Source organism: Gossypium raimondii, chromosome 4 (genome assembly GCF_025698545.1).
Source record: "Gossypium raimondii isolate GPD5lz chromosome 4, ASM2569854v1, whole genome shotgun sequence".
NCBI classification, from domain to species: Eukaryota; Viridiplantae; Streptophyta; class Magnoliopsida; order Malvales; family Malvaceae; genus Gossypium; species Gossypium raimondii.
This window is the reverse complement of record NC_068568.1, coordinates 47,939,235-48,083,413: the sequence shown is the minus strand read 5'-3', so window position 1 is coordinate 48,083,413 and position 144,179 is coordinate 47,939,235. Positions and strand designations below refer to the sequence as shown.

Sequence of the window (144,179 nt, the reverse complement as noted above, 5' to 3'; positions counted from 1 at the left end):
GTGGGAAAATAAAAACAAAAGAAAGTGAGGTAAAATCAAGAGAAAAATAGGGAAAATAAGAGAATTCGAGAAAACATAAAAAGAAAATGAACAAGAGGGAAAAGAAAGGAGAGTGAGAAAGAAAAAGAAACAGAGACTGTGGTAAGAAAAGAGAGTAAATGACCGCCTCCGGACATACCAACATCTAGAGTATAAATACTGTAACTAAATATATAAAATTGAGGCAGTTTCTGCAAGTATACTGCTTAGGTTGTAATATAGTTTTACAACAAAGTAGGTAAGTACTCCAAGGATCGTACCCAAGGGAGGTGAGTACTAAATTAAAGTTAACCTAAACGCAAATAGAATTAATTAGTAATATATTACAATAAAATATAGAGAAAGGGTTTTTAGATTTTTATAAACAAAGAAATAAAGAAAATATCATAAATAAAATAGACTTCGGATCATTAATTATTAAAACTTAATCAAATTTTAACATGGGTGATTATCTTACTTCAGTGGTTATAACTAATTCCTATTTTAGGTTCCTATTTAATCAACTAGTCGTTACCCTAGCAGGATCTCTCGAACATCCACTAAACTAACAAGTCGACAAGAACTACTTATATCTTAACCTCATAGTCCAGACTAGAGGTGATCATGGGCTGGGCCAGGCCAGGTTTGAGTTGGGCCCAGACAAAATTCTAGGCCCATTTTCTAGGCCCGAGCTTGGCCTGGCTTGACCCATATTAAATTTTACAATACCAACATATCATATTTTAAAAAGAAAATAGCATATTAAATTTCAAAAAGTATATTTGATTAAAAATAAAAATATATATTTAATATATCATTTGGGCTGAGCCAGGGCCGGGCCAAAAAAGTTTTACCTGAGGCTCGACCTATTTTCTAAACGAGCCTCATTTTTTACCCAAATCCATATTTCGGGCCTATATTTTTACCCGAACCCTCCTATTTTTCGGGCGGGCCGTCTGGCCAGGCCGAGTAGCCTAACCCATGATCACCTCTAATCCAGACCAGTTTGAGGCTAAGGTGTTCACGGATAGACCATACCAATTTTGGGTTAATTCCCACCTAAGTGACTTCCTAGGGTTGTCAAGCCTAGGGTTTAAGTTCTTTCTCTCCCAAATAACTGATCAGCTAAAAAAAACCTTACATAGCAATTAATTAATCACACCCCCACTCATTAAATCCCTATAAGAGGATTAGTTCCTCATGGATCTCATAAACATAATGAACTTGATAAATAAGATAAATAATAAAAATAATTCAAGAAAAGAGTTTAAGAAGAATCTTGATATATATTCGAATCAAGTAAGAAATCCACAATAGTCTGATCGCGGTTACAAATCACATTCTCCGAAGAACACTAATGAAAAGAACTGTAAAATAAATCTAAACCCCAAGAGAAAGAAAAACTAAAACTAAAATTACAAAGAAAAAACTTAGAATATGAAAGCTGGCCTCCACAAGTGCTAATTAAGCCTATTTATAGATTTAGGGTAATTGTCGTCCTCAACCCTAGGTTAGCTGACATTTTCGTGTTTAATTTCTATTGTGCAGACCAAAATTCCCCTAGCTTGTAATTCATTCAATATAGGGCCAATGTCGTGACACCATAGTGTATGTGTCGCAACATTGAAGGTAATATGCTCTAGTTTAGGGGTGCCTTCAAGGGTGTGTCGTGACATCCCATGGCTATGTCGCGACACTAAAGGCAAACATGAGATTCTTGTATTCTACTCCATATATTGCAACATTGAACTTCCCGTGTTGTAACACATCGACTAGCCTTGAGTTCTTATGCCTTTGAATTGTCTCTTACACACTCACTAAGTAGGTTAGATCACCTTTAGGCCTCATTCGGCCCCTAAAGTCAATAAAAGACTCAAAATACACTTTTTATTGAATTTAAAGCAACATACAAAAACTTAACTAAAACATAATAAAAATGTTTGTATTCAAACTCCTAAAGTATGAAAACTAGTTTAATCTACTACATCGAATTACGGAAGATCAATAAATAAAAAAAGAAGTTTAATTTTTATGTGAAGAGTAGAAAGGTTGAGAAAGCTTTTTTGACTCACCAACCACTAATTGTACTTTTGTACAAGGAAGCATATTTAAGCACTAATAAACTTAATGAGAACCTTCCTAGTGCGATTGTTTATTTATTGTTGGAATTTTAAGATGTTTTTCCCAAAGAGATTCCCAATAGACTGCTGCCACTTAGGGGGATCAAACATCAAATCGATTTCATTCCTAGAGCCACAAATCCAAACTGACCTGCTTACCGAAACAACCAGAAGGAAACCAATGAGTTACAATATCAATTCAATAAACTTATGGTTAAAGGCTATGTTCGAGAAAGCCTAAGTCCATTCGCAATCCCTATTCTCCTTGTTCCAAAGAAGGATAGAACTTGAAAATTTTGTATACACTGTCGAGCCATTAATAATATTACAGTAAAATATCGACATCCTATCCCTTGATTAGAAAATATGCTCGATGAACTGCATGGATCAAACGCATTAATCGAAATTGATCTTAAAAATGGATATCATCAAATCCAAATGTAAGAAAGTGACAAATGGAAGACTGCTTTCAAGACCAAGTACGGTTTGTATGAATGGTTGGTGATGCCATTTAGCTTAACCAATGCCCCCAGCACCTTTATGCGACTCATGAACCATGTTTTGTGAGTGTTCATTAGTAGGTTTTGTGTAGTTTATTTCAATGACATCCTGATCTATTGTAAGCATATTGATGAGCATGTTAATAATTTAAGACATTTTTTTAGAAGTATTGCAAAATGCGAGATTGTTTGCTAATTTTAAGAAATACTCTTTTTGTATTGATGAACTTGCGTCTTTAGGTTTCATTCTTAGCTCAAAAAAAATCGAAGTAGACAACGAGAAGATCCGTTCCATCTAGGATTGGCCAAAAGCCACGAGTGTAAGTAATGTTAGAAGCTTACAGAGTCTTGCTAGCTTTTATCAAAGGTTTATTAAAAACTTTAGTAATACAACCATTCTTTTGATAGAAATCATTAAGAAAAATGTGGGCTTTAAATAGGAAGAGGCCTAAGAGAATGCTTTTAGGTTAATTAAGGAAAATTTGATTAACGCACCATTACTTGCTTTACCTGATTTTTCTAAAACCTTTGAAATCGAGTGTGATGCCTAAGGGGTAGGTATTGGAGCAGTTTTAATGCACGAAGGACGACTAATTACTTATTTTAGTAAGAAGTTGAGTGGTGCCACATTAAACTATCCCACTTATGATAAGGAATTATATGCCCTGGTTAGAGCATTAGAGACTTTGTAGCATTACTTGTGGTTGAAGGAATTTGTGATCCACACTGAACACGAATCGCTTAAGCATTTGAAAACCCAACACAAGCTTAACAATTGGCATGCCAAGTGGGTAGAGTACATCGAAACTTTTCCCTATGCCATTAAATACAAACAAGGTAATGAAAATATAGTGGCTGATGTATTATCTTGAAGGTATGTTTTGCTTTCTACCTTAGACTCTAGTTGTTTGGATTTGAGTACATAAATGAATTGTATGAACATGACTTTGATTTTGGAAACGTCTTCAAAGTTTGTGAAAAAGAAGCTTTTGGTAAGTTTTTCAAGAAAGACAGATTCTGCTTTCGACAAAATAAGCTGTGTACCAAGGAGTTCGGTCCAAGAGGTACTTGTAAAGGAAGCCCACTGGGGTGGACTAATAAGCCATTTCGGAGTTGCAAAAACTCTAATGTATTGCATGAGCATTTTCTGGCATATATAAGACAAAAAATTGAACGTCTTTGTCAAAATTCTATTACTTGTAAGAAGGCTAAATCATGAATAAATCTCTGTAGTTCGTACACCCCTTTGTCCATACCTACGAAACTTTGGACAGATATTTCAATAGATTTTGTGTTAGGATTACCTCGGTCTAGTAGCGGAAAGGATTCTATTTTTGTTGTTGTGGATCGTTTTTCAAAAATGGCTAATTTTATACCCTATCATAAAATTTATGATGCTAAGAATATTGCAAACTTGCTTTTCAGGGAAGTTGTTAGGCTACATGGTCTACTAAGAAACATTGTGTCTGACAGATACCCTAAGTTTTTAAGCTACTTTTGGAAAACTTTATGGGGTAAGTTAGGCACTAATTTATTATTTTCCACCACATGTCATCCCAATCTAATGGTCAAATCAAAGTATTAAAGTATTCTGTCAACTCTACTTCGAGTTATCATTAAGCAAAATTTGAGGACATGAGAGCAGTGCTTGCCACATGTTGAATTTGCGTACAACCGGAGTGTGCATCCTACCACTCGATTTCCTCCTTTTGAGATAGTGTATGGCTTCAATCATCTTACTCATCTAAATTTAATTCCTTTACATTTTAATGAGCTTGTAAATCTATATGGAAAAAAGAAGGCCGAATTTGTTCATCAACTTCATAAGAAGGTTCGAGATAATATTAAAAAGAGGATGGAGCAATATGTAAACCAAGCCAACAAAGGTCAAACGAAAATTGTATTCGAACCACGAGATTGGGTTTGGGTACATATGTGAAAGGAATGGTTTGCAACCCAACGGATGTCTAAATTACTTCTAAGAGGAGATGGTCATTTTCAAGTTTTAGAGAAAATTAATGATAATTCTTACAAGATTAATCTCCCAGGTAAGTATAATGTTAGTGCAAGTTTTAACATGTTTGATTTATCTTAATTTTATGCAAATGACAATTTGAGGATAAATCTATTCGAAGAGGGAGGGGATGGTATAAGCATGGGAATGAAAAATATTTTTGAGAGATATCTCTTAAGTTCTTGAGAACATCCTTACTCGAACTTATCAAGACTTGTCTTGTAGCATTCATCCTTGTTTTTATACCTTCGATTCTTATTTCTATATAACAATGGGTCAGGGTCTTTTTCATCTAACTCTTGGTTCACGAGTTTAGCAAATAGAAAACGGGTCACATTCGGTCATAACGTTGGTTATTTTCTCGTATAAACTTTTGGGTTGGAGTCCAATATTGTTATTTATCCTTTTTAATTATTGTCATTATTTTCTTATCTTTCTTTTGTTTAAATTACCTATTAGAAATGATCAGGCACTCAAGTGATCTTGTAATTCTCCTAACGGTTACGAGCTCACATCAATAAGTTTGTAAAGTTAATTACACAAAAATCTAATCCTTTCATTGATATTCTCTTCATACACACACTTGGGTAATTTTATTCTTTTCAAGTGTTGTACTATTATATGAGTTTTATCATTGTAATATCTTCCTTTGTGAGGTATCTTTAATTATTGTTCTTATATCTCATCTTTATAAAGGATTGCTTAAAATTTTTGGGTAGAAAATCTTAAGGGAACTGGCTCTATCTTGCCTAGTGAAAAGATAGTGTTTTGTAAATGTTAGACATTGTCCTCACAAGGTTCAAATGTAATGAATTTGAGAAATAGTTGTGGTAAGCTAAGGTAGTGGAGGTAGGTAATTAAGTTTGAACCACTATAAATTCAAGAGTCTTCTCTTTTTCCATATTCTTTTGAAGTTTTTAAAATAGCAATTCACCCTCCTCTTGGTGATTACTGAGCTTAATAATCTAATAGCAATATAACAACCAAGAGAAAAGATTATCAATAAGTTCAAGATGGAAGCAATAAACTAAGAAGTTTGTCTCATGACATTTGAGTAAAAGTCTACCATATTGGGACAATTTCATTCCACTATGAGGCATCATGTGAGCTTGCAAAGCCATAAAGGAAAAGTTCGCTTGTCTTCAAAATAATTTAAGTATGCATGATAAAATACAACATAAGTTCACATAACACATACAAAATGAGTTCGCATAAAATTACGGGTTCTCAATATAGGTTTTGCATATAACAACCCAGACTAAGTTCGCCCAACAAACATACGAGTTCACGATACAACCTAAACATGTATTCATATAAGTCATAAGTTCACCTTACAGTAGTTTGCATACAAACAGGCTTTACAACTAAGGGTTCATCATGCAAAGGTTTCACAAACAGAGAATTCACATACAACAGTTCGCATACTTATATCGGATTCACTAATTTTAAGATAATCCAACAGAGGGTTTTGCATATATATAGGGTCACAAAACTATTGGGATCACAAAAGAATAAGACTTCGCAAATAAGTTTGTGTGCATCAGATATTAACATATACTTTTAGAAAAAATAAAAGAAGACAACATGGTACACATGCGTATATAAATAAGCATTAAACTCTATTCAGACTAAGAAGAAATTAATAACAAAGGTCCAACTGAATGGTTAGAAAATTTTAAAACTTAAACTTAAAAGAAATTGTTTCAACAACAGAGTCAGTTTGTAATAAGACTAAGTCCGCATAAAAATAAACCTCATCACCTTTTTAAAGGTTCGCCAATATCTAATCAGGGATGACCTCGCCAAGTCATCTACCTCGCCACTTCCATTCGCGACCTACTTACCTGCGAAGTAAGAGAGGAGTGGGTGAGTTCATTGCAAACTCAATGAATAATCAAGAACCAATAGAGTGTGCTTAAAAAAGAGTATAAAACAAAAAGAAGACTTAGTCTGGAAATTATTTTACGTGCTGGGTTCATGGGTGAGGTTGCGAGACCCAATTTGCAGATCCCATATGCCAGAAAACATAAGTTTATGAAAAAAATTTCACATGTGCTGAAAATCATACTTAAAAACTTAACTTGTGCCATGTTTGAGAATAGAACTTATATAGCATAAAATATGCTCACATACTTGTCTTATCAGAATGACGGAGAAAAATAGAATATGTAACACCTCAGAATGACTCATAGAGTCCTTATAACATGTCTCATAAGTGTAGTGTGAGGTAATACACTCTCTTGTAAACCAACATGCCTAGTGAATGGAGCAGAGCTCGACATTCCCTTATCTCTCCACATGTCTCAAGGCCTTAATGCCCAAAATTAAATAAACTTATAGGTGAGTACTCGCATAAAACTTTAGCTTTAAATTAAAATTTCAAAATCGTATTTTAAAAATAGAGCTTCGTAGTTTGAAAATAGGGTTTTGCAGAAAAACTTATTTTTGAAACTTAGTTTTAAAAACAAATTTCTTGAAAATCATATCAATTAGCACACTTAAGGCAATTGTTAACCACTCACACTGAAAAACATGACAGTTAATATACTTTTGACGAATCCCAAATTAGTCACCAAAAATTGAGAATTAAACAAGCTTGGTTTTGACTTTATCCTTGCTGGTATATGGTCCGGCTGGTTTGTAACATACATAAGCACACACATAATTACTAAACAGTCAAAGCTTACTGAATTCACACATGCAAACGAACTTAGCTTTCGGAATAATCGCACCTAACAGGACAAAGTCTTACCCTAGGGGTTACGAACTTGCTTTAGAATAGAGACTTTGACGGTAGAATATGGATGGAAGAATGTCATAGAATTAAAGGTCGTATTTATAGACCTAAGAGTCTTGGTAATCTTAAGATATCCTACCTGACTTAAGAAAGATGTTATTTGTACGTAAAGTAATGCTAGATACACTGTATATTTATTTCCTAACTTAAGTTTGACTCTATCTTTGATTGGTGAACCCCAGTTCGCAAATCGAAAAGCAAACCCTCAGTTCGTAACTTAACTGGCGAACCCCAGTTCCCCAAACAGACTGGCGAACACCAACTTTAACAACCCATTTTTAATGAAATCGAAACAGTAGTTTCAGAACCACAAATCTGAGGTCAGAATGAAAATTTATTTTAATATTATTTTATGGTTCATAATATGATATGAAAATTTTGTTAAGAAATTTTACTGATTTCATGTCTAATTTGATAAAAATGACCAAATTGCATAAAATGCAAAAGTTGAATTCTAGTACCTAAAGGGATCAAATAGCTATGGAATTCAAAATTTGAGGTCCTTATATGATAAATAGACCATTTAGAAGAGTTAGTCAATAAGGATGATTAGTCATCATTGAAAAATTAAGAAAATAAAAGGATTAAATTGGAAAGATGATAAATGAATTAATTAATAAAATATCATTATTTTATTCATCTTTCTTCAATAAAAAGATATGGAAACCCTAGTTTGAAGCTTGAAGATAGACAAGCTTATTTTGCTCAATTAGGTGAGTATTCAAGTTAGTTTTTAGTATTTTTCATATTTTGATATTGTAATAACTTAATCTAGCTATCCCTAGGATTAATTTGTAAAGTTATCAAGTATTAGGGTTTTTCCGTGGATGAATATAGTAGAACTATGAAATTTTATGGTAGAAAATGAAAGGTTGTTGATAGATAAACAACTTTTGTAAAGTGAATTTTGATGAAATTGTGATTTAGGGACTAAAATGTAAAAATGGAAAATTCATGGAAAAATTCTAAATTTTTTGAAATACATAGGCTATTAATGTTATATGTAAAAATCGGCTAGGCTTGGAATAAGAATTAAATTGCATGAATTTTATTTTTCGAGCCTAGGGATGAAATCATAATTAAATAAAAGTATAGGGACAACATGGTAATTTTGCCAAAGATTTGAATTGAATTGAATTGAATATGAATTGATTTTAAACTCATTCATATAGATCTGGCTAGACCAAATACGGAGTTAGAACGAGGAAAAAAGAAAGTATGAGATTATTAGATTACAAATATACGAACACTTATCAAGGTAAGTTCGTGTAACTAGATTGTATATTTATATGTTTTAAATTGAATATTATTATGTGTGATTTGTATAACTGCCATGAATAATTATTGATCATATACTCGACAAGTATTAAGTCCTGTTTGAATAAATGAAATTCGATGGATACAGGGTTCCCGAATTGGTTGTGGTCCTGCATATGTTGCGGACACACCACAGCTCGAAAGAGCGTCCCATCATTAGCTCTCATGAGCTTCCCATTATATGGTTCTTGCGAGCTTCCTGTTAATAGCTCTTCGGAGCATCCCAATTAGTTGTGATCCTACATATGTTGTGGACACACCGCAGCTCTTATGAGCGTCCCGATATATGGCTATCCAGAGCTTCTCGATTAATGGCTCTTCGGAGCTACCCGTTATTGGCTCGTATGAGCTTCCTGAATATGACTCTTATGAGCTTCTCGTTATACAGCTCGAATAAGTTTCTCGATTAATAGCTTTCTAGAGCTTTTCGATATGGCTCGTTTGAACCTTCCCGATATTAGCTCGTATGAGCTTCCTGTTAATGGCTCTCTAGAGCTTCCTGTTACATGACTCACATGAGCTTCCTGCTATATGGCTTGAAAGAGCTTTCTGATTATGTATTTTAATAAGCATTCCCGAATATGAATTGACGGATTACAGATTTGTACACTTCATGTGTACTACCCATGTGTCCATCGATATTTCAAATAGTTCAACAGGCAAAGTTCTGATATAAGTTAAGATAAGTTCTGAATGTATCATTATCTGTATCTATCTAAAAATACATGGAAATGTGTTATATGATAAGTTCATCATTGTTTCTTTATATTCACATGAAGTACATGACTAACATGTTTGATGAGGTTATATATGTTTAGGCTAATTGCCAAATTTCTTTGAACGAATTTAAAATGCTTACCTTAAATATAAATGAATGGTAAGTTAATTTCCCGTTATATGAACTTACTAAGCATTAAATACTTACTCTGTGTTATTTCCTCTGTATTATAGTAACTCAAAGGCTTGTTAAGCTTGGAAGCTGGTCGGCTCTACATCACACTATCCCTCGGCTATTTCAGTATATATAATAGTAAATCAATCTTGGTTATAATGACATGTATAGATTAACTTGACCAATTGTTTTCATGTAAATATTTAGTTGAAATTATCCATTGGAATAGCTTGTGATGGATATATTATGATAAGTTTATATATGGCTTTAATATGTTTGAAATGATTGAATGATGTAAGTCATATAGTCATATTGATGTTTAGCTTGAAATAACATGTGTGTATTTGATCAATTTGGTAAGTTTGTATACTTGAATATATGTGGTAATATGTCATATTTAAGACTTGATTTTAGGCTTGTTTGATTGCTTGTTTAATTGCTTGTTGTGGCTTTTTGATGTGTTAAAAATGTTAATGTAGGTGGAAGATAAATTGGGTGAGAAATGAGGCTTGAAAATGGCCTATTTCATCCACACGGGCACACGACCTAGCATATGGGCGTGTGGTTTGACCGTGTGTCCCCTTCAACTTAAAATTGAGAAACAAAATGCTCAAAATTATCTACATAGCCTAGCACACGGGCGTTTGACTTGGCCGTGTGGCCTTTGCACCTAATTAATGCAAGTCGGTATGCTCACACGGCCTGACACACGGGCGTGCGGCTTAGCTGTATGACCCAAGTTAGTAACCACCCTAATTTGGACACAGGCTGGGACACAGCCGTGTGTCCCTACTTCGAATGTCCCCTATACCTTAGAAAATTTTTGAGATTTTGCGAAAAATTCTCTGAGTACCCGGTTTAGTGCCGACTTGTTTCTAGTGCATATTTTGGGCGTAGAGGGCTCATATAAGGGACTTTATGATTGATTTCTGATATAAATGTTAAATAATATGAAATGTCTGTATTTGATCTATAAACTCCGGTAATGCTCCGTAACCCTGTTCTAGCAACGAATGTTTTGGTGAACTCCCCAATTCACCGAAGTGCTGGAGAACACCTTGTTTGTCATAACACTGTCGAAACCTCACTTCTCGATGTCAAAACTTTTAGGCCCAACCTCGGGATGTTACAATAATACTAAAATGTATTACATGGTTGGATTATAATATAAAAAGACAACTTATATTAGTAGATAATCTAAACATGTCTTTAGTCTAATTGAAAATGAGCAAACCGATTGAAAGATAATATGTTGTCTATCAAGTCCCATAAGGAAAATACCTTTGTTGGAAAATGTGCTTATATTGTAATAATCATGTAATACTTTTAAATCTATTTGAACGATGAATAAATAAATTTCACATTTCACTGATATGTCTTTTGTATTTTTGTATTTCATATTTTGCATGCATAGCAAAATTGTGACAAGCAAATATCAGTTCATTGATTGTTTAAGTTCAAACTGATTATAAGTGGCACTGTAAGAACATTTATATTGCAATAAAGACAACTTACTTCAGTAGATAATCTAAACGAGTCCGTAATCCCGTAAAAGAATCAAAGTGAGCATTTAATTTAAATACTGAGAAGGATTATTATGTTGTCTTCAATTCCAATTGAGGAGATGACTAGTATTGGCTATCGGAGTAGTTGACTCCACGGGTAGAGACATAGATGTACTCATTAGCAATATGATACATTGGAATGGACCCAAGATGAATTAATTTTGAATTCGTTTGTGAATTAATTCACTTGTGATGTTCATGGTGTGATTTACCTAAATATTAAATTAGTCACTGACTATACGTATGTAACTCATATGCTTTGATATACGTGGAGGCTTATGCTCTAAAGATGATTGAGCCAATAGTCAGTATGTTAGGTACATGACTTGTTTATGACATGACTTTACTAGAAACAGTGGAATTTATAGCTCAATTAAAGAGTTTACAATATCCTCTCATAGGCATTGTGTAGATTGATAAATATGAAACGTGACCACGAGTTGCTTGTTCTCGAACGAGCAATTTATCATAGTCATTTGTTGACAGTGATCATATTAATCATTAAGAAGACACAATGGTGACAATGAAATAAAATATGATTGTATTGAGTGAACTGATTTAACTTAAAGGAATCAAGGATATCATATAAGGGTAACACACATATGACGGGGTCATTGGACAAAGTAGTTTGATGAATTGCTTTCGTAAAGAGTATACAATAAGGAGTTTTCAATCATGGTACTTATTTTGGACTGAATTAATGATTAAGTAATTGCGAATTATCAGAACGATGCTTCTGGACATAATTGCAATTACTAGAGCCTAATTGTATATGTCTGATTGGCCCATCTACTAGCTTAACAAAAGCTCAATCGAGTTACATTTGAATTAGAAGTAAATTCTATGACTTTGGAAATAATTTTATTGAGTCGATCTATTCGGTGTGTAATTAAATTGGGTAGTCGTAAGATTTGTTCCACTAGCAAATTTGATTAAATTTTTTTCTTTAAAATTACTTTGAAAAATCTAAGTGATTTTTAGAAAAATTAATTTTGATCAAGTAAAATTAAATTAATCTAATTAATTAAAATTAATATGATATTTTTGGAAATTAATTTTCAAGTAAAATGATTGGCCCAATGGGTAATTAAACTTGAAAATCGAGCTTGAAATTGTAAATTGGGCTCGAGCCTGGTATGTGAAATCGGGCATAGACTGAACCAAATTGGGGTACCGGCGGCTGCGACGGCAACATTCCTGTGGCCAAAAAATGGTCGACGACAATAGGTCTTCGGTGGTTGAGTAATGGAAGAATTACACTTTTACTAGGCTCTACGAGAGAATTAGATTTTAGATTAACTATTCCAGAAATAATATTATTTTAATAGATTTAATGGTAAATAGAGCATTGGGTCATTATTTTTCACACACTTGAATTCAAGAGAAAGCTGTAGAGAGAAAATTATCTGAAGGAATTATTTCAGAAAATTTCTAAAGATATTTTTCTTATTTACAACTTGGTACAAAAGTATAGAGAAATTGTGAAATTACCTTACAAGTAATTTTTGTAAAAAATTTCTAATTCGAAGTAAGCCCACACTCGACAGGTGTGAGCTTGAAGATAACGGAGAAGACTACTCGGTCGAAGAGATCATTGGAACGACGGAAATGTGCAAGCGTACACAATCACAACAAGTAATAAAGTGACAAGTAAATGTCAAGTTATCATACCCATAGGGACTGTGTAAGAAAATATTTATGAAATACAATTAAAAACACTTTGGTGAAGAAAAATCTTTTGTTTTGAAAAAAGGTCTAATAAAACTAGATTTTAACTATGTAAATTAACTAAGAAAATTAAAAAGTAAAAATTCCAATGCACGATTTCTGAAAAATAAGTTTAATCAATTTGACATAATTGTGTTATATCAATTACATTTATTAACTTAAAGTAAAATACAACATACTACTCGACCTAAAGTAAAATACAGCATACTTATAGAATTTCGCCGCATTAGAACGAAACGAGTTTTTCATTAAAAAAATGATAACTGAACTAATTTTTTTAAATGTCACGATTTAATAAATAGACCGACTCTAAGAAGTTGGCCTAATTAAATGGGTCTTTTAACTTATTTCAGGCTCAAAAGTAACGATTTTTACTAAAATTCGATAAAATAGGGCTTTCATAAGTTAAGAGAACTACTTGGACATTATAATGACTAATGTAGCCCTCATGATTCTGCTATAATGTCTAGACCGGGTTAGAGAGTTTATATTTGGTGGTATCAGAGTCTATTCATAAGGTTAGCCTGGGGTTTTAAATGGATCTGCATGCATTCATTGAAATTAAAGAGTATTTTGGGGGAAAAAACAACCCATAAAATTTTTTTTGAAAGAAAAAAAATGAGAGATATTCAAGACTTCAATGTCAGTTGCCATAGAAACACTACAGCTAAACTGTAGAGACACATTAGGATATGTTGCATAAAACTTTAAGACAAGAAAATCAAAATCAAGATTAAAAGTATTCATTAGTGTTTCCTACTTTAAAACTGTAGATATGACATAAAATACCATAATGAATACACGAAGTATGAGAAATCGTGAGGCTCAATGTCGTGTTGCTTAAGCTGAGTCGTCTGCGTCTTAGGAACTTGCATCGAATCCTGAACTGAGTGAGATTGTTAATACAACCCTTGCTAAGGGTGAAAATATTGATAATCTGAATAATGAGGTTAATGGAAAGGACGTATTGTCCCAAGCTATATTAAGGGTATTGCAGAGGGTCGTTGGGGCCCAACCTAGTAATGGTAGTCGTGGGCCAGTTACTGTGAGGCTCCATTTAAATGGGGCAGAGTTGTTTAGGGGTGTTGCTGGAATAACCCCTACAATGGTTGAGTACTGGTTTGAGATGATTGAGTGTATTTTAAAGGATTTGGACTGCACTCTAGAATAGAAACTTAGGGCGTTGTGTCCTTATTGAGGAACAAGGCTTATAGATGGTGGCAGTTAGTGGTCAGAGGTACGCTTACCTAAGCATATTAATTGGGTAGATTTTAGGGACGCCTTCTAAAAAAAGTATGTGGGCACCCGTTATGTTGAGGCTCATCGGTTGAAGTTTATAAAACTTAAGTAGGGTGATATAACAATATCTGAGTACGAGGCTGAGTTCTTAAGGTTGACCCACTATGCACCTGGTATGGTGACGACGGAGCAGGTTTTGGAACAATTAGTAGAGTCATCAGATAGAAAGATATCTCTAAGTCCAAGCGAAGTCCCACTTTGCCTTTGAGTCCAAAGTTCATTTGCAATACCTACTTAGTATTTATGCCTCGTATGGATCACTTGTTTCACCACATCACACCGTGTTGTCTATCTATTTGCAGTGTTTAAAAAATATTGGATGAGCTCTTGAGAACTCAGTAAATGTATAGGAAAACCACATAGCATGCACAGAAACACAAGTTAAACAAGAGCATACTAAAGTTACCGATTTACAAACTGGGTTTCCCAAAAAATTACGCGAAGTCTAGTTCACGGTTACACTCTGTCAGTTAATATAAACTAGAAAAACATAATATTCTGGAAAACACAATCTTATTCACATATTCTGTTATGTTGGATAAACGAATCTCCTTATAACTCCTCACTTTGACTCAACGAGTCTAACATATCCCATAAGTGTAGCGTTAAGCCAACACTCTCTAACACACCAACATATCCCATTGAATGGAGCTTAGCTCGTCATTCCCTTATTTCTCTAACCTATCCCAAGGTTTCTCGCTTAAATCACAAAATACAAAGGTGAGTACTCACAATCATATGGCATGCCATTATATCCAACAGTTATACAAGATTTTGGTGTTAAAACATTTACTTAAACATAAAGCTCACATATAATAAGGAGCTCGTAAAACACTGTTCATAACTTAGCTCGCAATATAGAACTCGCATATCACTGTTCATAAAACACATATATAAAACACAATCACAAAAAAGAGTTTTAGAAAAGACATACTCCTGGAACTTAGGATAAAACCCTAAGCTCCCGATTAACACTATGATTCGCACATATAAGTGGTGATCCCTAAACACTCACCAGTTTGCTGAAAGCTTTAAAAGAGCTTCACATTTCCCTTATTTTTCTTGTAGATGGTATTGTTAGGTTCACAATTTCACAAACATGCACAAGTCATTAACAGTCAAAGCACATTAAAATTCATACATAAACACAAGCGAACCTAGGTTCGCACATGGTAGTCTTTTGGCGAACCTAGTTTCCTTTGTTGCGAACATTTTTAATTACTTCTAAACGTCTAACCCAATAAAAATCAGAGTCTTACCTTGGATCCTAAAAGCTAAGTTTTGAGTTCTTGTTTCTGTAGAAACTTAGCAACAAGAGAAAAAAGTAATCGATGTAGAAATTTAAGAGAGCTTTGTTATTTAGAAGAATATGAAATTTTACTGAAAAGAGCTTAATTTATAGGCACTAGATGTTTTGATGCTATTAAGATACCCTAATTGACATAGGAAAAAGTTATGTGCATGAGTGGTGTTGTGAAGAGGAAAATAAGCTGACTTCCTAACTTTGGTATAATTGCCCTTCGGCTACTCCTAGTTTTAACTTTCACTCTCGACTCCAACCTACGATCGTAACTCGCCAGGGCCATTGGCAATCCTAGTTTGCTAGGCTCAAACTCTTAGGACCTCTTTCGGGGTGTTATATATATGCTGACCAAGCCACTTGGAAAGGTCATGTTTTAATATTTAAGGAATATGGTTGGTGTCAGCAACATGGAGCAAGGAGGAGTGCTAGAAGATGACCATCCATATAGCTGGTTCATTTTTGGTGTTTGCATATAGTGGTTACAACTTTCATGCATACATGCAACACGTGTGTATGCTGCTTAGTTCAAGTTTTTTAAGCATGTGGATGCATTGTTTGGACAGATTCAGGTGAAAGTATTCTTTAAGGTACCTGGATTCATTACATAGTCTTTCTCAAAATGAGCGATTCATCTGAGATGTCTCCATGTGGCCACAAGAACTCATGGTTGATGACACTAATATCTGGATCCAAAAGAGGATTTCCCAATTGTAGAATGGTCAAAAAGCTTAAATCCATATATAGCTAAACACAACAACAGAATAGTTTGGTAATGAGATATTAACTGCAATGGCTTTAAGCTTGATGGGGCTGCCACTGAAACGTTTATTGTAGCTTAGGATTAAGTCAACCAGCTGAGGGATGTAGTGAACTACATTTATTATTTTTGAGCAGAAAAAAAGGATCAAACTTGAAGCCAGTGATTCCATTCAAATCATAAAATGAAATTGATAACAGATGGAAACCAGACCTGCATAGCTTCCCCCAGAAAGATACAAATCTAAGTTTCTATACAGTAAGAATTCTTGGAACCAGTTAAGAAGGAATTCCATATTATCCTTGGCTGAAAGTACTGGTTATCAGTGCTGAGTTCAAAAATTACCAATTTGAAATAAATAATAATATTAATATCAACCTGTTGTAGATCATTCAGATAAGGTAATGAGAGCTTGTGTTTGAGTAGGAAAATCCAACTCTAATTGGACTCTCAAGATATAACATGTTTGACTCTGTAGATTGAGAAAATCAGCTCTATTCATTGAAATAAAATACTAAACAAATTACCAATATTCCATGAATATCAAGTGTCCATGTTTCCCAAGCTGAAAAGGGCCATCTTCCATGAATGCACCGAAGTCGAGAGACGAACAACTGGGTCCTAAACTGAAACAAACCCGTCAATGAGAGAAACTGAAGACACTATGGAAACAATTATTAGCCTTACTTACCACCAGGGACTTAAATAGCGGTCCGATATCGAAATAGCGGCCGTTATATAACGGTAGCAGCGCCGTCTGAAATCGTTTTTGCTAAAAATAGCGGTAACGGGCCGCTATTCCCGTTATTTTCCATTACTGTAAATTAAAAAGAAATTTATCTCCTCTATACAAAAATCAACAGAAACACAATAAAATAAAAGGGTGTTACGAGATGCGGAGGAGGGCTGTTAGTGGTAGAGGAAGGTTGATTTCAGCAGAATCTGAAGTGGCAACGACGATGAGATGAGATGCGGCAGAGGAAGACGATCGGGATATGTTGAAAGAAGAGGCTTAACCGCCGAGCTAGAGAGAGAAGCTGCTTAATCGTCATCTTTGATGGTTATTGCTCTCTCTTTGGGTATTTTATTATTATTATTTACAGTGGAATTTTTAGGGTTTGTCAGGGATTGGGAGTTTGAGGGAGTGAAGAGTGGAAAGAGATGGCTGTTCTGAAGGAAGTCAAGAGTGAGAGGTTGACTGGCTGAGAGCTTAGCTTAACGCTGTCGTTTAATGGTCAAAGAGACTTGTTCTTTCTCGCTAAGACCAAGTCGTTTTACTGAACTATAGAAACTAAAGCATGAGGTCTTTACTCTTTAATGTGGGCTAAGTGACTTTTTATTATGTTTACAATATGTTGTGCGAATTTTAAAAAATTCACAATCGCGATACCCGCAGTGATTACAATAGCATTTGTTATGTCCGCAACCGCGATAAACGTAATGCGACTAAAAACTCGACCGCGACCGCAATTTAAATCCCTGCTTACCACCATTGAGCCACAATGTTAAGGGATGTGCCAGAGGATTGGCAAAATCAACCTCCACAAAGTAATAAAATAAAGCTCGGCCATGTTGAGGTTGAGTGAGGATGTAACCAGAGTATTGCTTGGCAGGTTGACTTGGGAGAGCTTTTATTAGCTCACCACAAGCACTGCAAAACAAGAATAAGAAAAACAAAATAATAGGGAAGGCATGGACATGGAGCAACTTCATATTTTTTCCACATACTGAGAAGAGAAGAAATTGCTCCCAAGTTATTACATGTGTAATAGCCCACTCCAATAATACATACAAGTTGCTTTCATGCAAAACAAATTAAATTACTTTCATCTTCTTTGAAAGGTCTGATTAATAAATATTTGACAACTTCAATCCAGTAGTAAGGGGTATTTCAGTTTAGGCCAGTTTTGTTTGTTAATAGGCATGATCATAAGTCGAATTATTAGATAGATATAATCAAAATTTATAATAAAATTAATAAAAAATATATAAACTTTTATTTATTTTGGTTTCTTTCCAAACAAAAATAATGAAACTATCATGTATAAAGTGTACCTAACATTTACCTATCAAAATTGATTTAAAGAAAATGACATTGTTGACTTTTAATTTATATGAAAAAAATTCTTAACTTTTAATTTTAAATAAATCAATATTTAACATAAATCAACATTTTATTTAGATGTAAAAAAAGATAAAGGGTAAGAATTTTTAAAAGTGTTCTTAGCCTCTCTTTTTCTAGTTATATTATTTAAAAACAAAAGTTAAAATATTTAGTGTTACTATATTATTTGGGATGTAAATTTACTTTTAGTATTTGATTTGGTATTTGAATTTTTTTCGATTTGGAACCTTAATATGGTTTTAATATTTATTTTAGTATTTAAATTTCTTCAATTTGATACATGAGTTCTATTTTGCTCTAGTTAAGTACTCGAGTTTAGCTTTAATGTTTAATTTGATATCTAAGCTTTTTTCTCGAATTAAGTACTTATGATTTTTACTAGAGCAAACGTGTCAAACATTTATTGGGCCACATGATGCATTTGGTATGGCTACCAAATTGAACATTAAAACCAAACTTAGGTACCAAATTGGAAAACTTTGTTGAATTATAATTCAATTATCTTTGTTGAATTATAATTCAATTATCTTTTCATTCAGCATGTGTTATTTTAAATAATTTAGTATTGAGCTTTTGATTCATGATATTGAACCAACGATATAATATTATAAACTGTTCACCTTTTGATTCATGATATTAAAAACAGTAAATAATGTTAATTTGTTTTCTTTTTCTTAAGATAATTATGTCTGGTGTTCCACAATCACATGCTTCTTCTCAAGCTTCTCGAGGAAGCAAAAGAAAATGGATTCTAGAAGAAGATGCAGCCTTGGTTTCTTGCATGGTGGATTTGCACAATGTAGGAACATTTAATGCTGATACCGGGTTCAAGGCCGGTTATTTGAACGAGTTAGAAAAGATGCTAGAAAAGGCTTTACCAAGAGCAATGTTGAAGGCGAAGCCAAATATTGAATCTCGGATTAGGTGCCTAAAAAGGGAATGGTCAGTCGTCTACGACATGCTTAATGGCCAAAACAACAATGGTTTTGGTTGGGACGAGCATAAGCACTCGTTGTTGTTTGAAGATGCGATTTAGGAATCCTATGTAAAGGTAAAATGTATTTCAAGTATTTATTTGTTTTTTTACAAAACTTATAACTAATATGATTTCCTCAATTTTTTAGAGTCACAAAGAAGCCTCTCAGTTCAGACATCGTTCTTTCCCTTACTACAACCAGCTTATTGCCATATACGCAAGAGATCGGGCGACTGGAAAGACGCTCAAACAGCTGCTGATGTTCTTGAAGAAATACATGCTGAGGATAAACGTACTACAGATATAAATGAAGAGAGAAACACATTCTATGACTGCAAAACCGACGTCTCTTTAGACGACATGGATGTTTCTGGTACAGATCCGCGAGGATATAGAGATCAAGGGGGTTCCTCATCTTCAAACAAGAGAAAGAAGAAATCTGATGCTCGTGATAATGTGTATTCTTCATTTGATGAGGCTGCCACTTTGTTGGGGGAAAAAATCCAAGCCGTTGGCGATCAAATCAGTAGGTGTATTACCTCCGAGGTGGTAGTTCAGCAGAGGTCAGAAGAACATCAAAAGATGGAAGAGAAAGCTTCAAATTTATATTCAGTCTTATGGTCAATTGAAGGTTTAACCGACGATCAGCGGTATGATGCTTTGAGTAAAATTCCCGATCATCCAACTCAAATGATCGTTTTCTTTAGTTTACCTTCATTTGCCCGATTGGAATGGGTCAAGATTTCTTTCTCACCATTAAATATCAATGTTCAAACTTTTGATGTTGTAAAACTATATAACATATGGATTATGATGTAAAATTTCATTTTCATCCAACCCTTTCTTAATATAAGTTAATTATGTTTATGCGAATATAATTCTCAAGTTATATATTGATTTTAGTAAATTGATATAAGAACATTTTATTAGTAAGAATTTTATGAAATTATATTTAATATTAATTATTTTAAATTGTATAAATTCATATAAGAAAATTTATTATCAAGAATTTTATGAAATTTAATATTAATTATTAAATTATATGTAATAATTATTATTTTAAATTATACAAATTCATAAAATATAATTTATTAGTTATAATTATTTTAAATTTTATGTAATCATATATTTTAATTAAAAATATTTAATATTAATTATTTCAAATTTTCATTTATAGTATCATATATTATGATTTGAGTAAATTCATATAAGAATATTAATTATTAAGAATTTTATTAAATTATATATTTTAATTATAATATATTTAATAATAATTATGTTAATTTATATTTTATAGTATCATATATTATGATTTGAGTAAATTCATATAAGAATATTAATTATTAAGAATTTTATTAAATTATATATTTTAATTATAATATATTTAATAATAATTATGTTTAAATATGATTAAATTATTTATTATTGATATTAATAATCTTATTAAAATTTAAATAACAATAACAATATTTAATATAAATTTCTGCTAATAACAATACTTATATATTAATTATTAACAATATTTATTATATATTAAATAACAATAACAATATTTAACAATAACAATATTTAATAATTTACCAAAACAAATTTCTGCTAATTATTAAGAATTTTATTAAATTATATATTTTAATTAAAATATATTTAATAATAATTATGTTTAAATATGATTAAAATATTTATTATTGATAATAATAATCTTATTAAAATTTAAATAACAATAACAATAATCATTTACCCAAACAAATTTATGCTAAGGGTATTCTAGTCAATTTAATTTTTTCCATTATACTATTACACCTCTGTTCCATTCAACTAAACAGTTGATTTACTATTACACCTCTAATCCAATAATCCAATACAGCGAACTAAACGCACTCTTAATTGCCAAAGTCAGCATTGAAACCAAATAAAGTACCAAATGGTATATTATACCAAATATTTATCCACGCCTTTTTCTTTCTGTTGTTTAAAGTATCTTTCCGGAAGAGATAATTGTTATCTACTTGAACATGGCTCTGGTGGCACACCCGTCATCACCTTCCCACCACCGCCAGTCGCCACTCATCACTAGAAGAACAACCTATCAACGTCTGAACTCATCCATTTCTCAAACAACCTCACTCCCTCAAACCAACACTTCAACTAAGTACCAACTCCCTCTCCTCCAACAATTAACCAGTCTTTGCCAATCGAAACAGAGCCTTCCTCAAGCTTTAACATTTTTACAACAACAAAATCCCCACCATGAAACTCTAGATTCTTTACAAAGAAAAGAAGCCATAGGGTTATTATTACAAGCCTGTGGCCGTTACCAAGACATTGAAACAGGTCGAGAGGTTCACCGGATGGTGGCTTCATCGACCCTGTTCCACAACGACGTCGTTATCACAACCCGTCTCATCACAATGTACTCCATGTGCGACTCCCCTTTGGATTCTCGTTTAGTTTTCGATGGGTTGGAAAAGAAAAATTTGTTCCAGTGGAATGCAATGGTTAGTGGGTACTCAAGAAACAAGCTTTATGAAGAGGCTTTGAGAGCTTTTATTGAGTTGGTTTTGCAAACCGATTTCAAGCCTGATAATTTCACTTTCCCTTGCGTAATCAAGGCTTGTGGAGGGATATTGGATGTGCGTTTAGGACAGGGAGTTCATGGAATGACTGCGAAGTTGGGTTTACTTGGTGATGTCTTCGTTTGCAATGCTTTGATAGCTTTCTATGGGAAATGTGGACTTGTTGATGAAGCAGTTAAAGTGTTTGATTTTATGTCTGAAAAGAACTTGGTTTCATGGAATTCCATGATTTGTGTGTTTGCTGAGAATGGTTTTGCTCAAGAGGGTCTTCGTTTGTTTAGTGAGATGATAAAATGTGAAAAAAGTTTTGTTCCGGATGTGGCTAGTTTGGTGACTATACTACCGGTATGTGCGGGGGAAGGGAATTTAGAAATGGGGATGGTTTTTCATGGTTTGGCTGTGAAACTGGGATTGAACCAAGAACTGATGGTGAAAAATGCCTTGCTTGATATGTATTCCAAATGTGGGTGCTTGTCTCATGCCAAAGGCTTGTTTGATAAGGATAATAACAAAAATGTAGTATCTTGGAATACAATGATAGGGGGCTTTGCAACACAAGGTGATGCTCGTGGGACATTCTATCTTCTACGGAAAATGCAGGTGGAAGGGAGGGAGAAGACTAATGAAGTTACTATACTGAATGTGCTGCCTGTTTGTTTGGAAAGATCTGAATTGCTCTGCTTGAAAGAACTTCATGCTTATTCAATTAGACATGGTTTTCACTATGATCAATTGGTAGCTAATGCTTTCATTGCAGCCTATGCAAAATGCGGATCATTGTGCTCCTCTCAGCTTATGTTTAATGGTATGGAGACGAAGACTGTAAGCTCTTGGAATGCATTGATTGGCGGCTATGCACAGAACGGTGCTCCTAGGAAAGCTTTAGAGTTTTACCTTCAAATGATAAATTCTGGCATAAAACCAGACCGGTTCAGCTTAGGAAGCCTACTTTTGGCTTGTAGTCATATGAAATCTCCGCGCTTCGGTAAAGAGATTCATGGGTATTTGATACGGATTGGATTAGAAACGGATCCATTTATTGTTATCTCATTATTATCACTTTATATTCGCTGTGGCAAATCAGCTAGTGCAAGGGTGTTGTTTGAAGAGATGGAAAACAAAAGTTTAGTATCATGGAATGCACTGATTGCTGGCTATTCACAGAATGGACTTCCTGATGAAGCTTTAGTTCTCTTTCGTCAAATGCTTTCGGATGGAATTCAACCTGATGAAATTTCCATAAATAGCGTATTCAGGGCTTGTTCACAGCTATCAGCTTTGCGGCTTGGAAAAGAAGCACATTGCTATGCTTTGAAAGCCTACCTAGCTGAAGACATTTTTGTTGGTTGTTCAATAATAGATATGTATGCGAAAAGTGGCTGTATAGAACAAGCTCGAAGGGTTTTTGAAAAGTCGAGGAATAAAGATGTGGCATTATGGAATGCTATAATTGTAGGATATGGACTGCATGGATATGGAAAAGAGGCACTGGGGCTATTTGAAAAGATGCTAGCATTTGGTATGAAGCCTGATGGTTTCACTTTTGTTGGTATATTAATGGCATGCTGTCATTCTGGGTTGGTAGAAGAGGGGTTGAAATATTTCAACGACATGCAGAATTTCCATGGCATAACACCAAAACTGGAGCATTATGCATGTATTGTCGACATGCTGGGTCGCGCAGGACGATTAGATGAATCTTTGAGACTTGTAAATGAAATGCCTGATGAACCAGATGCTGGAATCTGGAGTTCATTACTCAGTTCCTGTAAAACTTTTAATGCACTGGATATTGGAACTAAAGTTGCTGAAAAGTTGTTCGAATTGGAGCCTAACAAAGCCGAGAACTATGTTTTACTCTCTAATTTATTTGCAGCATCCGGGAAATGGGACGATGTAAGAAGAGTGCGCCAAAAGATGAAGGAGATTGGCTTACAAAAGGATGCCGGTCGTAGTTGGATCGAACTTGGAGGGAAAGTTCATAGCTTTATGGCTGGAAATACTTCATTTACAGGCTCTAAACAAATGCAAAACATGTGGAGAAGATTAGAGGAAAAAATACGTAAAATCGGATATAAACCGAATACCAACTCTGCGCTTCATGAATTGGCTGAAGATGAGAAGATTGAAGTATTGAGGGGGCATAGTGAGAAACAAGCAATTTGTGTTGGATTGTTGAGGACAAGTAAAGGTGAAACACTACGAATCAACAAGAACTTGCGTATTTGTGTGGATTGTCACAATGCTGCTAAGCTGATATCAAAAGTAGTTGAAAGAGAGATAGTTATTCGAGACAACAAGCGTTTTCATCATTTTAGAGATGGCTTTTGTTCTTGTGGGGATTATTGGTAGTTAGAAGAACAGTACTAGTAATTTGATTCACTGTCCACACCCTTGTTTCTTGGATTTGGGTGGAGGATACATCTATATGATGCAAGCATGTTATTATTATTATTATCATTTTATATGTGTAGATTCATATTCTTATACTCTTGTTAGAATATATCGAACATGAGTCTTACACATGATTATTTGGAAAAAGATAGAAGCATATTGGTGAATATATTATATTTGATAATTACTTAGAAATATATTGATATATTATCTAAATATTATTTTGAAATCTTTTCATATACTATAAGAATGATTAATGATGACATCAATCATTCCAATGATGATGAAAGGGAAAAATAAATAAAAATTTGTAATATCAGTAAAATTTTAAAAGGCTATCCAGTGTTACAACTTGTATGTAATATTATATTACAAGAAATATACAATTAAAATAACCATGCATGTATATAAATCAGTTAGGTGATGCATAGATCAATGTTGTCAAAGGAGCTAGGCTTGTTTAGCCTAAGACACACACACACACACAAAAAGACTCATTATGAGTAAACCAAGGTGCAAGTGTCACGGGCCGCAGTTCAAAGCCCGTGACCAGCGCACCAAATGCATCCAATGGAGGTCTGTTGCTCAGATGGGGATCATTTGGCCCACAAGAACTGGCCCGATTCAAAGAGATATTGGACAAGCCTGGTTGGCCCGATAGCGAAGAGATGGCAACTTAGGCTAATATGGTAACTAATCTTAGAAGATAGAGGGAATCATATCTTGTAAAGATTAGATTAGATTTGATAAGGCTTATCTTGTAAATCCCTAAAATTAAGGGATATGGTTAAATCTCATCCGTCGATGTAATTGTATCTTGACCGTCGGTTTTGGGGGAGCTCAACTATAAATAGAGAGCCTCCCCCTCATTTGTACTCACTCCTGAATTGTTTCATTATTCTTTGTGAATAAGAGAAGTAGAGAGCATTTACTCAAACACTTTGCGAGCGCTCTTTCTGTTGTTCTTTTGCTTAGCTTCTTTTGGCATAAAATCGCTTCCGCTGTTCAATTGGTGCCTTGGAGGAGTTCTTAAAGAATCCTCATCGAGTTAAGGCTGACTTGGGCGAGTTTGGAGCAAACGGATCGCCTAAGGCCGCACGGTTTGCGAGACGAAAGGTCTAGCCCCGTGACAAGTGGTATCAGAGCCAAGTTTTGAACCAAGTGATACCTGAGTTGTTGGTTCAAAGGCACCGTTGGGATGTCGAGAGAAGAGTTCGAACAAAGGTGGGTGAGGAAGTCTTTGAGGGAGACAATATCGGCAGTAGAGGAACGTGTGGAAAAACTCGAGGGTTCCATGGAGGATGTAAAGGAGGCACTCGATGGGCTCGAGGATCGCATAGCAAACTGGGAGGAGCAATCTAGAGACTATGTAAAGATGTCTCTCGGTTCCACCATGGATAAGGTAAACGAGTTGTTTAATTCACACAGGGATAAGCTGTCGGACAGGAATGATGCTCTCGAGGCCATGATGTTGGCTTTGAAGGAGGAAACAGTGGCCACGACGAGGGCTTTGAGCACAAGAATAGAGGAGCTCGAGGGAAAGCTGGCCTTGTGTCAAGCTGCCGTGGGGAAAGGAGTGGCTAATGCAGCACTCAGTAATGAGGATGTCCCAAAGCCGAAAGAGTTTGTGGGGACAAGGTCTGCATGTGATGTGGACAATTTCTTGTGGATGATGGAAAACTACTTCCGTGCCAAAGGCATCGTGGAGGATGCGGTTAAGGTAAACACTGCTTCAATGTTTCTTACTGACATTGCGCTTTTATGGTGGCGAGGTAGGACCACAGATAAAAGGCATGGTGAGATTGGGACGTGGCAAGAGTTCCAATGCGAATTGAAGGGACAGTTTTACCCAGTGTTTGCCGAGGAAGAAGCTTGGGCAAAGTTGCAAGGGATAACGCAACGAGGCACAGTGGGGGAGTATGTTCAAGAGTTCAAGGAACTCATGCTCCAAGTTTCAGATGTGATCGATGAAGAAGCATTGCTTGCTTTTCAAAAGGGATTGAAGCCGTGGGTCAGACAGGAGGTGGAACAAAGAGGTGTCCAAAAGCTGTCGGAAGCCATGACGGTAGTTGAGGCCGTGGTCAAGCTTGGTCTAGGGAAAGACAAGCTTGGGTCTTCCAGTTCGAGGAAAGGGGCGTATGTGAAAGGGATCACAAGGAAGATAGAGTTGATGGCAATGGCAACGGCGACAATGGTGGTAATGGGAAACCACGAGTTGGGAAGAAGAAACCCAAGAGGAAAAGGGACAAGCTGAAATGCTTTCTTTGCGACGGTCCACACATGTTAAAGAAATGTCCGAGGAAATCCGCGCTTAAGAAGAAGCCGGTGGTAAAGGCCTTGGTACTTGGTTCGAGCGCAAGGGGTGTCGAAGCCAAGGAGGCCGAAAGCGAGAAGAAGCCAGTGGAGTGCTTCTTGTGTCATGGTCCGCATAGGTTGCGGAAGTGTCCGAGGAAGTCTGTCATCAAGGGGAACGATGGAGCAGACAAGGAGCCCAAGAAGCTTGGTTCGAGCAAGGGAAAAGCCGAAGCCAAGAGGGCAAAGAGGAGCAAAAGGAAGCAAGTAAAGTGCTTCTTGTGCCGTGGTCCGCATGAGTTGCGGAACTGTCCAAAGTAAGCCGGAGTCAAAAGAAAGGCAACGTCTGAGCTTGGTGAGTCATCGGAGGGGCTTCCACCCAAGGAAGAGGTGAGTTTGTCATCGGACTTAGAGGAAAGAGTTGCGATGAAAACAGTGAAGCTGGGACCAATGAGGCTCAAGCTGAGTGAAGCGTCAGAGTTGGCCGAGTCATCGACAAGGCTTCCACCTATGGGAGAGGTGGGTGGTTCATCAGACTTCAAGAAAAAGGAAGCGATGCATGTGGGACAGTTGACCAGAGTAAATGCAGCGAGTAGGACGGCTCAAGTTAAGAAGCGACGTAAGCCGAGGCAAGAGTCCCGAAGGAAGGGAAAGGCTAAGGCGTCGAGACGAGACTGGGGCGAATCAAGTCAGTGCCATTCGGAAGTCGCAACGAGGACGTTGCGAGAATGGGTGGGGAGAATGTCACGTCGCAGCTTCAAAGCCCGTGACCAGCGCACCAAATGCATCCAATGGAGGTCTTGCTCGGATGGGGATCATTTGGCCCACAAGAACGGCCCGATTCAAAGAGATATTGGACAAGCTGGTTGGCCCGATAGCGAAGAGATGGCAACTTAGGCTAATATGGTAACTAATCTTAGAAGATAGAGGGAATCATATCTTGTAAAGATTAGATTAGATTTGATAAGGCTTATCTTGTAAATCCCTAAAATTAAGGGATATGGTTAAATCTCATCCGTCAATGTAATTGTATCTTGACCGTCGGTTTTGGGGGAGCTCAACTATAAATAGAGAGCCTCCCCCTCATTTGTACTCACTCCTGAATTGTTTCATTATTCTTTGTGAATAAGAGAAGTAGAGAGCATTTACTCAAACACTTTGCGGCGCTCTTTACATTGTTCTTTGCTTAGCTTCTTTTGGCATAAAATCGCTTCCGCTGCTCAATTGGTGCCTTGAAGGAGTTCTTAAAGAATCCTCATCGAGTTAAGGCTGACTTGGGCGAGTTTGGAGTAAACGGATCGCCTAAGGCCGCACGGTTTGCGAGACGAAAGGTCTAGCCCCGTGACACAAGCATATAAATATAAATCTATATATGGATGTAAAATGTATATAAAAACATATGTAATACATATAATTAATAAGTATTAATTAATTAATTAATTAAAAAGACAAATTTTAATATAGTTCAATTTATAAATTCAAAAAAATTTGTTTAATAGTTTAATAATTTGCTTAATGTATTGTAAAGTAAAATACCATAAAAAACGAAATTGAATATTATCATAAGAAACTAGTTCTAATTTTTCTTTATCTTCATCTTCACTTGAATATCATAATCATCTGCATCTCATTCTGCTCCAATATAAAAGTAGATTGAGTAGATGATGCATCTCATTTGCATTCAAGTAGAATGTCTTGTTTCTCCAACACCACCGGCATTTGCAACCAAACCCCATTTTAGTTCATCACCATGAAATACTATGTCATCTTTCACATCACCCATCTTTCCAATTAGTGTGGGTTTGGATGGGCGATTGGGTGCGGTGCGGTGCGGTGCGTTTAGCTTACTTTTTGTCTCACGCTACAGTATCGCTATAGTATCTAATCTCACCGCCACCGCTATTTTTACACTAATCGCAGGTAAACGCACCGCCCGTCCAAACTCACCCTTACTCATTTATTAGTTTTGTTGACACCATTTTTTGATAAAACGGGGTCGACTTGGATTTTGAAAACGAAAATGAAAACGGGAGTCGCCACCAATCTTTTTTAATGAGGTGTGATCATATCACCTCGCAATTTGATCGTTTTAATAAATAGTTTGATTTATTAAAACATTATTTTTCGGTCTACAAAAATCCAGAAAACGATTTTGAGAGTCAGTTACGCACGAGAAAGGATTAGCACCCTCGATACGCCCAAAATTGGTACCTAGTTGATTACTTAATGTATTGGTGTCGAAAATTAAAAACTTGAAAAGAATTTAAAAATACGATCCCTCTTTATATTGTGTTATTTTAAAATTACTCGAATAAATTCAAATGGAAAATGGCTCCTTATCTCGAAGTAACAAGATGTCACATCTAGTAAGTTAGGACACGACACCTCGTATTTTTGAGAGTAAGCTTGCCTTTTATTTTTTATTTAAACCTCATTTATTTCAATTTTAAAAGGATATTCGGTTATTTAGGTTCAACGCGAGAAAAATCGAAACCCAGTAAGTTAGGGCACGACTTCTCGAATTTCCAAATACGGAATATTGCCTTTATTATTTTTTTTGAAAAATCCTCATCTCGAGAAAACAACGTGTCATATCCAATGCGTTAGGACACAACGTATTGAATTCCTGATAATGAGCTTTTTATTTATGTTTTTTTTACATTATTAAAGAGCATTCTCGATTATTTAGATTTAACGAAGAAAATTGGAACCCAACACGTTATAACTCAATCCTCTCAAAGATCCCAAGTATCGGGTATTGTCTTTATTTCCAAAATTTTCTTTTTTTACGAATTTGGGTAAAAATTGATGTAATGTTAAATTTGATGTATGAATAAATGGCTACGTTGATGAATGACAATATATTAAAATACGAATAAACAATTCATAGTATACATAATGACAATAATAGCACAACAACCATCATTCAAATACAAACATCGATAATAGAGAGCAATGAATTAAACAATAATTTAAAAGAGGGTATAAAGCAAATTAGAATCAAATAAAATGTAAGAAACAAATTTTAAAATGATAGTAATGAGTTTAAAATAGATAATGCAAAAATAAGGAATTTAAGTTTAATAATACACCAAAACAAATTTTATACAACACGAATCTGGACTGAAATGAATACGGGTGAAACAAACGGGGACTAATCCAGCAATTATTCCTGAAGTTCCAAGCGCAACGTTTCACTTGGACTGAAACGAATTAAACTCAAAACCCTCGGGGTCAAATTAAAAACGAAAAAAAACCTTGATTGTAAAACTAAGAAAAAGAGGAGGGATCTGGGTTGCAAATAACCCCTTTGGCGCGAAAACACGCGAACCTTGGCAGCTCGGGTCGGGTTTTCGGGTCTTAATGCTGAACGACGTTGTTTTGGCCACCGATATTAAGGTCCAAAACGGCGTCGTTTATACCCTATATAAATAGTAAAAAAAAGGAAAAAAATACACTCCAGCTTTAATTTTCCAGAAAAAAACAAATAACAGTTTGGTTCTCTCTCAGCCTATAACTCCGGTCATCAGGGCCACAGTCTGCGCCACTGTGGCTCCGCCGTAGGCGATAGTCGGAGCGACGCAAAGATCAGGTTTTTTACCCGATTTAAAGACCGTTTGAAGGCCGAACCTTCTGGGCTTGAAAGCCGAAAGAAGAGAACCCCTACACCCTTTCCCGGTCCGATTTCAACGACCAAACAAGGTCTTCGGCGATGGGGTTTGCGACAATTCCAAGTATTTCCTTTCTCTTTCTTTCATTTTTTATATGTATGTTTACTTTTTATTAACAGATTAAAAAAACGGAATTGTAAAAAGAAAAATGAAAAAATGAAAAAATGAAAAATAAGATAGATAAATCAAAAAAGAGAAAGCAACCTGTTAACTTTGATATTGCTTTTTGATTTCTAGTGTTCGTAAAAAGGCCAGAAAAAACTACAATGTTTATGTTCGGCTTATATAGCCGATTTTTACAACCCCTAAACTTCTATTTTCTTGTCGTTTGCAATTTGGATTGTGTTTGTTGTCGTTTTACGCTTTGTTGCTTTGTTTGGTGGTCTTTTCAAGTGATGAGCAAAGTCGACGCGTGGAGGAGGTGGCGTCTGCAGATGGTGAGACCGACGATTGGCGAAATGAGCTGCGGGTAGCTGAAAGGCGACCAGTGGGCGTCGGTGCTAAGAGGCTTGGTGGGCTAGGGTTTCTTGCTAGTTTAGGTTCTGAGCTAATTATTTGGGCTTAGGGTTTTTACTATTGGGTGTTACGATTGGGTCTGTTTTTGGATTTGTAATGGATTTGGTTTATTTTGTGTTTGGGTTTGATTTGGTGGGCCGGGCAAAATGGGTTCGTACAACTTTCATTAATATCTTTCAGTGAAATAGGATCAATGACATCACATCTATTATAACATTTCTTCAGCTTATGATTCTACTTCACAGACATAAGATTATTCTTCTCTTCTTCTTCTAGTTTATTTCTTTTTTTTTTCTTTTTTTTAAGTATTTACAATATTGTTACAGTTGTATAACCCAAATCTTTATTAAATAAATAAAATACAATGACAAAACAAGGAGATCTGTGTAGTCGAAAATCATGATGAAGTTTTATAAAATTAATTTGCTCAAAAAAAATACAAATACATTATGTAATTACTACACAAAGGACACTAGATCCCAATAGACATTCTAAGATTGTGTCGCGTCATCACCTTAAATAAATGTCATATAATCATATGTTAAAAAAATCCAAGTTCAGGGATCATAGTGTGAACCAAAAAAAAGAAGTTTAGAGACCAATGATTGTTAAATTTGGAAACTTAATGTTAATAAATCTTAAAAAATTATGTTATCACGTTTGGTACATTAAGAATGTAATGATAAATGACATAATTATAATATTTATTTATTTAATATTTTACAATAAATTTTATTACTAAAAATATTTGAATTAAATATTTAATAATATTTTATTTGACAACTTATAATTTTAATTGAAAAATTGTTCCAAAATTTTTATTTTACAATAAGGGTTAATGTTTTAATTTTTTGGAGTGGTAATGTAACTTTCTTACCTTTTTATTATTGGAATCACATTGTTATATTTATGGAAAAATAATTTTCTAAGAAAAATTAATTTTAAATAAATTCAATAAATTTTAACCTACTAAATGTTAAAATCATTCTCCAAATGATTTAATTTCTAATAAAGTGATCATTTTCCATTATATTAAAGGCTAGTTTTTTATTATTATATTTTCTTTAAATTTACTTATAACTTTTAGTTATTGATGAAAATAAATCAAAAAATATCATTAAAAAGAATAAAATGAGCATGACATTTAAAACTGATCCTCACATAAGTGAAATTTAAAACCTATGTTGCCGTAAAAGTGTCACATGACTCGTTAAATAAACATTTAAAACACATTTAATAGGTATGTAATAAATGACTTAACATAATACTTTCTAAGATACAAAAATGAGTGTAGTTGGTTGAGTGAAAAGTGAAAAGATAGAAAATAGATTGAAAAAGTTGAAAGAAAAAAGTGTATTGATAGAAATTAAAAGTGAGAGAACAAAAATAAGAGCGATGATAATTTTTATCATAATGCATAAAAATAAATAATTAAAAATTAAAATTATAAAAGAAGAGAAAATGAGAGACAAATGTAAGTTAATTCAAAATTATACATTTTAAAAATTCTATCTTTTTACAATTTTCAACTCTACAAAGTAATTAACTATAAAAAAATTAATTTTTTATTTTTTATTTTCTATCAAGTACATAAAAAAACATTTTAATCATTCTAACTTTCTATCTTTTCAATTGTTTTCACTCTAAACATATAACTTAAATCTTAAACAAAAATTTTAAAATATATTTACAAAAGTTAAACTAAACAAGCCTTTTAACTTTTTTTTCAAGTTTAAGCTTATAAGTAAAATGTTAAAATATGCTAGATTTAGTTCTAGTATTTTCATATTTATAAATATAAATTTAATTATTAACTCTATTAAAATTATTTTATTAAATTCAAGTCTTTTACTAAGTTGTTTTTGTAATATGGCTATTAAGTGATTTTTTATTCAAATTATCATATAAAAATTCAATAAAATAATTTTAAAGACATTAATAATTGAACCTCGTAATTTAAATAAAAATAAAAATTAAATTCTAAATATTCAAAAAAATCGCAAACTTCAATGGTGAAGTTGATATTTAAATTTTTTCCGGAGAACAATCTTAAATATTCATTATACTATTTATTTTAAAAATAAAATAAAATAAAATAAAATATAAGAAAAATTAAGTACCAATTTCATTAAATTTAAGTCAGTTAAGAAATGCAATATTGACTCTTTAAAAAAGAATCTGTTTACTGAATACTGAGACACAAATTTGGAAGAACAGAGCAAAGTAGAGAAAAAAGCCACTTTTCTCTCTTTACTTCTAAAATGCCATTTTTTAGACCCTTTCTGTCACTGTAAGTTTCTTGACTCAAATAATATTTGAATTTTGTAAGAAAACCCAATTTTAGTTTCCCCTTGTCTCTCAATTTCATAATTCTTTGGGGATTCTTTTCCTTTGCACTTTCTTTTTAATTATTATTTTGAGCTCATTTCTTAGTTATTTTGTTGGTCTGCTCATTTCGCATTGACTTCACCAATGCTCCCTTTCAATTCTTTTTAGATATTAATTACTGTTCTTTTCCTCCGAATTATGTATAAATTCATGTTAATTTTGTTTTTTTTTAATTGAATTCGAGTTTTTAACCATTTATAGATAAGCCATTGCTTTGAGTGAGGTTGTGATTGATCATTATGTAAACTAAACAGATAGATTGAACCGATGGAGGGCGGTATAATCCAGGCTTAAAATAAGGAAAAACATGCTGAATCGGTTTCCTTATGCACGGGAAACATGGATGTGGGAGGGGGAAAAGGGGATAATGTCAATGGTGTGAATGCTGAGTCTAATAAGGGTGGTGATAATAATTGGAATTTAATTGAAAATTTGACAGAGATAGAGGTAGTGGCTAATCAGGATGATGATGGAGTTGCAGGGGGTAAGCCGTGTGTGGGGATGGAATTTGAGTCGGAGGATGCAGGCAAGACATTTTATGATGGATATGCTAGGCAGTTGGGGTTTAGCACTCATGTTGGTCAGTTTACACGAGCGACGCCTGATGGGCCAATTGTAACATGGGATTTTGCATGTTCAAGGGAGGTTTTTAAGAGGAAAAATGTTGAAAGTTGTAATGCCATGTTTAGGATAGAGAGAAAGGATGGAGGGAAGTGGATCGCAACAAAGTTCGTGGAGGATCATAATCATTCTATGGTTACTCCTAGTAAGGTTCATTACCTTAGACCTCGTAGGCATTTAGCTGGAGCCACTAAGAATGTTTCAGAAACATTGGAAGCCACTGCTGATGTTTATGTTTCATCAGATGAAAATCATGCTTGTTATGAAGCAACGAGGATCAAGAATGCCTCCTCTGTCATGCCTAATCGCCTTGGCAGGAGTATGGGACCTTCAGGCTATTTCACACCTTCTAGCCAAAGGAGAACACTGGGGAGAGATGCTCAAAATCTCCTCAATTATTTCAAAAAGATGCAGGCTGAAAATCCTGGCTTCTATTATGCTATACAGCTTGATGATGATAATCGGATGACTAATGTTTTCTGGGCTGATGCAAGATCAAGGGCAGCTTACAATTACTTTGGAGATGCAGTTACTTTTGATACAATGTATCGACCAAATCAGTATCAGATCCCATTTGCTCCTTTTACTGGAATAAATCATCATGGCCAGATGGTGTTATTTGGTTGTGCATTACTTCTAGATGAGTCTGAATCTTCCTTTACTTGGCTATTTAGGACGTGGTTATCTGCGATGAATGATCAACCCCCTGTTTCTATTATCACAGACCAAGATAGAGCAATACAAGCGGCAGTTTCACAGGTTTTTCCAGAAACTCGCCACTGCATTTGCAAGTGGCATATCTTGAGGGAAGGACAAGAAAGGTTGGCACATATCTACCTTGCTCATCCTTCCTTTTATGGTGAGCTTTATAGCTGCATAAACTTTTCTGAGACAACGGAGGATTTTGAGTTGTCATGGGGAGCTCTCCTTGATAAATATGATCTACATAAAAATGAGTGGCTTCAGGCAGTATATAATGCTCGTAAACAGTGGGCTCCTGTTTATTTTCGTGGTACTTTCTTTGGTACTCTTTCTTCAAACCAAGGGGTTAGCTCCTTTTTCAACGGGTACGTAAATCAGCAGACAACCATACCCCTTTTTTTTAAGCAGTACGAAAGGGCTTTAGAAGATTCTCTAGAGAAAGAAATAGAAGCAGATTTTGATACAATCTGCACCACACCAGTGCCGAAGACACCATCACCTATGGAACAGCAAGCAGCAAACCTCTACACAAAGAAAGTTTTCTCAAAGTTTCAGGAGGAGCTAGTTGAAACTTTTGTGTACACTGCAAACAAGATTGAGGGCGATGGCATAGTCTGTAAATACAGGGTTGCAAAATATGAACATGAGCATAAAGCATACTTTGTTGCACTGAATATTTCGGATATGAAAGCAAGTTGTACCTGTCAGATGTTTGAATATTCTGGCATTCTTTGTAGGCATATACTGACAGTCTTCACTGTGACAAATGTTCTTACCCTTCCATCCCATTACATATTAAAGCGCTGGACTAGAAGTGCCAAATCTTGGGTTGGATTGGATGAGCAACATGCTGATCCTCAAGGTATTGAGACACTAACCACACGCTTCAATAACCTGTGTCAGGAAGCTTTAAAATTGGCAGAAGAAGGAGCAATGGCTCCAGAGACATATAATGCAGCAATCAATGCTCTTAAGGAGGCTGGGAAAAAGATTACCTCTGTAAAGAAGAATGTATCTAAAGTCAGACCACCTAGCTCTCGTACTAGTGGGAATAATCATGAAGATGGTTGCAAGAAAACCACTTCTCCTGTCTCCAAAATGATCCCATCTTTGTGGCCATGGCAAGATGCAATACCACCTCATTTTAATCTTAATGATGTTGGGGCCCCACTTACTGACTTGAATCAACCTAGCATGGTGCCTGTATCTCTTCATCGTGATACTGGTCCCCTTGATAGCACGGTATGTGTTGAAGTAGTCTATTTCCATTTTACTTATATACACTGTATATTTATGTCATTTACTTAGACACACTGCACATGCATACATGTATTGGACTATTGTTTTATGCAGCATTAGCTTACCTTTTTCAGTGAAAATATTTGAGAATTCTATTTTCTGTTGGATGCAGGTGGTTCTCACATGTTTTAAGTCCATGACTTGGGTTATAGAAAATCAAAATGCAATGGAAGCTGGAAAAGTAGCTGTCATAAACTTGAAGGTATGTGGCCATATACTCTTATTTTCATGACGATTTTATCAATTTAACTGTCTTGTTTGCATTATTTTTTTTGGTGTCTTTTGGGTTTCACTTTGTAAATTCGAGATAAAGTTATCTATCATACATTAGATGCTTTTCCAACTGTTATTAAGTAACAACAAACAGCTTATTTGATTAGTCTAGTGCACAAAAGTTCTTTTGTACTGTTCATGGTTCTTTTACTTAAGTGAATTTGCTATCATGTTTCAAATTCTTAAAACTTGCATTGTTGTAGCATGAATGAGTCGATTGCTTACCATTGCTATACTTTTCTTTCACCTCTCTTGCAGCTGCATGACTATGGCAAGAATCCTTTAGGAGAGACAGAAGTGCAGTTTAGGCTCACAAGGGTTACTCTGGAACCAATGTTGCAATCAATGGCTTACATTAGTCAACAGCTATCAACACCACTAAATCGAGTTGCTGTCATAAATTTGAAGGTTTGAAAATTTGAGCTCATGTGCCCTCATATCCTAGTCTGTTTTCATTTTCAAATTTATTATCATTTAGATAAAGAATGTAAATGAGTTGGTTGCTTGTATTGATTTATTATTTGTATGAATTACCTTAGTGTTCTAGCTTAATGATATTAGATGCTACACTGACCTATCTTTTAAAGAACATATTGTATTTAGCAAGCTTTTAATGAGTTTAACTGCAGTGCTTGGTATTTCTTCAAATCAAGCATAGTGTGCTTCAATTATAAATATGAAGATGTGTCAATACTAGATCTAGTTGAAAAAGCAGATTCTCAGAATCCCCGTTTTCTAACTTGTTATCACCAAACTGCCTTTTGATATTTTAATCTCTAGATCTAACTTTCATTGTAACAATCCTTTTTGCTTCTATTTTAACAAAAGATTGTAGCTAGTGAATGCATTTGAATGGCAATTTGATGGTTGAGCTTTGATCTTGCAAAGAACCAAAATCCCAACTTAATGGGCATTACAGTGAAAATAAAACTGGTAAGCAGTAAGCATGTAATGATCCTTATTTTGAAATGAGCTAAAGTTGACTAAGGAAGTTTCCTGTTTCCTTCTCCGCATCGAAGATTTTTGTTTTTATATACTATTTTGTAGTTCCTTTACCTGTAGAACATAGAGATAAGTGGTCTGCATCTTATGTGCATAAAATGGCATATTCTATTTTGGGACTGAACTTAAAATTTTCAACTATCTTTGTGTGAGATCAAATGCCACTTCTCTTCTTCCATTCTCTATTGGAGCTAGAAATAATGCACTGCAATTCTTAGAAACTTTTTACTTTCCTCTTTCTTCCTGTGGGCAAAATAACAGTTGCCAGTTACTTGGACTGAGGACATGAGATTTACATATGAAGAGTTCATTAGTTCTTGTCTATTGAGATTTAATGAGCAAGTAAGTCTTTGGTGTTGTATATGACTACTGATCTCCTCTTTGTTTCTATGTGAATATTATCCCATGTTGATTGTTGAATTTTCTTTAAGAACTTGCTATAAAAAGCTTACAATTATAATCTTTCCATTAATCAAATCTACTGATTTTAATGTGGAGATTAATTCATTGGAAACTCGGGCATCTCTTAAGAAGTTAATCGATCAAAATTTAAACTTCACTGAAGTGTTTTTTTATTTGTCTTGTTCACTTAGTCTGTAAGCATCTACTAATCTTAACCCATCCTTTTCTCTGAACTGGAAAACAACAATGGCTATGAAGTGTCTAGAATGCCTCCTTTTTAAAGCACAGGAGAGAAATTTTAACTTGGCTATTAAAGTTAGATTTATTGACTTAGGAAAAAAGGAAAGAAAGAAAATAAGATGAAGAGGTTGTTAGATCTCATGATGAACAGGGCTGTTAAAATAGAAACATATGGGGAGATAGGTTGAATGGCTTTAGAAGTGACATATACTTGTTCTCTGTAAGAAACTTTGCCATAATGGTCATACTTGCTGTCTTGATATTTCCCTTGATTTACCATTTGTTACTATATATACAAAATTAAACATATGAATCTTTTATTTTATATAAGTTTCCATTCATTGTCCACGTCTTGACATTTTGATTTGTCTAGCACCATGTGCCCATGTTACTTGAGTTGGTGTTATTGTCGGATATGGGTATATATCTTACACAGAGATGTTTAGATTTTCTAAGTTCATCCATATATTGGGAGACTCCTTGGAGGGTCATATTAGTGTACCCATATGTGTTAGACGAGTGTCAAACTCGGATACTTTTAGGAAAATGAAGAGTCAGAGCAACATAAGTCTAAGTTGCATTACATTAATTTGTGGCACTGGTATGAAGATTTAGGAGTATCATCTTCCTTTTCCTTTTCACTACTGCTTGGAATTGAAGAGTAAGATTTCTTCTTATTGCTTCAAGGGATTGATTTTCTTTTGTATGTTTAATGGAAGTCTAAATCGTTTTTTTTCTTCTTTTTATTTACTTATTGCTTGTTTATTTGCATTTCTCAGCTCCAAGATACCAAGACAACTTCTGGAGAAACAGAAGTAAAATTTCAAGTGTCAAAAGATACTTTGGGTTCTATGTTAAGATCGATGGCCTATATACGTGAGCAACTTTGACAGTTGGTAAGCATTTATTTCCAGGGTTCAATTTCATTGTTAATGGAACCATAGTTCAACAAATTACCAGAATGTAAGTAGACAACATTGTGCTCAGTAGCAGGCAAACAAATGAATTTGTTAATGGTGAATCAATGTTATAAGCATTTATTTGTTTGGAATGGATGAAATTCACAAAGGTTGTGATGCATTATTAGGGCTTTTACGTAGTCGTTGGTTTATATTAACCAAGTCCTTTTCCTAATTCTAACTGTTTTAGCCTATTTTGCTTTGAGTCTTCATTTTTCTTGAAGTACCCATGTCTGAAACATATCTGGGTATGAGCATGGGGTAGAGGTGTTTATGGCCTGGGCCGGAGTAGGCTTAAACATGATATGAACGTACTTTATGTTTGCCCAAGCCCAGCCCGTCCCAAAATATGGGCCTAAAATTTTGCCCAAGCTTGTCCGTATTTGCAAAAGACTAATCTAAGTCCATTTTAGGCTCACCTATATACTTTTTTTTTAATTTTTTAAAATATTTATATTATTTTAATTTAATATTTAATAATTTTATATATTTTTATTTATTGAACTTTTTTATATAGTCATAATATTATTTTAATGTTTACATTAGAGTAGTATTATATATTTAGTATAAATATATTTTTTTTGTGTTATAAATTACGTGATATATAAAATAACATAATATGAAGCATTATAAACTTAAAAACGGGTTGGGCTTGGCTCGGGCTTTGAATGTTCAAGCTTGAACCCGGCCCTTATTTTAAACGGGTCTAATTTTTTGCCTAAGCCCATTTCTCGGGTCATACTTTTGTCCAAACCTTCTCAAATTTCGGGCGGGCTTGGGTGGGTAACCTGGCCATGAACAGGTCTAGTATGGGGATATGACCTTCCTTGGATTCTCAAAATATATGGAACAAGTTAGAAAAAATCTGAACATACCCTTCTCATAGACATACTAGTATCCAACACAGTTGAGTTGCATCATAGGGCAATTATGACAATGTTATCTATCGGTCAATTTATATGCTTTTCTACTGCTGGTATTGGTATTTTTCTTTTTTCAAATTAGGGTTTGAGTTCTGGGAAAGGTTTGATGAAGTTTCGAACATTAGATGAAAGTTCAGGTCAGTTAAAAGGGATTTTAAGGAGTGTTGCTATCACAGAAATCAGGTTAAAGTTTTTGTATCCTGGGTTTATTATGTGCCCAATTGCAAGGTATGGAAATTGGATCCCATATAGGAAAGTATGGGATTTCTGTTGTTTATATGGAGCTAAGCTCTCCAACCTCAACAACTAGCTTTTGGAGTGTGGTTCTCCAAAGGTCCATTTCAATTTGTATCAAAGTCAGCCATCATGTCTCTCAGTTGCAATTGTGCTGTACGGTTGATGACATAGGTATTGTAATTTTTGCCTGGAGGTAGATTAAGCTAGCTCAAAACCAGCACATATGGGTGCCGAAACTTCAGAGCATGATCTTTTATGTGCCAATTGCAAGGTATGGGACATAGATGCCACATAGGAAAGTGCGTGATTTTCTTGTGGGATTTATATGGAGCTAGGCTCTTTAATCTCAACAATTAGCTTTTGGGGTATGGTTCTCCAAAGATCCATATCAGGTGTGTTTTAAGGGTCTTTGGAGGATTATATCACCATACTCATGTCCTAAAATGAGTTGAACATGGGTACTTAAAAAAGAAGAGTCGGACCAACATTATGATGTCCTTCAAAGGATTAACTTCTTGTAATTATTTTACTTTTGTGATAGTGTTCTTCAATCAAATGACAAACTCTTCAAGAAGATGGTTAAGCTCCATTGCAGGGCGCATAGCTCTATCCGAACTCTCCATGTGTGGAACACTTGTACTTCATTCGCCGCTGCCGATAAGTGACTTTAATTAAAGTGGTATACTATGTTACTGTTTGACATAATCTGATTAGATATAGTCAGATATGATCTTTTTTGTGACACCAACTGCATATGGTTTAGTCTTAGGTAACTGTCATTCATGTCTGTTTAAGCTCTTAGCTACACTGGTTCTGCGTGGTTATTTGTTGGAAACACTCATTTATTAATTTAAACTGTGAATGAACAGTCTGTTTGTCTGTACTTTTTTTTAGAAAGAATTTATGCATAAACGAGGCCATTGCTTTGAAATAAGGGAAGGCATTGTAGTTACTGGAATTTGAACTCTGAACTTGTTAGATGTTGGTTGTATGAATCAGTTAAGGCCGGGTTTAAATTCCGGTTATTTTTACTATGGACATTTCAGTGAAGGGGTTGTAGATGCTGGAATTTGAACCTGACCTTGTCGGACCCTATCTCTTAAAGGGTTGTTGTATGAAGTAATTAGGTTAATCCCGGGTTTAAATTCTGGTTAACTATGAACATTTTCAGCTGTTACAATGAAGGGAAGAAGGTTTGGCTGGAATATCCGTCTTGTTAGGACATTATGGTTGTATATATAATATAAAAGCATCAGGTGAGAGTGATGATTGTATTATGAATGAATAAAGAAAGCAAGAAGTGTGTTCTCCTACTCTGCATTACAATCTTGATCTGAACATCAATTCTCATCTCGTGTTTAAGCAATTCTGATTTGGATGGGAACTTTTTTCAGTTCAAATGTATGTAATTTTGACAATACAATATATTTTTGGTCTTGGTGTAGGACCCGGAAGAGAAAATGGAGATTTGGAGATGAGTTTTTATTACAAGGTAGATGCCAATGGTAGAAAAGGAAATAGGAGGAAAGGAAGAGAGAGGAAAGGCTAGGCCAACCACCAGTTTTAGAGCTAACAAAGCAACCATGAGCTTCAAAGCTTGTCCGACTAAATTTGATCCAATATGAGTTCACTTCAAAGAAAATTTAAGGTCATAGTCCAACAAAATTTGTGTTGGAAAAAGCTCATGCTTGACAAAATCTAATTTTGAGAAGACTTGAATCTAATTCCAACTCAAAATATAAACCTAAAAGAAAAACTTGAATTTATAATTGAAATAAATATAAATATATGATAATTATTTAATTTATGAAAATGTATTTATAAATATTAAATAACTATATTAATATTTTACTAGCAATCAAAGTAATTAATAATGAATTTTTATGTTAAAATTATAAAATAAAATAAGTTTGAGAAACATTAATTATGAATATAAAATGTGTTTTAATAAAATCATTATATACACATAACAAACAAATATAATAATTCGGATATAAAAATCAAAATTTAATAAGTTTATTAACTATATAATGATATGCAAAGTTCCAACAACCCAATAAAACAAGTGGTTTAATTCTTAGTAATGACATCCTCTTTCGTTAACTTGTAATGTACAAAAAATATTATATAATGATATGGTACATAATTTAATTTAATACCCAAATATCAAAAAATAATTTTATAATTTTCACACATGATTAAACATGAAGATTTCTTCTTCTTCTTCTTCTTTTCTTTTTTTACAATACCATATAATAAAAATAAGTATCATAATACTTAAGGCCATGGAAATGATATGTTAGCTCTAGATGCACAAGTGGCCCACTCCCTTGGTTTTTTTGGTCATTTTCATAAATAAGCTGGATCTAGAAAAACATAATTTGAATGTCCTTAAAAGCGGAGAAAGTTTTCAATTCACTAATGATCGTTTTAAAATCAAGTTGATTCATTTTTTCTTATTAATGGTCGTGCATATTTTGATATGTTGTTCCTTAATAAATAAAGAATTGCGCTTAAGGTAAGAATTATTGCTTGCAATCTTGATTGTACATTGTAGCTTTTGCAAATGATCACATAATTTCTAGCAATATTCCATGTGATACGGCCTAAACAAGAAAATATTAGAAAGGAGAGAGAAAAGACAGGAAAATTGAGGAAATGAGAGAATGAAGAAGGAAATTATATTAACCAAAATGATAATTGTTTCCCCTTTCAACAATAGGTTAAAAGAGGAAAGAGAGTCCTTACAAAAGTTAGTTAGGCCATACAACTGTGACCGTTACCCACCAAACGCACAGTTTCAATTAGTCTATGTGCACCATTTCATTAATACAACACACGTTTAAGATCCTTATCCTCAAGGATTAAGGTTAGGAAAGTTGCTACGTAGCTGTTGCAATGGCTCCCAGGTTTCTTCTTTTGGAAACATGTTGGCCCATTCCACCAACACTTTAGCGACAACGTGATTGCCCTTCTTGACCATATGGTGTTCTAAGATTCGAATAAGTTCTTTGATCAAAGCACCATTGGCATCGACCACTCGTAGAGTAGCTTGGATTAGAATTGATCCAACATGCTTCTTCAGTAAGGAGACATGGAATGTAAGGTATATACGAGACCTCTGAGGTAGCTGTAAATGGTATGCCGCTTGTCCCACCTTAGCTGCAATGGCAAAAGGACCAAAATACTTAGGAGATAATTTTTGATTCAACACTCTCTTGACTGAATGTTGGCGATATAGTTGCACCTTAATGTAGACCAACTCCCCTACCTGAAATTGCCTATCACTCCTGTGTCGATCTGCCAATTGCTTCATTATGTTCTGAGCTTGTTTTAAGTAAAATTGAAGCAATTTCTTGGCAGCTTCTCGGTATTGCAAGCTCTTGTCCACACTAGCCACGGAAGATGCTCCAACAAGGTATGCCATGTGTTGAGGTTGGGCTTGGTCATAAAGAGCTTCATAAGGAGTGGTATGGATTGTTGAATGAAAGGTTGAATTATACCATCATTCAGCTAAAGGAGTCCAAAGTAGCCGATCACCAAGCCTTTCCCCAATCATGCATCCGATGTAACCTTCCAAGCACCGGTTGAGAACCTCGATTTGGCCATCTATTTTAGGGTAATAAGCAGTTGAGAGGTGCAATTTAATCCCTACCCTTTTGAATGGTTCCTACCAGAAAATACTAATGAATATTTTATCTCGCTCTGAAACAATGGAATAAGGCATTCCATGTAATTTGTAGATATGAGTCAAATACTCATGAGCTACTGTTATTGCAGTAAAAGGGTAGGAGAAGTCCAGGAAATGCTTGTATTTGGTGAGGCGATCCACCAACACTAAGATTGCATCATTTCCCTTCCAATTAAGGAGTCCCTCCATGAAAGTCATACTGATGGTTGACCAAGCCCTGTTAGGGATAGGCAACGATTCTAACAACCCTGGTTTGGCAGTATTTTCTTGCTTGCATCTTTGGCATGTTGAACACTCATACAGTTTTTTATATCTTTGGACATGCTTTTCCAATACAAAAGGTTGGCCATACTGTTCCTTGAATCATGAACCCTTGAATGGCCTCTCAAAGCACTAGCATGAAAATGTTGAAATAATTCTTTCTTGAGGTTTCCATCATTCCCTACCACAAATTTCCCTTTTCTCCTTAAGAACCTGCCATCCCAAGAGTACTTTGGGTGTTGAGAACTCTGTTGTTGGACCTTCAAGAAAATTTTGCTGAGATTGGCATAAACTTGGTAGGACTCTTGCATTCTTGTCAATAGATCAAAGATAATGAAACTACCGGTCAGTTGCAGCATCTGGCAAGACATCAGTGGTTATTTTTTTGGAAAGAGCATCAACCACTACATTGCTAGTGCCCTTCCTATATATGATCTCATAGTCATAGCCAAACATTTTGGCTACCCAGTGTTGTTAGAAAGGGGTAATAGCCAACTGGTCAAACAAGAAACACATACTCTGATGGTCAGTCCTAATTTTGATGTGCCTACCAACTAGGTAAGCATGCCATTTTCTGATAGCCAACAGAACAACTAACATTTCTATTTTTCATCAATTAAGCCTAAGATACTAAATAATGTGTTAAGTATGACTCCTATTTTCAGTCAAATTTGAGAAATAATCTTTAGTTAAACTCTGTTTATTTGTTTCAGTCAAACACTGATTAGTTTAGATTATTTTATTATTATTTGACGTATGAATTTAGCCTATAAATAGGCTCATTTACAACCTTAGTAAACACACCCATTAGAGATTAGAACTCATAACACATTTAGAGAATTTTGTGTTTATGTTTTGAGAGTTCTTTGTTTTCGGGTTTTCGGGGTTTAGTTTTTATCTCCATCTTTTGTACTCTTCGTTCTTTTGCCATTATAATAAAATTATCTTTGCCCGTGGTTTTTTATCCTCTTTGGAAGAGTTTTTTCACGTTAAATTTATGTGTTTAATTTATCAATTTATTCTACTTTTTTTGTTACTTGTTGCTTAATTGGGTTGATCTCTAACAAGTGGTATTAGAGCTAGTTCAATTTTCATAGATCAGCCCATTCAGATATGGAAACAACAATGTTTGATATTGAGAAGTTCGATGGTGAGACAAATTTCAATCTGTGGCAAGTTCAGATGATGGCAATTCTAGTTTAATCCGGTTTGAAAAAGGTTGTTACCGGGAAAAAGCTTGAGAATCTAAATAAAATAGAATAGGAAGAGCTTGATGAAAAGGCTTTGTTTGCAATCCAGTTGTGCCTTACGAATACGGTATTGTAGGAGGTATTTATGGAGAAGACCTCATCCGCCTTGTGAAAAAGGTTAGAAACTATTTATGCGACTAAGTATCTGGCTAACCGTTTAGTGTTGAAACAATGTCTATTTACGTTTCGCATGAACAAATGTGAGCTTCTTAGAGATCACATCAGTCAATTTATTACTCTTTTAAATGATTTAAAGATCGTTGAGGTTCATATTGATGATGAAGATCAAGCTATGCTATTATTGTGCTATTTACCCTCTTCATACAAGTGTTTCAGGGAGACCCTGATTTATGGCAGAGACAAAATCTCGTTCGAATATGTGAAGGGTCATTTGTTTAGTAGAGACAAACTCGACAATAAGCTTCATTTGGATAGCAAGGCAGATAGGCAAGCTTCCGTTTTAGTAGCATCAAAGAAACAAGACAAAAGGTGTCGCTATTGTAAAAAGGTAGGTCATGTCAAAGCAGATTGTTATAAACTGCGAAATAAAAGAGCTGCTGAGAGTAACGAGGAAGATGTAGCTGGTGCTAATTTGGCCGATGAAAGCGGTGATGATTTCTTGTTAGTGTCAACAAGTGATAACTCCAAGCTCACGTCCAAGTGGATCCTAGATTCGGGATGTTCTTTCCACATGTGTCCCAATAGAAAATGGTTCTCTACATATAGTTCGGTTGAAGGTGGAGTTGTGCGCATGGGAAACGATTCATGTAGTCAGGTAGTTGGTATTGAAACTGTTAAAATCAGGACACACGATGAGACAATTAGGGCACTCTCAGATGTCAGGTATGTACCTGATTTACGAAAGAATCTCATCTCCTTGAGTATTTTAGACTTGAAAGGATGCAGAATCAACATCGAGTCGAGCGGTATTAAAGTATCTCGTGGAGCTCTCGCTTTGTTAAAAGGTAAAAGAACCGGCGTCTTTATATTCGGAAGGTTCTACGGTGGACCGTGAAATCGGACGTCCCTCATCCGTTACAGAGTCGAAGTCAACTTGTTTGGAGTGGAGGCAACTTGGTCATAGGAGGGAAAAATGTATGACCGTTTCGTTGAAGAGAGGTTCTCTTTTGGATGCAAGGTTTGAAAAGTTAGGGCACTGTGTTTGTGAAAATCAGACCCGAGTTAGTTTTGGTTTGGCAGTGTACAAGTCGAAGGCTAGAAGTCTTCCAGTTTCTAAGCACAGATTCGACTTAGTTAATTCCATGCATAGTTCAAGATAGGCTCGTGGCGGGCTTTGGCAAAGATGGTGTTGTGGAAATATGAGTCAATGTGGAGATTTGTTAAGTATGACTCCTATTTTCAGTCAAATTTGAGAAATAATCTTTTAGTTAAACTCTGTTTATTTGTTTCAGTCAAACATTGATTAGTTTAGATTATTTTATTATTATTTGACATATGAATTTAGCCGATAAATAGGCTCTTTTACAACCTTAGTAAACACACCCATTAGAGATTAGAACTCATAACATATTTAGAGAATTTTTTGTTTACGTTTTGAGAGTTCTTTGTTTTCGGGGTTTAGTTTTTATCTCCATCTTTTGTACTTTTCGTTCTTTTGCCATTATAATAAAATTATGTTTGCCCGTGATTTTTTATCCTCTTTGGAGGAGCTTTTTCACGTTAAATTTGTGTGTTCAATTTCTCAATTTATTCCGCTTTTTTTGTTACTTGTTGCTTAATCGGGTCGATCCCTAACATAATGAAAACGATATAAAAATATATAAAAATGTTGAAAAACAAGCTCGTTAAGTGTCAGAAAGATTCTAATTTGTCACAACGAATTGTGGCAGATCAGCTTTCAATTACAATCGACGTTATCTTTGCAACTGTCAAAGGAATTTCAACTTTCGCGCACAACTCGATATCAAAACGAATCAATTTCTCTATTCTCTCTCTTTATTTAAATATTCGTTCTGCATGATTAATTTGAATTTAGGGAAAATTACATCTAGATCCATGGACGGCTAATTTTTTATTTTTTATTATGATTTTTTAATTAATTAATTAATTATTGTTATTTTAGTAGTTGCATCGATTAAACCAATTGAATCGGAAGCCAGACGTGGTGTGACTAGTTCAACCCCTGTTTGGTGATTAGAACACTATATAACACTCTAAGATTGTATCACGTTATCACCTAAAATTATATATTAATTTTCAAGTGACGATGAGGCACAATCTCAGAGTGTCACGTCATCAAACTTCTATATTTTTCAAGTTCAAGGATCAAAATAAATTTAATTGTCAAGTTCACGGATAAAAAAATACAAATATCAAAGTAGAATTAATTGCCAAATTCAGGGTAAAAAATTATATTATCCCTTAAGGATATTGAGTGATTTTAATCTTGAAATTAAAACACTTCATGAGATTATTGTATTTATATAAATAATTATCCTAAAATTATATTGAAAATGTATTATTTATAAATCTTAATTGTTTTTCCATTTCAACTGAATTTTTAATTTAAATTTTCGTTTAACTTTCTTGTTTCCCATTTTGTTATGTTCTTCCCTAATAAATATTTTCGTAAAAGCATGATATTGATATTCATATATACCATTTTAGCTAATTAATATCGTGGCTACTTTAATGGGAATCTCTCATTTCAAAGACAATATAAGCTGGTCTGATTGTGACTTGTGGAGAAGAAGAGGAAGGCTAAACGCTAAATCTATATATAGTGTACCGACTTAAACTCTTTCTAAGAACATGATGACAACTGTTCTGATTGTGACTTGTGAAGAAGAAGAGTAAGGCTAAACGCTATACCTATATATAGTGTCCCGACTGGTGACTGAGTATATGTCCTAAGCAACTTAAACTCTTTCTAAGAACATGATGGCAGTATAACTGTTCTGATTGTGACTCGTGGAGAAGAAGAGGAAGGCTAAACGCTCAATCTATAAATAGTGCCCAGACTGGTGACTGAGTATATGTCCTAAACAACTCAAACTCTTTCTAAGAACATGATGGCAGTACTGTTTGTATATCTTGGATTTATAGTTTTTGGAATAATTGTTCTTCGTTTTCTCTATTGTTTCATAGACAACAATGGCCTCCCTCGAAACTGGCCATTTGTTGGGATGATTCCCACGTTACTTCTCAACATCCATCGCCCTCATGACAAAGTTGCCCAAGTCCTCAGACGAAGCAATGGTACCTTCTTTTATAGAGGACTTTGGTTTACTAACACCAGCTTCTTAGCCACCTCCGATCCTGAGAATGTGCGTTATATATTGAGTTCCAACAGTTCTGTTTATTTGAAAGGTCCTGAATGGCTAAAACAGTTTGATATCTTCGGCGAAGCAATTTTCAATTCCGACTGTGAGGCATGGAAATGTCACCGCAGAGTTTTCCATGCTTTCTTGAATCACCCTCAGTACCGGCAATCACTTTCAAAGGTTCTCCATCAGCGTATAGAGGAAGCGCTTGTTAAAGTTCTTGAATATGTTTCTGGACGAGAGATGGTGGTGAACTTGCAAGATTTGTTGGTAAGGCATGCGTTTGACATTGGTTGCATAACGGGCGTGGGCTTCAACCCTGGCCTACTCTCCATTGAATTCCCTGAGAATCGGTTCCAAAAAGCCATGAGTGATACTCTGGAGGCAGCTTTTTACAGATATGTAGCGCCTGACAGTCTTTGGAAGTTGCAGAGTTGGCTTCAGATTGGGAAAGAGAAGAAACGGAGTGATGCTTGGAAGGCTCTTGATGATCTTTTAACACAATTTATATCGACCCAACGCCACAAATCCAACAAATCAGTGGCATCCTCAGGCTCAAATGAAGAGAATGATTTCAATTTCTTGAACTTTTACCTGACAGGACATGAGATAACAGGCCCAACACCGAAAGACAGTCTTATAAGAGACAACGTTATACAATTTTTGTTTGCCAGTAATGATACTTACAGTTTAACTCTTACTTGGTTCTTCTATCTCATCTCCAAGGCACCCATGGTTGAAAACAAGATCAGAGAAGAAATAAAGAGACACTTATCAATGAAACAAGTGGAGGGAAGCTTGCAAATACCATCCAACTACGACGAGTTGAGTAAGCTAACATATCTTCATGCAGCGTTGTGCGAAACCCTACGGCTATATCCACCGATTCCGTTCAATTTCAGAACATGTACAAAGCAGGGATATCTTCCGAGCGGTCATCGAGTCGATCAAAATACCCGAATCATAATTGGAATACATGCAATGGGAAGGATGGAAAGCTTATGGGGAGAAGATTGCTATGCGTTTAAGCCAGAAAGATGGATTGGTGAAGATGGGAAGATTAAACGAGAGTCGCCAACTAGATTTAGCGCATTCCTTGCGGGGCCAAGGATTTGTCCAGGGAAAGAGGTGTCGTTTCTCTTGATGAAGGCTACCGCAACAGCCATAATTCATAACTACAACGTTCATGTGGTGGAAGGGCAGAATATTGGTCCCAAAAACAGTGTGGTTTATCAGATGAAGAAGGGGTTAATGGTTAGGATTAAGAAGAGATGGAGTTAAGGAATTTGCAGGGTTAAAGTGGTAATTAAGAAGTGTTACCATATGTATACTTATATAATCATAAGTGTTATATTGTATTAAATACTCTAAGTTGAATCCAATATATACTTTTTACAATGTTGTGTAAGTTGTTGTAATTGTTCTAATTTTGTCTAATAAATCTGGTTTGAATGAAAAATCCAATGTCACCATTAGTCATTAAAAAGTGATTTATTTTTAAATTAATATTTTTATCAATTAAAACTATACTGGATTGAGTTAAAGTTAATTTAAATATTTAATTATGTTTTTGTATTTTATAGAATGAAAGTTTATATTATTATTTATTTATGTTTGTTGTTTTGTCTTTTTTAGATATTTTCCTGATTCAATTATTTCCTTGATTCATTCTCTATTGTGTTCTTAGTTAAATTAGTTTAGTAATTTTAGATTAAAACTCACTACTTGGTTTAATAACTCATTTTTAATAACATATTTAATAACACTCATGCACACAAATTAATTAAACATGCAACTTAAATCACCTTATTTAAAATGAAAATAAACACACTTTAATTTATGCATTAAAATGTAACAGGCAATTAAATAACATACATATAAAAACAAACTCAAACATATTAAACAATTAAGATGCTTAAATGCAATGTTTCAGATGCAAACTAAATGAACATATGGGTTACTTAATGCATGACTTAATTTAATGATGTAGACTTAAACTAACATGAGAGTTACATAATGCATGTCAAAGTTAAGAGATGTAGATTAATAATGCAGGACATTAATTAAATATGCATATTAATGATGTACAAACTAAAACAGAATTAAAGACACAAAAATAAATGAATTAAAGTCCTTATTCCAGCAACCAAATTAACAAACTAAAATTAAAAGCTTCATTTTGCACTTGAGCCCCTCGAGTTTGGGCCAACCTTGATGTCGTCGAGTTGTGTCGTAACATGATGCGGCAGAGATCGCATCATAAAGTCTAGGTGGATTCTTTCCCGGGTATTATTTATCTCATTTGTTAATATTCAATTATTTCATTGATTCATTCTCTGTTGTGTTCTTAATTAAATTAGTTTAGTAATTTTAGATTAAAACTCACTACTCCAAATTATCGGCTAAATAATAAGAAAATGGTAATTACTAATAATTTTAGTCCTCGTGGAAACAATATCTCTACTCACCATAGTTATACTATTGTTTAATAGATGCGTTTGCCTTTATCGTATTTATAATTAATTTTGTGACCATCAAGAATTAAAGGAACAAAGAATCGGGAAATAATAGAGTATAAATAAAAGTTAGTGCACTAACTTTAGTTGTACCTAACTGATTGTTAGTTGTGATTAGTTAATAGTTAGTTAGGCAAAATAAATAGGCTGTAAATCTAGCTTTCTCTTAAATGTGTTTTAGCTTTTCTCGCATCCTTCTCCTTTATTCTTCCTTTCATTGTCATACCTTTGTTATTTCTTTCATTTCTTGTTTTTCATTACAATTAATTTTGGATTTATTATTATTTTAAAATAAAAATACATTAAATAAAATTGATTATATTTATTAAATAACATGTGGTAAAATTTTAAGACATTCATTTTTAGAGATTTCGGTTTTAAATATTGTACATACGATAAAATATATAAATTTAGGGTGTATTGATAAACTGAAAAATTAATTGTTAAAAATTAGTATTGAATTTTTAGTGCTAAATTTTATAAATTTTGAATTTATATTAAAGATAATGTGATAAATAAGTAAATATAAGCACAAAATATAATTATGTTGTTTGATAAAAATAATTATTTATTTTAATTTTAAACTTATTAATATAATAATTTATATTATTTTGGATAGTTTTAGTTGAAAAATAAATATTATAATTTGAATACCTCATTTTTAAAAAAATAATTTATTTTAAATTTTAATAAAATAAAATCGATTTAATATTTTATACATTGAATGATAAGTAAGTAGTTACCTATTTATTTTATTTAACATTTTCTTTTGAAAATTTTATATTAAATAAAAATAAAATGATTATCCAACATATTTAAAATATTAAATGTGAAAAAATTTAATTTCAATGTAAAATAAAACGATTTATCAAATACATCTTTAGCTTCAATTGAGAAATTATTTCACCCGTCATCAATAAAATTTTTACTGAGATGATCGTATTTTCCAATCTTTTGTATGTATTTTAGTGCTTTATGTTGGTGAATCTCTTTTGAGGCTTTGTACTATGTTGATATTGGTGTCATCATTTTAAGTTTTTCTTTTAAAACAATGAAATTTTTAATTTTTTATAAATTACATTAATACTTATTCTTTAAATTATCATTTTAAATGTACAATATATAACTTTGATTTTAACCTTAAAAAACTTGTGACGTGTGCCTCTTATTTTCGGTTGAATAAATGGCGATGTTACGACGAGAAACTTCCCGACATTGTGACGACGGACAACATTGCGATGTGGCGACGGGTTCTCCATATAAATTGAGTTTCTTCTCTTAGTTAAGCTTTACTATCTTTTCCTAATAAAATGCTAATTACTCCAGGGATATTTTAGGCTTCCTACGCTCGATTGCTCTCAATGAAGCACGATTGTTCTTGAAAATGGTGAAACGCACCTCAGTCATCCGTTTGGATGACATTAACTTTTGCCTGTGAAAGAGATTTCATCGCACTGGGCACTTGGTTTTGCACTGAAGCATGGAGCTTCAGTAAAGAAAAAGAAGCTGCGGTGGATTAGCCTTTTACCATTTTAACCTGTTTTGTTTTGGCTTTTTATTATATTTTACAGTTGTGCGTTTTATTTTGAAAGTGGGCTCCATAAAAGTTGATTATATTATGGTATTGCATAAAATATATATATTTAGTAATTATAGGAAGTAATGGCATTAATAATTATGTTATTATATAATAATATAAATACTTTTATAATGATAAATACATTTTAATTATTCAAAAGATATATATTTATAATTATAATTTGATATAAAATTTTTAGCCTTAACAAAATATGATTTTAATTTTTAGAAATTAATATTTTATTAAATGAATTTATAAATTTACATATTTTAATAATTTCATAAAAGTAAAATAATTTTAAAACTTCTATTATATATCATTTCTAATCTAATGTCGTTAATAATCATTTTCTATTCTCACCTCACCGTTACAGTTACGTTTAAATCCTAATACACATCTCATCATTGTTTCTAAACTCACTGCTATAGTATCCAATCTAATCGCTATAGTAATTAATCTCACCACGCATCGCTATTTTTATGCCCAATTATATGTGCTTTCTGGACTTTTAACCTAACACTTTATAATTTTGTAACATCCTTTACTCGGCCCAGTCACCGGACCTGAGTAGTAAGATGCTACAACAATATCCCATAATCAACAAAAAATTTACTAAACAAGATCTCAATTATTTATCATTAAATCACGTATAATCAAATATATTAAAATTTTGAATTCTATAAGGACCTAACTGTAAAATTTAGGCATGTAATAGGATTTAATTGTAAATTTTTAAAGTTTAAAAATCAATAATGAAGTTTCATAGTTGGTATCAATACCGAATTAATACCTTACTGAAAATCGATACCAAAATTCAATTCTGTTTTCTTTGCAAAATAAGAGTATTGATATTTATTTGATGGTATCAATATTTTATGAAAAAGGATCGATATAAAAATCGATAATCGATACCATTTCTAGATTCTGTTTGTTTTAAAACTGTTCATTTGGTTAAATATCGATACTAGATGTAAAAATATCGATACTTGAGTTTAGAAATGGTAAAAACTAATTTTTAAAAGATGCACTCATGCTCAGAACTTGCCTAAACTCAAATAGTGTACCTAAAAGTAAATAAAAGCATGCAAATCATCATCTAAACATCTTATCCATGTACAACTCAATTCAATATATCAATACCTCAACTGACTAATCATCATGCATATCACCAAATTACTCTAGTAAGACATCTTCAAAACGATCATTCCTATCAACCACACACATATACACAATACTTACAAACCTAGAACTCAAATACCATCAAGACACAAAATGAACATTACATATATCTAGAACATCCTAGGTACATGCCAAGATCAAAGAACATTTCACCAACAGTTGAGTTAGAGATGGTCGTTGGATGCGCACGAAAAACAAAATTGTACACTGAGTATAACTCATTGGTATTTCTATAATCCGAACATAAAAACAATACAATTATATGTTCAAATTAAAAAAAATGCTATGCAATATTATCTCAATCATAGTTTAGTTCATTTCATACTTAATTAAACATCATTCCTTAAATACATATCCATTCACTATTATAGTTTCCAATTCACATTTCATTCTATATTTCACTCAATTTTATCACATTTGCTATTCAATAGCATTGTCATTTTCAAATCATTACCATCTAAAGTCGTTATCTCGAGTTTACTATTTACTTCCCCTATTAACGTGACTCGAACTCGGACACATGGATCCAACCTTATATCAAATCCACAACTCATGAAATTATTTCAAAGGAATAACTCACCTTATATATATATTTACCAAATAATGCAATGTATAAAAGCTGTGTTTTTAAATAGCTTAGATTATAGAAACACAAATTGTAATCTCCGAGCTATTCGTCGACAACGTTGCCTTTTCCCTTCGTTTTTTAGGAATTTGAGTTGACGTTAGCTACGAAAATAAATCAACCATACATATCATTAATACACAAACAATTTCACATTTAATTGCTAATTTATACAACTTTTACATTTTATTCAATTTAGTCCCTAAAGCTGGGACTAACTTAACTTCCACATTTAACCCAAAATTTTAATATCAAATTCACTCTAAGACAAATTTAATTCCCTAATTCTCATTTCTACCCTTAAATTTCAAAATTTTCATATTTGGTCCATATTGCTCAAAATCAACAATTAACTTCTCAATTTAGTCCTATGTCATTTCTAACTTACAAATCTATCAAACAAATCTCTAAAGTTTTAACTACTCAACAATGGTAACATCTAAAATCTTTAACTATACTAAAAAATTCAACACAGGTCTACTAACTTATGGTGTCAGGATTCCGAAAATATAAAATTACGAGAAAAAGATTAAATTACACTAACCAATTTGAAGTTGAAAATTTTAAGCGGTATTGTCATTGTCCCATTTTCTCCTCTTCTCCTTTTCGGTTTTGCATGAAAGAACATATGAAAATGTTTTTCAATTATTCCACTAGCTTTATTTTATTAATTAAAATATGTTTGATTTCATTTATTATTATTATTATTATTATTATTATTATTATTATTATTATTATTATTAACACTTATAACACAATTCATCATTTTAAACAGCCACATTATCGTCCACTATGATATAATTACCTTTTAAGTCCCATTTAATAAGTTCTAATTAAAATTCTTTAGTAAATCACACGATTATTATTTATGCGATTTAGTCTTTGTACTTAAATTAAACACTAATTTGACGAAATTACCTAACCGAAATTCAATTCACCTCTAATATAACTCTATAAATATATAATAAAAATATTTAAGAGTCCGGTTTACGGAAACGAGGTCCCAATACCTCAATTTCTAAAACCACCAACTTTAGAACCCATACACTTGTATCTTGTCTAACTTTCCAAATAATTAAAATTATTAGACCAAACCTTAATAAAATACCGTAATACCCTCGTAAATATTAATAAATAATATTCACAAATTCTATCATTGGAAAACATTCCAAAACCACCGTTTTCGACTCCTCTGACTTTTGGGTCGTTACAAATTTAATCCAACTCAATACATATTCTTCTATTTTCCAAAATAAACATTAATTTTTCAATTAAATAATTTTCTCATCCAAATTTTATCCCTGGTAAAATTATGATGATTTTACCCCTCGTAAAATTTCCAAGAAAATATATTCAATATTTCACAACTCAACTTGTTCACTATGATTGAATAATTTATTTTCATTTTCGAGCTTTAAAAATGTTCAAAAATATAAACTTATTCCTCCAATCATTTCTGAGTAATCCATATATATTTGCAAATGGATCATTTCTCATTTTCATTTTTTGAGAAACCCACATTCATTTCCGAAGGGTTCAATTTCTCCATTTCAGAGAAAACCATAATTATTTCTGAATGTTTTCCATTTCTCTGTTTCTATTCATTCCGTTCATTTTGATTCAAACACGCAATTCATTTCTTATTTCAACGAGCTAGTAGAGGGACCGATTGGACATATGTAATTAGGGCTCAAATGATTTATAATTAAGTTTCGGCTTTTCTCTTATTAATTATAAACTCGTTTAGTCATGAAGTCATTCCACTATAGTATCGTAACTGAGCTCTCCCTAACGACATACCATTACGAAAGTAATTATTCGGTGCACGTCTAATGCCCTTGCCATAACTGTTTTACCCTCATAGTATATCATTGATCTCTTTGGAATAATATTCGGTCTCCCAATATGATCCTATTTTATCTCATTGTAGTCATTACTTAAGATCCTCGAAATACTTCTATGTGTTTCGTTGTAACACAAACTATATAACAATTTGACCCGTTTACTTGCAAACAACGCTGTTATATTTCTATATCTCTTTGTTGCAGTATTTCTAGTCAAACGTTCGCATGTTTGGCGGCGGTCAATTGTACAATTATGATATTATAATGTACTGTAACACCCCTAACCCATATCCGTCGCCGAATTAGGGTTACGAGGCATTACCTAACAAAAAATTAATTCATCACGATCAATTATTACAATTCATGCACAAAATTTATAAAACATATTCGTACTTTGCCATCACAAACCGTACCTACACAACCAATATGCAAGCAATCACTTATACATAACTTAGCTTATGGGTACATATGTATTATAGTAAAAACACATCCATCAACTAAATCATTACTCAACCAAAACATATAACCAATACACCATACATATATATATATATACCGAGACACATACTTTCAAAAATGAGCTTATACCATGACCGAATATACACAACATTAGCATCATTATCAAGCCATTTTCGTATGGCTATATATATACAGGTCAAAATGAACCATATCGAAACTAGCCTATACATGCCATATGTCAAAAGTACAAACTTTTAAAATACCAAAACCATAATTGGATAGTGTGATGGGATCTCCGACGACTTCCAACCTAAGCGAGCCTTTGAAACACTATAAACATAGGAAAGAAAATAAAGTAAGTTATACAGCTTAGTAAGCTCATATGATAATATACTTAACTTATCAAATAACACATATTGAGCATTTACAAATTACAATGTTACTTAATTGCTTTCACCTTTATACCACGAATCAATACACATAGCTAACCAAGGGTCTCACAAGTTTTTTTTTTCTTTCCATTTCCGTGTTCATACAGATCTAATATATTCTTACTAATTCATTCACATTTTCATATGCATAAGCAATTTAAGCTATCCCACATTCAATCCAATATTCATTACATATTCATAATCAATATAACTATATAGATTTCTCATATTTATCTACTTACTCATCATGTGAAATTCGATATCCTCAATAAGCATTTATATAAATCAAACACTTACATAAACTCAAACCTTTCCATGTAATATACATGAGTCACATCTATTTATCAATCTTCTTTCATTTAATATACGTGTGGGTATCGTACATACCTGTCCCACTTATTTTGTTTACACTTTTATTCTCGCCTTAACTTTGCCTGTTGAACCATTCGGAATTGCTAAGGATACTCAAAAATCTCGTATAACTCGCACAATGCCATATCCCAGATATGGTCTTACATGCTATCATATATCGATGCCAATGTCCCAGACATGGTCTTACACGAATCATATACGATGCCAATGTCCCAGACGTGGTCTTACACGTAATCTCATATCGATGCCAATGTCCTAGACATGGTCTTACACGAATCATATACGATGCCAATGTCCCAGACATGGTCTTACACGTCCGAAGTTCTAATATCATGTCATCAATATCAAATACATTTTCTAAGGTCCATTCATAGCTATTGACTTCGTAATTAAATCATTTCATACACGAAACCAGTCATCCAATGCTCAAGTCAATTCAACAATTTATATTCATATACGAATCAAATTTGGCAACATATAATCATACACAAATCAATTTGGCAATGTATAACCATATATGAATCAAATTCAACAATGTATAATCATATACGAATCAATTCGGCAACCTATTTTCTTATATAAATCAACTTCGATAATGTATAACCATATACAAATAAATTTCAAGAATGTATAATTATATACTAATTATTTCGCAACTTATATCCACATACAATTCTATTTCAACAATGTATAACCATATACAAATAAATTTCAGCAATGCATATAATATATACATTTAAATTTAAAAAAACATTTATTTACTTATGAACTTACCTCATTCGAAACAAATGGATCGAACATTGCTTCAACAACTTTCGACTTTTCCCAATTTACAATCGATTTATTTGTTTCAAAATCAAAGCATAATAAATCAATTTATTAATTAATTCAAATACCATATCAAGTTCAAATTCAAATTATTCTACCATTTAATTACATTTTACATATTTGCACTCAACATTTACTCTCGTTACAATTAATCCCCAATTATAAATCATATTGTTTAATTATAATTAAGAAAGTCTCATTTCAACCAATTATTTCACAAGGTTCATTCTTCTCCACTTTTACTTTCTCGTTGTTGATCTTGGTCAATCCCCAACAATTATTGACCTTCGGAAGCTTTAGCAATTCAGTTAAGATTTGCACTTTTATACTAAAATGTTCCAAACAAAGAAGCATGTATTAAGATTAATTAATTTCAACTAGTAAAACATCTTTATTCATCACAAATTGGTTAACATCAACACAAACATGGCCATTTATTCAATTCAATTCCGGCATTTAATTAACCCCATATGGGTGGTGATAGCACATCAACACAACAGGAATTTAAATCAACCTATTGTACGTTCGTATATGGCCTTGACTAATTTTTTTTTTGATACATTAAATCTATCTCATTTTAGACTAAAATAAACATTTTTAATGCAGTACTGCAGATGACTTTCGGATACCATCACTCAGCTTAGATTAAAGCATCGGATACAAAAACTTTAGCCTTCATGTACAATTAATTTCAGCACTCAATCCCCTTAAATTTCAGCTTGAAAATAGTTAAATAGCGGTTTTGGACAACATAGTCTTCATCCATTTAGACAACATTCTTTAACATCTAAATAAATTATTTTTTTTTATATCATTTGTTCATTAACAACTTTAACCATTATTAACATAAATTTACAATCACGTAGACAACATTAATTGACGTCTAAACAACCATTTTTCTGCAGCATTAATACACCAAATAGCAGTCCTTAAAACAGCTTAAATACATCACTCTCTGACATCATTAATAACGTAATATTCGAACAGCATCAATACCACAATCGGACAGCATAAACAGGGCAGTAATTTACAACACAACAAGGTAAAATTCGGACAGCAATTTAACAGTTCCAACACTTATCAAACACAAGAAAATAAAAGTTCAAGGAAAACTCACCAGGGTTCCCAACACCGATTTTACCCATTCAATTTGCTCCTTCACTTTTTTTTTTTCCGCTACAGCCTTCTCCCACCTTGTTAGTTAAATACAATCAACCCCAAAGTTACTGAAATGAAGTATAACAACACAAACATTCACTATTTCTTTTAACACAAGTGAGAAACTCGTCATCTACTAGACATGCAACATTTACAACTAGAAAAGAAGCTCTTCTCTTCTCCCACACATTCGGTCAAGCTCAATTCAACAATGCAACCAGAATTTTTTCAACGAAAAGCAGTGGGCAAGGGAGAGTTTAGAAGAGTTACCCTTCTACTTGAAAATTTTAACTTCTAAGCAAACAAATTTCATGATTTTCCACTACATGCAGCCAGCCTCTCCTCTCTCGCTTCCTTTGAAAGAGACCCGGAAGTAAAATAGACAAATAAGGGTCTGTTTGATAGCCAGTAAAATGTTTTCCGTAAAATGATTTCTGGAAACTGTTTTACTTTTCTGTAAAATGATTTACTGGAAAATATTTTCGGTGTTTGATTGAATCATGTAAAATATTTTCTCATTGCTTTGGCGATTCTCAAAATATTTTCTCAAAAAGTTGTTTTACATATATTAATATATATTAATAAATTTTATATTTTAAATTATTTTTACATATATTGCAATGATTTATTTATAATAATACTCAATTATTAAGCTACAATATTAATCGTTATAAATTGAAAAAAACTAATATCAAATAAAATATTTGTAATTGTGTTAAAAAAACAAGTATTGAATAATTAAAAAAATAAGTTACTGGAAAATCGATAAATAGAAGCAGTTTTCTACCGGAAATGAATGAAGGAATGAAGGAGGCGATAGAGAGGAGAGCACGGAAAATGTCTTACGGAAATTGAAAGGGTAAGACATTTTCCCTAAAATGTAACCCATTTTCCCTTGTTTTGGAGTTTATTTTCCTAATGGAAAATGTTTTCCGCCAATCAAACGCTGGAAAAGTTGGAAATGATTTTCCGGAAAATCAATTCCGTCAATCAAACAGACCCTAAAAGTTAAAGTCTTTCCTTTTTCCTTGAGTTTCTCCCAAAAACCAGATGAATATCCATGTGTTTTTTTACTATATGTTTTGTTTTATTAACCATTTATTAATCATTTACCATATTTACCTTTATAATTTACCAATACCGTCCACACATTTATTCAATGGCCTAATTTCATTCTAAGGACTTTAAAATCAAGAAACCAAAGCAAATAAGTACTTTAACAATTAGAAAGCCACTATTGCATTTCATGCGATTTAATTCTTTTATCAAATTAACTAACCAATCGGTAAAATTAAATCACGAAATTTTCACACATATCAAGTAACATACTGTAAATACCAAAAAAAATATTAAAATAATTTTACAGTCTCAGATTTGTGGTTTTGAAACCACTGCTCCGATTTTGCTAAAATCGGCCTGTTACATGTACTTTCTTTTATTAATGATATTCAACATAAACCTTAAACGCGTAACTAATTTTATGGTAATTTTAATATATACAATTAAAATTATATAATTAAGGTAGATCATTAATGATATGTATCCCCATATATAATTACGTTATTATAATGTACATTTTTGTATTAATGATATGTAAGCTTAAACCTTAAACATGTAACTAACTTTATAGTAAATTATAATATATACAATTACCATGATATAATTAAAGTAGCTTTATAGTGATATGTAAGCTTATATACAATTATGATATTATAATGTACATTTTTTATTAATGATATGTAACCTTAAACCTTAAATGTGTAATTAACTTTATGGTAGATTATAATTTATACAATTAACATGGGTTAAGTGATCAAGCTATTTTTCAAATTGTTGTGGAACTTTGAGTTTGTTTGGAATTCTTATGTTTAAGTCGTTAGGTATATTTAAGTTGTTGTGAAATTATTATGTTTAATTTCTTTGCTTTGTTATTTAATTACTTTTGTTAATTTGCATTTATTTATTGTTAAATATGAATAAGTTTTATGTAAAATTAATTTTTTTGTTTGATTTTGTATTATTTCACTAATTCATATTCGATTTTTCGATTCAAATATCGACATATAGTTGAAATGTTAAATTTGAATTTTTTATAGATTGTTATGGAACTTTTAATTTTTTTTCAAAATTCTCATGTTTAAGTTATAAGGTATATTTAAATTGTTGTAAAATTATTATATTTAATTTGTTTGGATTGTAATTTAACTACTTTTGTTAATTTACTTTTATTTATTTTTAATTATAAATAAATTTTATTTATAATTAATTTTTATTTTATATTATTTCGTGGATTCGGATATCCGACATATAATTGAAAATGTTAAATTCATTTTTTTTACTGATTTGAATATCGATGATAATGATATTTAATTCAGATTTAAAATTGGATAAGAATTTACGGATTCAAATAATCCAAAATTGGAGATATTCAACCAACTTCCTTGTTAAGTAATTTTAATTATTTCTATTTATTTTCTACTTTTGTATAATAAAGTGTAAAGATATTTTAATGAGATATAATTATGTAGTTAAGGTTTGTATACAAAATTTTCTTAAAAAAGTTTGTATATAGATTTATGTAGAGTGGAATTTTTAAATTAAACAATAGTCTTATTTGCATCATGTTTTTATAACTTAATTATTGTGATTAAGGTTGAATTTTTGCCACTAAAATCTATAAAAAAATAAGTTTAATAAATGACATGTTTAAATGGAAAACATTTTTATATTAATTAATTATGAGAAGTGATGTTTATATTAATTATATTACAGGAAAACAATTTTTATGGGAAGTGTGCTTATATTAATTAAATAATGGAAAATCGTTTTAATTCATACTTTTCGTGAAGGAAACTATTGTGCTGATGCGCTTGCTCGAATGGAAGTAATCCTAGTTTGCTTTCAAATTTCAATTCTAGGAACTCTACTCTGTCATTTTGATATGCCAAACTTTATGGCTAGCTATGTAAAAGCCGATAAGGTTGGACCTCCTATGTATTGTACTGTTTTTTAACTTATGAATGGATATGTTTACATTAATTACATAATGATAGAGAAAAAATGGAGAGAAATTCTGGACAAATTTTGGACATAAAATAGCTCCCTTTTATAACATGAACGTTTATATTGTTATTTATTTGTGTTTGATGTTTCGTCATATTTTTTAGATTTTATTTTTTTTATGAATTTCGAAGATTTTTTTATTGAATCAAAATGGGTCACGAGTAAATCACTTTATTTTTTTTACTGACGATAACCTTTTGTTTATTCATAATAGGCGAACTGAGATTGAGGTTGTTCAAGAGATAACGACTACTTTTGAACAAGCATCTGACCAAAAGGTGAATGTGGATAAACCTGATGGTGTATTTCATCCCAAATACTAGCCACGAGCATAGGGCATTGCTTGCAGGTTTGTTGGGTATACAACTTTCTTGAGCCATATTTGGGGCTTCCTTTTTTGGTGGATCGTAATAAAATGTCAGCATTTTAGAATGTACTATACAAAGTGAATAAGTGCATACAAAGTAGGTCCAAGCTGTAACGCTCTCTATACTCGACCTAATCTTTGGGTCCGGGTACCAAAAGTCACAATTAAACCATATTACTTAACTGCCTTTCTAACTTGTTTTATTTATAGACTTAGACAACGTTGAATTGTAAACTCATATTTACTATACAACTTTATTCTAAATCCTTTATCAACAACATGCTTCAAAAATTAACTTCAAATAAATTCTCTACTAAAGTTTTTAAGATCATTTTGCCATACTAGGGTCATATATTTACATTTACTATGACTTTAGAATTAATTTGGAATTACACTTGTCCTACCCCAAGGCATAGCCTCTAAGGATGCCTTTCTATATACATGATACAACTATCACCATTTGCATGGAATTGGCAATGTCTGGCTTGGTCCCTCTACTCGATCCTCAAGTCATCCCTTGACCTTACATTCAAGGTAAAAACACACGTAAGTTAAAAAAAAAACACTTAGTGAGAATCTATATAACAATTTTGGTAATTGGCTTTTAGAGTCTCGGACATCAAAGAAAGCTAATGCATATAATTGAACTCCCTGAGTTTCATAAGATGTAACACCCCAAACCAAACCTAGAAGTTATAACCGAATCTGAAGAAATTACATCGACTCACTTGGAAAACTAATTTCAATAAGCATTAAGCAAATACGACTTTCGTAAACAGTCATTAGAAAGCTATTTGTCTGCTTCCAGAAACCACTTAAGAAGTTACTTAATTTGTAGCGAAAAAACCTTTTTCGGAGTTTTAGTTTTGAAAACTGAAATCTATTATCCCTTTATCAAAGTGAGGATGAGGCACAATTTCAAAGTGTCCCGTTATCAAACTTTAATATTTTTCAAGTTCAGGGATCAAAATGAATTTAATTATGAAGTTCGCGGATAAAAGAAAATACATGTATCAAAGTGGACTTAATTGCCAAATTTAGGGTAAAAAATTATATTATCCCTTTAAGGATATGGAGTGGTTTTAATCCTGAAATTAAAACACTTCCTGAGATTATTGTATTTATATAAAATAATTATCCTAAAATTATATTGAAATTGTATTATATATAAATCTTAATTATTTTTCCATTTTAACTGAATTTTTAATTTAAATTTTCGTTCAACTTTCTTGTTTCCCATATTGTTATGTTCTTCCATAGTAAATATTTTCGTAAAAGCATGATATTGATATTCATAACATATAACGTGTTGGGTAATTAATATCATGGCTACTTTAATGGGAATCTCTCATTGCAAAGACAATATAAGCTGTTCTGATTGTGACTTGTGGAGAAGAAGAGGAAGGCTAAACGCTAAATCTATAAATAGTGCCCAGACTGGTGACTGAGTATATGTCCTAAACAACTCAAACTCTTTCTAACAACATGATGGCAGTACTGTTTGTATATCTTGGATTTATGGTTTTTGGAATAATTGTTCTTCGTTTTCTCTATCGTTTCATAGACAACAATGGCCTCCCTCGAAACTGGCCATTTGTTGGGATGATTCCCACGTTACTTCTCAACATCCATCGCCCTCATGACAAAGTTGCCCAAGTCCTCAGACGAAGCAATGGTACCTTCTTTTATAGAGGACTTTGGTTTACTAACACCAGCTTCTTAGCCACCTCCGATCCTGAGAATGTGCGTTATATATTGAGTTCCAACAGTTCTGTTTATTTGAAAGGTCCTGAATGGCTGAAACAGTTTGATATCTTCGGCGAAGCACTTTTCAATTCCGACGGTGAGGCATGGAAATGTCACCGCAGAGTTTTCCATGCTTTCTTGAATCACCCTCAGTACCGGCAATCACTTTCAAAGGTTCTCCATCAACGTATAGAGGAAGCGCTTGTTAAAGTTCTTGAATATGTTTCTGGACGAGAGATGGTGGTGAACTTGCAAGATTTGTTGGTAGGGCATGCGTTTGACATTGGATGCATAACGGGCGTGGGCTTCAATCCTGGCCTACTCTCCATTGAATTCCCTGAGAATCGGTTCCAAAAAGCCATGAGTGATACTCTGGAGGCAGCTTTTTACAGATATGTAGTGCCTGACAGTCTTTGGAAGTTGCAGAGTTGGCTTCAGATTGGGAAAGAGAAGAAACGGAGTGATGCTTGGAAGGCTCTTGATGATATTTTAACACAATTTATATCGACCCAACGCCACAAATCCACCAAATCAGTGGCATCCTCAGGCTCAAATGAAGAGCATGATTTCAATTTCTTGAACTGTTACCTGACAGGACATGAGATAACAGGCCCAACACCGAAAGAAAGTCTTATAAGAGACAACCTTATACATTTTTTGTTTGCCAGTGATGGTACTTACAGTTTAACTCTTACTTGGTTCTTCTATCTCATCTCCAAGGCACCCATGGTTGAAAACAAGATCAGAGAAGAAATAAAGAGACACTTATCAATGAAACAAGTGGAGGGAAGCTTGCAAATACCATCCAACTACGACGAGTTGAGTAAGCTAACATATCTTCATGCAGCGTTGTGCGAAACCCTAAGGCTATATCCACCGATTCCGTTCGATTTCAGAACATGTACAAAGCAGGAATATCTTCCGAGCGGTCATCGAGTCGATCAAAACACCCGAATCATAATTGGAATACATGCAATGGGAAGGATGGAAAGCTTATGGGGAGAAGATTGTTATGCGTTCAAGCCAGAAAGATGGATTGGTGAAGATGGGAAGATTAAACGAGAGTCGCCAACTAAATTTAGCGCATTCCTTGCGGGGCCAAGGATTTGTCCAGGGAAAGAGGTGTCGTTTCTCTTGATGAAGGCTACCGCAACAGCCATCATTCATAACTACAACGTTCATGTGGTGGAAGGGCAGAATATTGGTCCCAAAAACAGTGTGGTTTATCAGATGAAGAAGGGGTTAATGGTTAGGATTAAGAAGAGATGGAGTTAAGGAATTTGCAGGGTTAAAGTGGTAATTAAGAAGTGTTACCATATGTATACTTATATAATCTTAAGTGTTATATTGTATTAAATACTCTTAAGTTGAATCCAATATATACTTTTTACAATGTTGTGTAAGTTGTTGTAATTGTTCTAATTTTTGTCTAATAAATCTGGTTTGAATGAAAAATCCAATGTCACCATTAGGTAGTCATTAAAAAGTGATTTATTTTAAGTTAATATTTTATCAATTAAAATTACACTGCATTGAGTTAAAGTTAATTTAAATATTTAATTATGTTTTTGTATTTTATAGAATGAAAGTTTATATTATTATTTATTTGTGTTTGTTGTTTTGTCTTTTTTAGATATTTTCCTGTATTTTTATTTTTATGTTTTTTTTTTCATGATAGGTACAAGGTTTTGATATATTAAAAGTAAGGTTTTGAACAAGCTTTGACCAAAAGGTGAATGTGGATAACATGATGGTGTATTTCACCCCAAATACTAGCCACGAGCAAAGGGCATTGCTTGCATGTTTGTTGGGTATGCAAGCGTTTGACTTTCCTAAGTCATATTTGGGGCTTCCTTTCTTGGTAGGTCGTAACAAAATGTCAGCATTTTAGAATGTATTGGACAAAGTGAATAAGTGCATACAAAGTAGGTCCAAGCTATAACATCCTCTATATCCGACCCAATAGCTGGGTCCAGTTGCCAAATCTCACAATTAAACCATATTTACCATGCAACTTTGTTCTAAATCCTTGATCAACAACATGCTTCAAAAATTAACTTCAAATAAATTTACGTGTGTTTTTACCTTGCATGTTTGTTGCCTCTAAGGGTGCTCTTCTATATGTATGATACAACTACCACCATCGCATGGAATTAGCGATGTCTGGCTTGGTCCTTCCACACGATCCTCAAGTTATCCGTTGACCCTACATTCAAGGTAAAAACACACGTAAGTTAAAAAAAAAACTTAGTGAGAATCTATATAACAATTTTGCTAAGTGACTTTTAGAGTCTCGGACATCAAATAAAGCTAATGCATATAATTAAACTCCCTGAATTTCAGAAGAGATCGTGCAATTTGATTGGCACATACGACTCTCATTTGTTCTTCTTAAATGGAACATTTGCTCACATATCGACCCAATTTAGATGCATTTGTGCTCTTGCTATCACCCCTTTCTAAGACTGAAATGTGTTTGGCTCTATATCAAACTTCCATTCTTCCCTTCTAGTTAGACTCATCAAAAGAGAACCTTGTAAGCAAATATGCGGATTGGCAAACTACCTTTAGCGGACTTGCAGATATCTAGCCACAACGGCGGATTCTTATCTAGACCCCTTCATTCCACATTAGACTTAATACTGGATTACTGTGTTACCCCGTCATTACCTTATTGTAACTCATTTGTGCATATACCCTTCTAGAGAAAATCTTGTTTACTTACATCCTCGCATTTGACCTTTAGATTACAAGCTTTGGCGGATAGTTTAAGCTCTACTCTTTCTCGTGAAACCATACTTTAAGATTGAATCTTGCTCTGATACCATTTTGTTCGTGATTGACCTATATAAACAATGAAATAGAAAAGATCGGACATAAATTTTATGTGAAAAACTCCTCCAAAGAGGGTAAAAAACCACGGGTAAAGCAGGCTTCGACTTTTCAGTAAATGAGTAAACAAATGAGAGTAAAATATGAAGAAAATAAGCCTAAATGTACTAAACGTACAAAACCCAAATCCTGAAAACAAAACCCTAACTCTTATAGAGTTCTCTCAAAAGGGGTGCAAATTTCTTTCCATAGTTACCACGAAAACTCTCACCAAAAACTCATCTACGATTACATCTTGTCGCCCCCCAAAAGAAAAGTCATATAGCACTTCATCTTTTAATTGTCATTTAATTGGATTTTCAAAGCAGGGATACAAGGCCTCTTTAAGTAGGATAAGATTAGAGGTCTAATCATACTAAAATATCCTTGGAGTAATTAGAGTTTAACTGGGAAAAGATGGTAGAGTTTAACTGGGAGAAGAAACCCGATTTATGTGGGGAACACATCGCCACATAGCAGCATCCCCATTCGGTTGTCACGACTTCGTCTGTCATCGCAACATCGGGAAGCTTTTCGTAGTGACATCGTTGTCCTTTCGGCCAAAAATACGAGATACACCCTACATACTTTTATAAATTACTAGAGCTTCGCTCCAGTTCTCCTTGATATTAGTCATTAATGTAAATAATGTAAATTACATATTTATTTATAATAAAGTAATATTTAGTTCTTAGATTTAGCAAGTCTTCTCATGTCAGTTTTTGAATTTTTCATCTACATCATTCTTGAAATTAGGCAAAATTTTTTATTTAGTGTTTAACTTGAATTTCGTCAAGCATGATGACATAACACTTTGAAGTGGTCTCATAATACCACCTGAAAAAAAATAATTTTTTTTTGGTATTTTTTCTATAGATAGAATAACTAGAATCTAGAATATGGGGTGAGCAAAACTCATTTCAACTAATAAAATAAAAAAAAAGCTCGAATTTTGAGTTCAAGTCGAGTTGAATTTTGCAACCCGAATAATAAATTGGCGTAAACATCCCTTTGGATCTCTACCAATTTTGAAAATGAGTAATTTGATTTCTCTTAACAAAATTACAAACTATTTCAAAAGAATTTTAAAATTCGAATATTTATAAAAATTCTAAAAAAATAATTATATATAAAATTCTAAAATGTTAAAATTTATAATTAAAAATTCAAAATGATATAAATTTGAGGCATTAAACAATTAAATTATCAAATTAAGTTTATCATACTAAATTATATTATTTTTTGCTTATTTGATTTGTAAGAGTATTCAACAAATTTATTCAACTCGATTTAACTTAAATTTCATTTGACTCATTTAATTAAAAAATTCAAATCAATTAAAATGATAAATAAGATTCACCAACATGATTAACTTTTTCTTTTACTTGAATCAACTCGATTAGACTACAAATATGAAATTTCATCCAATTTATCACCTAACTCACCTACCTAATTGGTTCAAAGCCACTCTCCGGAATGGTACCCCCATCGATTTCCAGTCCAGTTCAAATAAAATTGATTATTTCTTAAAATGTAAAATTTATATATGAAATATTTTTTAAAAAAAATTTAAATAAATATAATATTGTACTTTAACATGTGTGATAAATTCTAGTTGCTAATTATGTACTTTTCATGATCTTTTTTTGGAGATAAACCTATTTAAGGTTAGACTACTCAACCAGAAAAACGAACTTGGCAAAAAAATTATAATGTAAACATTAAAGGATTTGTTTAAAATTTAATAAAGAAATTAATCAAATAAAATAAAAATATTAAATTAAAAACAATATATATTTTAAAAAGGAATTAAAAAAATATGGATAAGCCTAAAATAGGCTTGGTTCAAATATGGGTGAGCTTGACAAAATTTGAGGCCAATATTTCGAGCTAGGTCAGGTTTGAACAATCATAAAGTTTGCTAATATCACTACATAAGTCCGCCCTGGCTCGACCCATGAACACCTTTATTTGAATATTAGGGTTTAGTTGATTCAGATATAAATATGTATGTATATTATCACTAGTTTATATGTAATGACCCAAAAATCCGTGGGCACCGAAAAAGTACATTATCGGGCCTCCGTCTTAGTAAACTGAGTTCGAAAATAATTATTAAAAATATTTACGAGAATAGTTGTGTGTTTAATTAGGTTTTAGATAGGTGAATTTAGCTTAATTAAGAGTAATTAGGAAAAAAGGGTTAAAATGAATAAAGGGTGAAAGTCTAATTATAGATTAAAAGAAAGTAAAAAGGGCTAAAATGGCAATTAAGCCATTTACATGAAATGAGGCGACATATATGCATTAAAATCCAAGATTTTATTTAAGTTATATATAAATATTATATGTATATAATTATTATAATTATTAACCATTATTATGGTTTTATATTATTATTATTATTATTATTATTATTATTATTATTATTATTATTATTATGAAATAAATCAAAATATGCCAATTGTATGGATATGATAAAATACATGTGTAAAATATTTATTTGTACATTTGTAATATAATTGTATATTTTCTTAAATTTTAAGTAAAAGATATTTATTAATTAAATTATTATATTAAAAGATTTTTTATGAAGTAGTTTAATTAAGACAAATGTAAGGTTATGATATGATACAAATATATTAATTACATTTGTTATTAAACTAGATATTTTATAATTATTAATTAACTTAAATATAAAATAAAGTAAATGAATAAAAAGAAAAGAAAACATAAAACAAAAGAAACAAAGCTAAAAGTAACAGAGGCCATTCCGAAACAGAGCAGGAAAGAAAAAGGATAGAAAGAAGAAAGGGAAAATTAGGGTTTTCAAGCTTGAGATTTAATTGGTAAGTTTAATCAAGTCCTTTTCTTATAAATTTGATGTTTTTGGAATCCTAGAGTGAAATACTCTTGGATTTAAGTTGAAATTTTGAAAGTTAATAGATTTTTGAGTAGGGTTTATGTTGAATAAATGATGGAATTTAGGGTTTAATTGATAGAAATTTTGTTTGGAATTGAATAAAATATTGAATTGTAAACTAAACTATAAGTTTTGAATTTTAGAGATTAAATTGAGGGAAATTCGAAATTAGGAAAATATGCTGAAATTTTAATAGTTGCATTTGAGTTTGGATGAAATTTGAATAGAAATAGAGTGTGAATTGAATTAGGAAAGTAAGTGAACTTAGTTAGGATTAAATTGAGAATAAGGAAGAAATTGAATAGAAATTCAATTATTTATCATAATTAGTGCTGAAATTAATAGTGTAAATTATTATTATTTTCGTAGCTAGCAACAGAAGCATCGGCACGGAAGGGAAAAGAGAAGATTATCGAGGAGTAAACTCGAGGAAGTCACGGTTTGTATTACTATAATTCAAATTATTTATTATTTTAAAGCTAAATTTAAATTATGTGTATGGTAAGCAAATAATAAGGTAAGTGAAATATAAGGTAAGTATTATTATTAAGTTGAAAGAAATTCAATTGAATAATGGATATATGTGTGGAATTGAAATGAATATTGACTTGAAAATGGAAAAGTAAATTTGAATTGAATTGTGATTGAAAGTGAAAAAGTGAAATTGAATTGAAATGTGAATTTGAAAAGTATGTGTTGGTAGTGAATTGTGTTTTGATTAGTGAATGGAAAAGTATAATTGGTATTGAAAATGAATTCTTGAAATAAAGGTGGAAATTGGATTGTGAAATTGAAATACCCTATTAACTAGTCAGACTGAGTCGAATATAATTGGCATGCCATAGGATTTGGAAGAGTACGGGATTTATCGGCCTTGCCGATCAGGCACTTTATGTGCCGTATCTCAGGCACTTTATGTGTCGTATCAGGCACCTCGTCTGTCGTTTCAGGCAATTATGTGTCGTATACTGATCAAGTACTATGTACCGTTTTAGGCACAATGTGTCGTACTGGTGTGTTTGGGTTGGAATCCGTGTATCCGTCAAAGTCCGGATTGTTAATAGGGTGAATAATCGAAATGAGAAAATCAAATGAATTTGATCGATTGTAGTATTGAATATGAGGAAATTTAAAATTGTGGATTGAAATTGAGATTGAAAACAAAAGGCATGAACTTAATGTTCAAGTAGTGATTGAAATTGTTACATGTGATATGTGATTGAAATTGAAGAATAACTATAAATTTTATTGTGATTGTTAAATAATGAAAATTTATGAATTAATTGATATTTAAGAAATTGGATAATTGCATGCTTGGTAATTATAATTCTTTATTGTTATTATAATTTGAATTATGGTAATAGCACTGAGCATAAAATAAAAAGGGGTTAGAGTCTCAGTTCAGCATCCGGGACAATCCCGACTCCGGCATAAAGATTTTGGTGATGTTTTCTTCCTTTAAGTGAAAGTGGCATGTACATAAGAATTATAATGGTTATTTTGGTATGTTATATAATTTTGTTGTAAAGAAAGGTATTTGATGTTTTGATGATTATATTAGTAAAATGGTAGAAGTTATTTATAGCATTGGTATCGAATTGAAATGGCTTGATTAGTTTTACTGAATTAATTAGAAATGATAATAGGGTTTTCATTAATTAAGTTGTTATGTCAATATGTCAAGGATAATTTAAGTATATAAATGTATTGGTTGAATTACTAGGATTGGTTTGGTTGCGATTTGAAATTTGCAATGTGTTTTATGTAAAAATAAGCAGAAATGCTGTCGAAATTTATAAAAAAAAAATGAATGAAGTCGATTAGTAAAATTTATATGAATTTATGATTTATTTTAATATGTTTGTTATTTATTTAAGAATTATTTGTAAATTGTCCGAAATGTCCGGTAATGTCTCGTAACCCTGTTCCGGTGACGGTTTGGGGTTAGGGGATGTTACATTATATATGGATACACATGCATATGAAATAACTTTAAATTTTAAAGACAATAACTAAAACTGTTTAAAATTTTATTTTAAATAACATTTATAATTTTTTTTTGAATATATAAATTTAATTTTTCAAATAAGCTAATATATATATGTATGCATATGACCGCTAGCTCAAAGTTGCCGAAATAGTATGGAATTATCGATTGGACCAAGAATCGGTGGTCCAATCAATTCTTTTTTTGGTACATTAGAAATTGAGGGAGGGGGATGTCATTGCTAGAAATTGAACCCTGAACCTTAAATGCCAACACAAAGCTCTTAACCACTAGCTCCTTTGGGTTGTTGGCAATTCAATCGATTCACCCGATATGAAAAACAGTAAAAATTAATTGAACCATTAAAAACCGATTGAACAGATTAAAAAGCAATTTAAATGGGTTAAATCTAGTTAAAATATTTATTTTTTTGTTATAATTTACAAAGTGAATGCTTATATTTCTAAAATTTTATTTGTGTTTGTTTTATTTTTCTATTTTCGTAATTTTTCTAATTTTCTTTTGAATATTCATTTTTTATTTTTATAATTGAACTGACAGTCAACTAGATGAACCGAAAATCAATAGTTTGACTACCGATTTAATTTTTACAATATTACATATTATCCAATATTACATTATCACCAGTTAAAAGATGGAAAGAACAACGCTTTCTTAATTCTAAGTTTCAAACATAAAACAAAACCCTTAGTTAACACAATTTGTGCATATGGTCTTGTTCATGCTTTGAAAATTAGGTTTTTGATTCGTTCCATAATTTGTTTCTATTTTATTTGTTAATGTTGTGTAAGATAATTAATTTGTGAATCAAATTAAAATTAAAAATTTCATTGTCTTAAATATTTGATATGACTTTATTCATAATGTTTTTAGGTTACATAAGTTTCAAATTTTTTTTGGTTTAATTATAAATTACATTCTTTTATTTTTACGAAAATTCAAAAAATGTGGACGTCTTTACTGGCAAGAGTTTTGAGAACAAAAATTCTTTAAGGGGAGAGAGTTGTAACAGCTTGTTTTCAGTGAAATCGGAACAGTGGTTTCAAGACCACAAATCTAACTCCGAAAAGGATTTTTTTAAAATATTATTTTATGGTTTGAATTATGATAGGAATATCGTATAAAAATTCTATTAAGAAAATTTTACCGGTTACATGTTTAATTATAGAAAGGACCGAATTGCATAAAATGCAAAAGTTGAGTTCTAGTAGCTAAAAGGATTAAATAGCTTTAGAATTCAAAATTTGAGGTCCTTATATGGCAATTAGACCATTAAATGGAGTTAGTAGATATTAATGATGATTCATCCATGGAAAATTAGAAAAGAAAATGACTAAATTGGAAATTGAATTAATTAAAGATGGAAATAAGCTAATATCATCTTATTTCATCATCTTCCCCAAATTAAAAATACATGAAAACCCTAGCTAAGAGAAAGTGAGTTCAAGCAACTTATTTTGGCTTAATTAGGTATGAATTCTTGTCCTGTTTTTAGTAATTTTTATATTCCCAAGATCGTTATAACCTAATCTATCTATTTTGGAGATCAATCTGCAAAGTCATCAAAGTATAAATTTTTTTCCATGGATGAGTATGCTGAAAATTTGAAATTCATGGTAGAAAATGAAAGGTTATTGATAGATAAACAACTTTTGTAAAGGAAATTTTCATGAAAATGTGATTTTAGGACTAAATTGAAAAGATGTAAAATTCATGGAAAATTTTTGAATTTTGTGAAATACATGGACTGTAAATGTTATATGAAAATTTTAGTTAGGCTTGGAATAAGGATTAAATTGCATGAATTTCATTTTCTGAGCCTAGGGACGAAATTAGAATGAATCAAAAAGTATAGGGGCAAAATGGTACTTTTGCCTAAAATGTAAATTGGATTGAAATGAGTATGAAATTGCATTAAATTGAGTTAATTTACTCGTATAGATTCGAAAAGACAAAATACGGAGCTAGATTGAGGTAAAGAAAAAGTAACGGATTAGTAGATTACAACTCACAAACATTGTCGAGGTAAGTTCATGTAACTTAATTGTGTAATTATATGTTCGAATTGATTTGAATGATTTGTATGTGAATTGTGTATTGGCCATGTATGTGAAATCTGATCATATATTCAGAAAATTCCCGGTAAATGTTAAATCTAGTTCGGATTAATAAAATTTGATTGGATATAGGGTTCTGTTTCCCGAAAAGGTAGTGGTCCTACATATGTTGCGGACATACCGTAGCTCTAAAGAGCGTCCCGTTATAAGCCCTCTCAAGCTTCCCAGTATATAGTGTTCTTGTGAGCTTTCCGTTAAATGCTCTTCTGAGCATCCCGATCGATTGTTACCCTACATGTGTTGTGGACACACCACAACTCTTACCGTTATATGGCTCTTCGTGAGCTTCCCAATTAAATCTCTTTGTGAGCTTCCCATTAGTGATTGCTTGAACTTCCCGTTATATGACTATCCAGTGCTTCTCGTTAAGTGCTCTTTGGAGCTACCCGTTAATTGCTCTTCAAAGCTACCCTTTATAGGCTCAGGTGTACTAACCAAGAATCCATCGAGATTTCAAATGATTCAACGGGTGAAATTCTGACATGAGAACATGTGAAATCAAAATGAAACTATTATCAGTATATGCATTAAATACTTGGAAACTTGATACCTGATGAGTTCATCCTTGTTCTTGTTATTCACATGAAATACATGACTAACATGTTTCTTGAGGATATATGTGTTAGGCTAATTTCCAAATTGCTTTGGATGTATTATGCATGTTTATTATATAAGTGAATGAATGGTAAGTTAATTTCCCGTTATACGAACTTACTAAGCATTAAGTGCTTACTCTGTCTTATTTCCTCTGTTTTATAGTACTCAGAGGCTCGTAAAGGTTTGGAAGCTGGTCGGAGTTACATCACACTATCCCTCGGACTTTTCGATATATATATAAATAGTAAACTAATTTTGGTAATAATGACATATATAGGTTAAATGTTACCATTAATGGCAATGTAATGTTGGTTGAAATTAGCCATTGGAATGGCTATTAAATGGTATGTTTTGATGTGTAAATAGTCTTAATATACTTGATGTATGTTTGAAATGGTCAAATGATGGTAAGCACATGGATGAATGAATTAAGATAGCATATTTGGTAAAATAAGCATATATGTAAATTTGATCAATTTGGTAAGATTGAGTATATGAATACATGTGATAAAAATATCATGCATATGACTTGGTTTTGGATTGGTTTAAATGTCTTGTATTAGATTGGGGATGTGTTTAAATGTTAATGTAGGTGGAAGACAAGATTGGGTGAGAAATAGGGCTTAGAAATGACATTATTTTGTCCACATGGGAAGAGACACGGGCGTGTGTCTTAGCCGTGTGTGACACACGGCCTAGTACATGGGCGTATGACATGGCCGTGTGTCCCCTGCATCTTAAAATTTCAAACAGAATGCTCAGAATTGATCACATGGCCTGGCACACGGACGTGTGGCTTGGCCGTGTGACTCCTGCACATAAAAGAATTGCAAGTCAGAGAGTTACACGGGCTGGGGACACGGCCATGTGCTCTACTTCAAACGCCACACGGCCTGAGACACGGGTGTGTCAATTGGCCGTGTGAGCCACACGGCTTGGCCACACGGGCGTGTGTCTCCTGTACCTTAGAAAAATTTTGAGATTTTGCGAAAACTTCTCTGAATTTTCAATTTAGTCTTGAATTGATTCTAATGTATGTTTTGGGCCTCGAGGGCTCATATAATAGACTATATGATAAATTTATGACTAATTTCTGATAAGAATGTGAAGTAATATTGAAATATTTGAGTCTGATCGGTAAACCCAATGCTTTTAAACCTTATTATGGCGATGGATACGGGTTAGAGGTGTTACATTTTTTAGTATCAGAGCTACGGTTTAGCCGATTCTTGAGCTAACGTAGCAAGTACGAATCTAGCTATACATGCCATTATATAGCCTGTGATAGTGTGATATCTCCTGACAAATTTAAATATGTTTTTCATATAATAATGTCATCCAACAGAGCTGAATTCGAGAAAGCTGAGAGCAATGCTCAAGCTTCAGTACAAATAGTAGCCTCGAGTAGTAGAAGGCCCGTCTCTGAGGGCCGAGGAGGAGAGTCTAAAGAAGCCTTTTTCCAAATGATGAATGAGTGGTTTACAGAATTTGTCAGAACAAATTCGGCTGTACAACAACCTCTCCCTCTTGCTTCTCAATCGGTTCCCGACATGCCACAAAGTATAGAACTTGTTAGAACTAGTAAACCTCCTGTTGATAAAATCCGTAAATATAGGGCGGAAGAATTTAGAGCAACAACTGAGGATGACCTTGAAATGGCTAAATTTTGGCTAAAAAATACTATCAAGGTTTTGGATGAATTATCATGTACATTGGCCGAATGTCTGAAATATGATGTATCTCTGTTAAAAGATTCGACTTGCCAGTGGTGGAATACATTGATTTCTATTGTGCCGACAGAACAAATTACATGAGAATTTTTCCAAATTGAATTTCGAAATAAATATATCAGCCAGAGGTGTCTTGATCAGAAATGGAAAGAATTTCTAGAGCTTAAACAGGGGCATATGACGGTATTTTAATATAAAAGAGAATTTGTCCGATTGAGTAAGTATGACAGAGAATGTATTCCGACTGAAATCGCCATGTGTAAGTGGTTTGAAAAGGGCTTAAATAAAGACATCAAGTTGTTAGTTGGGATTTTGAAATTAAAAGAATTTGTTGTACTAGTTGACAGGACATATAAAGCCGAAGAACTAAGCAGAGAAAAGAGACAGACAGAGATTGAAGCCTATTTGTTGTACTCCAAGGATATTTTAGTATGATTAGACCTCTGATCTTAGCCTATTTAAAGGGGCATTGTATCCCTGCTTTGAAAATCCAATTAAATGGCAACTAAAAGATGAAGTACTACATGACTTTTCTTTTGGAGGCGACAAGATGTAATCACAGATGAGTTTTTGGTGAGAGTTTTCGTGGTAACTATGGAGAGAAATTTGTACCCCTTTTGAGAGAACTCTATAAGAGTTAGGGTTTTATTTTCAGGATTTGAGTTTTGTACGTTTAGTACATTTAGGCTTGTTTTCTCCATATTTTACTCTCGTTTGTTTACTCATTTACTGAAAAGTCGAATCCTACTTTGTCCGTGGTTTTTTACCCTCTTTGGAGGATTTTTCCACATAAAATTTATGTTTGATCTTTTCTACCTTTTCTATTTCATTGTTTATACAGGTCAATCCCCAAACAAACTGGTATCAGAGTAAGATTCGATCTTACAAGTATGGTTTCACGGGAAAGAGTGGAGCTTAAACTATCCACCAAAGCTTGTAATCTAAAGGTCAAATGCGAGGATACAAGTAAACAAGATTTCCTTTAAAAGGGTATATGCACAAACAAGTTACAATAAGGTAATTATGGGGTAACACAGTAATCCAGTATTGAGTCCAATATGGAATGAAGGAGTCTGGATAAGAATCCGCCGTTGTGGCTAGATATCTGCAAGTCCGCCAAAGGTAGTTCGCCAATCCGCATATTTGCTTACAAGGTTATCATTTGATGAGTCTAATTAGAATGGAAGTTTGAGAAAGAGCCAAACTCATTCGAGTCTCAGAAAGGGGTGATAGCAAGAGCACAAATGCATCTAAATTGGGTTGATATGTAAGAAAATGTTCCATTCAAGAAGAACAAATGAGATTCATATGTGCCAATCAAATTGCACGATCTCTTCTGAAACTCAAGGAGTTTAATTATATGCATTAGCTTTCTTTGATGTCCGAGACTCTAAAAGTCACTTACCAAAATTGTTATATAGATTCTCACTAAGTTTTTTTTAACTTACGTGTGTTTTTACCTTGAATGTAAGGTCAAGGGATAACTTAAGGATCGTGTGGAAGGACCAAGCCAAACATCGCTAATTCCATACGATGGTGGTAGTTGTATCATGCATATAGAAGGGCACCCTTAGAGGCAACGCCTTGGGGGTTTGACAAGTGTACTGTACTAAATTAAGTCTAAAGTAGTAGTAAGTGTAAATATATGGGCCTAGTATGGCAAGATGATTGTAAAAACTTTAGTACTTTTATAATAGAGAATTATTTGAAGTTAATTTTTGAAACATGTTGTTGATTAAGGATTTAGAACAAAGTTGCATGGTAAATATGGGTTTACAATTCGGTGTTGTCTAAGTTTATAAATAAAACAAGTTAGAAAGGAAGTTAAGTAATATGGTTTAGTTGTGATATTCAGCACCTGGACCCAGGGATTGGGTCAGATATAGAGGATGTTATAGCTTGGACCTACTTTGTATGCACTTATTCACTTTGTCCAATACATTCTAAAATGCTGACATTTTGTTACGACCTACCAAGAAAGGAAGCCCCAAATATGACTTAGGAAAGTCAAATGCTTCCATACCCAACAAACATGCAAGCAATGCCCTATGCTCGTGGCTAGTATTTGGGGTGAAATACACCATCATGTTATCCACATTCACCTTTTGGTCAAAGCTTGTTCAAAACCTTACTTTTAATATATCAAAACCTTGTACCTAGCTATCATGAAAAAAAATACAGGAAAATATCTAAAAAAAAAAGACAAAACAACAAACACAAATAAATAATAATATAAACTTTCATTCTATAAAATACAAAAACATAATTAAATATTTAAATTAACTTTAACTCAATCCAGTGTAATTTTTAATTGATAAAATATTAACTTAAAATAAATCACTTTTTAATGACTACCTAATGGTGACATTGGATTTTCATTCAAACCAGATTTATTTAACAAAAATTAGAACAATTACAACAACTTACACAACATTGTAAAAAGTATATATTGGATTCAACTTAGATTATTTAATACAATATAACACTTATGATTATATAAGCATACATATGTTAACACTTCTTAATTACCACTTTAACCCTGCAAATTCCTTAACTCCATCTCTTCTTAATCCTAACCATTAACCCCTTCTTCATCTGATAAACCACACTGTTTTTGGGACCAATATTCTGCCCTTCCACCACATGAACGTTGTAGTTATGAATGATGGCTGTTGCGGTAGCCTTCATCAAGAGAAACGACACCACTTTCCCTGGACAAATCCTTGGCCCCGTAAGGAATGCGCTAAATTTAGTTGGCGACTCTCGTTTAATCTTCCCATCTTCACCAATCCATCTTTCTGGCTTGAACGCATAGCAATCTTCTCCCCATAAGCTTTCCATCCTTCCCATTGCATGTATTCCAATTATGATTCGGGTGTTTTGATCGACTCGATGACCGCTCGGAAGATATTCCTGCTTTGTACATGTTCTGAAATCGAACGGAATCGGTGGATATAGCCTTAGGGTTTCGCACAACGCTGCATGAAGATATGTTAGCTTACTCAAGTCGTCGTAGTTGGATGGTATTTGCAAGCTTCCCTCCACTTGTTTCATTGATAAGTGTCTCTTTATTTCTTTTCTGATCTTGTTTTCAACCATGGGTGCCTTGGAGATGAGATAGAAGAACCAAGTAAGAGTTAAACTGTAAGTACCATCACTGGCAAACAAAAAATGTATAAGGTTGTCTCTTATAAGACTTTCTTTCGGTGTTGGGCCTGTTATCTCATGTCCTGTCAGGTAACAGTTCAAGAAATTGAAATCATTCTCTTCATTTGAGCCTGAGGATGCCACTGATTTGTTGGATTTGTGGCGTTGGGTCGATATAAATTGTGTTAAAAGATCATCAAGAGCCTTCCAAGCATCACTCCGTTTCTTCTCTTTCCCAATCTGAAGCCAACTCTGCAACTTCCAAAGACTGTCAGGCACTACATATCTGTAAAAAGCTGCCTCCAGAGTATCACTCATGGCTTTTTGGAACCGATTCTCAGGGAATTCAATGGAGAGTAGGCCAGGGTTGAAGCCCACGCCCGTTATGCAACCAATGTCAAACGCATGCCTTACCAACAAATCTTGCAAGTTCACCACCATCTCTCGTCCAGAAAAATATTCAAGAACTTTAACAAGCGCTTCCTCTATACGCTGATGGAGAACCTTTGAAAGTGATTGCCGGTACTGAGGGTGATTCAAGAAAGCATGGAAAACTCTGCGGTGACATTTCCATGCCTCACCGTCGGAATTGAAAAGTGCTTCGCCGAAGATATCAAACTGTTTCAGCCATTCAGGACCTTTCAAATAAACAGAACTGTTGGAACTCAATATATAACGCACATTCTCAGGATCGGAGGTGCCTAAGAAGCTGGTGTTAGTAAACCAAAGTCCTCTATAAAAGAAGGTACCATTGCTTCGTCTGAGGACTTGGGCAACTTTGTCATGAGGGCGATGGATGTTGAGAAGTAACGTGGGAATCATCCCAACAAATGGCCAGTTTCGAGGGAGGCCATTGTTGTCTATGAAACGATAGAGAAAACGAAGAACAATTATTCCAAAAACCATAAATCCAAGATATACAAACAGTACTGCCATCATGTTCTTAGAAAGAGTTTGAGTTGTTTAGGACATATACTCAGTCACCTGTCTCGGCACTATTTATAGATTTAGCGTTTAGCCTTCCTCTTCTTCTCCACGTCACAATCAGAACAGCTTATACTGTCTTTGCAATGAGAGATTCCCATTAAAGTAGCCATGATATTAATTACCCAACATGTTATATGTTATGAATATCAATATCATGCTTTTACGAAAATATTTACTATGGAAGAACATAACAATATGGGAAACAAGAAAGCTGAACGAAAATTTAAATTAAAAATTCAGTTAAAATGGAAAAATAATTAAGATTTATATATAATACAATTTCAATATAATTTTAGGATAATTATTTTATATAAATACAATAATCTTAGGAAGTGTTTTAATTTCAGGATTAAAACCACTCCATATCCTTCAAGGGATAATATAATTTTTTTACCCTAAATTTGGCAATTAAGCCCAATTTGATACTTGTATTTTCTTTTATCCGCGAACTTCATAGTTAAATTCATTTTGATCCCTGAACTTGAAAAATATTAAAGTTTGATAACGGGACACTTTGAAATTGTGCCTCGTCCTCACTTTGATAAAGGGATAATAGATTTCAGTTTTCAAAACTAAAACTCCGAAAAAGGTTTTTTCGCTACAAATTAAGTAACTTCTTAAGTGGTTTCTGGAAGCAGACAAATAGCTTTCTAATGACTGTTTACGAAAGTCGTATTTGCTTAATGCTTATTGAAATTAGTTTTCCAAGTGAGTCGATGTAATTTCTCCAAATTCGGTTATAACTTCTAGGTCTGGTTTGGGATGTTACATCTTATGAAACTCAGGGAGTTCAATTATATGCATTAGCTTTCTTTGATGTCCGAGACTCTAAAAGCCAATTACCAAAACTGTTATATAGATTCTCACTAAGTGTTTTTTTTTTAACTTACGTGTGTTTTTACCTTGAATATAAGGTCAAGGGATGACTTGAGGATCGAGTGGAGGGACCAAGCCAGACATTGTCAATTCCATGCAAATGGTGGTAGTTGTATTATGTATATAGAAAGGCATCCTTAGAGGCTATGCCTCGGGGGTAGGACAAGTGTGTTGTTCCAAATTAAGTCTAAAGTCATAGTAAATGTAAATATACGACCCTAGTATGCCAAAATGATTTTAAAAACTTTAGTAAAGAATTTATTTGAAGTTAATTTTTGAAGCATGTTGTTGATAAAGGATTTAGAATAAAGTTGCATAGTAAATATGAGTTTACAATTCAACGTTGTCTAACTCTATAAATAAAACAAGTTAGAAAGGCAGTTAAGTAATATGGTTTAATTGTGACTTTTGGTACCCGAACCCAAAGATTGGGTCGAGTATAGAGGGCGTTACAGCTTGGACCTACTTTGTATGCACTTATTCACTTTGTATAGTACATTCTAAAATACTGACATTTTATTACGATCCACCAGAAAAGGAAGCCCCAAATATGGCTCAAGAAAGTTGTATACCCAACAAACCTGCAAGCAATGCCCTATGCTCGTGGCTTGTATTTGGGATGAAATACACCATCAGGTTATCCACATTCACCTTTTGGCCAGATGCTTGTTCAAAAGTAGTCGTTATCTCTTGAACAGCCTCAACCTCAGTTCGCCTATTGTGAATAAACAAAAGGTTATCGTCAGTGAAAAAAAATAAAGTGATTTACTCGTGACCCATTTTGATTCAATAAAAAAATCTTCGAAATTCATAAAAAAATAAAATCTAAAAAATATGACGAAACATCAAACACAAATAAATAACAATATAAACGTTCATGTTATAAAAGGGAGCTATTTTATGTCCAAAATTTGTCCAGAACCTATAAAAATACATGGATACCCTTATTGATAGAATTTGTAATTTTCTCTCCATTTTTTCTCTATCATTACGTAATTAATGTAAACATACTTTTCTTTCTTTTTTTCTAAACAGGGACATCCATTCACAAGTTAAAAAACAGTACAATACATAGGAGGTCCAACCTTATCGGTTTTTACATAGCTAGCCATAAAGTTTGGCATATCAAAATGACATAGTAGAGTTCCTAGAATTGAAATTTGAAAGCAAACTAGGATTACTTCCAGTCGAGCAAGAGCATCAGCATAATAGTTTCCTTCACGAAAAGTATGAATTAAAACGACTTTCCATTATTTAATTAATATAAGCACACTTCCCATAAAAATTGTTTTCCTGTAATATAATTAATATAAACATCACTTCTCATAATTAATTAATATAAAAATGTTTTCCATTTAAACATGTCATTTATTAAACTTATTTTTTTATAGATTTTAGTGGCGAAAATTCAACCTTAATCACAATAATTAAGTTATAAAAACATGATGCAAATAAGACGATTGTTTAATCTAAAAATTCCACTCTACACAAATCTATATACAAACTGTTTTTTTAAGAAAAATTGTATACAAACCTTAACTACATAATTATATCTCATTAAAATATCTTTACACTTTATTATACAAAAGTAGAAAATAAATAGAAATAATTAAAATTACTTAACAAGGAAGTTGGTTGAATATCTCCAATTTTTGGATTATTTGAATCCGTAAATTCTTATCCAATTTTAAATCGGAGTTAAATATCATTATCATCGATATTCAAATCAAAAAAAATGAATTTAACATTTTTAATTATATGTCGGATATCCGGATCAACGAAATAATATAAAATAAAAAAATTAATTATAATAATTTTGTAACAATTTAAATATACCTTATAACTTAAACATGAGAATTTCAAAAAAAATTTAAAAGTTCCATAACAATCTATAAAAAATTCAAATTTAACATTTCAACTTTATGTCGATATTTGAATCAAAAATCGAATATGAATTAGTGAAATAATATAAAATCAAACAAAAAATTTAATTTTACATAAAACTTATTCATATTTAACAATAAATAAATGCCAATTAACAAAAGTAATTAAATAACAATGCAAAGAAATTAAACATAATAATTTCACAACAACTTAAATATACCTAACGACTTAAACATAAGAATTCCAAACAAACTCAAAGTTCCACAACAATTTGAAAAACAGCTTAATCACTTAACCCGTGTTAATTGTATATATTATAATCTACCATAAAGTTAATAACACATTTAAGGTTTAAGGTTACGTATCATTAATAAAAAATGTACATTATAATATCACTACAAATCTACTTTAATTATATCATGGTAATTGTATATACTATAATTTACTATAAAGTTAGTTACATGTTTAAGATTTAAGCTTACATATCATTAATATAAAATGTACATTATAATAACGTAATTATATATGGGGATACATATCATTAATAATCTACCTTAATTATTTAATGTTAATTGTATATATTAAAATTACCATAAAATTAGTTACGCGTTTAAGGTTTATGTTGAATATCATTAATAAAAGAAAGTACATTATAATATCATAATTGTACAAGTGACCGCCGCCAAACATGCGAACATTTGACTAGAAATACTACAACAAAAATATATAGAAATATAACAGCGATGTTTGCAAGTATACGAGTTAAATTGTAATATAATTTCTGTTACAATAGAACACATGGAAGTATTTCGAGGATCGTATGTAATGACTACCATGAGATAAAATTTAATACTAAATTTTTAACAATTAATTTTTCAGTTTATCAATACACCCTAAATTTATATATTTTATCATATGTACAATATTTAAAACCGAAATCTCTAAAAAATGAATATCTTAAAATTTTATCACATATTATTTAATAAATATTTTACACCATGTTTAGTTGGATGTATTGGCATAGCCAATACACCCCTAATCAGTGGGCCCCACTTAATCCCCATTTAACCCATTGTTTGGTTGGTTGTATTTCCATTACGTCCCAAATCTGTTCCTTCCCTAATACACCCGGTCCCGTAATAGGTATTCCCCCTATCCAGCGTCGATTAGAGAATACTTACCAATTTCTTATTTTCGTTTCCTTTTTCTGCCCTCATAGATTTCTGCTTCTTCTTCCATCGGTATTGCAGATCTGTCCTCATCTCTTCTGCTTTCATAACAAATCTTCAACATTGTCTTCATCGGAGGCCGATGATGAAAAAATTGGGTAATAACTTCGTCAACTCCGAAACAATCGACGATGATGAAACCATTTGTATTGTCTCCTATTACAACTACGATATTAACTGTCACTGTGTCGATTTTAAGCCTTTTAATTCAAGCTTTTGTTTTGTATTTTAAGTTTTCAAAATCGGTTTCGCGATCAAAATAGAAGATTTCAGGCCGTCTCATTCTTCTTCAACGGTAAATTCGATTCCTTTTCGAGATTATGGAATGACTCAAAGTGAAATTTTTGTTTATTTATGAAGTAAATTGATGGGTATTGTGTTTTGGAACAGAAGCTGGTGGGACAGAAAGTTGATTCAGGGGGTCTTTATAGACTGCTTCAATGTGCAAGTAAAGGGGATAAAGCTGGCGTAATACAAGAACTAGATAAAGGTGTGGAGCCTAATGGAGCTGATTATGATAGGAGAACTGCTCTTCATTTAGCTGCTTGTGAAGGTTGGATTGAAGTTGTTGATTTGCTTCTTGAGAAAGGTGCTGATGTGAATTCTTTAGATCATTGGGGTCGAACTGTAAGTTTCAAATTTCATGTTATTTTATCTAGTATGAACATTTTTTTGGGGGTTGTGATTAATTTATGGGTGTTGAACTGTTGATACAAGGTTGGGGTTAAAGGCGGTTTACGACGGTTCGACCGATGGGTAGAGAATTATAATGGTTATGGGTGATTGGAATTTGAGTTTTTTGAGGGTCGGAGTTAGAGAGGAAAAAGAAAAATAGTTGGAGTTCGAATGGAATTTGGTCCTTGTAGGTCTTAAAAGGGTGTCTTTGTTCATTCACCCCCGAATGCCACATGTCATCTCTGTATTAGTTTCGTACTCCCTGAAACCTAGCTAATCTATTGATCTCCTGTTCTCGTAAGTATTATAATAGATAAATGTGATGTACAGGTGGCAAGTATTCTGTCCATGTTCAGTGTGGTCGAAATTTGGGTTCTTTGGAGGGTTTGAGTTTGAAAGGAGGAAGAAAAATAGCTGAGAGTGTGAATGTAGAGATAGAGGGAATGTGTCTTTGTTCCTTGGTCCTTGTGGGTCTTAAAAGAGGTGTCTTTGTTCATTCATCCCCAAACATCACCTCTCATCTCTGTATTTGTTTCGTACTCCTAGAACCCAACTGATCTATTGATGTGTTGTCCCGTGGGTATGGTAATGGATAAATGTAATGTACAAGTAACAGGTATTTTGTCCATATCAAGAGTGTGGTCTCTATGTCATGTGCTAGTGAGATCATGGGCTCAAGGTTAAGAACTTGCATGAATCTTGGTCTCACAGGTGTCCTTAGCTCACAAAGTGATTCTTAGTCTAAGGTATTATCCTGCTATTGGTAGGGCACGGAGTGAACTCGCAAGATGTAGGTATAACAATGGGAAAATGAATCTGATGTGAGTAATTCTTTTGTAGCCATTGTCCGACGTACATAGCTTTCGACACAATGAGGTTTGCAAGATACTTGAAGCTCGAGGGGGAATCGATCCGGTATTTTGTTAATCTATTGTTGTTATTGTTAAGCTTATAAAGTTTATGTTTTTAGTTCCAAGAATTGCAAATTTTCTGAATTGTCTGCCTTGTTCTTGACAAATTGTCCATGAGAAACAAATACATCTTCACATCTTCGCATGACAGCATCTGTACTTAAATTTCTTTTTATGGTATGTAATCTATATATGAGTGCATGATCAAGACATGTCTAATTTGAGTGCAAGTTTGTGGTCATTGGTTGCCTGTGTTTGCCATATTCTTGATGTTTCACTGAGGACAACTCCTCACATATGGAGTGACCGACATACATATTTTCTTGATTTAAACTTTTATATACGAAGTTACCTATTCTTTTCCTTTCCTTTTTCCTATATAAACTAGTTTACCATTCTTTTCAAACTATTTGTTGCATTTTTTTCGAACTACGTGGTCTTTCATCTAATACAAGTTACTTTTTAGTGATACTTATGCTACTACAATTGATTTTACATTCAGATCTTGGCTCGTCATTTTGGGGGATGGCTTTGATTCTTGCATCCACAAATCTCCTCACTGCAAGAATAGCTGCTGGTTGTTTTCTTCTTGCTCTCGTTGCCGTGCTCTTTTATGCTAAAAATGTAAGATATCAAGGATGATGGTATTTCCTGATAAAAATTTGCATTAATATTTAGATACTTTCTTTCTTTCCTTTTTTATTTTGTATTCTTCAAAGAGTACTTTCAAATTTTTAACTTGTAATGTGTATGATTATTCAAACAATGGACACTTCGAGGACTGTCCATCGGTGAGTACCCTTATAACCTTGTGGTGACTTGTGTTTTTATAACTAGGAGTTGAACTTGAAGTGCTAACAATTTTGTTATCTATAAACTGGATTCCTCAGGTTTTATTATTTTCCTTGCTCTAATTTGGTTTTTGCAAGAAAGGACAACAGTTCATATTCTCCGTTACGCCATTCTATTCATCGGTATAGGCTCTCTTGTCGTATTTTCTTTATCGTTCCCAAAGAACAATTTCATTCTATCATCTCTTCTGTGAAAAGAAATGTTGCTTATTTCTTATTTTGGAAATTGCAGGTGTCATGAACAGTCTGTTTTCAGTCTATGGTATGTCTCAGTGATGGTGCTTCCTCTGACATTTTTTTTCTTTCAATTAAGCATTAAATTTGAGGTGATTTGAATATTGTTTGCATAGATATCTATGATGATCTAATATCTCGAGGAGTCAACTCCAATGATGCCAAGAAGTTTGCAGAAATTTGTACTTGCCCCTGCAATGGAGTTGGAGGGGGGTTTATATGGTGAGAAACTGACACTTGAAGCATTGGCTTTCCTGTTTTCAATGATTATTTCTGTCTTGCTGCTCACATTCTTTTTGTACACAATTTGCAGGGGAATGATGTCATTCATATTTCTTGGTGCATCAATGTATCTAGGACTTCTCATCTTAGCTTGACCTGAGGTACAGCCTCCTTCTGAAAGGATATTTTTTCCTTTATTTGCTAGAATAGGTGATTTAGATTGAAATTTAAAGTAATAGCATGCAGCAATGTTATATTGGAGTAGCTGTGAACATTGTTATAGTTGAGTGGAAGTGAAATATGCATGATATTGTTATTGTTCCATTAAGTTGCTCTATCTAGCTGAACGTGATTGATGATATCTTTGTTTTTTAAGTTGAAATTCGTGCTTTATTCAGCATTGCTTTTTAAAAAGTGGTAGTTTGCTGTAATCTAGTATAAACATGAATCTATCTGATTGGTATTTATTACATTGATTTGAAAGAAAAGGCTATAAATCATGGTTTTAAAATCTCAAGCTATTTCTTTTCTTCTATTGTCATGTCTTGAATTTGCCATTTTAGTTTCAATTTCAGGTTCTGGGATTGGTTGAAAGTCATCTTGGTACTGGCAAGTTATTATTGTACATCATTCAGCACTGTGTTAAAATGGAGGATGCCATTTTCCTTATTCAGAACATAGTTTATTTGTTTGTAATTTGATTCATCATTCATCCAGCAATGTATTGTAGTGCAATTCTGTTTTGGTATTAGATAGTAACAGCTTGGCTTCATTCTTTGTAACCCTTTCTCATTTGGGCTCAGATTCCTTTTTTTTTTTTTTTCAGATTGCACTAGACTAAACCAGATTGTAAAGTAATATTATTTCCAGTTTTAATTCATTTTCAGCCCATGATTCTGAGTGCTAAGGTTGCAAATATGAGTTTTGAAGGGTTAGTTTTATTTGCAAATATATTTAACACCATAATATACCCAGTATCCTACTTGCAGATTTGAGGGCAAAACACCACTCTTTTACATGGTAATACCTAAGATATTTTACTCATTCATTTCACATTTAAATAAAGGAAAAATGGAACATACCAATTTCACATTCTTTTTACATGATTTTATTAAATTCATATAAGAATATTTAATATTACGAATTGTATTAAATTATATATTATTATTAAATTATATTTAATAATAATTATGTTAAATTATATTTTATAGTATTATATATTATGATTTTAGAAAATTCATATAAGAATATTTAATATTAAGAATTTTATTAAATTATATATTTTCTTAAATTATATTTAATAATAATTATGTTAAATTATATTTTATAGTATTATATATTATGATTTTAGAAAATTCATATAAGAATATTTAATATTAAGAATTTTATTAAATTATATATTTTATTAAATTATATTTAATAATAATTATGTTAAAATATGATTAAATTATTTATTATATATATTAATAATCTTATTAAAATTTAATAACAATAACAATAATCATTTACCTAAACAAATTTATACTAAGGGTATTCTAGTCATTTTAGTTTTTTCCATTATGCTATTACACCTCTATTCCATTCAACCAAACACAAGAATACTATTACGCCTCTATTCCATTACATTCAACCAAACAATTGATTTGCTATTACGCCTCTATTCCATTACACCTCTATTCCATTACGCCTCTATTCCATTACGCCTCTATTCCAATACAGCGAACCAAACGTGCTGTTAGTGTATTTTTAATTTAAAATAATAATAAATCCAAAATTAATTGTAATGAAAAACAAGAAATGAAAGAAATAACAAAGGTATGATAATGAAAGGAAGAATAAAGGAGAAGGATGCGAGAAAAAGCTAAAACACATTTAAGAGAAAGCTAGTTACAAAAGTCTTAGCACTAATGGATATTTATAGCCTATTTATTTATGCTAACTAACTATTAACTAATCACAATTAACAATCAGTTAGGTACAACTAAAGTTAGTTAGTGCACTAACTTTTATTTATACTCTATTATTTCCCGATTCTTTGTTCTTTTAATTCTTGATGGTCACAAAGTTAATTATAAATACAATAAAGGCAAACGCATCTATTGAACAATAGTATAGCTATGGTGAGTACAGATATTGTTTCCACGAGGACTAAAATTATTAGTAATTACCATTTTCTTATTATTTAGCCGACAATTTGGAGTAGTGAGTTTTAATCTAAAATTACTAAACTAATTTAACTAAGAACACAACAGAGAATGAATCAAGGAAATAATTGAATATTAACCAATGAGATAAATAATACCCAGGAAAGAATCCACCTAGACTTCATGATGCGATCCCGGCCGCATCATGTTACGACACAACTCGACGACATCGAGATTAGCCCAAACTCGAGGGGCTCAAGTGCAAAATGAAGCTTTTAATTTTAGTTTGTTAATTTGGTTGCTAGAATAAGGACTTTAATTTATTTATTTTTGTGTCTTTAATTATGTTTTAGTTTGTACATCATTAATATGCATCTTTAATTAATGTCCTGCATTATTAATCTACAGCTCTTAACTTTGACATGCATTATGTAACTCCCATGTTAGTTTAAGTCTACATCATTAAATTAAGTCATGCATTAAGTAACTCATTTGTTCATTTAGTTTGCATCTGAAACCTTGCATTTAAGCATCTTAGTTGTTTAATATGTTTGAGTTTGTTTTTATAAGTATGTTATTTAATTGGTCGTTACATTTTAATGCATAAATTAAAGTGTGTTTATTTTCATTTTAAATAAGGTGATTTAAGTTGCATGTTTAATTAATTTGTGTGCATGAGTGTTATTAAATATGTTATTAAAAAATGAGTTATGAGTTAACATTAATGGGTTAATCAAGAAATGGTGTGGTAGGCTCAACGGGGTTCACTAAGGGTTAATTAAAAAGGTAGGCTTTTATAGGATAAGTGGGTTAAAACCTAAGTGCATTTATCATCTCAGTATATCAAATCAAAGATGTGGTCTCAACATGCATAACCGAAACAAGTTCTAAAATAACAAATCAAGTTGACATACTCGTAACCAATAATAGAATGGCCACGAAAAATATATGCTCTAAAGGCTCAAAATCTCACAAAAAATTATGGTTTTGATGTTAAACTTGAAAACTTCAAACTTTAAAATAAAACTTCAATTTAGAGAAACAACCTAAAATTTTTAATTCTGAAAAATAACTTATCATGCTTGATTCTTTCATGTCTTAAAGTTTAAAACAACCAATGCACAAATATCTACAAATTAATTCAGAACATATCAACAAAAATCTCAAATCGAGAAAAAAATCATTCTAATGGAAGTATAAGAAAATTACTTAAATATAAGAAAGTATTCAAGGATTTTCTCATAATTATATAAATAACCTCCCCACACTTAAGATGTACATTGTCCTCAATGTACAAACAGATATAATCACAGCATAAGCAGAATATCATAAGAGAGGGAAAAAACTAGAACTACCCTGAATATTTGATGAAATCACCAAAAAGGTGAAAAGTGGAATTGTAAGCAAATCTAAATGTAGTGCATGCTTCCGAGCAAACTAATAAGAAAATAAACGAAAATAGTGAAGAAGATTAAAAGGTTACAACTCAATTAGAAATAACCATAAAAATAAAAATATAGTTCAAAAGATACGAAATGAAATAAGTCTAAAAAAATAAAATGAAAAATAAACACAAACATAAAATGAAAAGGAAACTAAAAAAAATAAAATCAATGATCCTCATCATTAGAGGCATCGGTATCGTGAGTCACCAATACTGAAGATGATATATGGAGGTGTTGATAGATTTGCTGCAATGTAACGTCAATACTATCAAACCTTTGAAAGCAATGATGCTCGAAGCGAGTGAACCGTTCGGAGAGGTCCTCTAAGGTAGCAATAGAAGAAGTAGTACGGTGACTCGAAGGTGGAACCTCTTGGTGGACATGAAATCATCAGCAAAGTCCGCATGCTCATCCTGAAAGTAGAACAATGCAGTGCAATAATGCAACCCATCCCAATCCAGCCAACACACCACTCCATACCACCAACACACCATGTGGGGATAAAATCGACCCACCCAACCAACACACCAATATCGCAAAAAGTCGCCAAGAATAACATCACAAGAGAGCTACCAATATCGATGATCGCAAAAAAGTCGCCAAGATGATATATGTGGCAAAGCCACCAGTAGGTCCACAGTCATCTAGGGCGACCCGTGCGACCTTAACAGTACAGTACACTTCCTCCAAATATAACAACCCAACCCCATGCAACATGTCGTGACATAATATCATACGTGTATGCAAAATGTCATGCTCAATCATAGTCATACATATCATAGAGCAAATCAGTCATACATAACATAAAGTCATAACAATCATTTTATCTCCTAGGGGTATAGCAGTTATTTTACTCTATGGGGGTATGTCGGTCATTTTACCTTATAGGGTTATTTCGATCATTTTACCCTATGAGGGTATTTCGGTCATTTTACCCTATAGGGGTATTTCGGTTATTTTACCCTATGAGGGTATTTTGGTCATTTTTCCTATTGCGGTATGTCAGTCATTTTACCCTATGGGGTATTTCGATCATTTTACTCTATAGGAGTATTTCGATCATTTTACCTTATAAGGGTATTTTAGTCACTTACCCTATGGGGGTATTTTAGTCATTTTACCCTTTAGGGGTATTTTGGTTATTTTACCTATTTTGAGGTGTCGGTGTAGATATCGACCTTTCGGAAGGTCCGCAGTCACCTCGAGCGACTCAGGTAACCTAAATGGCCATAACAGTGTAAATGGGCCCAAGGCTCATTACTCGGCCTAAGTGGGCCCACACTTTCGTGCGGCCCGTTTAGCCTACATTCTGCCACGGCTATGAGATCTACATAGCCTGGTCCAGTATTTGTCACAATTCGTGGATTACATCTGTGTGGGGTTTATAAGCCCATTTCGGCCCTACGTGGTTCATTTCGGCCTAAACCCATGAGAATGCTCATGGCGGCCTCTACAGTCAAGCACCATGTTTCGTGGGCTCGGATTACTCCACGAGCATTCGTACGCTCATATGGCCTCTAACGCTGTCACTTTTGTCTTTTCAATTTTTGTCGATTTGCAGTTAAGGGGTTATGATTACACACACTTCTCGGCATTTCACCGATATCGTTTATAGAGTGTTGTTACACACCTGATGTGGTTTGATGCCAAAACACTCCCGAGACCAGCAGAACCTAAATTTGATCAATTAAAACTCCAATCAGTCACTCAGTTAACACCTATTCACAACCCCAGCGAGACGAGCAACCTTTAACAACAACAAAAGTCCTTACCTTTGACTAAACATTGGCGATTCCACACACGACGACTCTGTTAAGCAAGAACTCCAGTCACTTAATCTTTTCCTAACACAAGACAACCCCTTTAGTAACGATTACCAGAACCTAAATTTCAATCATGTTAACTAAGCTTACCAGAACACACACCAAGAACATCAACAGCAATCGAGCCACACCGAACCAAAAAGTGCCAAAGACGAAAGAAAGGAAAAGAGAAAGGAAAATCAGCAAAAAAAAATCGGCAGGGGATTGGGAGAATTGAAACGTCTAAAATTTTGGAAAAGATCTGAAAAAGAATTGAAAAGAAAATAAAAAAATCCCAATTGATAACCCCCAAATCCCTTAATTTTCTACTATTATCACTCCACAACAACAACCTTCCCAAATCCCAATATTCTCTCCTCCAATCTGTCTATGACCAGTTCAAACTCCATTTAGCAGTATTTCAATCCAACTCAACTACATACACAGCTCAAACAGCAAAATAAATACTTCATTGCAAAACCCAAGACTTGAACCTCAGACCTCACAATTACACACCACACCACCTTGCCACTAGACTACAAGCTATTTTTGTGTTATATTTTAACCACAATAATTTAAGAACCTACTATTTAGATCCAAGGATTTTATTCACTTAAAATAAAAATTTTGCATAAGCCAATACTTGAACCCCTAACTTCTCAGGGACACTTCCAAACACTCCTAAATCACTTAACCACTGAAGCAAAACTAAGTATTTATGTGTAGTTCCTAACTGTTCCCTTGCTCAAAACCTATTTCTTCTAGGCCTAAAATTCGAGGTGTTATACCATGTGATAAAGAATTTAACCATTGTTTAGCTTTTTCCTCAACGAGAAAGGGAATAACTGTAAACGAATGGCGCTATCAGTGGCGCCATATCTTGAATGTGTCGCAAATTTCCAAGAAATTGGCCAAATGAGTATTTGGATGTTCGTCTTGCAAACCATCAAACTGAACAAACTATTGTACCATCTAAATACTATTCGGCTTCAGTCCAAAATTATTTGCAACAATGGTAGGTCGTACAATACTCGATTCAGCCCCAGTCAAAGTGGGCTTGGCATAATCGTACATAGTACGAGGAACAGGAGCTACAACAAGAGGTAGTTGAATATTTTGATTATAGTCCATCTCCTCAGTAATAATAATGTCCTCTTGTTCATCTACTAAATTCTGTCGACTCTGTCTTACTTCTCTACAAATTCTACGAGCTGTACTTACAATTTCGCTATCAAACAATAATGGTCCCGACGGGTTTCTTCTAGTCATAAACTAAAGGAACCTACCAGAAACAAATAAAATAAAAATTAGAATATAAAAATTAAACTAAAAATAAGAAATAAAATAAAAAATTGTTAAATTAATAAAAATAAAGTGTTTCTAATATTGTAGTCCCCAGCAATAGTGCCAAAAACATGATGGTCACAAAACTAACTATAAATACGACAAAGGCAAACGCACTTATCGAACAATAGTATAGCTACAATGAGTAGAGATATCGTATCCATGAGGACTAAATTTGTTAGTAATTACTGTTTTCTTATTATTTAGCCGACAATTTGGAGTGATGAGTTTTAATCTAAAATTACTAAACTAATTTAACTAAGAACGCAACAAAGAATGAATCAAGTAAATAATCGAATATTAACCAATGAGAGAAACAATACCTATGAAAGAATCCACCTAGACTTCACCTATTATTATAAATCTGAATTAAACGATTTAGTCACTTGGTGTCTTGATCCGTAGAAATCCCTAAATTACGTTAAAATCTCTTTCGAGAGTAAAAATAACTGACTCTAGGTTAATTAATTGAAATCTCTTTCTAATTAAAACCTCTATCGTCACATTAACTCGATCTATGGATTCCCCTATTAGATTTGACTCTAATCCGGTAGATTTATGTCGTCCTACTTCTAAGATTGCATGCAACTCCACTCAATTATGTTAGATCTACTCTTAAACAGGGACTTTTCCTCCACTAAATTAAGCATATTACACATGAGTTAATATCCTAGAAATATTAAAACAAGAAAAAAGCCCACATAATTGAGAACAAGATTCAAGTATTTATCATGTAAATCAGAAATCAAATAATAAAATTTGTCTTAGGTATCATCTTCCCTAGGTATCTAGGGAATTAGTTCATAATCCTTAATGAAAACATCTCAAAATCAGAATAACCACAAGACATAAAGAAACTCATGAAAACTTCAAAAGAAATTAAAAGGAGATATTCAATCTTAATGGAGATCTGCATTCGAGTTGGCTCCGATGGTGTTCTTCGAGTGTTTTCTTCGATCTTCTCCGATTGCCCCCTATCTCTTCTTTTATTTGGTATTTATAGACTTAATATGCTCAAAAAGCCTAAAAATTGTGTTTTTTCGCATGTTAACAAGGTGCGAAATCAACACGAACTAGCATATGGGCATGTGTCCAACCCGTGTGGGTTACATAGGCGTATGCCCTGTAACACCTCTAACCCGTGTCCGTCACCAGAACAGGGTTATGGAGCATTACTGGACCCATCGGACAATTTACAATTAATATACAAATAATTATCAAATATAATATACAATAATCTTAAAGTCCCTTAGATAAAACCTCGAGGCCCATAATACGAGTTAGGAGTGATTCAGGGCTAATTCAGAAGCTCGGGATTTTTTTTTTGCAAACTCAATATAACTCATTTATAAATATCTAGCCGTCCCTGCAATTTCAACCGCAACCAATTTACAATCAATATGGAAACCAATATATTTTCACATTCAAACATATTTAAATCATGCCTAAAACATTTACTTATCAAAATGATCAACAACATTCATAATACCATATAAAAGTTAATTAATAAACTTCGTTCATTTCATTTCAATTTTAGTACCAAACTAACTCAAAAGTATATCAATTTAACTTACTATAACCATCAATTCATCTTAAGTTCAAACAGGCATTTTCTCAACACTTAAACAACCAATTCATATGGCCAAATACACACCACCCTTTATTAGCCAAATCTCATGGCTAATATCATAACTCAAAACATACCAAGATGACACTAGCCTATACATGTCGTATACCATATATATACAATTCAAAAGTACCAACCTAGATGTTCGATAGGGCGATGATGTTCCCGATGACTTTTGGATCCGAGCTAGCCTTGATTCTCTATAAAACATAAGAAAATGACACGAAGTAAGCTTCATAGCTTAGTAAGCTCGTAAGTGAATAATTCAATACATCAAATACATACAATTCAACTAATTGTACATAACATTACCATATATACAATTACAACAAACCTTTCTCATGTCTTAAAACATGATCAAATACCATTTCATTATCTTTCTCTATTAAATACTCGAATAGGTTCTGTACGTACCTGTATCGTCTCGTACTAACCTCTTTCTCAATCATCTCATTCATTTACCCATTGAACCATTCGGAATCGAAATCGGATACTTAAATGTCTCATATGATACGTATCTATACCATGGCCCATAGCCAAATCAAGGTAACTTCTCCAAAGAACTATTATCATGGCCCGAAACCAATTTATCTGATATGCATGGCCCGAAGCCAAATCGGTATAAATCGCACCCGAACTGCTAATACCATGGCCGAAAGCCAACTCATCCTATATGCATGGCCCGAAACCAAATCGGTATATCAACTTATAATGTTTCACAAGTATCCAATTCTATTCCTAAGGTTCAACCGAGATTTCAAGCTTGTCGATTCTATCTTCGAATATATCCGTAAAGTCATATTTACAATTCATACATTAATGAAAATCTTGTAATCATAGTTTAGGCATAATCAAAGCATTTAACATACATTATAATGAAATCATCACATTACGAACTTACCTCGTACTCAGAATTGACGAATCGGATCGATTACTCGATAATTTTTTCTTTCCCCTAATCTAATTTTGAATTCCTCTTTTCTTAATTTATATGTATTCAAAATTAACTCATTTAATCATATAATCATTCAATTCAGTCCAAAAACACATATTTAAGCCAATTTGCACTTTGCCCCTAAACTTTCACATTTCTTACAATTTAGTCCATATTTCACAAATACACAAAATTCATTAAATTCAACAAGACCCATGCTTGGCCGAATTACCATAGTGCCCCTAGCAGCCCATATTTCATATTTATTCACACTTTTAACCCCACATTTTTATCTTTTCACAATTTAATCCCTAATTTGCATTTTCATCAAAAAAATCACTTTATAAAATATGAAAATCTAACATCAAATATTCATATTTCACCATTAAAAATCAAAGAACACATAAGCTCATCTATGGCAACTATCAAAATCTTTAATAGTTTTGAAATCGAAGACACGGGCTAGCTAGTATTAGATGCAACGATCACAAAAACATAGAAATAATTAAAAACTGAACAAAAATACATACCAAATAAGCAATAATGAGATTGCCGAATGCTTAAGCATAAAAATAGCTTCCAAATCCATACCTTTGAGTTGAAAGTGATGAAAGAAAGATGGTAACTTAATTTGTTTTATTATAATAATCATTAATTACCAATTTACTTAATTAACCTTTAGAAACTTTAAAAATTACACAAACGCCAAGCCACTTAAAATCCACTATCAACTCTAATGGGCTAATTACCATATAAAACTTCCAATTTAAAGCTCTATAGCTATTTAATACCTTTAGCTATTAGAACTCAACTTTTACGCTTTACGCAATTTAGTCCTTTTTACCGAATTAAGCATTCAAACAGTAAAATTTCTTTACGAAACTTTCACCTAATAATTATATCATGCTGTAAACTTTAATATAATAATAAAATTAATATTTTAACTTTAGATTTATGGTCTTAAAACCACTGTTCCGATCTGACCCAAAAATGAGCTGTTATATGCCCAACCCATGTGGCTTCTAAAATCTGCTCTTTTTTTCTGATTTTCGCTCCTTTTGCTACTAAATGCTCACCTAAGTATAATAACATGAATTAAAAGGATTAGGAGCATCAAATTCACCAATTTGCATAAATAATCATCTAAAAACGCATTAAGAATGCGATAAAAATATGTTAGTTTTATCATTTATCAACTCTTTTCTTCAATCATTAGCTTCTATTTGAGACACAACATTTAGTTGATAATGCACTCTTCAAGCTTCAATATTTTGCTTCAAAAATTGATCGTGACCGTGCAACCAAATTCATTCCCACATATATATAATATCTAGATCTCGATCTTCAATCCTCTAAGGATGAAGCCCAATCAACATCAACATAGGATATTAGTGTAGTTGATCCTCCCCTTTTATAAGAAAGTTCATAGTCTATGTACCATTTTAAGCATCTGAGCAATTTGCTTTCCAATGTGATTCTATTGAGGTAAATTTTGGTGTCATCTAAGTGACACTGGACAGTGGTCACTACTATCATCCTTGTGACAAAGTAGAAAACTTACTATATTAGATGTTAGCAATTTATTGAAACAAAATCTTTGAACTATTAATTATGTTGATATTTTAAAGATATGAAAGCGTGACTTTGAAAATTAATCCATTGCCTAATGAAAATTGGATTGGATCGGATTGAAATATACAACTCTTTGATTATGGAGAATCATTCGGGGTTGGATTAAAGATTACCTTGAAGAATGAATCTTCTCATATAACGTTATATTGGACATTATTACTTTTGCTATTTTTAACATGTTGCATTGTAATCAATAACTAGCATGTTAGTAAGTCTAAAAACTTTAACTTGTTTAGTTTTTGTATGAGAATATATCGAGAGCACTTTATTTGTTCAAAGGGGAACTTATTGTGTGAGTGCAATTGAAGTGTAAATTGGTCGTTTTTCCTATCTAAATTCTTAAGGGGATTTAGATGCGAGTGTTTTAGTCTTTAGATACAACAGTGAGGTCTCTATACTTAGAGAGTGAAAAAATGTGATTCAAGTGTTGTATTGTGGGTTAAAGATAGTAGAGTTACTCACTGAGCTAAGTTCAACAGACTAGGGAAATCGAATTGCATAAATAAATTTGTATTTTTTTTCTTTACATGGTTTTTGTAGTGCAGCTTAAGTGATCACTACAATCAAACACCTCCATTCACCTTAGAAAGTTCAACCAATTAATGAATTGAGGTTGCAATAGAGTCAAATGGTGCATTCATATCGACTTAACTTATTTACAGCATATGAAAATTATTTCGGCGTGCAATGCATATATATTGTAATGCTCCTATAATGCTTCGATATTTTTGAATGCTAGTTAAAGGTTGTCCATCAAATTAAGTAAAATTTGACAAACTTACCATTGAGGTTGGTGTAGGTGTAGCATGAAGCATTGATGTCTTATCAAGTAGCTCCAAAATGTATTTCCGTTGACTAAGAAAAAGACCATGACTCAATTGTTGAACTTCAATGCTAAGAAAGAAGTTTAGGTCACCAATTTCCTTCAAAGAGAACTCTTAATTGAGTTTGGTCACGACTTCATCAATCTCATTACTTGAATCCCCTGTTAATACTATGTCATCGACATATATCATCATAATCACCTTAGATGTAGCATTACACCGTACAAAAAGCGATGAGTCTACCTTTTGAAACTGTAAAATCTAACTTCTCAATTAAGGACTGCTTCAATGTATCAAACCGTGCTCGTGGGGCTTATCTAAGCTCATTGAATGCCTTATTTAGCTTGGAAACACTTTGTTTACCACCAACTCCACCAACTTTGAATATTGGTGTCTGTTTCATATAGATTTGTTCAGATAAATTCGCATTTAGAAAAGCATTATTAGCATCAATTTGTCTGAGTGGCCATCCATTCTTCACCGCTACTGCTTAGAGGTGCTCATGAGCCGGGTGGTCTGGCTGGCCCGACTACCTTACCAAATATGGGAGGTTTGGATAAAATATAGGCCCGAAATATGGGCTTGGGCAAAAAACGAGGCCTGCTTAGAAAACGGGCAGACCTCAACACACCACTTTTTGGCCACCAAACCCTACCGATTTAATAAATATATTTATTTTTTAATTTTAAAATATTTTTACATACTTTTTAAATTTTTTAAATTTTAAAATATTTTTAAAATACTTTTTAATTTTTTAAATTTTAAAATATTTTTAAAATATTTTTTAAAATTTTTAATTTTAAAATATTTTAAAATATTTTAAAATATTTTAAAATATTTTAAAATACTTTTTTAATTTTAAAAATTTTAAAATAAAATGGGCCGGGCTGGTCGGTCTGGCTTATGCTTTTTTCGGGCGGGCTGGGCAAAATCTTAGGCCCATATTTCGGGCCGGGCCCGGGCCTAGGACCCGGGCCAAAATTTTTATGGGCCCGGCCCGGCCCGGCCCATGAGCACCTCTACTACTGCTAGAACCCTGCAAACGGCATTGACCTTAACAACAGGGCTAAATGTTTTGTTGGAGATTTGAACTAAGAAAGAAAGGAAAGTAGAGAAGAAACAAGTATGATAGCAGTAAACAATCTGCTAATATTTTTCATAATAATTTCAATAAGAAAAACATTACTATTTATAACAAGATTCATTTTCTCGTACTCTACTAAAAATGCTTAATCTCCTAAAAAACTGGAAAACACATAACTTGTACGCATGACAAGATTAGCATCTAAACATCTATTCAAAGGAGAAGTCAATCATTTGCGCAATGCACCACTCGCATGAGTCAGTTTGCCGCCAATCACTTTGCATCTTCATGATCCCCAAGCATATTTCGCAAATACACTTCGCATGTCTTCAATCCGCAACTCATGCCGCAAGTATGTTCTCGCTTGGACAGTCCTTCAAGCTTGTCGCATTGACAGTCCGCAACATGGCTGTCCACAGTGGCGGAGCCAGAAAATTCTTTTTGTGGAGCGAAATTAAATTTATATTTTTACGATAGTAAAAATATAATTTCATCATTTTAATAGTTTATATCTTTATAATTTTTAAAAGATTAAATCAATTTTTTATCATTTTGGGGGTCAAAGTATAATTTTACCATTACTAATTTAAAATTTTATAAATTATACAAGGCCTAAATTGAAAATTTACCATTTTAAGGGAGCTCCGCCACTGGCTGCCCACATGATAGTTCGCATATTGACAGTCCGCAAGGCAGTTCGCCTGAGGACTATCTGCCAAGAGATTCGCACTTGGACAGTTCGTCAGATGTGCTCACTGTTGGACTATCCACCATATTTGCTCGCTTTTTGGACCGTCCGTCATGTACTGTCCGCCACCTTTATTCACCGTTGCATGATTGGTCATCTTGCAACATGTTTCATGAAAGTCATAGCTAGCTTCTTATGAATACCCTGGAGCAACTAGACAAGCTTTATAGAGTGCAAAGTTCCATCTGGATTCTTTTTAATCCGAAACAACCACTTACACCCCACGTGCTTTCTATTTGATGGAAGCTGTTGTAAAGTCCGAGTGCCATTGTTAAGGCTTCAGGCTTAAGCTTAACACCTTACATTCAAGTTGTTGCACAGCTTCACTAATAGTGGTTGGTTCTGTTGAAGCTGAAAACACTTATGGCTTGAATATACCGGCCTTTCCGTTCATAATCATAGAATGGGTATTTGTGACAAATGGTTTACAACTAAAGAAGGCTAAGCTTCAATATGTATTCTGTGATGCATTTTGAATAAGTAACTAAAAAAGCATTGATTGAAGTATGGAATTTGACGGCCATAAAACTCTGTGTGCTTTATCTTTTTTTCACCTTCTTTTTATTATATTTGGAGCACTTTCACTCTGGACCTTAAAATTCTAATCAAATTAATTTTTTGGATTAATTATCAATAAAACACACGACAACTATACAAATTATCATATCAATGTCATTAAAATTTTAATACTTTGGTCAACTTTTCTATCCAAAGAAGATCAAATTGACTAAATTTTGAAAGTTAAACTAAAGTATTAAAAAAAAGCTTAAAACCAAAATAACAAAAATAGTAACCAGAAATAATAGGAATGTGATCATGCTTTATTAGTTGAAACATTCTTAGCTAAAAGTGTTGCAAATAGTATGATGTCGACTGCAATTAGGAAGTGCAAATTCGATATATTATTAAGAACTACAACAAAATTGTCGATCATATGACTAAAATTACTACTTACACTACAACAACTTGCAATTATTTAAACAAACTCCAATCTCGATACAAGAACTATTTAATGATGATCTTGCTCCAATAATGTCTATCGTTAATGTTTTCTTTTACCTTGTAGTCGCCATTTTGTTGCATTTTTCTACTGAAAAGAAATTTGGATGTGCAAGTTTTTGCTGCAAAATTCGTGGCCAGACCCATGAAATAAATAATTGATTAAGTGACCCAAAATTGAGCTAAATTCAATTAGATTATAAATGGTTTTGAGAGGATATGTTTCATTATAAATGGGGGTTTTAGCCTTTTTGAAATATAAATTATATCCATAGATAGATTAGCTTAAAAGATTATGACACCTAAAAGATATAGTAATAATATTTTAATTATAAATTAGATTTGTTTATGAGTCGGATTACTCGTTTAGATTCGAAAGTTTACTTGAAATTTAGAAAGATTTGAGTAAAAATATTAAGCTCGAAAAATAGGCTTGAACAAAAAAATAAAATCCGTCCAATTCTCCTTATTTATATCATCAATACCTTGGTTGCAATAAAATTCATTACCCATGCCTTTCACTTTCTTCAGATTTCTCAACTCAAGAAACTGGAGTTGCTGCAATTGGCTCAGAGGTGGAAGACTTTCACAGTTGTGGCAATCGTAAAAATTCAGCTCCACCAAATTGTTAAGCAAAAACAAACCAGAATCACCAACAGATCTTAACATCCATGAGGGAAAGCTGTTGCCTTGATAACTGCTAACAGTTAAGCTTTGCAAATTTGAGTGGGGTTGGAGACTTTCCATCACTTCCTCACTGTTATCACTATCACTCCCTTTAAAATCAAATATCAACTTGCATAATTTAAGGTGTAGATTTGCTCCATTAGCCTCTTGTTTGTCTCTAACACACTGTAAACGGCGTATCTCGAATTCTCCACGGAGTTCGTTTAGGGATCCTAACTCCTTAATTGAACGTCCCCTTTCTGAACCCACATAAAATACGGGTAATGTTTGAAGACAAGTTAGGTTTCCAATATTATCTGGTTGAAGCCCTTCACAATCAAAATACCAGTGCTTCAAGCTTATCAAATTTTCCAATCCATCCGGAAAGGTGAACGTCTCGAAACCAAAGAACCGCAATGTTTGGAGATCCTGAAAGGTGGATGTCTTTAAACCCAAGAGCCTCAAGTGCTTTGATAGAAGTCCGTGAGATGTCCAAATACCTCAAGTGCTTCAATTCTCCAAGGGAATATGGCAACTCAAGAATATAATAAGCACCGACCAACTTTAGGACTCTTAATCTTGTGAAGCTTTTTGATAATTTCTTGAACACATCAATCTCTGAAAACAGTGACTATAATTTCGGAGCAACTATTGTCAACATTCTTGGCAATGATTCCCCATCACATCCAACATTGAGATGACGAATATGAGAACACTCATTTGTGATGGGAGTGGAATTTTCTTGAAAAATCAAAGCATCAAACTTTGACACAGACAAAGATAAATCATGCACTGAGTCGTGCATCTTGAATGTGAGAATATTCCCGCAAGTGTCCTTCTTAACATCTTGGAATAAGGAATTTGATAAAAGTTCATTCAAGTATTTGTTACCATTATCCACCATTGCCATAGAGCTGCCAAGAAATCCTTCAGCCATCCACAGTTGGATCAATTCCTCTTTTTTAAAGCAATAATCTTTAGGAAACATGGCACAGTACGCCAAACATTTCTTCAAAGATGGAGAAGACAAGCGATCGAAACTTAGTTTTAACACACTTTTCACTTCTAACACACTTTCTGGTGAACCCCATGTACTATTTCTTTGAATTTCCCACCAGGCGCTGGGACTCAATTCAATTTTGCTCATTAACCCTCCAATAACGTTAGCTACCAATGGCACACCTTGACACTGCTTAGCAATTTCTTTTCCAATAGGCTCTAATTCGTGAGATATTGGAGAGTCTCTCAGTGCACGTTCTTTAATTATGGACCAACATTCTTCGTTTTCTAGTTTTTCTGGTTGATGCCATTGATCCGAACGTGCTTGCACTGTTGATGCTACATCTTCTTTGCGTGTTGTCACAATAACTCCATTCCCGCCATTTGTACTGATTCCTTCCAGACAAAGCTTTAGATCCTCCTATTCCGTAGCATCCCATACATCATCAAGTACAAGAAGATACTTGATCTGATCCTTTCCTCCTTTGGCCCCTTCAATCTTCTGCTTGAGTTTCTCAACCATTGCATTCTTATTTTGAGGAACTGAGATCTGATTATCAGTAAAACGCTCTAACATCTCTTTTAAAATCCTCTTGACATCTAAATGATCAGAAACACACACCCAGAATTTGACATCAAAAAGCGTTTTCACATTCATATCATCATACACCAGCTTTGCTAAAGTAGTTTTGCCAAGACCTGCCATACCTACTATAGGCACAACAGAGACAACCTGCTTATCTTTGGGATTGACTAACAGGTTAACTACTTTTGAAACATCATGTTTCCTTCCGACAATGTTTGAGTGATCGTGTCTCCACCTTTGGTCCTCCATACGCAGGAACTGGAGTTATAGGATATATAGCTCTCTGTTGGAGACCAAATTGACTGGCCAAGTTGTTAAGGTCATCCAGTGATGTAAGGATGTCCTTAATTTTATTAGCCATCTTGAGACGAAATAAAATGGAATTGTTACAAGAAAGGAAGTCGAGTACCTTCCTCAGAATTTGGTTCCGAATCTCCACTTTCCTTCGGAGAATTTCATAAGCAAACTCATCAAGAACATCAACAGCCTCATAAGCAACATCTTCGAGCCTCACTGAGGTATTCTTTGTTTGCTTTTCCTCTGCATCTTGCAAGAAAGCTTCGATCATTCCTAGTGTCTCACCGAGTTTTTTCAGCTGTTTCTTGAAACCCCACGCAAGGCTGATTTGTTCAGCGGCAATTGGAATCACTTTCGCCACCGCTTCGTTCACAACAGCACCCAAAAGAGCTTCTGCCATCTTTGCGTCCGTAGTCTGAAAGGTTTGAAATGTTAGGAACTAGAAAGGGAAAAGAAGAAAACAAATTTGTAAGTCTGGAAATTAAAGCAACGATGTGTAAAGGATGATACCAAGTCTAGGAAACCAAATGAACAAATGAAATGAAGATGAATGCTTTACTTCAAATATTTGGGTATCGGATCCTTTTCTTAACGCCTCTGCTTCTTCTCAAAAGCGGTTCAATTTCAATGCCTTGAAATCCAATTAATCCATTCAAATGTCCATGGCAAGGTTCCTTCTTGTGCATTTTAAATGTAAGATAACATGTTGGACATTTTCAAAGTTAAAAATTATTCTTTTTATTTCTTATAAATGTTAAATAATAAGATTTAAATATATTTTTAATGATTCTCATAAATTTACTTTTTAACTTTTTAATAGAACTATTTCTTAACTTTTTGAAAACCATTAACATTTGATTTAATTAAAGAATGGAAGTACTTCCAAAATTTCTTTGAATGAGTGGACTTGTCCAACAAAATTAAATATAGTTTAAATACAATGCTAACTAAATATATTTAAAAATCCAACATTATTTTAACAGAATTTGTTTTAAAATATCGTTATCTTAACAAAAATCTATCATTTCAAGTTATATTCAACTTTCATAAGTTTTCATTTTGGTATTAAAAATAAAATTTTTAATTTTAGGTATTAATATTAAAACTATTTTCATTTTAGTCACTATTGTTAAAATTGTTTTCATTTTAATTACCCATCATTTATTCAATGTTATTGTACATGATAAGTACTAAAAATAATATGTTTTAACATTATTCTTAACGCGTTTTTGGGTGATTATCAGATGTTAATTGTAAATTTTATACTCCTAATCCTTTAAATTCATATTTTAATGCTTAATAGAGCACTTGGGAGCAAAACGAGCGAAAACCGAAGAGTCGGAGCAAGCTGCAAAAGCCGCACGGGTTGAACCATTTCACACAGCTAGACCACACGGGCGTGTGGTAGGTCGTGTTCATTTCATGGGATTGCACACTAAACAGCGAAAAATCATGGTTTTTGGGTTTTTGAGGCAATCTGAAACGTATATATGACAAGCATAAGAAGATGAGAGAAAACTGTCAGGGAATATTCAATAAAACAACTTGAAAAACACCATTGAAGCCGACTTTGAAGCAGATTTCCTTCAATATTGAAGATTCTCAATTGATTTCTTAGGAAGTTATAATGAGTTTCTTTTTTTTTTTTTTCAATTATACTGTATCTTGAATGTTTTTATTTTCGAGCATGAACTAATTTTCTAAATACTTAGGGAGATGAACCTTATGATGAATTATATCATTTGATTTTTATTTTACGCAATAAATATTTAGTTTCTTATTCTCAATTATGTGCGCCTAATTCTTGGTTTGATATTTTTAGAGTATTGATCCATGCTCGATGTGCTTAAATTGGTGGTTGAATAGAACCCTATTTAATATTAGATCTTGCATAATTGAGTGAAGCTGCATGCAATCCTTGAAATAGGACAGCATAAATCTACCGGATTAGAATCAAATATAATAACGGAATCCATAGTAAGAGTTAATGCGCTAATAGGGGTTTTAATTAGAAAGAAATTTTAATTAATCAACCTAGAGTCGGTTGCTTTTATACTTGAAAGTGATATTAGCATAATTCAGGATTTCTACGAATTGATGTGTTAAGTAAAAAATTTGTGTAATTTAGACTTTTAGTTACAAATGAAATTTAGGAGAATTCTTTCTTGGGTATTGTTTCATTTTTTAGTTGTTATTCGATTATTTTCGTGAGTTGTTCTTTACCGCGTTCGTTAGTAATTAAATTAGTTAATTTTAATTTTAATCAATCACTCAAATTATTCGATTAAATAATAGAAATACGATAAAATATGCATAAAAATACAAAATTTAAAAATAGTTAGAAATTTCACCATATTGATCGCATAGTTAACTATGTGCTCTTCCTGAAACTTTGATTCTACCATTTTTCAACATAAAATAAGAATAAAATAACAAACTGTTTTCAATAGTTGGTGAGTTTCAAAGTTTCATAGAGAATTTTGGATGAGAAAAAAAGAGAATGATCGATTTCTATAAGGTGGAAGTCGTCACGTGGTTTTCGACTTTCCATTGTACTTAATATATTTGCCGAGTCAACTATCAAATAAATTCTTGGATTACACTACTAAAACTTGAATTAGTCTTCCATAAACATTAAAAGTTACCATTAACTACACTTTGCAGTTCTTGACATGTATGACACTGACTCATATAGTGATTTGACAACCTCCTAAACTCAACACTCATAAATGTCGAGATATTAAATAAATGTATTTTAATAAATACTTTCCCATCACATATGTATTAATAAATAATAAAAATAAAAAATGTGCGTAAAAAATTAAATATTAACATTTTAATACAAATTTTAAAAATATATATCAATTATGGTATTTTTTAATTGAATGAAATTTTAGAAAACTAAATATTTGTCTATTTTAATAAATATCAAGTCTGGTATTTTCTTAAAAGCATTTTAGTAAAATATACAAAATTTAAAAACTAATTAAAATTTCACCATATTAATCGCATAGTTGACTATATGGCATATGCTCATCCTAAAACTTTGGTTCTACCATTTTCTACAGAAAATAAGAATAAAATAATAAACTTCTTTCAATAGTCAGTGATTCTGGATGATAATTGAGGCTAATTTACCAAAAAAAGTCACTTTTTTAAAAAAATTACCGAAATGGGCCAGTTTTTTAATTATTTACCGGAATGGGCCATTTTCCCTGAAATCGCGTCCACGTCAACGCGATGTCAGGGTACGTGACAGGACATCACGTCCACGTCGGTAGCGACTGCGACGTGGAGGAAATCGCGTCCTTGATAAAGTGATTTCCCTCCACGCCGGCCAGTCGCTACCGACGCCGACGCTGATGTCCCGTCATCGCACTCGACATCGCTACCGACGTGACGCGATTTTGACGCTGATTTTACGTTTGGGTTTTATGGCTTTTAGGGTTTAGGGTGCAGGCTTTTTAGGGGTTATGGGTGTCGGAAAATTTTTTTTCGAGTTGACGTATCTGGTCAAATAGTGGGAAATCGCTTCTACCAGGATGCTATTTGAGAAAAAATTGTGAAATAGTGGCCTCGTGGACGCGATTTTGCTACAGTGGTCATGTAAGAAATAATTTTTTTTTTGACTTTTACTGAGCAAATAGTATAAAATCGCTGATACCAGGATGCTATATGAGAAGAAATTGTGAAATCGCGCCCTCGTGGACGCGATATCGCTACAGTTGGTCATGTAGGAAATAATTTTTTTGACGTTTCTGAGCAAATAGTGTCAAATCACGCCCTCGTGGATGCGATTTTGCTACAATAGCAAGTTTGGGCTGAGGCTATAAATTAGACAGAAAATGTTCTTAGAATGCATAACTCACAGCAGAAACATTTTAGAGAGGCTAAGAAAGTTAGAGTTTCAAAATGAGTGAACGTATTAGTGCTGTTATTTACTACGATGGTGAGGTTTGCCACACCGAGAATGGTGTTGTTTTTTTATCGGAGAATACGGTGCGACTGTCATTTAGCCAAAACATAGATTTGACAGAACTCCGTAAAAGAATTAGGCGTAAAACATAGATTGAAAGTTCTGTCAATGACGTATCGATTTTGTTCTTCTGTTGATCCGGTGACATATGACTCGTTCGACATAAAAGGTGCTCGTAGCTTGGAGGCAATGGTGCAGACTCATCTTGCTAGCGGAGCAACTTATATTGAGTTATATGTACAATTTACGTCGCCAACTGATGTACTTCCGTCCGGTGTTCGAGATGTATACACGACCCCTGGCCGACACTCGGTTAGCGTGTTACAAAATACGGAACAGCCCATGTTCGGTAGCGGTGTCGAATGCACATCCCCCCTAAGACACTCTGTTGGTGGATGGGACATGTACGTCTGTGGCTCGACGTTTGACGCTGGAAATACGAGCTAGAGAACTGCATCAAGTTCTACTGGATGGCAATCTACATCCAATTGGGGACGTTATCAAATGCCCAGAAGAAGGGATGACGTACTACCTACGACATCAACTGGTGAAGGGACGTCGTACGCTGCAGATGATTGTGGGTTAGAAGGTGACTCCGATGTGGATCCACCTCGAGAGCCCGAGCCGGATGGTGCAGAGGTGGGATTATTTTCTGAACCAGATTCTATTCCAACAGAAGGTGAAGATGGTGATATGAGTGCAGATGATGAAGAAAATCCACGATTCAGAGCATACTCACCTCCAGCCCACATGCATAATGTCGATCTGTCAGCAGATGATGCATTAGAGTTTTCAGATCTACCACACCGGGTGCGCGATAGTACAAGCTCGGGGGTAGATCTCGGTGAACTTGAAGTTGGTAATCAGTTTACCAATAAGGATAGTTTTATTGGTGCTTTGAAACAGCATAGCATCAAAAACGGCGTTAATTACCACGTCGTTAAATCAAAATCTGATAAGTTTGAGGCGAAGTGTGCGGTGCAAGACGGCACATGTTCATGGAAAATCGTCGCCTCGTTAAGGAAGAGGACAGGGTTGTGGGAGATCAAAAAGTACAAAGATCCACATACATGTGCTGCAGGTACAGTATTGAATGTGTCTGAATAATATTTTTATTTTCCAATGTTGCATTACTTAATGTACTCCCTCCCTCTGTAGGTGTTTCAGAAGATCATCCGAAAATGGATTCAGCTATGTTGGCTAGCTTGATACTGCCCACGATAAAAGCAGATCCTCGGACTTCAGTGCCGGTGATAATTGCCAATATCCGTAGCCAAATGGGGTACACGCCCTCTTACCGCAAGGCTTGGATAGCTAAGCAAAAGGTATTGGAGAAGATGCATAGTGGGTGGGACGCCTCATATAATGAAATATGGCAATGGTGTCAGGTGCTAGAGAGATACGTCCCAGATGTCATTACAAACCTTGAAACAAAACATGCGTACTACAACGACCGATTGCTACGTGGATGCCAAGTGTTCAAACGCCTATTTTGGACTTTTAAGCAATGCCGAGACGCATTTCCGTACTGCAAGCCGTTGGTACAAATTGATGGTACCTTCATGTTCGGTAGGTACACTCATCGGCTATTGGTTGCAGTGGCACAGGACGGCTGTGGGAGAATTCTTCCAATTACATATGCAATAACACCGGGGGAGTCGTCTGATGACTGGGATTTCTTTCTCTCTAGGTTAAGGAGGCATGTGTGCCCCCAACCTGATATCTGTGTTATTTCAGATCGGGGCGCCGGTATACTAGCTGCATTTGATTGAGAGGGAAGCTTGTGGCAGTGTACACACCATAGATATTGCCTGAGACACGTTGCTTCGAACTACTACAGGCAATATCCATCTAAGACGGAACGACGACAAGTGACCAACATGGGTATTTACTGTATAACTGTATTATTTCGTTTGTCAAATTGAATTAGTTTTATTGGTAGAAGGGGTATAAAATATTCGCTATGTTCTTATATTGTAGGGTATGAAATGAATAAAGATCGTTTTCACGAGATGTTGGCAATCTTGCGATCCCAAAATGGAGAAGGGGCGGACTACCTGTGCAACATACGTTTCGAACAGTGGGCACAAGCATACGACGGAGGCCTACGATATGGCCATATGACGTCGAACCTAGCAGAATGCATAAATTCTGTTCTTAAAGGAACGCGCCATCTACCGATAACAGCGGTTGTGCGAGAGACATATTTTCGTTTGGCGGCGCTATTTCCAAAGCGAGCAGCAACTTATGCAGGCCAGATGCAGGGTGGGCATGTATGGTGCAGTAAGATAGTTCAAGAAATTAACAAGGCGAAGGCGAGGGAAAATATCATGCACGCTGTATGTCACGATCGAGACAATCTATGGTTTCGCGTGACGGAGTTCGACATACACCACCAAGGCGTTGTTGGCGGGCAATATCGTGTACACTTGCGAAACAGGACTTGTGACTGTGGGAAGTTCGATGCACTTCGTTATCCATGCGCTCATGTTATTGCAGCCTGTCAGAAACTCCGTCTGGATCCGCTGAGTTATGTGGACGAAGTGTACAAATTAGAAAACATGTACAACGTATGGAGACACGTTTTCCCACCGGTCCCAGATGAACGTAACTGGCCACCCGTATCTGTTGCTCCTTTTAAGCTGTTACCGGATAGAGAATTGCGTCGCAAGCCGAAGGGTCGACCTTTCTCCACTAGAATACGGAACAATATGGATATCCGAGAAACAGCCAGTCAACAGAAGTTGTGCGGATGGTGTAGGAACCCAGGCCATACAAGTCGATCATGCCCTAATCGCAATAGTTGAATGTAATTATAGAAGAAATTACCTTTTATTCAATTATTAATTGATAATTGTATTAATTGTTGGTAAAATTATCAAATTACTACAATTTCTTAAATGTTACTACCAGTCAAAACATTTTACGAAATCTAACATTATGTAAAACTACAATTTCTTAAATGGTTAGTAAGATTGTCAAATCCGCTGAGTTATGTTGGTAAAATTATTACATTAATTCAAATAGGTTAGGGTTGGGGTTTTTAATTAAATTAGGTTAGCTTAGGGATTTCAATTAAGTTAGGTTACGGTTTTTAATTAAGTTAGGTTAGGGTTTTTAATTAAAATATGTTAGGGTTAGGGTTTTCATGTAAAATAGGTTAGGGTTAGGGTTTTTAATTAAATTAAGTTAGGTTAGGGTTTTTAATTAAATTAAGTTAAGTTAGGTTTTTAATTAAATTAGGTTAGGGTTAGGGTTTTAATTAAATTAAATTAGGGTAGGGTTTTTAATTAAATTAGGTTAGGTTAGGTTTTTAATTAAATTAGGTTAGGGTTTTAATTAAATTAGGTTAGGTTTTTAATTAAATTAAGTTAGGTTAGGTTTTTAATTAAATTAGGTTAGGGTTTTTAATTAAATTAGGTTAGGTTAGGGTTTTTAATTAAATTAGGTTAGGGTTTTAATTAAATTAGGTTAGGGTTTTAATTAAATTAGGTTAGGTTAGGGTTTTTAATTAAATTAAATTAGGTTAGGGTTTTTAATTAAATTAGGTTAGGGTTAGGGTTTTAATTAAATTAAATAAGGTTAGGGTTTTTAATTAAATTAGGTTAGGGTTAGGGTTTTAATTAAATTAAATTAGGTTAGGGTTTTAATTAAATTAGGTTAGGGTTAGGGTTTTAATTAAATTAAATTAGGTTAGGGTTTTAATTAAATTAAGTTAGGTTAGGGTTTTTAATTAAATTAAGTTAGGTTAGGGTTTTAATTAAATTAAGTTAGGTTAGGTTTTTAATTAAATTAAGTTAGGTTAGGGTTTTAATTAAATTAGGTTAGGGTTAGGGTTTTAATCAAATAATGTCAAAATAACTTGGAAAAATTTCTATGTGTATTACATCGTCATAAACTTCTATTTCATTACATCAAAGGATAATTTTTAATACGGTAATTAATGTCTATGACCGGGGGATTCGGTTCCACATGGCGGCCGTCGATTGATTCTGTATACTGGATTCCTCCTTCCTCTAGCTTCCGTCGGCGGTTGTTCTTCCTCGGGTGGTGATTGTTGTTCTTCCGGTTCGACATCTGCTTGTCGGACTTGGGACGATGATCCACCTTCAAAGAATAGTGTATGTGGAGGTGTTTGCATCATGAACGGCGACGGAGTTTGAAAGCCATGTGTTGCTGGCGATTGGTAAAAATGAGAGCTCCCCGACGGCCCCCCTTGGGACCCCTCCTGCGCCGATGGCCTACTTATCGGTGGTCCGCTCGGTATTACAGGAAATGGAGCTGATCCGGGCATTTGGCTCCAACCTGCCATAGGATTCGGAAAAGGATACATGTATGGGTTAGGTACATATAAGGGCTAGGAAACATACCTGGCATCATAGGGAAAGGTGAATGCGTGGGTATCATCTGTTGAATTGTTGCGTCAGGTGACTACGTCGGTGCTCTTGTTGGGGACGGTGATTGCATGGCCGCTGATGATGAACCGGGTGAATGTCTGGGCCTCGTTGGGGGGCTGGCCTCGTGGTCTTGTCCCCTTGGATTTAGAGGCCCGCGCCTTTCCCTTCCGACACGTAATTGCCACTGCCTCTCCTCCGACGTAAGTAAATACAGCTTCCCATTGGCCCTAAACCATGGCATGTATTCTGGAACGCACGCTAACTCGGGAACGATGATTGGTTCCCGAGTAGGTAGATATTCATTATGATTTTCCCACATTTCCATGTACACTGACCAGTATCTACGCCAATCCGTACCTAACAACCGAAGGTCGATTTTGTGGTGCTCGTCAAACTCCTCGTGGTCCGAGGATCGGTTGTCTACATCCAAAGCGTCGTGGGACTCATGCATGCGGTGGGGCTCCACGGTTGCATAGTTGATCAACACCACTTTCACGTGCCAAGTGTTGATTTTGTAAAAACTCTTCCGGATTCTTGCCCGATTGCGGATCCTCGTATGGTGTCCATTGAAACTACATGAACATGATAGAAATATTACATATATACATAATACTAAATACTAAATATCAATCCACTAGCGAATGGATGGAAATATCTATTTGCAATAATACTTACTACCTTCGTCAGTTGCTCCAATAGAAGCCGTATATCTTCAAGTTCAGTCGGTAATCCACGATAACTTCCGGATGGTTCCACCTAATTAAATAAATTTTTAGCATACTTTTATTCTTACAAAATCTACATAACAATTTCAAAATGTAATATAAAATTTACCTCGTTACGAGTGGGAATGTATATGGGTGGTTCACTCGAGGACGTAGAAATGGAAAGCGAAACCTTACCCATGATTGCAGTAGTGACAGGCAACCTCCGGTTTTTGCTCTCCTCGGTTTGGTCGCCCCGCACATCTCCCGATATAATGTTGCCAAGACGGCAGACCCCCAACTAAATTCACCGGCTGCTCTAAAATCAACGAGTTTTAGCAGCCACCTTAGATGTACACGGCTCCGTGACGTGTCGGCCATGAGATAGCCTCCAATTATTTGAAGAATGTATGCTCGAGCATATCGGATTCTTTCAATTTCGGTTGAATTTTGATTCAGACCGGGGAAGGTGGCACGTAACCACCCATCTCCACCTTACCTCCATTCATTTTATCCGAAGCAGCGCCAAAAGCTCGTAGCACACCGCCTCCCAATTGCTAGATTGGGCGCACCCGATCATTGGGTGCCCGATCCACCAAGCAATCCCAAATGCAGATGGACATCTTCTAGAGTGATAGTGCACTCTCCACATGGAAGATGAAATGTGCGCGTCTCAGGTCTCCACCTCTCGATCAACGCACTGATCAGTTTCGGCTCCAACTTGCATCCCCGGCCTACCATCGCCACGTGCCAAAATCCCGCTTCCCGCAAGTAGTTCTCTACTAACGGTGATGGAGGAGCATGCATATTCCGAATATTGCATGTCAATACCCGATCTTCAGCCTTTTATAACAAAAAATAAATTAATAAATATCTAAAAATACATAAATAAAAATATCTTAAATAAAATTTAAAATTTAAATTTAATACTTACCATGTTCATTTGCTCCACCGATATGTGATTCCTATCAAGACGAATCAATGATCCGGCCATTGTTGAAAATATTAAAATTTTAAAATTATTTTAAAAATAAAAATTTTAAAATTTTCTTAAAAAATGAAATTTAATGGGAAAAATTTTAATATGGATTTGGAGATTTTTGAAGGAAATTGAGAGGATTTTGGAAGGAATTTGAGAGTTTGAGAGAATTTTGGAAGAAAATTGAGAGAATTTTTGAAGGAATTGAGAGAATTTTGAAGGAAATTGATATTGTATTTGTTTGTGAAAATAAAAGGGTGGGGGTTTATATAGTAAAAAAATTTACTGTTGGGGGCAACGGTCAATTTTTGACCGTTGAGCACTTCATCGCATGGCGACCACATATCGTCACGTCGGTAGCGACTGCCGGCGTGGAGAAATCGCGTCCTTGAGGCGATTTCCTCCACGTCGCCAGGTCGCTACCGACGTGGACGCGATGTCTCGTCACGTTCCACGACATCGCTACGACGTGGACGCGATTTCGGGGAAAATAGCCCATTCCGGTAAATAATTAAAAAACCGGCCCATTTCGGTAATTTTTAAAAAAAGTGGTTTTTTTTGGTAAATTAGCCGATAATTGAATCAATTGTCAAATAAATTTTTGGATTAAATTCTCATAAATATCAAGTTATTATGATTACACTTTACTGATTTTGACATGCATGACATTAACTCAGATAGTGATGTGATCAAGAAACTCGACACTCATAAATATTGAGATAATTAAATAAAGGTATTCGATAAATAATTTTTCCACACGTATATATAAATAAATTTTATAGTATCAAAGTAAAAAACAAAAAAATATATACATGTACAAAAAGAAGAAAAAGTAAATATTACCATCTAAATACAAATTTAAAAGAATATAAATTTAAAGCTGAATGAGTTTTAATTCGATTGACATCGATATTATTAACAGAAATGTGGGTTCATGTTTCGTATTTTCTTTTAATTGAATGAAATTTTAGAAAAGTAAGTATTTGTATATTTTGGAATACCAAGCACAGAGTAAACTTCTTTCGTTTCACAGTTCTTCCCCTTTCTTTTGTATTTTCTCTCTCCAAACACAAGACAATACGTCAAAATTCTTTTGAAGTAAAGGAAAGCTTTCCTTTTTGTCATCGCTACTCTGTTAGATCTCGATCTTGTGCTCTTTCCATTCTCGGTCCTTTTTCTTCTAGCTCTAACATTACGGTTAGAAATTAAAAAAATTATACATTTTCATTTATTTTATCTAGGGTTTGCTCTTTTTTTTACTGATTGATTGTAGATCAAGGATTTTATATTAATTATAGCTGCTCTTGTTGGTTTTGGATTTCAGGTTTTCCATTTTTACTTTTCTCTCAGTTCTTACTTCAACCGAGAATCATAATTGAGCTGATTGACAAGTTCTATTTTTTGCAAGTTCCTCTTCGTAATTTTGCATCTTCTGACGGAGCCAGGTAACTGGGTTCTACTTTTTTCTTAGTTTTTTTTTTCTTTAATGAAATGCGTAGATTCATTTATTTAATGTAACTTTATATTTTATATATTATTATTTTCTGCAGAGTAGTTCCTATTGCAGTTATTGCAGCTTGTAATGTTGGAGTAATTTAGGAGAGAACTATTAACTACAGTGCAATAAATGCAGTTTGGAATTTACTTTTTAATCTCAACTTATTTATGTCATCATCTCTGGCAAATAGGTTCTTGTTTTAATTCTTAAAATTTATTTATTATCCGCCTTCTGAATTAAGTGAAAGGTTTAATTTAACTTTCTAGAATTGGAAATGATGTTGCTGTTTTAAGAATATAATTGGAAGTTTACATTTATGTCTGCTGGATTTTAGTATTTAAATTCTATGAATAATTTTGTTTTCTATTAACTGTTTTTAGTCCTCCTGTATGTGGATGACTTTCTTCATTTCGAATTTCGTCATCTGGAGAGAGTTGTGCTTGTATTATCCCAATAACTTTTGTTTTGATTTATAGATCTAATATATTTCTATATGCTTATGCAATTATTATTTAACATTTGGATAAAGGAGTGCCGTGGTTGGTCCACTTTTAGCTTGTCGTGATGCATAAAGAGCATGTATAGGAACAAAATCAATGAACCTATGAGAGTTCGAGTGCAAGTATGAAAAAGTGAGAGGAAAAGGCGTTGCTTTTTTTTTTTTAATTTTATTTTTTGGTTCTATGTATCTTAATTTTGCGCGTCTTATATCTTTACTCTGGTTTCAGGTCTTGGACGGTTCTCACATGTTTCTAAGAATTTGTGTGTGATTACAAAGGGATGAGTCACACAAAAAATGAGAGGGAAGATAGAATGCTCTCAAAGAATCAGAAAGAATTGCCGTTGATTGATGATGGAAACTGTGGAGATGCAGATGGGGGAGCTCTTCTGAAGAAAGGACCATGGACGTCTGCTGAAGATGCAATTTTGATTGACTATGTGAAGAAGCATGGAGAAGGCAACTGGAATGCCGTTCAGAAGCACTCTGGATTGTTTCGTTGTGGAAAAAGTTGCCGCTTACGTTGGGCAAATCACTTGAGGCCAAACTTGAAGAAAGGGGCATTTACACGAGAAGAAGAGCATCTGATCATTGAACTCCATGCAAAGATGGGAAATAAATGGGCTCGGATGGCTGCAAATGTAAGTGTGTTGTTCATTCGCTGTGAATGGAATAAGAGAAATTTACTGAACATAAAAGAAATTTAAGAAATACATTAATAAAAAGAAGCTTAATTTAAAAAAAGAATCAAAATCTGCCTGTAGAATTGTCTTTTAAGAAAAGAAAATTCTTTATTGATATCACTATATACTTTCATTCTATGATCTGTTTAGTACAAGTTACATGAAATATTAATAACATTCCTGATAGTTACATTTGTCTGTCTCATTCTATCCTATGTCTGACATGGGCATGTTCAATTTTTATAAGGTTTTCTATCTATTTGGATGATCCTTAGAAAGCCATATCCTCGTATCGACGTCTATATCATTGTGGCATGTGTCTATCATTTCTCAAACAGTTAACTAACTGAAGTTCTAAGGTTTGCTTATTTGCTGACCATGGAATGCTGAAGTGCTCTAATGATGGTATCCTGGTTTCCGGGAATCCAAATTGAGAAAGGAATTTGTAGTTTTTTAAGGAGTAAAAATTTGTCAAGAGTCATAAGGAGCCTTCATGATAAGAGAATGTTATCCTTGTCCCAGGTGAAGTCATCTCCCAAGGTTATAAAAATCCAGGTCCTCGTCAATCTGTACCCGTCTTCCTCATCCATTGCCCATATCCCGGTGCATTGCAAAGCCAAAATGGAAAGTAATGAGAAAACCAAAATACAGTATTTAGTTCATGCCTTAAAGGATAATGAACCCCATTAATAATATATCTTTCTCAGTATTGTAAGATTTTTGCTAGCTGCAGAGCAATAGGGATTTATGCCTTCCAGATTTCTATGGCAGATATTCCAACCTTGGCAATGCTAAACGTCTGTGCAAATCATGATAATACATTCAGGTACAGTCATTTGTATCTTGGAGATAAGCTTCTCTATGTTCTGTTATTCTTTGCAGTTGCCTGGTCGCACAGATAATGAGATAAAGAATTATTGGAATACCCGGATTAAGAGACGTCAACGTGCTGGATTACCTCTGTATCCTCCTGAAGTGTGCTTGCAAGCACTGAAGGAGAGCCATCGTATCAGTGCAGTTAGTGGAGGGGATAAAGGAACTCATGATATCTTGCAGAACAACACCTATGAGATACCTGATGTCATATTTGACAGTTTAAAGGCCAATCAGAATGTCCTGCCTTATGTCCCTGAACTTCCTGATATATCTGCTAGCAGCATGATGATGAAAGTTCTAGGTTCTTCTCAGTATAGTAGTTTCATGCCACCAGCAATTCATCGCCAGAAGCGTCTTCGAGAATCTGCTGCCTTTTCCCCTGGTTGCACTGCTGCTGTTAAAAATGACTGCCCCTTGTTTGAGCAGTTTGAAGATAATATGTTCAACAAGGCTGCTAAACCCTTTGGGCAGTCTTTTCCATTTGAACCAGATCCTTTAACTAAAAAATCCCAGTCATTTAGTGCATTCCAAGGTAGCCATGCCCTTTCCCATGGCAATTTCTCTGCTTCAGAGCCCACTTTGGAGGCTGTGAAGTTGGAGCTCCCTTCACTCCAATATCCTGAAACTGAATTAGAAAACTGGGGCACGTTTTCTTGCTCCTCGTCTTTACTTGAGTCTGTTGATGCTTTTATCCAGTCACCACAAACAACCAGCGCAGTGGTCTTGGATAGTCATTCACCCCGTAATAGTGGCCTGCTGGACGCTTTACTCCATGAGGCAAAAACTCTAAGCTCTGCAAAGAACCATGCATCGGACAAGACTTCAAATTCATCAACTCCCTGTGATATAGCTGAAAGGTCCAATTTCAACATTTGCGAGACAGAATGGGAAAATTGTGGTGAGACTCTTTCTCCTATGTGTCATTCGGCAACTTCTTTCTTCAGTGAAAGTATCAGTGCAAGTGGCAGTGGCAGTTCATTGGATGAACAACCACCTGCTGAAACCTTTACTGGTGAGCACCTCTTTAATCTGGACTTATTGAGGATGATATATGATTTATACTTTTCATGTTTGCATGCATTATCAAGCAACATGCTTACTCATATCCCTTAGATTTTAGTGATGTTTAAACAATTTACAATTGACATAGAATTTAGAAAATTACAGCTCCCTATTTCATACCCTGGTTATCGACTCTTTTGTAGTCCTGCGTAATAACACTATATACATGTTCTGTTTTTTATTTATTTTTCACCATTTTTATATCATGAAATTCCTTTTAGTAATTCCAGGTATTTTATGATGGAGTCCTCGAACTAATATTCCAAGTCTACTGGAAATGAGAATCAGACACGTTCAACTTTTTCAATTGTTTTGCTAGGGTTATTTATTTGAGTTTGGATTGTTTTTCAGAGCCTCATACAAAATCAGAATCATCGGATCATGTTTTGACCCCCGAGGTTGAAAAAGAGGCTCCCATTTGGTCAGACGGTAGATGCCCTGATATTTTGCTTGCTTCAAATTGGCTCGAGCAGGGTTCTGGTTATGATAAGGACGAGACAATCATGATTGATGCCATAGCAACCCTTCTCAGTGATGATCTGAGTAGTGAGTACACGAGCATGTTAGCCGGAACATCGGTTTCAAGTCAAGCGTGGGAACCCAGCTGTTGTGCATGGAATAACATGCCTGCTGTGTGTCAGATGTCTGAACTTCCTTGAGATCTGGGACCTCAATTTTATGAACTTCTCTGAACCTATTTGTATCATTCATTCCATGATTTGTTTGATGCGAATGGAACCTGCTACTGAAGGTCATTTCAGGTGAGACTATGATACGAGTGTTTGGTTTGTTTTTCTTAACTGTTGGACGCATGTATGCGGATATAGAACTAAAAGGTGCGTTCTAGGCTGTTTTAATATTAGAATAACTGTGGAACACTTGTCCTTTGATTTTGCTATTTGATGCTATTCAGGTGTGAGTGTGATATGTTTATGTATTTGTCTATTTGATAGACCAAGAACAAGTGTCAAACATAAACACTTGATAAAAAAGTGACAAGTTGGTCTTAACTCTTTTGTAGGAAACACTGTAATTTTACAGCCAGATCTCAAAAACTAATACAATCTTTGGATTGGCTTTTTATTAATATTTTTGCCTAGGCTATTTATTATTCTATTAATGCCTGAAATATAAATTGATTACTTAAACTTGTTCATTTCTCTTACATTGGTACTTATGATTTTTTATTTTCGATTTTTTTTTGTTTTAACTTTTATTTTTATTTTGTTCTCGTAATTAAATTGAAGTACATATTTTCAAGGATAAAAATTTTGAATTGGATTAATAATAATCTACTATAATTTAAATTTTTCACATTTATTTTTACCTGATATGTAAAATTTTATGATTTATCTCAAAACAAATTCTCATTTTAACAGTAGTTTAATTTGATATCAAAATGGATTTGGGTATGTCACTCTATTTAATACAATTATTAGTATTTTAATTTTAATTTTAATTTATCAAAATATATTCAATTTCATGTGTACCGGTTACCTCACCAACATAAAGTGAATTGTAAAATAGAAAATCCAAGACGACAGGAATCTATTAGCTTAAGGACTAAATAGAAATTTTCAAAAAGTGATGGGATTGATTATGAGAAAATAATAAGGGGACTAAATTCATGCAAAACAAACTGAGTTGCAGAATTTAACAAAAATAACATCAAATAAATTCATTCCAGAAGTATAGCCTAGAATGAACAGATTTGGACAAACACATGGAGATAACTTGAAAAACAGATGGAGATAACTTGAAAAACAGATGCAAAAAGAGAATCTAATACTTGATTTTCCACAAACAAGAAGAATGCGATCTTTCAACTGCATATCTTAATTCAGATGATTCCTTACCTGTGATTCTGTGACAAAAGAACTTGGATCTCAACATCGACAGCAATGCTTTGTGCCTTGACTGCTTTCTCTTTAACACCTCGATGAATGCAGTTAATCCCAACCATTCAACTTCATCCCTCACCACTTTATGCTTACGATCCCAACACAATCCGGAACTCAATCCACCCAAAGCCATTTGTTTCTCTATCAGCCTGTGCATGTGCCTAGATATGGCAAAAGCATAATTGGCAAAGCTATAGTTTTTTTCATGAGGAAACCAAAAATGTGAATAATGAGGAACTTAATCCAGTACCTGAAGGACTTTAGGATGATTTTCAGACAATATTGTCTGCGAGGTCGGAAAAAGTCCGATAATTCAGAGACATAACAATGGAACTTCATTGCACTCAACAGAAAAGTTTGATAGATGTTCAATCTGACAACAGATGCGGAATTGATACTTGAATCAAAGAATATGGAATGGCATTTTGGTCTCATGAAGCTGAACAGCTTATGCTTTAGATGATTGCCCGGTTGTCCTCTCCATCGGACAGTGAGAGTGGAACTTAAATGCTTACCTAAATACCTGTTAATAAACAAAGATTTAACATATCATTCGGGAAACATTATTTGCTCACTTCTGTTGGGGAACGGATATGGTTCCAACATAGATATGCTATATATTTTGAAGATCGGAACTACATATCAATTGCCAAATATGCACGAGTCATGAATCCTTCAAAGGAATTGAAGAGTCAGAGTAGCATAAATAAACATTTGCAATGTTCAATGATGATTTTTAGAATGAACATCTAGAGCAATGAATCTAACAAAGTATTAATTACTACAGCAGCAAAACAATCATCAAGTTGAAGCAAACTGACCTTGTATAATCACCCAGAATTTCTAAAGTGCTGGAGTTTATAAGCAACCCGCTCCACGGAACAAACAAGGTACTATCATCACCTGTAACAGCCCTATTTGATAAAATCCCAGATTGATGTTCAATGTCAAAGTTTAGACAGAATTTTTCCTGATTCATGTAGCAGTTGTAATCCGGAAATCCTTGACGGAACATGGACAAAATGCCACTAGCCTGCTCTTTCGAAGTTGATATGAAAAGAAAATCATCAACAAATCTTAGAAGCAAATAAGTAGGAGGAAAGATCACTGGATCCTCACTAGAATTCTGAGCATCCATGGAATCAAAAGGCCTTGAGGACAAAGTTTCAGCAGAATGTTCAAGAGGTTTTTCAAGATATGGAAAGATCACATGCTTCTCCATATGCCCATAATATAATGAGCAAAGCAGAGTGGACAAGATACTTCCTTGAGGTATCCCCAACTTTTGCAAATAAAACTTCTTATCCAATTGAAGCACATTGCATTTCAAAAGCTGATACAGATGAGAGAATAGATGTTCCTTTAAAAGCGCTGTGAATATCCCCTGAACGCATTTCCACAAAGCAAGTCCAAGCACCGAAAAAAAAGGGTCAGGATAAGAATTATATACACATATAAATTGCATTAAAAACTTTCCTTAAAATAATTGTATCAGTCCCTTCTCAAGTAGGAACATGGAATATGTTCTCCCATAGATGTTGGAAGTTGGTGTGAGAGTTTCTAGCACCAAAATATTCAATAGAACGAAAGAGGAAAGATTCAACAGGAATAAAATATAAAAGCCCCATTGAGGAAACCAGAAAACATACCTGATTAACGACGACACCAGACAATGAGCGGCATGAGACAGAAGACACTAAGTTTGTAAAACCCAGGTTGACAGTCTCATCCACCAACATGAGACTCTGGCGAACCAACAAATGGTTTTTTAACCACACAATTTCACGATTTTGTTGTAAGATGTATTTTTTTTCCATTATGACATCTTCCATCATCCTAAGCAGCTTATCTTGATCAACTGAATCAAATGCCTTGGAAACATCAGCAGCAACAATAAATATACCAGGCACACCAGGCATAGTTGTTGATGCATTCTTTAGAGTGATTATAAAAGGACGTAACTTCGTGTAGACATCTTTATAATCAAACACCGTTGATCCTAACTTCTCAGGTTCTTTCAACAGTAAACCTTTTAGAATTGCATGTACGCCACGAAGTACAGAGTTTGGCGACTTAACACACTTGGACTTGAATATTCTTGATCGAGCTTTTGAACTTTTGCGCATCCAAGAACATCGAAATTTTGAGGATTTTTCCTGCAGCATTTTTGAGGATGCATTGAGATTTGCCAACAATCTAACTCCATTTTGTTTTGGACAAAGCCTCAGCCTCGAGAAACCAAAAGGCCTTTTTCTTATTATAGCTCTAACAGCAGCCTCATCCATTTCAAGATAATTTCGACCTTTCAAGCAACTAACAGCATCATCTATGAACTCCTGCCAAACAGGTTTGCGATAATAAAAAACATCAAGTTTCCCACACTCACCTTCTGTGACATAGAAGTTGGCTTGCACCAATGGCACCACTAGAGATGAAAAAAACCATAAAATCCAGTTGACAAGTAGTTCGCGCTTAATATCATGTTCGCTACAAATTGCTTCACCAAATTTCAACTCTGAACCATTCTTCACCACCCAAGCATTACTGTTATCCGATAAAAAGGGGAAATCTAAGGATTTTAACTGATGCATGCATTGCATTACTGAGAACTTCTCAAATCTTCTCAACCGAATAAATCTGAAAATATTTCTCTTTAGCAATCTCCAATTAGAAGGAGTTCCTAGCAATTCTGGAGGAACCAAACTTCTACAAACAGCCCACAAAAATTCAAGTACCTGACTCTTTAAGCAATAAGGCCTGGTTGACTCGAGCTCTGCATTATCCGTTTCTGGAGTATTATGGTTTTCTTTGGCAACACCACCACTGGATCGCTTGATCCCTCTTTTGTCCATTATGCTTCTCTGGAATAGAAATCATAGTCAACTTTTAATTGTGTTGCAAGCTCTCTAATTTAAATCGCAAAATAAAAAAGACAAACTGAAATTTACATACAACCTTCAACATCAGATGCATGCAATAGCACAAATCTATAAATTATAGCACCAAGCAAGGCTTGAAAATAGCATCAGACAAAACATACAGCTAAACAAATCAAATGATTGCTCTTGCAACTTCAAATACTTAATATGAATTTCACAGGCAATACTAACCTCAACTATTGTTCTAGACTTTCCAGCCTTTTGATCCAAAGATGGTAAGGGACAATACTTCTCCAACAATTTTAAGTGATTGCAACGCCTAGCTCTGCGTATGAGCATCTTTAGCAACTTGATAAATTTGTGATACCTGGGAAGCAAATATACAAAAACCATACTATAGAATCTCTTTACCACATGATTGATGGTCTAAATACAATTTTTAACATACTTTCATATATTTTGCAGGGTTTAACTTCGAAATAATTAACAAGGGCCACACTGATTCTAATGCAAATAATTAACAGTGGTTTAGCTTTCATATACAATTTTTACCTTACCCATTCCTGCAGTGTTCATATGCATAGTCAAAAGACAGATCTGTATATCATCAGAAAAATTTCTAGCATTATTGATCTATTCAGTTGTAAACCTACCAGCATATAGGTTCTGCACAGTAATGAATACTTACTCCGCAGCACGTAATAATAAGACATGTTATTATAAAGCCAACAACAACCTACTTTAGCAATTCCAGAAAAGACAATGCTTATTGCAAATCACTCCCTAAACAATAACATAAAATAATATAACATTGAAACCCTAGAGTAATAAAATTTGTAATATGTAACTTACAGGCAAGAAGATCCTTTGAGACGACATTCGACATTGTGGGAGCATGGAACTGATTGACTGCTTACATTTGCACCAGTCAAGCCAAAAATATTCTCCATGAGACACTTCGAGCTTGAAAAGTTTGGTACCAAGGTATTTAGTATATCTTTGGAATATTAAGGTTACCTTAAAGAAAATTGCCGGATAAAACTAGAAATGCATGACAATGACTACCTTAAAGAAAATTGAAGGAAAAAGTAAGACTCTCTATCTCTCAAAATCTATCAAGGATACGTCCTTCTGGAAGAACAGATGAAGAACATTCCATGTTATAGAACATAGATTGCCTGCTAATCTCAATTGAATTCGAGACTTTGCGGGGAGCTTTTAGCATCAAGTAACAGGAACATGGAACTGTTGCCTGCATAAGAAAATAAATGAAACTGTGAAGGCCATATGCAAATGTCAGTCGAGGCAATATATTTTGTTTTATATATTTATTTTGATTTAATAAGATGTCTTACAATATATTTGTTTTATATGTTTATTATGATTTAATAAGATGTCTTCGTAATTCTCGAAGTAGTGCCACTTGACTTGTGACATCAAAGTCAATTTTGAATTTATAATTAGTATAGATGCAACGTGTGATTTTCACAAATTTAAGCCATCGGTTTTAATATTGGAGGTTACAGATATCACTTCTAAGCAAGTCACAGAAGAAAAACCATCGAAATCCTTGATTTACAAGCTACTACATTTTTCTCTACAAAAGATTGTTAAGAATTCCGGTAGGATCTAAACTTTGCTCAATCCAAATACTTAAATCTCTTTCTAAATAAAATATACTAGCAGGAAAGATTCTTTCTTACATAGTATACACAATATGGCATCCATGATTCTACAAATAAACTGCATTAGCATTAATCAAACAACTATATAGTTAAACATAGTTCTGGGTTAAAACAAATAACCAACCTGATTGGGGTTGGAGAGGCACACGAGACTCCCAGGTAAGCAATCTTCATAAAAGCAAAAGGTTCTGGAGATTGACTCCTCTTTGGATTCTGGAATGCTGTGTAGTCGGTGCCTCTTGTCACGTTTCCATTTAAATGGTCTTGAAAATGGTTTTTGCTTCTCTGCAGTCTGAATTGAACTTCCTTGAAATTCTCCATTGGAAAGAGATTTGCTACCATAAGTTCGTTTCCTTTTCCTTCCTGCTCATGAGAAAACATCTGACGTAAGGAACTGTGGTCATCAAGCTCAATCAAAATTTTGCAAGTGAGAACAAAACCAATAGGCAACAAGGCAAAAACCAATAAATTATTTTATCTTTAAATTAAATTGCAAAGCTTTAAAATAAAGGGAGTGTCAAAAAATAGCATGCAGTGATAGTGAAACATTAACATGACAGTACCATTAAAGAGAGCAACTGAGAGGAAAAGAACAAAGGATAGATCAAATTCTATCGGGTCTGACTCATACTGATATCAAAGAATGACTCCAGTATCTAATGGTTGAACAGAACCAAGTTCTGACGATCAATGACTCTTGACCATATATCATGTTCCATTGATGTCCCAACTAAAGTCCATTCTTTTGGGTGCAAATAACAAGACGTTTATATTTCTTCAAAAGCCTATATATTTTGATTTTAAAAAAGGAGGAACCAGGATAGATCAAGGCAAGGATACAAGTCATAGAATCAACTTACAGCTACAAGCATACAAAAACTTGAAGTATGTGGTACACAATGCACCCTACAATAATTAGCTCACTTTAGAATGCCCATGCACATTCTTAGGGCCAAACATCTCCCACAAACTGGACACCATAAGCAGAGTGTGCACGTTAGTAGTCTTTCAGCATATAACAGAATACCTTGCATGACCAATGAACTTTTTATCACAATTTTATTTTATTAATAGCAAAAAAATCCGAAAGAAGCACATTAAGGAAGGAAATTGTTATCACTGTAATGTAACTTCAAAGTATTAAAATCAGACTTAAAAAGTAAATTCGACAAAAATAATAATAGCAGTAATAAATTATCATAATTACTTTATCTTTCCATCGAGTAACAATATTTATTCAGTTTAGCAGGCAAACGTTCACATTGTGATACAATATATAGAAATCGAAGTAAATCCATATAGCAGTGTATTTGTGTTTCAGGAATTTGTAATGCTGCCCAATTTGAAAGGACACAATAGAACCAGAACTTAACAGGCATTAATATTTATGCAACTTAGCAGCTGCACTCACATTGTAGCTTACTGTATTAGATCATTTTTTCTTCATCCATCATGTAACGTTTACATGATTCTGATTCTTACAGTGCTTCTGGTTGGGACATAAATGCATCCATATTATAGGTAGAGATAAGACCACTTTCCTAATATTTGTTTTATGAAAGGAAACTGAATTAAGCTTTGCAAAGGAATTCAAATAACAAAAGTATTATATTATTTTTATTTATATGCACAAGCATACATTATTTCAACCAATCATCTATGATACGCAGGACTTTAATGTGAGTGTTGGATATAGATAAGTGTCCGAAAAAAGTATGTTGATTTGTTTTGCAAGTTTTTTCCACGTATTTGAATGGTCTTTGAAGGGCCATATCCTCGTACCAATGAGAAGTTGAAGCTACATAGTATTGCATACCAGATTGAGGATTTTTCACTTCCTTTGACTTCTTGCGAAAATAATTGACAGGAGAACCCGCAACTTGGAGGTGTTTCTTGTCAGAAATGGGCACAAATATTGTTGTATGCCACAGTAGATGAAACATGCACTTATCCCCAACCTGCAAATACTCAATAATTGTCAAGAAGAAATAAGAAAGGATTTAATATACCAAGAACACAGCTATTTGACATGCTTGACAGTTAACAAACAGAAACATTTGCGAAACTTCGACATACCCTTTCATGGAGAATACCCCATGCTGAAGACGTCAAAAGCTCGACAATGTGGCTTGAATTAGTATGCTGTTTTGTCAAATACAAAAAGTTTTCCACAAACAATCATGGAGGAGAAAAGGAAACCTTAAGAAAAATATTACGAACAGTCATATATTGTTGTAGCATGCTCCAATGAATAATATAACTTTCATGACAGACAAATTTACTTATACAGGTTCTAAAAGTACTTGCTCTAGTCTAATCATATACGGAACACAAGCACTTAGTTTGTAAATATAGTCACAACCCTGCAAAGTTAAAATACTGTATATGAAAAAGAAAACCCTTCATACAAAATAATCATCAAAATATAATAGCAAAAAACTTGCCTTGTTAAAACCAGAACATATTACATTAGAAGCCGTGAGTCTTAGAGATGACATCATCTCAACAACCCTTACGACAAGCTGAAACCCAAAAAAAGGACCTGTAAAAAAGGATCTTCGTTGAAGCAAAAATGAGACATTTTTAAAAGCAGAAACCAAACCTTTTCTTGAGTCCAACGTTTATCGGGATAAAAGTCAAGAAAAGGGGCATCTCCATTAACAACAACAAAACAATCATTGAGAAGATTGACGTAATCCAAAGGGTCGTCGGGTCGAATAAGAAAAGACATGGGATCTTCACAGCATCGAAGACAAGAACGACCTTCGCAACGGCCGCAAGTAAAGGGAGGCGAAGGCCGAGGGATTATAAAAGCGATGGTTTTGGCTAAGTTTCTGGCATCGTTTTTGAAGATTTGCCATAAAACCATTGGGGCTTTCCAGCCTCGTTTTCTCTTCCTCGCCATTTTCGTTGTTGAGAGAGAGGAGAGAAAGAGAAGGGAGTTTTAAGTGTGTTTTAATTTGAGGTTGTGTTGTTTGTATAAACAAAAGCATACATGGTTCCCGCGCTCTGCCTTTAGGCTTGAGGTGGGCATAGGCATAGGCATAGGTATAGGGTGAAGCAAGTCAAGGACTCTGTGGCTTTTGGCCTTTTTTATAGTGTAATAATTACTGACACAGTTGATGGACTCCACAGGCCTTGGCTTTTTTATTCAAAACTGCTTTTACAAAAAATTACTTTCAAAAAATTAGTTAAAAGGTGCTATAAAATAATTTTTAATGGTTTTTATTAAAATGTTATTTTTATATATAGAAATTAAAAAATTAGTTAAATTATATTATATTTAAATAATTTAATATAATTATTTTAAGTAATTAATATAATTTATTTTTAAAATTTATAATATATAAATATTTTTAAAATTTAAATATAATAATTAATATTTAAATAAATTAATATAATAATATGTACAATATTAATTAATTTAATTTTTATATATACTTTTAAATAATTAATATAAATAAAAATAATTTAATAATTTTCATTTCTAAACACAAAAGCACGTGAATCAAAATCTGTGCATTTAGGTGAAAAACACTTTTCATTATACTTTTGACTAAAAAGCCAACTATTCTTTATTGTTTCTACGTAGAAAAACACTTTTATAGTATTTTTTACCTCAACGAGGAATAACGCTTTTGTGTTAATACTTTCATTTAAGTTTTGTTTTAAATTAACTTTTTATTTAAATTTATTTAGATTATTTTTATTTGACTTTTAAGGATTTTTTTATTTAATTAATAGGAGAAATTGTTTACAAATTTGAGGGCAAATTACCAATAAAAACCCTTTTATTTTTAAAATTACCGAAATGGGTCAATTTCCCACAAAACACATTCATGTCAGCGCGTTGTCAGGGGATATGTTGACACCATTTTTTGATGGAAAACGGGGTCGACTTGGATTTTGAAAATGAAAACTAAAGGCGGGAGTCGCCACCGATCCTTTTTGATGATGTGTGATCAGATCACCTCAAAAAGTGGTTGTTTTTAATAAACGATTTAATTTTATTAAAACAACGATTTTGGTCCACGAAATTCAGAAAAACGGGTTCGGGAGTCGGTTACGCACGAGGAAGGATTAGCACCCTCGATACGCCCAAAATTGGTACGTAGTTGATTACTTAATGTCTAAGTGTCGAAAAACTGAAAACTTTAGAGAGATTTAAAATACGATCCTTACAAAAAACTTGGATGACATGGATTGAAATTCGAGAGGATATTTGGCTATTTGGTTAAACGAGAAAAAATCGACACCCAGCACCTTAGGGCACGTTTTCTCGAATTTCCAAACACAAAACATTACCTCGTTTTAAAAGTTTAAAAAGGATATTGGGCTATTTGGTCGAACGAGAAATCAAAATCCAGCACGTTAGGGCATGTTTTCTCGATTTTCCAAACGCAAAATATTACCTTATTTAGAAAAACTTTCCTTTTGATGTACGGTGTAAAACATGCATAACAAAATAATAATGAATATGACAAAGTAAGCATAAATATTGTGAGTAACATCAGTATAATAGATAAAATAAAATGACGAGACGATTACATAAACAAAGCAAATGAATAAATAAATAGAACTAAAACATTTTAGAAAAGGAAAAGTGTACATGAATAAAGAAATAGACACCAAATAACAATGATGACAATAAATGAAATAAATATAATTATATAAAAATGTATGCATGTATAATTTCAAGTTATAAAATACGTAATATATATACATGTGTAGATAGTTAGTTTTTTTTTATATAAATGCGTATATACATATAAATAAAAGATCAATATTATAAAGCACATAGGTGCATGTACATTTAAAAATTATAAAATATAGATATGTATATACATATATGCATATATATATGAAAATAAGAAATACATATAAATTATAGAGTATAAAAGTGTATATAAAATGTATATATATTAAATAAAAAATTGTAAGTATTATAAAATAAAAATGTGAGTATGTTCATACGTACATTATAAAATGTATATAGGTATATTTATATTTTTAGATTATAAAGTACATAGAAAAGGAATATATGTGTGTATATATATGTATATATATGTAGGAGTTATAAAATATGAAACACATGTGTATGTATAAATATATGACATAAAATATGCGCTTATGTATACTATAAAAATGTGTATGTACATGTATAATCAAAATCTTAAATAAAAATGTGAATAAACAAGCGAATAACTAATTAAAAAAAATAAAGAATTAAGAGAACGGGCTTAATTGCAACCTAAATTAATTTAGCAGGATAGATTCGAATAAAAAAGATAAACAAATGGGCCAATTCAAATACGCAAAGTAAAGAAAGGGATTAATCGGGAAAATATCCCATTTGACCTCTTGCGCTGCGTTCAAAGGACTAAAATGAAACGAGTAAGAAATTGTGCGGTCAAAATTAAACAAACAAAAGGGCTATATTGAACCATAGTGCAAAAAGGGAGGACCTGGCGCGCAAATTTCCCACGCGCTATAAAATACGCGGGTCTGGGACCGGATCGGGACTATGCGCGGGTCGGCCCTTGTTTATTAATGCCAAACGGCGCCGTTTTCTATTAAAAAAAAGAAAAGAATCCCAGATTGCCCTAATCTGCCTATTGCTTTGCCGTTTTTTAAGAAAACAAAGGGAAGAAAATAAAAGAAAAATTAAACCCTAGGCCACCATATCCTATTTTCAGTTCCTTGGAACCAATTGAAGTCCAGGCCATCTCTCGCTGTTCTCAGCCAAGGAGCAGGCCCTTTCGACTCCGATTTTGACAGAGCAGTTGGGGGCGACGGCAAACGCGAGATGCAGGTAAGATTTCCTTTACCTTTTTTCTATTCTATTTGTTAAAACCGATTTGTAAAAGAGACGAATAAATAAATAGATAAAAATAGAAAACGGGAAACAGAGAAACAAAAAGAAAAACGATCTGGTTTTCAACCTTTTCAAAATCTTTGTTCTTTTTTTATTAATTTCCTCCCCCTTACAATCGTTTCAGAAAAATGGCTTTATAGCCGAAATTACAAGGTCCTATCTGTTTCTTTTTCTTGTTTTTTCTTGTTTTTGCTTTGTTTGTCCTTGTTGTTTTCGCGTGTTGCAAGTTCGGGCGAAGTCAACTTGCTGTATTGGTGTAAGGCGCAGCTGGCGGTGGCAGACCTCGGGCGACGAGTGCGCTGGAGGCACATGGGTAGCAAGATGCGGCGCACTAGGGTTTCTAGGTTTCTGATTTTTGCTGAAATTGTTTTAATTTTGGGCCATCTGGGCCTTGTTATTTTTTGGGTTTGGAATTTGGGTTGTAATTTTGGGTCTGGGCATAAATTGGGTCTTACAGGATAAAGCAGGAAAACGCTTCCTCAAGGAAGCGCTTTGTCCACGTGAACAGAAAACGCGTCCTTGAGGGCACGCTTTGTGTCCACGTGGACAAAGCGCTTCTTTGAGGAAGCATTTCCCCCCTTTTTTAGGGTTAGGGTTTTTAAATTTTTAGATTTTAGGGTTTAAAAGAAAAATAAATAAATAAGGGTTTAGGATTTAGTAATTAAATTAATTATAAATTTAAAAAATAGATTAGGATTTAGTGTTTATGGTTTTAAAGAAATAAATAAATAAATTAGGGTTTAGGATTATTTGAGTAAATTAATTATAAATTTAAAAATAGATTAGGTTTTAGGGTTTAGGGTTTTAAGAAAAAATCAAATAAATTAGGGTTTAAGGTTATTGAGTAAATTAATTATAAATTTTAAAAAATAGATTAGGGTTTAGGGTTTTAAGAAATAAAATCAAATAAATTAGGATTTGGGGTTACTTGAGTAAATTAATTATAAATTTTAAAAAATATATTAGGGTTTAGTGTTTAGAATTTTAAGAAAAAATCAAATAAATTAGAGTTTGGGGAAACTTGAGTAAATTAATTATAAATTTTTAAAAAAATTAGATTAGGGTTTAGGGTTTAAGGTTTTTAAGGAAAAATTAAATAAATTAGGGTTTGGGATTTAGGGTTACTTAATTAAATTATTTGTTAATTTAAAAAAGCCCTCACGTGGACGCTCTTTTGCTACAGTAGTTCCTGAAAAAATAATTTTGAGAAGACGTTTCTGACCATGAGCCACATAGACCTTCCTCCTTACCTAATGATGGTGGTATTCCTAGTCCTATCGTTCCTACCACTACTACTCTATCCTCTCCTCTTCTTCTGTCATCCTCTTTGCCTCAAACAAATACTCATTCAATGGTTACTCGGTCTAAGGCTGGCATTTTTAAGCCCAAGGCTTTGTCTATTGAGACTCTTGAGCTTCACACAATTATGGAGGCCTTTTCTACCACAGAGTGGCGTGCTGTAGCTCAAGAAGAATATGATGTGCTCATTAATAATTCCACCTGGAATATTGTTCTGTTACCACTTAATCGCAAGGCAATCGGATGTAAATGGCTTTTCAATGTCAAGAATAATCATAATGGCACTATCACTCATCGAAAGGCTCGGTTAGTAGCAAAAGAATGTTCTCAGGTACCTGGGTATGATTTCAAGGAAACGTTCAATCCGGTGGTAAAGCCTGCTACTATTCACATCATTTTTTCTATTGCAATCTCTAAAGGGTGGCAAATCCGTCAAGCAAATGTGAATAATGCCTTTTTGAATGGTGATCTTGCTGGTGAGGTGTTCATGCAACAACCTCCGGGGTATGTTCAATGTGGTTCGAATGGTAGACCTTTAGTTTGTCGTCTGAAGAAAGCTTTATATGGACTTCGTCAAGCTCCGCGTGCTTAGTTTGATAAATTAAAATGTTTTATTCTTTCTGTTAGCTTTGTTATGTCCAAATCTGATGCATATTTGTTTGTTAGAATTACAACTAACTCTACTCTGTATATGCTTGTGTATGTGGATGATATTATCATTACCAGAAGTGTGACTGACTGTATAGATAGTTTTGTTCAGCAGTTGAATAATGAATTCTCACTTAAGGATATGGGTGATCTCTACTATTTTCTAGGAATTGAGGTTACTCATTCCCTTACAGAGTGTCTTCGTCTTTTTTAGAGAAAGTATATTCGCGATCTACTTGATAGGAGCTCTATGTCTCATGCAAAGAGTGTTCATACTCTAATGGTTAGCTCGTCTACTCTATCTAATACTGACGGGGATTATCTTAGTGATCCTACTGAGTATAGATGTATTGCAGGTGCTTTACAGTATGTGGTCCTGACTCGTCCTAATATTGCCTACGCGATAAATCGTATCTGTTAGTTCATACATGCGCCTACTACTGTCCATCTGGTTGCTTTAGAACAAATCCTGTGATATTTATGTGGTACACTTGATTATGGGATTATTTTTCGTCTGTCTACCTAGCTTTTGTTAGTTGGTTATGCAGATGCTAACTGGGGGCTCGATTTTGATGATTGACACTCTACGATGGGATACTGTATGTATTTTGGTCACACACCTGTTTCCTGGTGTTTCAAAAAATAGCATGTAGTTTTCCAGTCTATGGCTAAGGCTGAATATCGGAGCATTGTTGCACTTACCAGTGATATTACTTAGATAGTCTCGTTACTAAAGGAGTTACACCTTCATAGTATCGATCCTCTTACCATTTGGTGTGACAACTCTTGTGTAGTTGCTGTAGCTGCTAATCTTGTCTTACATTCCAAATTCAAACATGTTGAGTTTGATCTATTTTTTGTTCACGAAAAGGTAGCAGATGGCTCTATTATTATTGGTTAGGTTCCTATATGTAAATAGGTTGCTGATATTCTTACCAAGCCACTCTCTATATCGTCTTTTGCTAGATTTCGGGATCTTCTTCGGGTTTTACCTGTCGAGAAGATAGGTGAATGTTAAGAGTATAGATAAGGATTGTGCTAGCTAACTCTATTATTGAGCTAGCCTATTAGCTGTTAGTTTGTTATTCGAACAGTTAAGTTGTTAGCAATAGTAGTTACTCGTATGTTCTATAAATATAATTATTACAATGTACAAACTAGAATACTAGTCTAAATACAAAAGAATTCTTTCATTACTCAGTATACTCTATGTGGCTCATGGTCAGAACCCACCTCAGCCAGAAGATCAACAGAGAAACCAGAAGGTAAATATGATGTAGGCGGTAGAGCAAGTGAAATCTCTAGAGGCTGAGAACGAACAGTCTTAACGATAGGAATAAAAGTTGAAATAGCACCAGACGAAGCCATGAAACCCCTTGTAGCAGACAAATGAGACAAAAACCTTTGTTCATCAAATACAACATGACGAGAAATAATGATCTTACCATCCGGCATAAGACATTAATATCCATTGTGTTGAGGACTATATCCCAAGAATGTATAAGGTTGAGAACGAAAATCTAACTTATGACGCAGAAATAGTCGTAAATATGGAAAACAACAACACCCAAATACTCGTAGATAGTCATATGTGGGATCTTGGCCATAAAGAGCCTTATATGGAGTCTGGCCGTTCAGAACTGAAGTAGGAAGATGGTTGATGAGATGAACAGCACAGTAAAATGCATAGCCCCAATATTCCATAGAATGATTTACTTGGGCCAAAAGTGTGATACCCATGTCAACAATATGCCGATGTTTGCGTTCAGCCACCTCATTTTGTTCGGAGGTATGTGGACAAGACAACTAATGAATTATCCCTTGATTTGCTAGAACATACATGAAAGCTCGAAATTCTTTGCCCCAATCACTCTGAAATTGTTTGATATTTTTTTCGAACTGAGTTTTGGCTAACTGCTGAAACTGAACAACACAAATGATTGCCTGAGACTTTTGACAAATAAGATAAATCTACGTAAATCGAGTGTACATATCAATAAAGGATACATAATAACAATTACGACCACATGCAACTGATGCAGGCCCCTATAGATCAGAGACAACCAAGGCAAACGAATCACTATATTCAGTAGTAAAGTTGAGAAAGGACAATGTATGAGTCTTCCCTATTTGACTGACAGTACAAACATTATTAAGAAAAAATTTAGCTGAAGCAATATTACATTTATCTAAAATAGATTTAACAAGAGATGCAGATGGATGACCAAGACGTTTGTGCCATAGAGAAAAAATAGCACCGTTGTCATATTTATTTTAGAGTCCAACAGGAGGAGTAGAAGAAGCTTCAACAGACTGAGCAGTCGTAACTGGTAGAGAAAAGTGATAGAGCCCATCACGAATGTGGCCCATAAGTAAAATTTCCCAGGTCATGATGTCCTTAACAACACAATACATCGAATGAAATTTAAAAAACACGTTATTGTCAGTGGCAAACTGAGATACAAATGGGAGATTCTTCTGTATATTGGGCACGCACAAAATATTAGATAAACGCAGCAATTTAGACTGTGTAGGTAAAACTAAATTACCAATATACGAGATTTTAATGGGAGTCCTGTCACCTATTAAGAGAGAAGAAGTACCTGAGTATGGTGTAGAGTCATGCAAAGCAGAGGCATCGCCACATACATGTTGTGTAGCCCTTGAATCTGGATACCAAGATGCAGTTCCAACAAGTATAGGAATATAGGAATCATTGCCGTCACAGTTTGAACCAAATCGAGTGGTATTAATATGAGACCCGGTGGAGTCAAAAACATCGGATGCATGCAAGTCGGGTAGACGAGGGAGCCTAATGCAAGGGTCGGACCCAGTGTACACACGAGCCCTTGGTTTGGTCCGCCAAGGAACTGACGGCCCAAGCTTATTACAAATACCAACATCCGAAGCCCCAAGGTCTCGTCCATGGCCAAGGGAAGCAATAAACTCTACACAATTCGAAGTTGGCCCATTTGGAGGAGGAGGATCTTACGGCCCAAAAGAAGAGGAAGCTCAACCAAAATCTTAACTTGAGCCAGACGGTAACTGCCCATTAAAATATCCAAACCTAATCGGCCTAGCATTAGCAGGCCCATTAAATAGACCAGGCCCAATCGGCCTAGTGACCCCATCATTAGCAGTCTTAGGCGCATTATCCATCTCATGCCCAACGCCGTATTGAAACTTTGACCCAGCATAGGGCCCACCGTAAGTTCCGTCAGTACCCTGTAAAATAGGTTTAGAAACCCTATTATGTCGAGACAAAGAGGGCGCAACAAACGACCAAAAATTTCCTCCCACAAAATTATCCTGCAGCTCCGCCGAGGCAGAACCATGAAGCATATCAGAGACCGACGACGAAAACGACACACCAGGACCATGACAAAGGGCCAGATTCGACGGTTGAACAACCAACGATGAGCCTTGATACTCACGGTTATAACGAAAAAACACCTCTGGGCTAAATGCCCAAACCGTCCGCAGATCTGACACTGTATACGGGATCAAAACCCTCTCATGTAGGGGTGTTCATTCGGTTAACCGACCCGAAATTACTATAATCGAATTAACCGACCTTTCAAAAATTGTAACCGTTAACCGAACCGATTTTTTTAAAAAAAATTTAACCGAATCGAAATTTTTTCGGTTAATAAGGTCGGTTAACCGAATTAACCGAAAATTATGTATTTTTTTTGGTTAAAAATTACCCAAATTACCCGAATTACCCGAATTACCTGAATTACCCGAATTAACCGAATTACCGAAAAATACCCGAATTACCCGAATTTTTTTATTTTTTATTTTTAAAATTTAAAAAATTTATAAATTATTAAAGTAAATTGGGTTTTAGACTTTAGTAAATTGGGTTGTATTTTAGTTTTAATTTTATTGGATTGGGTAATTGGGTAAACTTTAGTTTTAGTTTTATTGGGTTGGGTAATTGGGTTGGGTAATTGAGTTTGGGCTGGGTTGGATAATTTTATTTATTAATTTTTTCTGTTAACCGAAAATTTTCGGTTAACCGACCGGTTTCGAACCGAATTAACCGTTAACCGAAAAATCATAAAAAAATTAACCGACCCCCGACCGAAAAAATTCGGTTAACCGACCGATTAACCGAATTCGGTCGGTTAACCGAATTTTTTCAGTTTTACCCAAATTATGCACACCCCTACTCTCATGCAGCCTCCAGACGGGGGACGATCACCACGAATAGAGCCCACCAAAGCCAACGACGGAACGATTTCCAAAATATTGGCATAAAGAGGCACGTCCAATACCGCATGCACCTGGCGACTCTCATTCTCGAGTAACACGTCGATGAGACATTGAAGCAGCAGAGGCTCCGACGAGAACGACGCTAAGGTAAGTACGGCATCGAACTCTGGAGATAAGCCCGCAAGCATTATTTCTACCTTATCTGCCTCTGAGATCTAAGATCTGGAAGCCTCTTTTAATGCATTTGTGTTTTGAATCTTCGCTATATACTCTTTGACTGAGAGGCTCCATTTTTTAATTAAGTGAAGATCATGACGAAGATAAGAAAGCTTCGTACTTGTAACGACAACAAAGAGATGAGTAGCGGTGTTCCACACATCACATGCCGTTCGAGCCTCTATAAAAGAAGATAGAAGCGAGTGATTAACTGTGGAAAGTAACTAGGAAGCAAGTAACCTGTCTTGTTGAACAAACGCTGAAGCATCTGGATTCGGAACGAGCGAGCCCTCCGGAGACTGCACAAAGCGCAGTGGAGCAAGTAACGTTCCATCCAAAAAACCAGTTAGCTCGTATCCTTCGACATCAACCAAACATGCTGCTGCCATAGAACGAAAGTGCCTTCATCCAACTTGACAGTCTCATGGCGAGGAAACGAGTGAACGAGCCTAGCACTAGTGAACGTCGGACATCCATGTTCGACGGAGGTGGAATCAGCAGAAGCTATGGTGGTCATGGAAACAGACTAAGAGCAGGTCTCCAGCACCTTAGGCGACTGATACCATGTTAACACCTACGGTGAGTTTACAATGTATACTAAATGAAACTAGTCTAGGTATTGAAAGAATAGAATATACTGAGTAATGAAAGAATTCTTTTGTATTTAGACTAGTATTCTAGTTTGTACATTGTAACAATAGTATTGATAGAACATATAAGTAATTGCTATTGCTAACAACTTAATTGTTTGAATAACAAACTAACAGCTAATAGGCTAGCTCAATAATAGAGTTAGCTAGCACAGTACTTATCTATACTCTTAACACAGTAAAATTGGTCCAAATTCTCTGCTCATCCCCATAAACACAGATCCACAACATTATACATATGAACGAAGAACTTCAAGAAAAATAAGATTCGGGACAATGAAAATGTAACCCAAATGCCACTTTGGAAGATTTTAAGAGAGGAACGTTAAAAAAAGGAAGCAATACGACCATATAAACAATAAAGATCTTTTACCATTATTTTAGTCCAAACAACAGAAATAGCAAGAAAATAAAACATAAACTAACAGCATAACATAAAAAGAACGAATATGAATAAAATATAAATCCCAAGTGAATGAAATTTTATTACATCGCATATAACTTAATACAAACTGAATACTGAGGGCTCTCATACTTAAAATGCAAGATATCTAAACTTACTTTTATCACCATTAATAACCCTTCCCTTGTTTTTAAAGCACCAGAGGGAAAAGAAAGAAGCTAAAGAGGAAAATGAAGATAAAAAAAAAAGTTATGGAGATATAAAACAGAAAAAAGATAATTAAGAAGACACGAGTCCTTAAAAAACCAAAAACATTTTGAATGAACTTTTTTCATCAAAGAGAAGTTATGCTTCATCAAGAGAGAAAGAGAAGCAAAGAGGCGAAAAATGGAAACAGATAAGAAAAGAAAAAGCTCACATGTAGTAACTATAAAACTGAGTTGCATTAACGTTGAAAATGTAAGAAATGAGGAAGCTTTAGCATCATTCACGTTCAAAATGAAGGAAAAGGAGGAGTCTTTTTTCTCATTACCCCTGTTTTCTTCTTCATCGTCATCATCAAGTGCTTCCATGTTTTCTTCCCCTACCAGTAACCAAAAACAAGTTAGAAACTTTGCAAAACAAAAAAAACACATAGAACCCCATGCATTACTTATAATATAAACCTTCTTCCTCTGGGTTGTCTTCATACGTTGAGGTTAACCCTTTTCTCTTCATTTTCATGCTTAAATGTTGAAAAAGAAAAGCTTCAAACTTGGTTTGTTTTGGTTTCAAAGATGAGAAATCATGTGGAAAATTTTTCGTCAGAAGAATAAAAGATCAAATACTACAGAAGGAACTGTTACAAAAGGTTATTCTTCTTTTATATTTACGAAAATGCCATTCACGTGCCAATTTTCATGGTTGCTTTTAGCCTTGGCACGTATCTTTCGCTTAATTTTGGTGCTTATAATTTTCTTTTTCAAAATTGATTAGATATGTTTAATCGGTGTTAATTTTTGGGATTAAATTTTTTATTTTAGGTATTTTCGGTCATTTTAATTATTTTCAGATGTGGCAGTTAAAAATTAATATAATAATAAATTCAGCCCTTAATTTTTACATATTATATTAATTTAGTTATAATTTTAAAATTAATCTTCAAAATTTATAAATAATTTCAATTTTATCTTAATTCTAAAAATTAAATAAATATATGAAAATACATAAATATTTTTAAAAATATAATAATAATTTAAAATATATAAAATAAATATTTTTAAAAAGTAAAATTTTTTAGATTGTTAGTGTATTTATCTATAGTTAGTATAAAAATAATAATAACGATAAAATTAAATATTATAACGTGAGATAAAAAAGAATCTAAATGCACGTAAGTGTAAATACCCATGTAAAGGGGCTCTAAGGGAGTACTGGTGAATAAGCAATCTTTGATTTTGTAGTTGCTGCCATTTGATTTTTAGTCTTTGCTCTCTTCGTTTTTGGGAGGGAAACAGTGGTGGGGAGATCCGTTTGTAGAAGGGGAGAGACGAGGGTGGGAAAGATTTTTATTTTATTTAATATTAATAATATTAAAACTTATTAACATATATATTTTGAAATTATTTATTTATTTCATTATATTTTTAAATTATATATGTTATTATTTCTTGTCAAAATTATTTTTATTTTTATATATATTTTAAAATATTTATGTATTTTTATATATTTTTTGAATTTTTCGAATTAGGATCAAATTGAGATTATTTGTAAATTTTGAGGGTTAATTTTTAAATTTATGACTAAGTTGATATAATATATAAAAGTTGATGCTAAATTTGTTATTATACTGATTTTTAACTGCCACTTTAGCTTGTGGTTTATTATTCTAACAGAGTTACCAAAATGACCAAACTACGTAACATTAATATTTAAATTGTAAACTTTTTTATCTTGGGTGCCTAAAATAAAAATTTTGATAGTTGAGTAACTATCTGTATAGTTTATCCTAACTTTTCTATGTGATCTAATAAACATTTAATACGTGGCAATAATGGTATCATTGAAAATTAAAAAATAAAAAATCTAGAAAAATATAATTTGTTTATTTTATATTATTTTTCATGAATAATTTTCATACAAAATGATAAAATAATAGTTTTTTTAAAACATTAGTTTTATAAAAAATATGAAAACTATAAAAATAATTTTCATTTTTGAAACATTAGAAAATAATTTTATGTTTTACATTTTAAAATTTTAATATATATTTCATTTTTATGTATAATTTTAATTTAAAATTTTAAATAACTTTTGATCGATAATATTTATGTGTCAAATACTAGATTTATCATGTACCAAACATACATTGAATAAATGAATAGTTAACACCATTAATTCTGGACATGTAACAAAAACTAAACATAAATACTAATTTAAAAAACATAAATTCTAAAAGAAATATCGAAATTAAACATAAGCATCAAAATAAACCTCAAAACCAAATAAAATTTAACTATAATTTAACCATAATAGTGGATTCAATCTATGTAATTTAATTTAATCAATTGGAGCTTCTGTACTTTTTAAAATAATTAAATTATATTTTAAAAATTTAAAATTTTAATTTTCACTCAAATAATAGTAATTAAATTCATTTGATTAAGTTTAGTTTTCAATCTCGTACTATAGACAATTGTAAATTTAGCTCATATTTTCTAATTAATGAATCGTTTTAAGATTTAAATTTTCAAAGTTGAAGTAAATGATAGTCGTTGATCCGTTAATTGAATTTTTCGTGAGTAATATGTGAAAATAACATGTTGACATGACGTTACATGTATGATAATATATTTGCTGCATTAGATTTTGGAAATAACATAAGTTAATAAATTTAACAACTATCATTTTGTGAGAATTGAAATATAAAATTTTAAAAGTATATTTAAAATGATCAAATTAAAGTATAATGACTAAAATCATAATTTTCATAAAGTATAGGAACTATTAACAAAATTTAACTATAATTTAACCATAATAAAGTAATTTTAATTAGGGTTAAAAAATTTAAGAAATTGAAAATCAATTCGAATTGGTTAAACAATTTTCTCTTCATAAGTTAAAAACTACATTATACAAACTGAAACTCGAGCCCATTTTAAGGATGACAAAGCTATTATTGAACAACTACCTTTCCAATGGTTGGAAGGACATTAGAAAGATTTATCGTCAAGATGATCTTTTGCTCCTTTGGTTGTCAAACTCGTTCACGATCAACACAAACTATTACACTAAATAAGATGTTCATTGTAATAGCTCTTACCCGTTCTAGCGTACGATACAAGTAGGATGTGCCACTAGAATACTCTTAGGCTAGTGCATTTTTTTTATAAAAACTTTTATTACAAAAGATATTAAAATATTTTGATGTCAATTTGAAAGAACATTGAACTTCAGAGGTGTTCAGGATCAATTTTGGGCATTGGGGGGCCCTTTTTGCACAAGAAAGTGCAATGACCCAACAAAGTATAAGGGGTGCAGTACCTAGGGCCTTAGGAACTGATACCTAGCCTTAGTATTGAAAATTTTGACATTCTGCTAATTAGGATGTAGCAGTCTGCCCGATGTAGACCGTATCGATATGTTGTTTAGCATGTAGTTGAATAAGCCGGTGTAGAAAAATGATGAGTTTGGTGAATTATTCGTTAAGTGTTTGGGTGACATATTGCGTGAATTTGACAGTACGCCTATCGATGAAATGCTTCGCTGGAAGACAATCTGCCAACCCTATATGCTTTTGGTGAACTTGTTAGTTCGCATGTCGATAGATTTGTTTTTCCGTGTTTTAGCGTGAAAACCATAACTAGGTGAGCATCGCTAGAGCTTAGTTGAGACATAGTTGGGACTTAACTAGAGTATTGTAGATGACAACTTGATATTTTTAGGTGATTAGTGGTAGTAGTTATATTAGGTAGATGATTGGGTTTCAAAATTTTAGGAGAGTCTACATTTTACATTAGTGCATACATGATTAACTTAGATAATTAATTTCTTATTTAAACTGAAATTAGCCCAAATTAAATTAAAGTTTTTGAATTTAAGAGACAAATTAAATATAGAAAAAAGTAATTTTACGGTTGCTTTTTCCTTCGCCTGTTTTGGATTATATGCAGATATGAATATTTATATAAGATTTAAATAAAAGTTATTATTATTATTTTCCATAATTTCATTATAAATTTGAATTATATTTATTTTTTGACACAATATTTAAAATGATTTATAGTTTCTTCCAATCCATAAAATAAAGAAGATAATATAAGTACTCCTACACTAACAATAATACAGATTCTAATCAATTAAAACTCAATCAACAAATAAAACTTTTTATTTAGATGAAGTAAAATTTTTATAAAATAAACATTTAATATAATGAGTTTGAACTGTGTGTCCCATTAACATACTTTAATATTAGAACATAAATAGAAAACAAAAAACAAATATCGGAGAAATGTTTTGTGAATCAGTCATGAAACTGTGAAGACAGTCCAATGAACATATCTCACGTGTAAAAATGGTATATTAGATCTCGCATAAAGTATCGAGCTGAACACGCGTCCAGCATCTATTGGACTGTTAAACTTTAAATTATTCTTACTGTAAGTTTATCCTTCTATATACAATTGACTTAAAAAATTATTTTATTTTTGCTTTTTAGTTTTCCTTTTTGTCCAACTTGTACGGACGTATATTCGGCTTTGAAACATAGAATTTCGTTTTTTTGTTTGGTTTTTATATGATCTA

The 144,179-nt window shown here is 33.5% G+C and overlaps 11 protein-coding genes and 1 pseudogene across 24 annotated transcripts in view; 7 read left to right on the top strand and 5 right to left on the bottom strand.

The window, feature by feature from the left end:
- Positions 1-16,034: 16,034 nt before the first annotated feature.
- Positions 16,035-19,826, bottom strand: LOC128040510 (serine carboxypeptidase-like 45; annotated as a pseudogene).
- A 1,553-nt stretch (positions 19,827-21,379) lies between these two features.
- Positions 21,380-24,487, top strand: LOC105780806 (pentatricopeptide repeat-containing protein At1g18485). The gene has a single exon (XM_012605314.2). It carries the CDS (start codon positions 21,424-21,426, stop codon positions 24,334-24,336), a length of 2,913 nt encoding a protein of 970 aa, XP_012460768.1. The 5' UTR covers positions 21,380-21,423; the 3' UTR covers positions 24,337-24,487.
- An 8,513-nt stretch (positions 24,488-33,000) lies between these two features.
- Positions 33,001-41,584, top strand: LOC105779959 (protein FAR1-RELATED SEQUENCE 3). 5 transcript variants are annotated; one of them, XR_008195406.1, is made up of 7 exons: positions 33,018-33,147; positions 33,447-35,810; positions 35,980-36,069; positions 36,399-36,548; positions 38,564-38,680; positions 40,445-40,582; positions 41,349-41,584. XR_008195406.1 is itself a non-coding variant. In XM_052629773.1 (6 exons), exons 2-5 carry the CDS (start codon positions 33,585-33,587, stop codon positions 38,672-38,674), a joined length of 2,577 nt encoding a protein of 858 aa, XP_052485733.1. In that variant the 5' UTR covers positions 33,018-33,147; positions 33,447-33,584; the 3' UTR covers positions 38,675-38,680; positions 41,349-41,582. The 5 variants fall into 5 exon arrangements, 4 of the variants coding, with proteins under 4 accessions (XP_012459441.1, XP_052485733.1, XP_052485732.1 ...); XM_052629773.1 differs by lacking the exon at positions 40,445-40,582 and having other exon boundaries at positions 41,349-41,582; XM_052629772.1 differs by lacking the exon at positions 41,349-41,584 and having other exon boundaries at positions 40,445-40,765.
- A 6,375-nt stretch (positions 41,585-47,959) lies between these two features.
- Positions 47,960-49,797, top strand: LOC105780963 (alkane hydroxylase MAH1). The gene has a single exon (XM_052629771.1). It carries the CDS (start codon positions 48,135-48,137, stop codon positions 49,668-49,670), a length of 1,536 nt encoding a protein of 511 aa, XP_052485731.1. The 5' UTR covers positions 47,960-48,134; the 3' UTR covers positions 49,671-49,797.
- A 14,435-nt stretch (positions 49,798-64,232) lies between these two features.
- Positions 64,233-66,006, top strand: LOC105780113 (alkane hydroxylase MAH1). Its single transcript, XM_012604240.2, has one exon. It carries the CDS (start codon positions 64,296-64,298, stop codon positions 65,829-65,831), a length of 1,536 nt encoding a protein of 511 aa, XP_012459694.1. The 5' UTR covers positions 64,233-64,295; the 3' UTR covers positions 65,832-66,006.
- A 13,220-nt stretch (positions 66,007-79,226) lies between these two features.
- LOC105780112 (alkane hydroxylase MAH1) lies at positions 79,227-80,927 on the bottom strand. Its single transcript, XM_012604239.2, has one exon. The coding sequence runs from the start codon at positions 80,886-80,888 to the stop codon at positions 79,353-79,355; it is 1,536 nt and encodes a 511-aa protein (XP_012459693.1). The 5' UTR covers positions 80,889-80,927; the 3' UTR covers positions 79,227-79,352.
- A 3,897-nt stretch (positions 80,928-84,824) lies between these two features.
- On the top strand, positions 84,825-87,297 carry LOC105780114 (integrin-linked protein kinase 1). Its single transcript, XM_052629769.1, has 6 exons — positions 84,825-84,839; positions 84,947-85,071; positions 85,159-85,220; positions 85,316-85,552; positions 86,441-86,515; positions 87,014-87,297. The coding sequence occupies exons 2-6, from the start codon at positions 85,008-85,010 to the stop codon at positions 87,044-87,046; spliced, it is 471 nt and encodes a 156-aa protein (XP_052485729.1). The 5' UTR covers positions 84,825-84,839; positions 84,947-85,007; the 3' UTR covers positions 87,047-87,297.
- Positions 87,298-91,675: 4,378 nt separating this feature from the next.
- On the bottom strand, positions 91,676-104,772 carry LOC105778859 (putative disease resistance RPP13-like protein 1). The gene is made up of 5 exons (XM_052629285.1): positions 104,521-104,772; positions 103,717-104,487; positions 102,887-103,496; positions 93,038-93,080; positions 91,676-91,820 (listed from the first exon to the last, which is right to left on the bottom strand). Exons 1-5 carry the CDS (start codon positions 104,770-104,772, stop codon positions 91,676-91,678), a joined length of 1,821 nt encoding a protein of 606 aa, XP_052485245.1.
- Positions 103,206-105,591, bottom strand: LOC128031992 (putative disease resistance protein RGA3). Its single transcript, XM_052629768.1, has 2 exons — positions 105,460-105,591; positions 103,206-105,364 (listed from the first exon to the last, which is right to left on the bottom strand). Exon 2 carries the CDS (start codon positions 105,347-105,349, stop codon positions 104,846-104,848), a length of 504 nt encoding a protein of 167 aa, XP_052485728.1. The 5' UTR covers positions 105,350-105,364; positions 105,460-105,591; the 3' UTR covers positions 103,206-104,845.
- A 10,418-nt stretch (positions 105,592-116,009) lies between these two features.
- Positions 116,010-120,710, top strand: LOC105780237 (transcription factor MYB33). Of its 8 annotated transcripts, XM_012604441.2 has the most exons (6): positions 116,010-116,202; positions 116,330-116,450; positions 117,033-117,135; positions 117,232-117,643; positions 118,568-119,573; positions 119,975-120,710. In XM_012604441.2, exons 4-6 carry the CDS (start codon positions 117,284-117,286, stop codon positions 120,280-120,282), a joined length of 1,674 nt encoding a protein of 557 aa, XP_012459895.1. In that variant the 5' UTR covers positions 116,010-116,202; positions 116,330-116,450; positions 117,033-117,135; positions 117,232-117,283; the 3' UTR covers positions 120,283-120,710. The 8 variants fall into 8 exon arrangements, with proteins under 8 accessions (XP_012459895.1, XP_012459894.1, XP_012459897.1 ...); XM_012604440.2 differs by lacking the exon at positions 117,033-117,135; XM_012604443.2 differs by lacking the exon at positions 117,033-117,135 and having other exon boundaries at positions 116,028-116,139.
- Positions 120,711-121,229: 519 nt separating this feature from the next.
- Positions 121,230-129,137, bottom strand: LOC105780812 (telomerase reverse transcriptase). Of its 3 annotated transcripts, none has more exons than XM_012605320.2 (12): positions 128,691-129,137; positions 128,533-128,610; positions 128,165-128,230; positions 127,905-128,046; positions 126,213-126,451; positions 125,529-125,655; positions 125,256-125,400; positions 124,635-124,770; positions 123,174-124,385; positions 122,346-122,908; positions 121,775-122,047; positions 121,230-121,685 (listed from the first exon to the last, which is right to left on the bottom strand). In XM_012605320.2, exons 1-12 carry the CDS (start codon positions 128,991-128,993, stop codon positions 121,406-121,408), a joined length of 3,564 nt encoding a protein of 1,187 aa, XP_012460774.1. In that variant the 5' UTR covers positions 128,994-129,137; the 3' UTR covers positions 121,230-121,405. The 3 variants fall into 3 exon arrangements, with proteins under 3 accessions (XP_012460774.1, XP_012460775.1, XP_012460776.1); XM_012605321.2 differs by having other exon boundaries at positions 124,635-124,728; XM_012605322.2 differs by lacking the exon at positions 128,533-128,610.
- Positions 129,138-144,108: 14,971 nt separating this feature from the next.
- The window catches only part of LOC105779184 (uncharacterized), a 6,287-nt gene continuing 6,216 nt past the window's right edge, over positions 144,109-144,179 (top strand). The window contains exon 1 of the mRNA XM_012602934.2: positions 144,109-144,179. This exon is cut by the window's right edge and continues 237 nt beyond it. The gene's annotated coding sequence lies outside the window, so the exon portion shown is untranslated.

Bases quoted from the DNA above. Each gene is read 5' to 3' on its own strand.
- LOC105780806 (XM_012605314.2), top strand. From the start codon at position 21,424: ATGGCTCTGGTGGCACACCCGTCATCACCTTCCCACCACCGCCAGTCG.
- LOC105779959 (XM_052629773.1), top strand. From the start codon at position 33,585: ATGGATGTGGGAGGGGGAAAAGGGGATAATGTCAATGGTGTGAATGCT. The intron at 35,811-35,979 runs GTATGTGTTGAA...TGTTGGATGCAG, and splicing joins CTGGTCCCCTTGATAGCACG to GTGGTTCTCACATGTTTTAA. The intron at 36,549-38,563 runs GTTTGAAAATTT...TGCATTTCTCAG, and splicing joins TTGCTGTCATAAATTTGAAG to CTCCAAGATACCAAGACAAC.
- LOC105780963 (XM_052629771.1), top strand. From the start codon at position 48,135: ATGATGGCAGTACTGTTTGTATATCTTGGATTTATAGTTTTTGGAATA.
- LOC105780113 (XM_012604240.2), top strand. From the start codon at position 64,296: ATGATGGCAGTACTGTTTGTATATCTTGGATTTATGGTTTTTGGAATA.
- LOC105780112 (XM_012604239.2), bottom strand. From the start codon at position 80,888: ATGATGGCAGTACTGTTTGTATATCTTGGATTTATGGTTTTTGGAATA.
- LOC105780114 (XM_052629769.1), top strand. From the start codon at position 85,008: ATGATGAAAAAATTGGGTAATAACTTCGTCAACTCCGAAACAATCGAC. The intron at 85,553-86,440 runs GTAAGTTTCAAA...ATTCTTTTGTAG, and splicing joins TAGATCATTGGGGTCGAACT to CCATTGTCCGACGTACATAG. The intron at 86,516-87,013 runs GTATTTTGTTAA...TTTTACATTCAG, and splicing joins CTCGAGGGGGAATCGATCCG to ATCTTGGCTCGTCATTTTGG.
- LOC105778859 (XM_052629285.1), bottom strand. From the start codon at position 104,772: ATGGCAGGTCTTGGCAAAACTACTTTAGCAAAGCTGGTGTATGATGAT. The intron at 103,497-103,716 runs GTTGCTCCGAAA...TCCACCTTTCAG, and splicing joins TGCCAAGAATGTTGACAATA to GATCTCCAAACATTGCGGTT. The intron at 91,821-93,037 runs GTGTGTAACAAC...TTCTACTTTCAG, and splicing joins TTGGCATCAAACCACATCAG to GATGAGCATGCGGACTTTGC.
- LOC128031992 (XM_052629768.1), bottom strand. From the start codon at position 105,349: ATGGCAGAAGCTCTTTTGGGTGCTGTTGTGAACGAAGCGGTGGCGAAA.
- LOC105780237 (XM_012604440.2), top strand. From the start codon at position 117,284: ATGAGTCACACAAAAAATGAGAGGGAAGATAGAATGCTCTCAAAGAAT. The intron at 117,644-118,567 runs GTAAGTGTGTTG...TATTCTTTGCAG, and splicing joins GGGCTCGGATGGCTGCAAAT to TTGCCTGGTCGCACAGATAA. The intron at 119,574-119,974 runs GTGAGCACCTCT...ATTGTTTTTCAG, and splicing joins ACCTGCTGAAACCTTTACTG to AGCCTCATACAAAATCAGAA.
- LOC105780812 (XM_012605320.2), bottom strand. From the start codon at position 128,993: ATGGCGAGGAAGAGAAAACGAGGCTGGAAAGCCCCAATGGTTTTATGG. The intron at 128,047-128,164 runs GTATGTCGAAGT...GAGTATTTGCAG, and splicing joins GGGGTATTCTCCATGAAAGG to GTTGGGGATAAGTGCATGTT. The intron at 121,686-121,774 runs GTACTGGATTAA...TGCCATATCTAG, and splicing joins ATCATCCTAAAGTCCTTCAG to GCACATGCACAGGCTGATAG.